Below are 105,223 nucleotides of genomic sequence, written 5' to 3' on the forward strand. Positions count from 1 at the left end.
AAGGTCTCCTTGTGCTGTAATTGTTTCAATCTAATTCAAACAGACATTGGGGGTGTGTGTGTGTGTGTGTGTGTGTTAGCTGTGATACGGTCTCATGCTTCACTTGTTTCTTTTCTAAGGTCTCCTTGTGCTGTAATTGTTTCAATCTAATTCAAACAGACATTGGGGGGGGGGAGAGATGAATTGGGTGTGTGTGTGTGTGTTAGCTGTGATACGGTCTCATGCTTCATTTGTTTCTTTTCTCAACTCAGTATTTACAATTTCTTTCCTGGATTGAAGCTTGAAACCTTCACTACACCACCAAGTGTAAACATTTTTTAAAGGCTATTGGAGCGCAGTGACAAAGCAATGATTGTTGACTTTTATTGACTGCGTTGGCGGCAGTTCTGATAAATACCCAGGAAACTAGGTCATATTTCTTTCCTTGAACTTTGAATGCTATTTTTAGTAATATTAGTAGACTATCACGTGATTAGCATTATCAATAGTGTCATTAATTTTTTTTTGGAAGAAAATAGATCTTTTTTTTTATTTCTTCTGTTGAAACGTTCCAACGTTTAGCAATCATATTATTTTAAAGAAGATCACCAAAAAGTTTGATTGTGTACACACTGTTGGTGTGGTCACTTAGCGACTATTGACATTAAAACGTTTATACCAAATCTAACGAGGACCATTGGAAATCAATAAATGCACCCGGCCTTAATGAAAAAAAAAATCAATACTGTTATACTACTGAATAGATCTAAGGTCTATTTCACAAATTTTAGCAATATTTTTTTTGTTAAATAGCATATCTGCCAAGGATCAACGTATTAACAAATCATTTTATGGCTGTGTTGTAAATTGTGTTAATCTGGATTTTAAAAAAATTCGTGCAGGTATCGACTCCGTTTTATTAGATCTGCATTATTTTTGACTAGCTTATTTCTGTCTCTAGTTTGTAATGAAGGCAGCTCTCTTCTTAGGACCTGCTTAGGTGAAACCGCCCTATGCTAAAAGTGCACAGTCCGTTTAACGTGTAGATCTAGATTCTAGTATCCAATCTTATCTAATGATATCAGATTGGGTATTAAGACGGGGGAAAAATCTCCATAACGTTTTTTTTTGTTTTGTTATAAGTTCGACAATAATTGCAGCTGTAAAATCCCATCCCCGCCAAAAATTTCTTAGCAATATTTAGGCCTATATATGGCTATTAGGCCTATATGCCCACTAGAGGTTTCGCAAGTGTTGGTTTCGCCCTAATCATTCCTACCAAATCAATATCTTTCTAATATGTAAAAATGTAATGTTACCTTGCTGTGATATCTAACTTATATCGTTTTTTTTATGGTTTTGTTTTAATTTTTTTTATTTGTAGCCCCAGACCCTAATTCTTAGAGTGTATTTGGTGCGATTCGTATCATTTCCATCCCATAGTAGTTGCGCAACCAAAACTCTATCCTGCCTCTTTATTTATTACTAACAGCAGAACTTTGAACGATTGTCATTAGACATTTTAGATACATCTCTGTATCTCTCGCTTGTGATTCAAAAACTTTGGGTCTGAATGTCCATGACTTTACCGGCACCCCCCCCCCCCGCAATGTTTTAGTATTGTCAACAGGTTTAGCTTCGCAGTGTCTAATTGGTTTCTCTGTATTGATACATACTTTCAGACCAACTAAAATGGAAGCTCTCATACGAAGTCAAAACTTTGCTCACGATGACGAGAGAGCTTGGATTACTTTCCAAACGTCAGTGGACGACTTACCGGATAACCAAATAGATGAACGAGGTATGCACGATGTGATACAAAGCCTTGAAGCTTTAGCAGACAAACTGACCGCTGATTCTAAGCCGTCACCAAAGACTAAAGGATGGCAAATGGCACACTACGCCTTAGAAAAAATAATTTATATTGTTTGGTAAGTATTATACAAAAATTATTACCAGGGCCGGAATGTGATGAAGGTGTGACCAGAATGTGATGAAGGTGTGACCAGAATGTGATGAAGGTGTGACCAGAATGTGATGAAGGTGTGACCAGAATGTGATGAAGGTGTGACCAGAATGTGATGAAGGTGTGACCAGAATGTAAAGAAGGTGTGACCAGAATGTGATGAAGGTGTGACCAGAATGTGATGAAGGTGTGACCAGAATGTGATGAAGGTGTGTCCAGAATGTGATGAAGGTGTGATCAGAATGTGATGAAGGTGTGACCAGAATGTGATGAAGGTGTGACCAGAATGTGATGAAGGTGTGACCAGAATGTGATGAAGGTGTGTCCAGAATGTGATGAAGGTGTGATCAGAATGTGATGAAGGTGTGACCAGAATGTGATGAAGGTGTGACCAGAATGTGATGAAGGTGTGTCCAGAATGTGATGAAGGTGTGACCAGAATGTGATGAAGGTGTGACCAGAATGTGATGAAGGTGTGACCAGAATGTGATGAAGGTGTGACCAGAATGTGATGAAGGTGTGACCAGAATGTGATGAAGGTGTGACCAGAATGTGATGAAGGTGTGACCAGAATGTGATGAAAGTGTGACCAGAATGTGATGAAGGTGTGACCAGAATGTGATGGAGGTGTGACCAGAATGTGATGAAGGTGTGACCAGAATGTGATGAAGGTGTGACCAGAATGTGATGAAGGTGTGACCAGAATGTGATGAAGGTGTGACCAGAATGTGATGAAGGTGTGACCAGAATGTGATGAAGGTGTGACCAGAATGTGATGAAGGTGAGTCTCATACATTGGAGAACTCATGGAAGGAAAAGCTGAAGGACGCGCCCGTGATGATGTGGTTGGTCAGTTAGAAAGGGTAAACTCCCCTATGAGACTTTTCTAATTGTACGTCAACAAATACAGGAAAGCGAGAGAAGTTAGCCAAATATATTGGCGCGGCAAAGAATTCCTAAATATAAATTAGAGTTTAGAGGGTTGGCATTGGTTTTAGAAATCTTAAGCCCTCATCCCTTGTCGATATTTGCAATGCTATCCGACACAGATTTATATGTTTAAAAATTAATTGTCATTCATTTTGTTCCATAAATATGTCACATATAAATCAATTTATTTAATACATATGTCAACCATTTTTGTCATAATAAATATGATTACACTGAACAGTCGACTGAAGAGACCATCCAACGAAATGCCAAAGATATTTTACGAGTTCATGATCCGTTTGCTGGATAACAGCCTCACAGCTTTACACTTGACACTTGCTGAAGAATGTCTCGAGAAGGGCTACTTGAAACAGAAAGAATACATCCAGGTCTGTACGCACACCTATTTAGTGATAGATGATGACCATTGTAGTTTTTAGGATCAGTATCACAGGCGTCCAATGTCAACTGAAGTGAGGTTTGGAATTAAAAATCCCTTGTTGTATAGAAACGTTTGAAGTACAAAAAAATGTGAAATGTAACACATACAAACACAAGTTGAGTAAATCAATTGTAACTTGTAGATTTCACAACAGGAATTAAATACAGGAATAAAACATCGAGAACAAAAGTGTTTCAAAGCAAGGGAGAGCAAGGTCGTCTTAATGGGGGCGTGACGTCATGGCAATAAAAAAAAGGGGGTGGCAATAAAAAAAAAAAGGGGGGGGGGAGGGGAGGCAAAAGCTGTCAATTTCTTTTTAAAGGCTCAAATAAAGTGATCAGTTTGATATGCTTATAAAGTAAAATTCATTTATCTTATTTATAATTTAGTTTTAAGTTATTCCAATCCTATTAGAACTAGTAAAAAATTTAAAAAATATGAATTATTGTCAAAATGGTTTCAGATTTGTGTTGATTTCGAACGTAAAGTACTATTTTATAATACGAAGCTGAAGTATTTTGGAGAATCATCATAGTCAAGAAAAACAATAATAGGGGCCTTAAAGATATTTTAAATTTTAATATTTTTCTTTTTTTTTTCAGACATTTGACAAAGCCAAATTGGAAGCACTACTAAAAGTTGTGTTTAAACCAATTAAACCAGAAGAAATACAGACTTTCAGTGACTATGGAAATGTTTATTACAAATTTTTAAATAAGTTTTTAAAGGAAGAACTTACGTAAGTGTTTCTAAATCTCACACTCACTGCAATTAAATATTGATTTACTTATCTATATTATTTACACATTACAAATGACTAACTGGCCAACTGGTTACTATTCTTGATTTGACATCCTGGTAGAGGATGGGTTTAAAAAAAAAAACAACAGTTTAATGAATAAAATCACATAAGAATACAGTAAGCTCACAGACTAAGGGAAAGGTGAAGTTGAAGAGCTGATACACACAGCAGAAAATAAATAAAAAAACAACACCCACAAAAAGTTCTCCAAGTTCACTAAATCATGAAATATCATTTACATGACATCAGTTTTTCTTCCTTCAATTGTCTTTGAAACCCATGTTCTGAAATGGTCAGGTATTTGCTTAATCCAACCAGATGTTTTGGTACTACAAGGATGTTTTAGTCTCTCAGGAGCAGCGTCAGGCTTGAGAGGGTTTTGTGACTGTTAACTCTTCCGACTTTTCATTGAATTTGACGAATTCATTGTAGTTTTTTCAACAATTAGGAGGCGCGGTTGGTCGTTGTGCTGGCTACATGACACCCAGCTGTAATGGTACCTGACATTAGTTGGGGAAAAGGTAAAGGTGGTTGGTCGTTGTGTTGGCCACATGACACCCAGCTCTAATGGGTACCTGACATTAGTTAGGGAAAAGTAAAGGTGGTTGGTCGTTGTGTTGGCCACATGACACCCAGCTGTAATGATACCTGACATTAGTTGGGAAAAAGTAAAGGCGGTTGGTCGTTGTGCTCGCCACATGACACCCAGCTCTAATGAGTACCTGACATTAGTTAGGGAAAAGTAAAGGCGGTTGGTCGTTATGCTGGCCACATGACATCCTCGTTAACCTTTACATCATTTGCCCTATACATGACAGGGTCTGAAAGGGGAACTACTTCCAATAATTGTCTGGGACCCAGTTCTCCGGAAGCTTCATCTCAGTACAGATGACTCAGGGATGGAACTGCTGACTGTCGCCATTAAACCAATTGTCCTACAAGAAAAATTCTCTCGGCAGCAAGGTGTGAACTAAGACTTCTTTACCTCCAGGTCTATCTGAAAATTCCTAAATGAATGAGATCATTACAAAGTTGGATCACACCATTCTACTCAACGTTGACTCCAAGTTTTCGTACGGTATACACATCATTATATAATGACATAAGACAGTGATCCAGTTTCCTGACAACCTTTCTAGTTATGTATTGTTGTCAGACTCCTGACTACTAGTGGAACGGCTGTGGGTACCAAAGACTCCACTAAGTACATTAAGTGGCTATATTATTAAGTTGAGTACTTACATCTAGTTTCAATTAACATGAAACATTATTATAAAAACTCTACCCAGGGAAGTAAAGGCTTCATCCATCTGAATTCAGGACCAAGTAAAACTAAGCCATTGCTGTCTGCCCTCCTTCTCCTAAATTCTGGTATTATCACATAACTAATATAATCTTATGGTATGAATGCAACTATTCATTCTATAAGATGTAACTGGACTTTTCTTTGTTAGCTCCCCCCCCCCCCCCCACCCCAGATAATGCAACCATCCATATTGAAAGTTTTGTTTTCTTCTGTAAAATGGAGTACATCATGTATTTAATTTAGCCTCTTTAATTGATAACTGACATTTATTTTGGAAAAAAATAAAAGAGGTAGTATCTACCATTAGCACTAGGTAATGAGGTAGTATTACCATTAGCACTAGGACACCTTTGAAATGTGAGTTTTACCTCATGGATTTCTGTCTTGATTTGATAATTGCTTCATTTACCCTGTGTATCTATGTTTTGTATTTTGTTATAGGGATAGTCAAGTGAAAGATGTTAACAGTCAACTGCTGGACTATGCTGTGTATTGTTTCCTGGATTCAATCCACTTGAATGAACGTGTATATCAAAAGTTGGTAGATACAGGTCAAACTGTGATGTCACTTTTGAATAATCCATTTTCAGTAAGTTGACTTAAAAAATATAAAATTTGAAACTTTTATGAAAAATGGAAAGCTCATAACACAAAAAGAATATGAAAGCATGTCATAAATTCTTTTAACAGAAAACACCAGAAAAAAATTACTTTCATATATACATATAAAAAGGCTATATTTTTATTTAATTGGTATTAACATAAAACAGATTAAGAGTAAAAAAACAAACAAATGAATTGAAGAGGTGCAACAGTTTCATTTATTATGTGATAAAAGTAGATTAAAAATATAAATTAATTTAAATGTATGCCTTTTTTTCACACTTTCATCTATGTCTATATAATTTTCTATCACAATTTTAATTAAGGAAGAGAATTTTATATCACTTTTCAACAGTAATTAACAGTAAAGTAAATACTAAATATTAAAAATACTTTTACAAAAATATCTTTAAAATGAAACTATGAATGCAAATATATTTTAATATAGACCTTCAGTGATTATGATAGGATCAGAGCCTACATCAAGAAATGTATAGATGTTTTTCATTCCGAATCATTTGCACCCAATAAGACAGTATCTAGATTTACATTAGAGTTTATGGAGAGAAAAATGATGAAAGATCTAGGGTAAGTGATGTAACCTATATTATCAAATATTATATTCAAGAACATACTGCTTATTAAATACATTGTATAATTTCTCTACTGCCATCACTAAAAATACAAAAAATGGAGGTGTTAGAGCTAGGGTTCTAGTTCTAGCAACTTCATTTTATAGTTTAAAAACTTTTCTAGGTCCAATGTTTCATAGTTCTTTTTAATAGTTGTTGATCTTCTTTGTGTGTTCAATTTGAGATTACAGAGGGTTCAAAAATATCAACAAACATCATACATATACATAATTTAGATTATTAGAATAAATGACTTTAACATCACCATTATACAATGGTCTATAAAATATGTATGTTTGGGGAGTAGGGACTAAGTGAGAGATTGTGGATGAAATGTCCAAGGGAATAAATGACAAGGATTCATCTATTGATATAAATTAGATATCTGTAAGTTTGGAATTTATAGCCTTTATAGCAAATGATAGAAATGTTTGAATTTTAAAAAATAACATGAAAAATATCAGATTTGTGTATCTTCAGAAAACAGGGCAAGCTTGAAGAAGTGTACAATGAACTCTTTGATCTTCTAATGACGATATCAAAATGTACTTATACTTTAGAGGGAGATAAATATTTGTTTGATCTCTTTTATGGTGCTCAAGTTTACTTTTCTAATTTTGAAATTAAATCCCCGAAAGTAAGTTTTGATGTTTGCTTTAACTAGAAATTTATGTTTTGGTCATTACACACAATACAATTAAACAATTATATTTTTTTTTGTTTCCTAGGTTACTGCAGAAGTTTTTGAAAATATTGTGCAGAGATTTATTAAAGTTGTTGAAGAGATGGACATGAAGTTCTTAAATCACTATAGATTTGCATACAGTGTAGTAGATGCTTTGAACAAAGTTTATGCAAAGTAAGTATTTTGATACAATACAAAAGTACTGCAATGTTAACAAAATTAGGTAAATTTACAAAAAAACTAAATGCAAAATTTTTATTTAAAATACACCAGGAAATACACTTAACTTTTTTTTTCTTTCTGAATAGATTGTTACATTTAATCTACTACAATATTTACAATGAATAAAATAGCTTAGAAATGTTAAAGGCAGCTATTGTATACTTGACTTGTTTTATGATGACAGTTTTGGGAACAAAACTTTTAGTCCATTCATGGGCCATATTTGTGTGCATGTTGTTAGATTTTATAGACTGCTCTTGGCTGTACAAAAAGCCTGGATAAAACTAGAAACATAAGGCACTGTTGAATATTATTACCTGTCTTTTGATATATTCTTGATGGAATTGATCCACCAATTTAAGACATAAATTGTAATATTTTGATTAAACTTTTATGAAAATGAATATAATTTTTAACAGCTTCTATTGGAAATTAAAAATGTGTTTTATTAAGATTTTTTTTTCTATAAAACAAACATAAAATTATCATTGTCAAACAGTGGCTAAAATTTTAAAATGTTGATTTAGTCTTAAAATAGCAAGAAATGTTTTCTTTATTCTTAATGATGTCAAGTGATAAACAGAAGTCAAGGTCATGGGTTTCAATGCTGATTCCTCTCTTCAAAAGAAGTTGCCAAAGTACAATAAGAGCATGTTATACCATAACCAGTGAAAATAAAGCAGTTAAATGGAAGGTAGTATACATTGTACATTTCTGCACTGTCATTACCTAATAATCTTTTTGTACTATGTACTTCTACAAGCAAATGCGTTAAAGGTATTAGAAGATATAAGACTTTTGACACTTTTTTTTCATTCTAACAATCCATTTATCTCTTTTGTCCATTTATTGCTTTCCATTTTGATTATGAAGTGATATTTACTCTCAGGACTGGTTTATTATTTGACATATTAACTTGGCAGCCAAACCAATTCATATTTCTTGGGCCAAAGCTTTTTAATTTGTATGGTTCAATTCATTTTCCACTCATCCTTCTATAGCCTTACTGGGTTTTAAAGAATGTGGAGAGGTTTTGATTGGGACTATAGCTTTGACATAGTTTACTGTAGGAAGTCATCTTTGAAGGAAAACATTTGGAAAGATGGAATGAATAAATCAGAGGAAGAAAGGTCGCAGGCAGAAGTTCTTTATGTTTTCTAAGTGTTTTTTTAGTAAATATTATGCTGACCACCTGGACAGTGAAAGCAATGCTGTCCACATACATTATGGCATTGCACCTTTTAACTTTAAAAATCCATGGGCAGAGCTGAGGAGAGGCTATGAAAGTCGCCTATGATCCATCTCTGCCCTATGCACCCAATGACAAAGGAAGACTTAAGTCTATGTAAGAAGTTCACAATTTAGCTTTTGAAAATATATATGATTGGATACCACAGGCATTTTCCATCTGATATCTTCCATTTTCACTTGTTATTAAGACACTCTTATCTATACTGGTGTTGTCTGAATGTCACCATCTCTGTTATCTTAACATTTATTGTCCCAATTTTTTTTTCATGTGCAGGCTTTTGAAATCTCAGCTTTTTTTTTATTGTTACTCACACTGGAATGGTGAATATCTTAAGCTACTTACTTGGATACCAATATTTTCTTTTGCTTTTTGGGTGATACAACTTGGACTATTCCCTGGGTTTATTTTAACACACTGGGTTTAGTTGCTCTGATTAAAAAGTTACAACTTTGACTGTTAGAGTGTAGTACTATGATGTTATTTTGGTGTTGTCTTATATTTACAGTATTTAGCTAGATGAAAGCATTTTCTCAATCTACAAAACATAAGTAATACTGTTTATAATGCCATCAGACCACTTCCTACATTTACCAATTAGCAAGCTATGACATCAATTGTATAATTAATTAAAAAACAAAAAGCTAAAAGTAACACCAACAAGCAAATTTTGGCATAAATAAGCAGATTCCATTATAAATGAAACATTTGAAATATGTAAACATATTTTATGAACTTTCTTTAACACGTTGCGATTCTATAGCTTGCTTTTCTATTTTGCTCCTTTCTTCTTAACAGGAACATGTTGACATTGTCAGTCCAGTGTTGCAGATATTTCTTGCATTCCAGCCTCCTCCATCTGTAAAAGACAAGGAAAAGAAAGAGAAAGATGAGATAAAAGAATATTTGGACTATTTTAAAAGAACAGCAGAATATTTTTTTGATGGTTTGAAGTAAGAAAGACTTAAATCTCTCAGTAGTCTCTACTGTTTCTTTTTCTGCTTAATACGTCAGTACTTGATAAGGAATTAACAGAAATACACTCTACAAGTATCCATATGCCAATCTAGTCATGCAAGGGGATTATAAGAAGGTGTTACTGTTGGCATTGATTGCATAATAATGTTGTATTTTCTTGGCATACGCTCTTAAGTGGTTACAGACTAGTTGTGACGTCAAGTAATCTGACTCAAATATAACAATTCTTTCAATGTCCTTGATGCTATTATGCCACAAATCACCTGCTTCACATCTATCTGGTGACTGTTACATTTTCAATATACATACATCAAAGCAAAGGCTAGTTCCTTTAAGTCTTTACTATATTTTGTAAGTATTGACCTTTTGACCTGAAATGGCAGGACACCCTTTAATGCTTGAATTTCAAGCTGATTTATTTGGTAAATGGTGTTGCAACCAAAATGTAGGAATAGTTGCAAGTCCTCACAACAGCACTCTTTCCAAGAAGTTTTTCTGTCATTTTTTATTTATATTGCAAGTAAGAATCTATAGGAATACAAATAAAATTATTTCAATTAATCATTGACATAGTCACAAACTCACAAAGCAAATTAATCTGTTACTCACCATTGGAGATACAATAACAATGAATGAAACTTTCTTATGGATGCTGAAAAAAATTTATAGGCTTACTAATAAATTGCACAAAGGATAATTTATAATATTTTGTTAATTAATTATACTTTTTTCCATAGAAAAGATAAATTAACAAAGTCCTATGGTAAGGAAATGATGGACCTTTCATTGAAATTTATGAATACAGAACATGAAGAACTATACAATCTTGCTGAGAGTATAGCAGAAAAAACTGAACTTAATATTAAGGTTTGAAGTCAGAAATACTCTAATCTACTTTGTGTAAACAAAAATTATCGTATTCATTCACATTAATACAGTTTTTAAAATAGATTTTTTTTTTTAAAGTCCTAAAAGTGAAAAATGTTTAAGACTTTAGTTGTATTTGTATAAAAATTTGTTTTACTTATTAAAAGTATTAAAATTACAGGAAGACAAAAATGCTATGATTGATGCTGTTAAAAGATTCCATGAACTCCTGAAAAAAGAAAGCTTGCCTTGGGCTTTTTATTGGCCACTGTATCGAGCAGCTGTTGATTTTATTGACAAGGCAACTGAACCATTTAAGTAAGTAGTTTACTGTGTAAATAAATAATTTAAAAAAATTGTCTTTTATCATTATGTTTTTACTTCATACAGAGATGGTAAATTGTTCAAAAATGAAGACTTTGAAGTTTTTGTGTCCCTCTGTTTGACATGTCTACAATATGATTGCCTTAATCCAGAGACTGGCTCATTTCCATCTGGTCATTTTTCAATGTTTCTGAGTATTGTGAAACCTTTATTTAGATGGGTGAGTAGGCTTAATTTGATACATTTTATTTTTAAGTATTTATATTTAGTTTCCTTTTTTAAACAGTTTTATGATCTCTATATATCTTGTTATTTTAAATAGAAAGCTAGATCTAGTATTACTTTAGTTATCAAAAAAAAAAAGAGAGAAAAAAATAATTGTAGTACCCTGTATATTGTTCTTAGTAGATGTGACATAATGCAGAGTAACTGTAGGAGATTATTTTCCATAATTTATAATTTATCTTGCAAGATAGTTTAATATACGACCATGAGTTGAGCAAGACATGCAAATTAATTTGATAGACATAATAATGCTATATAGTTTTTACAACTGTAAGACAAATATTTGTTTGCTTTCTTAGTGTATTTTAATATTTTAGCTTGAAGCATTGAATAAGATGGATCTTGCAGCGCCTCTTGTGCCAGAACTTATCAAGTGTTTGAATGTTGATGATGAGAATGTCATAAATTTGATAGGTGTGTACATCATGATATATGGACGAGTATCATCTGGTCAAAATGTTGCTGCCCCTTATTTGGAAAATTTGATTGTGGCATATCTAGAAAAAGGAAATCAAAACCTTCTGAGTAAGAAAAGAATAATTTTCTTTAATATACAAATGGATATTAAAGGTTTTATATTATGTGGGTATTTTTTTAGTTTTTGTTAAAGCTTATATATTAAATTGGACACTTAAATTGTACATTTTTTTTAAACTTTTGTTATTATCAGCTGCAATTACACAAATTTATCCCAGCAATCCCAGGGCATTTAAAAGTCACTACCAAGATTTCATTCAGATGATGGATGACACAGGAGAGCCTATTTTGATTACATATTTATCGCAGCTCTTTCAGCTTGTATCAAAGAAACAGGCTGAGGTAACTACAACTATTTGGCATTATGTATCTACTGTTTAATACACTTTCAGTAATTTATACTATAAAAACTTCAAGGCGTTTTTAAATGTTTTCAGCTATTTGCTAGCAAAGATATAGAGATGTTATTTAACAAGGCACAGGAGCATGAAAATTCACAAATTTTAATCATACAAATTCTTCAAGAACTAACTAAAAGATGTCCAGAAAAAGTTATAGATCATTTGGACATTTTGTTTGATAAATCATCATGGGCTCAACACTCTCATTATTTCTTAAATGATATGATGGTCACATTGGCTTTTTATAGTAAGGTAAATGTGTTACTTTAATACTATAGCTTATTAGTAGAAGGATATGTTTTTATTACTTTATCTAAAGTGATAAACTATTTTTATGAGAACTTCTTAAATTATGTATACATATCAGTTAGTGGCTCTGATAGTAAATAATTTTTTTTAATTTACAAAATTATTTTTTTTAAGGAAGCTGCTGCTAAAGTTTTTGCAGATATATTCAGCAACATAAAAATCAATACAGATAAAACATTTTTACTTGTTGCTTTCAACTCTGTTCGAATGATTGGATTTAAGTATCAAGATTTATTAAAAGAAAGAAGGAAGGAACTGGAAGACTTTCAGACCACTGATCCAGACATTATCCAACAAAAAAAATTTCTGCTAGACATGATTGATGGGAAAACGTAAGCATAGAGACAAATAAAAGCTCTTTGTAATTTTTACATTCAAAGAAAAAAAATATATATGATAGAATAGTAATTGAATTTTTTATTAAAAAATTGGAAAGGTAAATTTGAATAATATTCAAATGGTTGGTACTTTTTTTTTTCTTAAAGTCCAGAGGATATGACAAAGCAATTAAAAAAACAAGAAGAGGAATTAGCCAGTTTAGTTGGAAGAGTGGATGAAACTGAAGAAATTCTGAATGAAGTGAAAGTTGATGTATCAAAACAAAAGGAGCAATTAGATAATGTCAATAATGAAGTGAAAGAACAGGGACAGAAATTAACCAATGTTGAAACCAAAATGGATGAAACTGTTGTTAAAGTTGAAGAAATTGATAAAAAGGTAAAAAACAAATGTCTAAATTTATTTTCAATTTTAAATTTAAATAAATGTGTTTATTAGAATGTTCTGAGTTTTATGTGATGTGATGTACATCACTTAACAGAATTTTTTTACACTCTCAGACACTAAGTCATGCTCCTTATTGGGCAAGAGACATTTCCAAACTTCTAAATCCAAAGAGTGAGCATGATTGGAGGCTATTGAGCAGTCGCTTAGGTTACAACAATGAAGATATTAGAGGTTGGGCTCAACAAGCAGATCCTTGTATGGCTTTACTGAATGAATGGTAAGTTATTAGAAAGTAAGCATAGAAGTTTAGCATGGCTTTACTGAATGAATGATTAGTTATTAGAGGCTGATCAGCTTTCTATGGTTGTGCTTAAAAAATGGTACACTATTTAAACAAGCCAATCCTTATTAAAAGAATGAACATTCTGTTAAAGTTTTTAAAATGCAGATAAAATCTTTTGTGTAATAATACGTTGCTATTTAATCTCTGTGAAGGTACACAACTCATAAGACAAGTGAAGCAACTCTGGCTGTTTTAACACAACTTCAAGAAATGGACAGACTTGATGCTGCTGCCATTGTGGAGAATGCTATGAAAAATGCTGGTGAGAGTTTAACATTAATTTAAACAAATTAACATTTTATAACATGTTACATGTAACAAAAGCTGATAAACCAACAATATTAATCTATCTATCATCATAATAATATTTCCAGGGGTGGTGGTGGCTGAGTGATAAAGCACTTCTGAACCAAGAAGAGAAGAGGTCCTGGGTTTGATGACAATGGGAATTTTTAATTTTGGAATCTCTAAGTATGCCACTCAACTCTAATGGTACCTGACTTTAGATGGGGAAAGTAAAGGCTGTTGGTCAGTGTTCTGGCCACATGCGACCCAGCTGATTAACCATTGGCCAAAGAATCAGATGACCTTTACATCATCTGCACCATAGATTACAAGGTCTAAAAGGGATACTTTACTTTAATAATATTTCCAAGGACTTCTTCTAAAATTAATCTCATTGTTAAATACTAAGACATTATGAATAATAAACAATATGATCATTGACTTGTGACTGTCTTAATTATTTAACAAGAAAAAAATTAAACATATTTACTTTCAGAAGCAGTTGTTGAAGATGAAGAGTTTGTGTATCCCTCCCCTCCCCCAATCTTCATCAGCTACCAGTGGTCACACCAAGCAGAAGTTAAACTGTTAAAACAACATTTAGAAATGGCTGGCTATGAGTGCTGGCTGGACATTGGTCAGATGGGAGGGGGAGATAAACTATTTAAAAAGATTGACACTGGAATCAGAGCAGCTAAAGTTGTCATCAGTTGTGTCACTAGTAATTATGCCAAGTCTCCAAACTGTAACAGAGAGGTTAGTTAGTTTTTAAACTGTAGAAGAGAGGTCATTTAGTTTTATGCTAAATATATGCTGTAACAGAGATGTTGTGTTAAAATAAATTAGGGCAAAGTAAAATTTTCTATGCACAGCTTGTGATCTTGTTAAATTCTAATTCTAATAAAGATATCTGTGAAAACGGTTATAAAAAAAAAGGTCAGTGGTCATGGTCAGTTTAAGCTGCAACTTATATTGAATGTATAATAGATTTTAAAAAATATTTTTTTACATTATAACCAAGTTGAATAGTGATCATAAATTGAAAGTATAAATATCGAAACATGCTAGTTTATATACTATTGTATTTAGTTTGCAAAAATTAAACTGTCCAGAAAAGAAAATATAATTGAAATTCACATTGACTTAAACCACAATAATAACAATAGAATACTTAATTAGAACATCAGTAAAACATATTTGTTATTAGATGATAAATTAGTTGTTTTTTTTTCAACTTTTGTTTCTGCAGTCTAAAATCATAAGATAAAACAATTTTCTATTAGTATTAAACAATGCATGATTAATTTTGTCTATTTCCCTATTCAAACAATCTTTCCGAATTACCGATTTTTTAAATAAATATAATTATCTAAAAAATTTAGTGTTATTCATAAAAAATAAGCATTTCACACATTTATTATTATTATTAGTTTTTAGTATGCTCTTAATAAAGAAATATCTAATGATATATTTATTGTTTCAAACAAGTTATCTTCTTTTATTAAAAAAAAAATAGTGTGCTTCTTACATAGCTTCGCTGAGCAAAATGTTTCAACATGTTAAGTTTTCATCAAGATCTTAAAAATATACTTCCGTGACTATGTTTTCACCTAACTCATGCAAACCAATAATTTTTTTCTGTTATACCCAACATTCACTGCATATTTCACAGGTCAACCTGTCAGTAAGCCTCAACAAACCCATAATACCATTATTACTGGAACAATGTCCATGGCCACCACCTGGCTCTATGGGACCAATATTTAGTGAATATTTATTTATCCGATTCTTCCAACGAACTGGAGAGGAAATGTCTGACCAGAGATATTGGGCCAAAGACAAATTCCAAGAACTTTTAATGCAACTAAATGTGGTTGGAGTTCCTCCTGATGAAACCAAAGTACAACCAGGTCAGACACATCCATAAGAAGAATATTATTAGATCTATTTGTTTTGTAACAAAGTATAGCTTATTTTTATTTATTTAAATTTCAGAATATAAAAAATGGTGGATTCCAGTTGTCCAAGAAATTACAATAGACAAAAGTAAAACCAAAAATGGTGGAACAGTAGCAGAAGTGGTGCAGTCTGATTTGGATAAAATTGTAAACAATTTTGACATTTTATCTTCTTGGATATATGATAGTACTGTGATATTGTTTTGTTTTTTTTTAAAAACATTGTTGCTTGTAGCTGTACATCAAGCTTATCCTCCACTATACTCTTTTTTCTACTTTTGAATACTGAACTTTCCTTATCTCAAATGTTGGGGCACCATGCAAGATTTGTCGACCATTTTTCTCCATTCGTTCTGTCTTTTGCCTTAGAACCTCTTTCAATGGCAGGCCCATCTATTCTTTTAAGTTGTCTTCCCATCACTTTCTCTGCCTGCCTCTTCTTTTTCTGGTACTGTTCCCTGAAGGAAGGTCTTTGGAGCCCCAAAGATGTTGTAAATATGGTCATAGATTTTTAGCTTGCGTTTTTTTACAATAGTTAGCAGGTCTTCGTGGGGTCCAATCCCTGCAGTAACCCTGTCTCTAATCTCATGGTTTGTGATGCGTTCTTTAAACGGAATTTGAAAACTATAGAAGGTTTCTAGGTATCACATTTAAAAATCATAATCAGTTTAGTTGTGATTGTAATAAAGTTTGGAAAATTTTTAAATAGTCCTAATCTGAAAATGTTAAAGTTTGATATTTGTTAAAAGGTCCAAACATTACTTCGGATTTAATATACTGAACTATGATTTAATTTTTTTTAGGCATCAGACTCCCCAGACATTTTCATTTCTTACCAGTGGGGGAAACAGAAGAATATAATCAAATTGTATGAACGACTGACCTCCCTTGGCTTTAGCTGCTGGCTGGACATCAAACAAATGGGTGGAGGAGATTCACTGTATGACAAAATTGATAGAGGCATTAGAGGCTGTAAGGTAGTTTTGTCATGTGTCACACAGAAGTACTCACTGTCAGCCAACTGTCGTCGTGAAGTCAGTCTGACTGATGCTCTTAAGAAACCAATGATTCCATTACTACTGGAGAAGATGACCTGGCCACCAAGTGGACCCATGAGTATGGTCATGACACAATTAGTCTACATTAATTTTTCTAAGGTATTTTTTGATATTTGAAAGTACCAATAGATTAAATCTTTCTTACTTACTAAGACTTAGATCCTCCTGTGCTGTTTAGTTTATTGGGTGGCAATCAGCCTCACAGAGTTTGTCACTTTCCAATTATTAAAAATGAAAACATAAAAAGTGAAAGTTTAATTTAGTAAAAACTGATTAAAAAATATTTTTGTTCCAGGACGAATCAATTCAAATGACATGGGATGGTCCAGAATTCAATGACTTATTAAATCAAATAAAACAACATATTCCAAACAAAGTGACTCCAATGACTTCAACAGAAGTAGCAAAGTCTACCTCCAGTATAGTCTCTCCATCAACCAAGACAACACAGAACACATTGAAACCAGCTTCACCTTTACAGAAACCAGAGAGGAAAAATTCACACCCCACAAAACCATCACTAGTAACACTAAAAGCACAGCCTAAAAGTAACCAAATACAAAAACTTCCTTCTCCTGTAGCATCTCCTCCATCAACTGCATCTTCTCTTTCCAAACAAGATTCTGTTAAAAAATCTGACCCTTCTGTCAGAGCACCACTCACTAAACCGCTTATTAAACCATTACCTTCTTCAAAACCTTTGAAATCAAACAGACCACCAAAGGCAGAACAAAATGATACAAGTAAAAATATTGCTCTTATCACAAGGCCAACATCGAAAACTATTTTAAAGCCAATATCAGCTGATGCTAAACCAGCCACACAGCCAGCCAAGCAAATTGCACCATTCAAGCCACCAGATAAAGCTAAACCAGCAACAAACATTCAGCAAAGGCCTGGACGGCCTTCCAGGCTTCCTCCAATAGAACAACAAAATAGTGCAAAGACATCTTTAGCAACTGTAAAGAAAGTTTAATTTCAAATTTTTATTTGAGAATTTCTTGTTTTCATTAAGTGAAAATATTTATACTGAGAAGTACTTATTTTACAGTAGACTTTGTAAAAAGTATTTTTTTTCATATTAACTTTGGTAAATTTTATTTATTTGAATAATTTATTTTTTTTCATTATTCAAGCTATACCTTTGATTCTCATTGCATTTGCTTATTTAAAAAATATGTTTTGTTAAATCTGTGAAAAAAAAAGTAAAATTTGCTTCTTAAATCTGCCATTGTTCTATTGTTGCATTGTGATAAGTTTATGCCATTGTATAATTCATGTTAATTTTAGATTAAAAACAAAAGACTACATGGTGCAAAGTAGGAATGGTATTTTACATTGTATGTAATGTATATAGAAGTCTATTGTTAGTAAGTCTACTATTTATGCCAATAAAAATATAACTACGAAAATAAATCTAAATAATGTTTTAAAAAAGGAGATTTAAGAATTCATATTGTTGTTAATAATGTTACCTAAATCCAATGATAGAATGTGCATCCTCTGTTTGAGACATTAAGATACTGGAACAGACACAAAATAGAGCTGTGAGATTTATAACAAACGAATATTCACTAAATCACTAAATTTAGAATCTCTTCAGGATAGAAGAAACAAAAGTAAAGTTGCAATTATACATAATCACTGAACTATAATCTTCAAATACAAAACCTAGTAACATACACAAAGATAGAGGCACATTCCTTGTTCCATATGCTAGGACAAATTTATGCAAATGCCTCTTCATCCCTAGTGCTAGCAGAGCATGGAATGGGCTGCATGATTTAGTCAGGAAAACCAATAACTTGACAGAATTTAAGTAATTGATTAACATGCACGACTAGACTGACCTAGGAACACGCGTAGGACGTAATCATCTTTTTGAAGTAACGTCTGTTTGTAAAAGTTTACCAAAGATTCTCCTTCTACATATGAATCCATTTTATAAGCATCTTTTAGTCTATTAAAAAAAATTGAAACCTTAAACATGTTATTTTCAGAGCATTGAATGAAAATCATATTGAGGACACTTTGAATACTAGCCTAAATAGCATAAAAACTATCAACCAAACCAAAATATATTTCTTACTTATAAGTAAGCTATTATAAATTGAATAAGAGATTTTTTTTTATCCTCTTGATATAGCCAATAGTGGGGAAATAGATTATTAAAATGAATCTTTTCACTTAAGTTAGTTTTAAACATAATATAATTTTTAAAATAGAAATAGCTACAAAATGTTTCGTCCATTTTGCTGAACTCAATGTGTAAGCTGCAAGAAATCCAAACACATGCAGCTCAGTATTTCTGTGTTCCCACATCTCCCAAAGTCTGGGGTTTTCGACTTGTCCTACCAAGATAGGCCTATGTCTCAAACATCTGTTGACCAGCTCCTTATTTTGGTTGTCGATGTTCATTTTTTCACCATGTTTCAAACCTTTTTAGTAGGAGTAACGTAGGGCTTCTTGACACTGAAGATATTTAATTTAATCTTCTTACACTATTCTTGTGTATCTTATGGTCTCTGAAATAATATGGCTACGTATTCAGCCAAATTCAGTTTATGGAGATCTTGTGAATAAGTCTATTGGATTTCTTTCCCTTTAGTAACCTTATTAAATAAGGAACAGAATTGGTGAAAGAAAACATCCCTGTGTAACTCCAATATGACAGTTTTTTAACAGGACTTTTCTTTTTGGAAAGTGTTATTATTTTGTTTGGGATAATTACTGCCCAGATAGTTTCGCTGTCAAATAATTGTTTTCACAAGAACAAGAGAGCTTGGTTTACCATTCACTGTGAGGTCATGTGGAAAATGTTCATGTGATTAGATCATCTCTTTGGTGTAAACCTGCGGAATGGTATACTCAAGAACTCTCTCGATTCAATCATATTTACCCTTGAACGTTTTGTCTATTCAAAAATGCCTGCATGTGAATTTACTTGTTGTACGCCATATCCTCTAAGCTAATGGAATAGTTCAGAATGTTCATGAAATATGCGAACGGCTATTATTAAATTATTTAAAGAAAGGCGACGGGAGATTACAGAAGTCATTTGTTCTTTGGTTTAGCTCAAAAGTTGCTTCGCTTATGTTAGTGGACTGGATTTTTAAAAAAATATCAGTTGTAATCGGTTATTATATTTTAAATATTTAAAGTTATCATTCACGGTTTTATGAATTTCAATGTTTATCATTTTTCTCCTGGATTGGCTTTTCGTCTTCATTTATTTCCAAGTCCACTTCTATGAGGAAACGGAACCGATGGAATTAATTATTACATCTGAAAAAACAAATGTTATAATGATTTTGTCTAAATAAACAGCAAGAGTGGGATACTAACTGGGATCTCAATGTTCATTTTGCACAGATCCCCAAAAGCCCAAACATTCCGTAATCCGGATGCGTCTTAATGTCTATATCAAAAGACACAAAGATAAAGGCACATTCCTCATCCCATATGTGAGCTTGCGCTCCCAGAGCTATATTTTTATATATTTTATTTCTATAGGCTAGTGCCAAATTTATTATTTGTACTTCCGCTTTTTGTGTAGGTTAGGGTGGGGTGTATAAAAAGTGATGCCACGCTGTTTTAAAACAGTTCAGTGTACAGTTGACCAGTGGTCAGTACCATATCTGTCTGTGTGACAGCTTAAGATATTTGTGGTCTGTCGTCTAATTATATTTTTATTCCTGTACCTGGGACGGCCTGCTATTATTACTGCTTATAGCTGCTTTTAGCTGCTTTTAACTGCTGCTTTTAACTGCTGCTTTTAGCTGCTGCTGTTGAATATTACTGCTAATAGCTGCTGTTTATAACTGCTGTTGTTAGATCTATTATAATTCTAAGGAATCTAGTGTTATTTTGCTTCTGCTATTGATAGTTTTGTTATTGTTTCTGTAGATCTATTCTAGATCTAATTCTAGGGAAGCTTAAGCTAGTGTTATTTTGTTTCTTTATTATCGCCTTAGTAAACTTAGTTATATGTATAGTCTGTTTCTCAGTTCTGTTCTTAGTGAATAGTAAGGTACTGAGCCTAAGGATAAGATATTCTTGTTTTAGTGTTAGTGTTATGAGTGTAATAGTAGGATATTGTAGATCTAGACTAGTTTATTGTAGTGTGTTTATTGTAGATCTAGGTCTAGTGTAGTAGTTTTAGCGATTTAGTTAGAATCAGTTAGATAGTTGTTTTGATCAGTTTATGTCAGATAGTTGGTTTGGTTAGTTTGGTAGTGTTTGTAGTGGTGTAGATTTAGAGGGTAGTTTATAGTGGTTAGTGTATATATTATATTTTATTATTATTTGATTCCATGTAAATAAAGTTTCATTTTGTTTATTTATACTAACTAAAGTTTGACAATTGTGGGTCATATATCAAATATGTTATTTACTGCAGTGTTTAGCTTTGTTTTTTTTGTTTTGTTTTATTGGAAGGTTAATTTTTACGCGTAGACTCCCCTAGGTTACTCTCGGGGAATGTAGTGGCTGTAGATATGCTTTTAAGGAATGCGGTGACTAGTTATTATTCGTGTTTTATTTCAAAACAAAGGGGGAGGGTAAACTAAAAAAAAGTTATTCTTATGTAATTTAGTGACTTTTGCTTTGCTTTTCATTTTTGGAAGGGGGTTTTTAATTCAGACCACCATTGGCTACATTTATAGAATTTAGAGACTATTTTTCCGTTAGGTTTTTCTTTGGCGATGGGTTTTAAACTCATGAACCTTGGTGACTGTAGTTTGCTTTCAATTTTTATCGTAAAAGGGGTTTGAAAGTTAAAACCCCCAGGAGGGGGTTAAACTCAACACTCCTTTGACAACGCTCTTGGAACTTGGTGACTGCCGTTTGTTTTATTGAAGAAGGCGGTTATAACCTTAAAACGCCCTAGATGGGAGTTTTAAACTCAACCACCTGTGGAGAGGGGGGGGGGGTAAACTCAACATCCTGTGGAGGAAGGTTTTAAACTCAACATCCTGTGGAGGAAAGTTTTAAACTCAACATCCTTTGGAGGAGGGGTTTAAACTCAACTTCCTGTGGAGGGGGGGGGGGCGTAAATTCATCATCTTGTGGAGGGGGGTTTAAACTCATCATCATGTGGAGGAGGGGTTTAAACTCAAAACCGCCCTCAGCAACGTTGGGGCAGGTGATGGTTTACTCTTCATATATAAAAATTAAAACAAAACAACAGTCACAAATCCCCTGCCCTTCGTGAGGATTTAATTTCGGGAGGGGGTGTTAAACTCTAAACTCATTCTCCCCGGTTACACCAATGGTGCTTACCAAATAGATGTAATCTAGTTTTATATGAGAATAATACACTGTAGATACCTCAGAAAATATCTTTCTGAAACTCCGAATAGGCCAAAGGAAAATCGCTAGGCCTAAAGTTTGAATAGAATTGCACAATTTCGGTGCTATCAGCTAGAGCTTATTGCGACATCAGAACCGACTACCAATGGAAATCGATTAGACTACCAGGCCGTCAGGATAAAAAAAATTTGTCAGTATCCTACTGTTTTATTAGTGAACAGATCTTGGTCTAGTTCACAAATGTAATTTCCTTTTTTTTTCAGATGATATAAATATCAGGATTCATCTTATTTGCAAATCATTTTATGAATGTGTTGTATATTGTTTTAAAGACATTTTTCGTACAGGTATTGATTCATTTTTATTACATCTATAGGCCTACCTACATCTGCATTTCGTTTAGACTCTAGTAGATCTAATAAAAGAAATTACCGTTCGTATTTCTTTTAATAAAAAATACAATTATAATTTTAAAATTTTAGCTTATACAAAATCCCTTTTCCTTTTTTAAAAAAATTGTCACATTATTAGCGGCCCCCGTAAGGGGAAAAAGCCGCTATTAGGTTTGTGCAAAATGTCCGTCTGTCCGTCTGTCCGTCTGTCCGTCTGTCCGTCTGTCCGTCTGTCCGTCTGTCACACTCAGATCTCGTAAACTAGAAGAGATATGAAAAATATTATTTCATCATTAAATCCGGCTTGAAAAGTTTAGGTGCAACGGCTACTTTTGGTTTTCTAAAAGCAAACCGTTTAATTTATAAAATTAATTATGCAAGTGATTTTTTCATAAAAATACACCAATTCTAAAACAATTACGTAAATGTAAGGGAGGCAATGTTACAATATGCTAACAAAGATGGACAATTTTTGTGTATTTTTAATATCACTAAGTCAAATATATTTTAAAAATGTACAGGAAATGTTTACAACAAATATAAATAATAGTTAAAGACGTTTTTTCTGGTCAACTAGCTGCTAAAATTAAAAGAAAACATTTCTGTTTGTTTATAAAGGCTAATAATGCACTTTGTATGTAAATATCACGCACATTTTTTTAAATGGACTTTTTATGCAGCGATTTTCGTGCAGTAGCGTAACGTCGCAACATGATCAGGTTCTAAACCAATTCCTTAAACTTTTTTTAAAAATCAGATTTTATTTATTTTTTGTTTAGTGCCCCCATCCGAATAAAAGAAGCTTATTTTTGTGCATTTTGTCTGTTGGTCGGTCTGTCCGTCACGATTAGATTTAAAAAACTAGAACTCTAAAAGCTATTGAAAATCTGATTTACCCTTTAATGTTCCTCCCATAACATCTCAATAGTTTTAAGTATCTAAAATTAATTGTTCCGGATTTTTTTGTGCAAAACTAATCAACGCCAACAAATGTTTGTTTGCTCTTCTAACTTATATTACATTCAATTTCCATGCTTAAACGTTGCAAAAACACATTATCAATAATATGTTGTTCCGTTTTTTATGTAAATAGCATATTAATGCTAAATCATAATCTCTATACTGACTTATATTTCATTAAGTCTAAAAATGTTCCGGATATTGTTTTATAAAACATGAATTATGCCTAATGATTGTTTGAAATCGCATAAGGCTTTTAAAAAAAGTAATTTACTAGAATTGATTACTGAAAATTACTTTTTAGACATTTAATTTTCTTGTAAAACATAACATAGAAGTTTTGTAATCGATAAAGAAAGTTCCGGATTTTGTTTCTTACAAATCGTCGCCAGAAATTTCCGAATTTATTTAAAAATCTACTAACGCCAAATAATTGTTTGAACTCCCTCTTCTAATTAATAAACAAATAATCTTCTCATTTACGAAATAATGTTTTTACGGATTTTTATGAAAAATATTTTAACTCACTACTCTCTTACAGTACATTTAACTTTCTACCTAAAACATTAAAAAATCTAATTATCGTTAATATTATGTTCCGATTTTTAAGGAAAACAGAATCCAAACATCAAAGTAAGGTATGAAAATCTCTCCACGTGGCTGTAGTACATCTAATTTTTATACGAGACCATCCAAAAAATTTAATTAACGGTATTACATTTATCTGAAATTCTCTTTTTCTTTTACTATTTATACAAACATCCGGAACAATCTATTATATAAACTTTTCAATTGTGTTCATACCTAAAAATTATTGCGATGTTTTGAAACGTAAAATAAAGGTTAATCAATTTTTAATAACTTTTAGTTGTTTTTTTTCTATCAAGATAACGGACAGACCGACTGACAGACAAAACGCAAAAACATTGTGGCTTTGATCCTTTTTAAATAATATCTATTAGAACTCAGTGCACCAATGTCTATGAACCCTCGTTAAATATCTCGTGTAAATAAAGACATTTTTTTATGGTACCGGTACTAGCCTATTGTGAGGTAATGGAATTTTTTTTCTTTGACGTCATATGAATGGACTCTTTAAATGTAATGTTAAAAGAACGCACTCGGTGCACCAATGTCTATTAACCCTCGAAAAAATTGCTTGTATTAATGAAAACATATTTTAGTCTAACTAAGCCGTGTGACGTAGTGTTTTTTTTTTTCCTTTGACGTCACATGGAATGAATTCTTTAAATGAAATGCTAAAAGAACGCACTCGGTGCACCAATGTCTATGAACACTCGAGAAATGGCTCGTGTTGATAAAGGTGATTTTTAGTCTAGCTAGGCCGTGTGACGTAGTGTTTTTTTTTCCTTTGACGTCATATGGAATGAATTCTTTAAATGAAATGCTAAAAGAACGCACTCGGTGCACCAATGTCTATGAACACTCGATAAAAGGCTCTTAATGATGAAGGCGATTTTTATTCTAGCTAGGCCGTGTGACGTAGTGTTTTTTTTTCCTTTGACGTCATATGGAATGAATTCTTTAAATGAAATGAAAAAAGAACTCGGTATAGTAATGTTTATTAAGCCTCGTTATGTGACTCGCGTTTAAAAAAGGAATGATATCTTGATTTAGATCTAATCTAGATTTTTTAAACTAGATCTAGATTTTTATTACAGTATATCTAGATCTGGATTTATATTCTAATTAAAATTATTTTAGAGTCTAGATCTAGAATTTCTAGATCTAGTTTAGACTAAAATAGACTAGATTAAGATGTAGAATTTCAATTTCTAAACTTAAAGTGTAAAAAAAAGTGTAGATTTTCATTTCCAAACGTTTTGATCAATATTGTAATGTTTTAATATACTAAAACTAATCTACTATTTTTTTATTAAATTTAAATTTAAATTTACGGCAAATGAATCTTTGAAACATTATTACTTTTGACCATCGGATGGCTGCCTGGTCGTGCGGTTTGCGCGCTGGACTGTCGTTCAGATTTATGGATGGCCCAGGGTTCAAACCCTGCCCGCTCCCATCCCCCGTCGTCCTGCGGGGGGTTTGGACTAGGAAGTAATTATCTTCAACTCTGAAGGAACATCTGAAACGTGTAAAACATTTTACATGAAAATTAAATCACCTCTTGAATATTATTTGCGAATATGCAGATCCGACAGGGATCCGACTTCGACGGGGGCCGCCTCTGAGTTTGTGTAACACAAACTCTCTTTGTAATCTTGTTATATATATATATGGCTCCTTTTGTCTCGAAAGGCAATGGATGCGCCCAAGTGAGTCACTGGTTTTGGCTTAATCTTGAGACGGGGCAGAATCTGGTGTGGCTAATCAAGCCAATTCTAGAACGGCAGACTTTGCCACAATTCGTACATTTGTATGCCTGTCACATTATTACTATAGTTTATAATAGCAAGATCTTTATTATGGAAAGGTAGTAATGGTGGGATATTTTTTTTATTTTAGATGCTTAATCAATTGCATCTATCTATCTATCTATCTATCTATCTATCTATCTATCTATCTATCTATCTATCTATCTATCTATCTATCTATCTATCTATTTATCTATTTATCTATCTATCTATTTATATAACTATCTATCTACCTACCTACCTACCTACCTACCTACCTATCAATTATCTATCTATCTATCTATCTATCTATCTGTCGGTATATGACCCGAAGGTGTCGCTAAGTCTAATGCCACCAAATGCATCTAGCTTATGGTGTTACTGCCATCCAAATCATATTCACAAATAAAAATATCTTTATTATTTAATTTACAAAAGCTTGTTCTGATATCTAGTTAATGTCTTTTTTATGCGCAATATCTATATATAAATTTAAAATTCGCAACCCTCACTCTCCTTCGAGACACCAGTACATTTTTAAATCAAATTATTTATTTCTAACAATATCATTTAAGGTTTAAGGTCTGTGTCTTTATCTCTCGCTTTAGATTTAAAATAACTTTTAATCTTAATTTTAATCCAATCCATTAAGCCCCATATATTTCTATCGTACGTTTTTATGATAGTCAAACAGTCAATCTTCGCAGTTTGTTATTACTTTGTCTGTGTATGGATGTATCATTGCAGATGAAGTACAATGGAAGCCTTCTTACGAAGTCAAAACTTTGTTCACGATGACGTGAGTACTTGGTACACTTTCAGAAAGTCCATTGACTCTTTACCGAAAGAAGATGAAGAAAAAGGTGAAAGAGGTTTACACAATCTTACAAAATACCTTGAAATACTAGGGAACAAACTTACGGCAGATTCGAAACCGGAACTTGGAAGCCAAGGATGGCGAATGTGTCGATACGCCTTTGATGAAATATGTGGCTTTGCTTAGTAAGTCTGTACATTATAAAGGTAATTATTTGGTTAAGGAACAACAGAATTTAACCAGTACAGACGTAGCATCCTTTCAACTAATATATACAAAGCTTCCATCAAATCACTTTGTCTGTCTGATTGGTAAAATGTTTGTACGCGTTATTTCTCCCACATACACACAAGCTGACATTTTGGACAATTACTTCTTTTACCTGACAAAGCAAGAATCAATAAAACAATATTTACCAATGAGTTTGGTAATTAATTAATTTTGTTTGGTATCTTGAACAAGGGAAAGAAATTGTACTTGACTGGTGGTGGTATAAGCTGAATTAGTCCCCTTAATACATTGCCGCTTTATAGTAAGTTTGAAACAAACAATAGATAACTCTACAATTTTCAATTTTCTGACACACCGAGCTAGTAGAGTGGTTAGAATGTCGGCTTGAGGAGGAAGGCTTGAGTAATAAGTTCGAATTTAGGTCGTCCCCATCCCCCCCTTTTTTTTTGTTTAGATGCTTTTAAAATTGATTTCACTAAAATTCACCCAGAGATCCCTTGCTTTCCCTACCCCCAATTTTCCCAACTGGTCCAGATAAGTGATACGATCATAGCGTATCAAAGAAATATAAAACAATTAAATATCGCTAAACAAAAACAATTGGTAAAAATATTTCTAATCGCACAGATTTATTTTTGTTGGTCTAGATCTATTACACATTTAATTACATGACTGATCCAAACTAATTGATGCAATTACACTTAATATGGAGGCGCTATGGATGAGCGGTAAAGCTCTTGACTTCTGAACAGGGGGTTCCGGGTCCGAATCCTGGTGAAGACTGGGATTTTTTAAATTTCAGGATCTTTGAGCGCCTCTGAGTCCATCCAGCTTTAATAAGTACCTGACATTAGTCGGGAAAAAAGTAAAGGCGGTTGGTCGTTGTGCTGGCCACATGACACCCTCGTTAACCGTTGGCCACAGTTACAGATGACCTTTACATTATCTGCTCTATAATGTCTGAAAAGGGAACTTGACTTTTTTTACTCTTAATACTAGCTTTGTTTTTCTTTAAAGTATTTTTTAAATGTTTTTCTTGTTAGGTCTACTCAACTAACTAAACAGTTACACAGGAGCCGAATTTAAGGGAGGGCATTAGGGGCTACCGCCCGGGGTCTCCACAAGTAAGGGGCCTCCACAAAAAGCGATAAAAAATGTACACGAATTTCGACGGTTCAGACATTTTTACATTTTGAATATCTAACTTTTTTTTTTTTCATTTTTACCACCAACACTTTAAATCTTACATTTCTTCTAAGTTATGCCATGGTCTTAGAATAAATGTTATTATTCACAAGTGGCACTTGATTAAGTCTAACCCAAAAGTGTAGAGACTCCACACACACAAATTCTGCCCCCGGGGACTCCCCATACCTAAATCCGGTTCTGCCACGACATTCCTCGATTTGGAACTGAGCTTTTTTTTGAAACTCGTCTAACCTTGACCCTTCGAATCTAATGTAATAATCTATTTTACCATATCTTAGTACTGCAAAATATATACTTATTACCGTTTTTTGTTTTAGAAAACAGGGTTCAAGGTTACGTCAAGGTGCAGAGCCTTCTATTGTATGTTGCAACTTTCATGGGCGTAGGGAGGATTTTTTATAGGGGGGGGGATTTTCTGTTATTGTTTTTTCACACAATTATATATTGATAGTAAGTCACCCATTTATGTCATAAATATGTTATATACTATACAGTCGAATTATAAATGACGAACCATCCAAAGAAATCTTGAAGATTTTTTACGAGTTTATAATTCACTTGTTGAACAACAGTTTGGCAGACGTACAATTGACACTTGCTCTTAAATGTCTGGAAATGTCCAACATGAAAGATTATTTCCAGGTCTGTATACTTTTTCATTGATAGTTTATACTCACTGTGGGTTTTAGAATCATATCACAAGCACTCAATGTCAGAATAGAAATAGAAATGTTAGGAAAAAAACAATAACCTATAAAATTTTAAAAGCTAAAAAAAAAAAAAAAAGATCGGATCAAGAATTTTTGAGGAAATGACAAATTTTGAATACCCTAACCCTAATAAACCTACATTTTTTTGTGATGGTTATATGATACATAATAAATGTAAATATACCTGAAATAGAATTACTCATAAAATAAAAAAGTATACAATTGATGTAGAATATTACCTGATCCATTTGTATTTTCTAACACTAACATAACATAGACCTCAGTATACCACAGAACAGTCAACAGTATCCTACGTTCACTGACATACATTACTCAACATTAACTCTATCAACATCAAGTGAATGCTATAAAAAGGCCATGGGTCATCAACATTTTTTTTTTTGGGGGGGGAGGGGTTGGACTGATAGATAAATTTCGCTGAAAACCAACTGGACGTTTCGGTGTACTTACCTGTTGAAGACATCCACACGATGTTCGCAAAAGGCAGTTCCGTTTTAAAATCTCAGCTTTTAAGAGTAGGTCACATTGAGTCAAATATGGGCAGAGAACTTAACACACAAAACTCTGCTCATCCATTTTTAATGGAACAATTTGTACCTGTGTTCTACTCATTTTGATTCATATGCCACTATAGAATGCCTTTTTATGTAGATACTGTTCAAAAAAAAAAAGAGGAGACTATATTAAAATTCAGTGCAGTGTTGTTTTTTTACACGCACAAAATCTACCTTAGCGCACCTTTTGAGAGCCTTTGCTTGCATTTTTTCTCAACTGTACAGATGGTTTCTCTTAGCGTCTCTATGTATAAAGCAATTTATTAATTCTATCAAAAAACAATTGGTAAGTTAAATATGGATTTATAACCAATGTGGTTTTATTATTAACAAAAAACAACATCTTCTACCTAATTAAGATTACGGTTATCGCCTCCACCACCCCAAGCAATAAGTGAAAGTGTAGAAAACAAACAAACAAAAAAAATAACAAATGTGATACTAAAATTCGTGTTAAAAAAGGGGTGGGTGGGTGCGAGAAGTAATAAAAAATAAAAGTATTACTCTGAAATTCAGTCTCTTGCATTTTAAACACAATGAAATGTATGTTGAAATATAGTTACTTTTATTATAAAAACATTTCATTTTTGAAAAAGGTGAAATGAAAAAATGACTCCACCATTCCTTTTTGAGAAACTTAAGAACTTATTTTGTCACTCTGACATTTGTTCTACCACTTCTTATCGTCAATAGATCTAGGCCCTAGAATGCTAAAAAAAAAGTATTAAGAATAAGACACGCCTGTCCAGAGTAATCGATATTTCATGTTTAAACTGTAGTATCCAGTTGCAGCAGAACATTCGTAGTAAGAAGGCAAGATAAATCAGTATCGCGTTTGTTTTTCTTAACGATTTCTCGCGGTTACCAAATATCCTTTAGTGTAACTGTACGATTCGTGTAGAGCTTCAGACATACATTTTTTTAAATATTTGTTTTTAAAGTCTCATAAAATATCTGACATGTTTAAGAGAGCTTATAGAATATTAGTACCTCTATTGCCTGTTAAACTCATGTAGGACTCCAAACTTTAAACTTAAAGTGATAATCTAGTAGGTTTATTTTTTTTTTAGAGTTTGATTAAAATATAAAATATAAAAAAAATGGTAGGGCCTTATAAAGAATCACTTTTTTTCGCGAATCTATCCCAACCGTATTTAAACTATAAATCCGGTTGGTGGTTCCAATTCGGTGGTTCCATTTTGGGGTACTTCTAGCAAGACAATAAATAAGTAAATAAATGTTACCTCTAAAGTGTGAAAATTCGTTAATGTGCAAATTAAAGAGGAAAATCGTTAAGGTTCGGAAAATTGTTTTATTTATTCATATTACCTAATAATCAAGTTTGATTTATGTGCAAACTACCTTATAACTTGATAACCCCAACCCTACCACTAACCCCTAACTTTTCCCCTTTATATCATCTTGATCAGTTCCGCCGCGACGTGTGTGGCCGCCTGTGTGCGAACCACTGGTCTAGGGTTACGTTTGAGAAGAACTACTCTAGAAAACTTCTAGATATAAATGTATATCTCGATATCTACACTTAGATATCAAACTTCAACTAACTGTTTGAATATAAAAGAAAGCATGGGCTTAGCCAGGTGGGTTTCGAGGTTCACACCCGCTCCCCAAATGAAACTGGGGAAATATTTTGTTACTGTTTTTTTCCTTTATTTTGTTTGTTTAGGTAAGAAGGTGAGGTTTTAAGGTTAAAGCTAGAGATAGGAAACGAATCGAACCGAACTCGAACCTCACTTACGACCGAATTTGAAGACGTTTTATTTTACAGTGAACTGCGTTGGTTAAGCAGAGGAAATGTTCTAAAACCTTTTTTTATATGAGACATAAGTTTTGAGTTTAATACCCCCTACAGTGGTTTTGAGTTTTAAGCTCCATTACAGATGGTTTTGAAGATAAAACTCCCTTTTTTCGATAAAAAATCTAAAGCAAACTACAGTCACCAATTTCTATAAGCGTAGCCAAGAAGGGTATTGAGGTTAATCCCCTTTAAACATAATTAGCCTACTAATTTTAGTGAGCGTAGCCAAAAGGGATTTGTAGTTACCCGACTCCTCCAATAAAAAAACTATAGCAAAACTATAGTAACCAATTTCTATCAGTCGCTGAGCGCCATGAATAAAGTGCAGTGAATAGCAGATTTGGTTTTTGACCTACAACTTTTAACAGGAAAGTAGCCGGATATTGCACTACAGATAACTCAGAATATGCATATACCTGAAATAATGTAAAAGTAAAATTCACTTCCAAACACCCCCACTCCGAAAAAAATCCTGCCTACGCCTATGATTTCTAGTAAAATTTATAGAAGTTTAGCCGGATATGACCCGCGACAAGCATTTTCCGTATTATTAAGGTGACCAGGCTGGACTGTCAAGCTTTGAGCTTATCTCACGTTTTTCATAAAATGTCCGGGCGGGACGTCCAACGTTCCGCTTTCGTAAAAATAAATTCAATCAATGCGTTTGTTACTAAATCTGATTTAGTGCTTTACTTTTTGATTGATAACGTCAAAGTTGCCCTTCTTTATCCTTATTTCTCGTTCGCCGCTTCTCGTTCTTCTGCATTTGAGGTTTAATCAGTTTTTCTTCTTTGAGACTACTACTAGCTTCTTTTCTGAAGATCATCTCTTGTCGTACTGCTTCCTTGCTTGCTTCTCTGTTCTATGGTTTTTTTTTAATCATTTCAATATGGCAGTATTCCTTGACCCGACTTTCCTTCTACTAACGTCATTGACAGAGTAAGAAATGTCGGATTTAAAATCGTTATAATCATCTTCTTTGTTGAAGTAACGTTTGAATTTTATAAGATAAGTGACAACGACTTTTTCAGAAATCTTAGGTAAAAAATGAATGACACTAACTTGTAAGAACCGTAACTTTAGAAGGAGATACATGTGCCTTTGAAAAAAGTAATCAGAACTATAGTATCGCGAAATGATGAAGATGGAGCTGAAAGGAGAGATAATGTAGAACAAATTTAAATTTAAATACCGTTATTCTTTTTTAGCGACCCCCGAAAGTAAAAAAGATGCTATTAGTTCTGTCCGTCTGTCATCCATCCCGTTTAGATCTCGTAAACTAGAAAAGATATTGAAAATTTACATCATAATATTTTAGACCATTCAAAGTTCTGATGCAACGGCTAATTTTTTTCTTTTCTGAAAGCGAAAAATCAAATTTTTAAAATCACTTATGCAAGCAGGTTCACATCTAACTTCACATTCACTTTCAGCTATCCTGTGGTCTGTGGACCGCTGGGGCACCACACAAGATCCGTCAACCTTCTTTCTCCATTCTTCTCTGTCATTTGTCTTTGATAGAATTTTACCTGCCTGGGTGGACTACTTCGGGGGCCGATTTAGAGTTTCTGTAACCTTGTTCATTTGATTTTTCATTTTTAAAATGCACTAATATAATAACGTATAGAGCTTTGAAAGCACTACTGCTCGTCAATATTCCTATCTTAGGAAATATTTTAAACGCCTCAAGATCCAGTAGTGGGATGCGTGGTCAAGAGGCTAAGTACGCTTGAACTAGGCTTGGATTGGCTATCTATGACTCGAGCGCCTAAAGGCAGCACGGAAAAAAAACTTTTCCCTGATACCCTTTTCCCCACCGGTCCACAAATGAGATTGGACCGTAGCGCTCTGAGCATGCTATAAGCATGAAAGTAGCGCTATATAAAGGCTACATTTTATTTTTTATTTCTTTTAGCGTAGGGTGGGGAGAGTTGCGGTCCAAAGTCGAAAGTCCCCCGGGCCTTCAAACGAATTGTTTACATTAAATATTATGCCACGTGGAGTCAAAATTCTAGACAACATTGATTTAGATCAGTGGTTCCCAAACTTTTTTGTCTCGTAGACCCCTTGCTATGTTTTCTGGTTTTCCGTAGACCACCTGCTTAAGTTATATTGATTTTTTTAAATTCATCAATTTCAAATTACACATTTTGTTTAAAATAATTTATAACCACTGACACGAGGAGTGAAAAAGTAATTTAAAACTACATTTTTAGTTGAATCTATTTTTAAAATAAATTTATTAACAAAATTCAAATTTAAACCCATTATATTACAGTTAATACGTATAGCATACAATCACTAAACACATTGGGAACTTTTTGTTTTTAAAGGTTAACAAGCTCACCATCCGTTGCTACAGAGATAATAATTCACATAGGGATTTCTTGTTTTCTGAATTAGTTCCTCAAAACATTAAATATTAATGTATCTTAAGTATCATAGTAAACGTTTTCACAAAAAGCAGTTTTTCGTGGATTTATTGAGCCATAATTATTATTTGAATAAAAAAAAATAATCATTACCAGACAAGGTTGACTCAGCCGCTTATAGAGAAATAAGTTATTTGCAGAAATATGCTTTTGCAAAGACTTACATTTAAGAAGAAGAAATATTTGACTATATTCCAACAGAGCTCAAGAATTTAGTAAACTCTTCTACAAATCCATTGCCCTAACAACCAATGGGTCAGAGTTTGTATGGATGGTTCTCAGAAAGCCACCACAAACAGAGAAACTGGAATACTCGATGAATGGCCCAATGGAGAAAAAAAAATAATTTCAAAATAAAGTTCATTGTAACTAATGAGCTCTATGACAACCACAGAGAAGAAATAGGAGCAATGGAGCTAACAGCTACCATGCTAGCGAATCAGCCAAGTTTGACAAAGTAAATTTTTTTTCCTGACCAATATAAAAATAGTCCTTCAAAGCTTGACAAACTCTGATGCCTCCTAAATAAAACAACTCATGAGGCCTGGACTGAATTTCGGTGGTCAACTTGCCTGCTCGAATTTCCCGTCAGGAGGTTTGGGCTGGGATGTAATTATCCACACAATCTGAAGGAACATCCAAAAGATTTTGTACAAAACATTGTGTGACCTTGTAAAGCTCAACATCAGCAAGAACACTGTTCTCCAATGTTGAAATAGAAGGCTGACACACTTGCCAAATGTGAAAAAACAAATACACACTTGAACATCGCACTCTATCAGGAAGAAATGAAGAAACTAATAGTGAATTGTAAAAACGAGAAATGGACAAGGACTCATTTGATATGTAAGAAAGATGACACCTATTATAAACTATCCCGATAGGGGGGTCTATAAAGACCACTTTGGGAATCACTGATTTAGATGATGTTATAGATGTCTTTGCTGCACAGAAAGCACGGCGCAAGACGATATGAATTGGGATTTGTCTTTTGAGCATTATCTCGTCAATATACATCGGTATTATTCAATAAAAGAGTCTTAATGATTATTTTTTAATTTTACTTATATACTGTACCAATTGGAATTTAGACATATATTTATTAGGTAGCCTATATGTCATGATGGCGAATGTCAAAAAAAGGGAGCCTGTCCCCCAAATCCCTAGCTACGCCACTGCCATGATCGACATGGGTCCCGCTTTTGCTTCCAAAATATCTGGGCACCTTAATATCACTGATCTAACGCCATGTTCCTTTACATAGCTATTGCAAAATACTGTGAAAATGTTTAACCGATTTGTTAAAAAGCTTCGTTCTTCAATAGAGAGAAATTTAGCTTTTTTAATTTTTTTAAAGGGCATTCTTGTTGTGCGAGAGACATTTAACATACACTAAGGGATCCGCCGTGACCTAAGGAACGTTCATGCCAAATTTTATCAAGATTGGTCACACTAATTTTATTTCTATTCCGAACAAACATGCATACATACTTATTCCTTAGATTGTGCTTTATATATTAGATATTTAAGAAATGTATGTCAGTATTTTCTAATTAAATTTAAAAGAAACAAGATTACAAAGAGAGTTTGGGTTACACAAACTCAGAGGCGGCCCCCGTCGAAGTCGGATCCCTGTCGGATCTGCATATTCGCAAATAATATTCAAGAGGTGATTTAATTTTGATGTAAAATGTTTTACATGTTTCGGATGTTCCTTCAGAGTTGAAGATAATTACTTCCTAGTCCAAACCTCCCGCAGGACGACGGGGGATGGGAGCGGGCAGGGTTTGAACTCTGGACCATCCATAAATCTGAACGACAGTCCAGCACGCAAACCGCAAGACCAGGCAGCCATCCGATGGTCAAAAGTAATAATGTTTCAAAGATTCATTTGCCGTAAATTTAAATTAAATAAAAAATAGTAGATTAGTTTTAGTATATTAAAACATTACAATATTGATCAAAACGTTTGGAAATGAAAATCTACACTTTTTTTTACACTTTAAGTTTAGAAATTGAAATTCTACATCTTAATCTAGTCTATTTTAGTCTAAACTAGATCTAGAAATTCTAGATATAGACTCTAAAATAATTTTAATTAGAATATAAATCCAGATCTAGATATACTGTAATAAAAATCTAGATCTAGTTTTAAAAATCTAGATTAGATCTAAATCAAGATATCATTCCTTTTTTAAACGCGAGTCACATAACGAGGCTTAATAGACATTACTATACCGAGTTCTTTTTTCATTTCATTTGAAGAATTAATTCCATATAACGTTAGAGGAAAAAAAAAACACTACGTCACACGGCCTAGCTAGACTAAAAATCGCCTTCATCGATACGAGACATTTATCGAGTGTTCATAGACATTGGTGCACCGAGTGCGTTCTTTAAGCATTTCAATTAAAGAATTCATTCCATATGACGTCAAAGGAAAAAAAAACACTACGTCACACGGCCTAGCTAGAATAAAAATCACCTTCATCATTACGAGCCATTTATCGAGTGTTCATAGACATTGGTGCACCGAGTGCGTTCATTTAGCATTTCTTTTAAAGAATTCTTTCCATATGACGTCAAAGGAAAAAAAAACACTACGTCACACGGCTTAGTTAGACTAAAATATGTTTTTATTAATACAAGCAATTTTTCGAGTGTTCATAGACATTGGTGCACCGAGTGCGTTCTTTTAACATTACATTTAAAGAGTCCATTCATATGACGTCAAAGAAAAAAAAATTCCATTACCTCACAATAGGCTAGTACCGGTACCATAAAAAAATGTCTTTATTTACACGAGATATTTAACGAGGGTTCATAGACATTGGTGCACTGAGTTCTAATAGAATTTATTTAAAAAGGATCAAAGCCGCATTGTTTTTGCGTTTTGTCTGTCAGTCGGTCTGTCCGTCATCTTGATATAAAAAAAAAACAACTACTAAAAGTTATAAAAAATTGATTAACCTTTATTCTACGTTTCAAAACATCGCAATAATTTTTAGGTATGAACACAATTGAAAAGTTTATATAATAAATTGTTCCAGATGTTTGTATAAATACTAAAAGAAAAAGAGAATTTCAGATAAATGAAATACCGTTAAGTAAATTTTTTGGATGGTCTCGTATAAAAATTAGATGTACTACAGCAATGTGGAGAGATTTTCATACCTTACTTTGGTGTTTGGATTCTGTTTTCCTTAAAAATCGGAACATAATATTAACGATAATTAGATTTTTTAATGTTTTAGGTAGAAAGTTAAATGTACTGTAAGAGAGTAGTGAGTTAAAATATTTTTCATAAAAATCCGTAAAAACATTATTTCGTAAATGAGAAGATTATTTGTTTATTAATTAGAAGAGGGAGTTTAAACAATTATTTGGCGTTAGTAGATTTTTAAATAAATTCGGAAATTTCTGGCGACGATTTGTAAGAAACAAAATCCGGAACTTTCTTTATCGATTACAAAACTTCTATGTTATGTTTTAGCAAAAAAAATTAAATGTCTAAAAAGTAATTTCCAGTGATCAATTCTAGTAAATTACTTTTTTTTAAAGCCCTGAACAACATATTGTCGATATTTTTAAAATTTGTTTAAAGATGAAAATACGGAACAATTTGATATTGATAACCAAATTATAGTGACGCATTGTCAAATAATATAAGTGTAATATTAGTAAATTAAGCGATTTCAAAGAATCATTAGGCATAATTCCTGTTTTATAAAACAATATCCGGAACATTTTTACAATTAATGAAATATAAGTCAGTATAGAGATTTTGATTTAGCATTAATATGCTATTTACATAAAAAACGGAATAACATATTATTGATAATGTGTTTTTGCAACGTTTAAGCATGGAAATTGAATGTAATATAAATTATAAGAGCAAACAAACATTTTTTGGGGTTGATTAGTTTTGCACAAAAAAATCCGGAACAATCAATTTTTAGATACTTAAAACTTTTGAGATGTTACGGGAGGAACATTAAAATGTAAATCAGATTTTCAATAGCTTTTAGAGTTCTAGCTTTTTTAATCTAATCGTGACGGACAGACCGACCAACAGACAAAACGCACAAAAATAATCTTCTTTTATTCGGATGGGGGCACTAAACAAAAAATAAATAAAATCTGATTTTTTTAAAAAGTTTAAGGAATTGGTTTAGCATCTGGTAGTGTAGCGACGTTACGCTACTGCACGAAAATCGCTGCATAAAAAGTCCATTAAAAAAATGTGCGTGATATTTACATAAAAAATGCATTATTAGCCTTTATAAACAAACAGAAATGTTTTCTTTTAATTTTAGCAGCTAGTTGACCAGAAAAAACATCTTTAACTATTATTTATATTTGTTGTAAACATTTCCTGTACATTTTAAAAATATATTTGACTTAAAGATACTGAAAATACACAAAAATTGTCCATCTCTGTTAGCATATTGTAACATTGCCTCCCTTACATTTACGTAATTGTTTTAGAATTGGTGTATTTTTATGAAAAAATCGCTTGCATAATTAATTTTATAAATTAAACGGTTTGCTTTTAGAAAACCAAAAGTAGCCGTTGCACCTAAACTTTTCAAGCCGCATTTAATGATGAAATAATATTTTTCATATCTCTTCTAGTTTTTGAGATCTGAGTGTGACAGACGGACAGACGGACAGACGGACATTTTGCACAAACCTAATAACGGCTTTTTCCCCTTACGGGGGCCGCTAAAAAGGTCAAATTTTTCAATTAGACTAAAGTATTTGCATAATAATTTTTTGTTCAGGAACTTGACAAGGCCAGCTTGGAACCTTTATTGGCAGCTGTGTTTAAGCCAGTAAAGCAAGAAGAAATAAATGCAAGCATAGATTACGGAGATGTTTATTTCAAATTGTTAAATACGATTTTTCAGTATCTTACGTAAGTCTTTTTATTTCTCAATTCCACAGCAAAGAAAAAATGGTAATTATTACTTTTTTCCACATTACATATGTTACTTCCGTAAGGTTGTTATTACCGGAAGTGGTAATGGTCTTAAACGTCCCATTACATATATCATGCTTCTAATGCAAAAAATAATGCAATGAAAATCACCAAATTCCAAGAGCATAGCCAAGGGAGATTTTGGTTTTAAAACCCCCTCCAAATGCGGCTCGCCGAAGTGTTTTATGCGGCCAACTTACACCTACAGAGATCACTTGTGCCCACAATATATACTTATTAAAAAATAAATATATTAAAATAATTGTAAATATCTCTATAAATTATTGAAACTGTCTCATTATAAAAAGTTTCCAAGTCAACGAAGAATCTTATTGGCTATACTTTAATATACTCAGTCTAAGATACAATCTCGTTAGTATTTATTCAATGCTATGAAGAACTGTGTTGAGTGTTGGGTATGCTTGGAACAAGATGGCAATTGTAACAACTGATAATATCTGCATTCTGTCTGAGTAAAAACTTTTTAAAATAAAGAATATCCCAACCATAACTCTAAAAAGTTTGCATAAAGCTGCATAAAATATCGAGAAATTATTGATCCAAATAGTTCAGTAATCAAACTTATCAGATCTAGGTGTCTTAACCACAGGCAGTACCAAAAAGTACTTGAAGATTTAGAAAAAAAATATTCCGATGTATCCGCTGGCTTAGCATGAGCAAGGAAATGAGAATACAAAATCTCAGATATTTTTTATGTTCCTTGAAGGACATTGACTGTGACTTCTAATGAAGAGTGGATGACAGATATTTCATGTTTTTTTTTTAATGACTACTGCAATGGGTTGTTAAATCTTTTCAATAATTCTCCGGACAAGCAAGTGAAAACAGGTTTTGTCATTTTCTTGCTGAAAGGTGAAACTATTTCTAGTGAATTGGTTAAAAGTTGTTTGGGTACCAGAAGATGTATTTACATATACTTTAAAAAACTTTGCAACTAAACTTTCACATCATTTGGGGACACATACGAGAACAAGCATTTTTTTTTTGTGGAAACTAAATAAGTGTAATCACAGGTTGATGGTGACTGACTGTAATTTGACAGCAGTCACAAGGATAACAACTAGTTAGCTATTTCCACAGTTCTGGAATATTACGCATGAGCATAAACACTTCAATACTTCACACTAAGTACAACATATGTGGTGAAATTTTATGTAAAAAGACAATAGCAAATCGATAAATTAGTTTCAGATATTGCTAACACTTCTAATAAGTCCTCAATTGGGGGTATGAAAAAAAAAATGAAAAGTGAATTATATAATACAGTATAAATATGAATTAAAAGACGTTTTACACAGTTAGATAACGCCTTTTATTGTGTCTGTGTGTGTATGTGTATACATATGCGGCCCCCATTCCTAATTTTTTTTAATGCGGCCCTCGATATAAAAAAAATTGCCCATTCCTGCTTTAAGATATAAAATCTAAAGCAAACTACAGTCACCAAATTCCAAGAGCTTAGCCAAGAGATGTTACACATTTCGACCTGTCTCTGGTATCCATCGATGACGTGCAGTGAATAGCAGGAAATCTTCTTCAGAACTTTAAAAAAAAGACTAATTCTGGCTCAACAAAGATGGCTATGACTTATTTCAGGAGTCATTTATAGAGATCGGGTCTCAATCAAGGAAATGCTATGCCAAACTGGTAGTCGGCCACCTAGTGAAGTTGTGACAGAGCGTCGCATGAAGTCTGCGGGACATGTTCTCTGACAAAATGAATTACGCACACCAAGAGTTGCAATGACATGGAAGCTATTACGAGGAAAGCGGAAACAGTGACACCCTAGTATAACTTGGCACCACACTTTCACGGAGAACCTCAGAACAGTGAACACCAGGTGGTAAGAGGCTTCAGACATTGCCAGTCATGGGCGTAGCCAGGGGGTGGGGTTCAAACCCCCCACCCTCGAAATAAAATCTCCCCGCAGGGGAAGGGGATCGGAATTGAGTGACTAATTTTTAGCTTTGATTTTGTTTATTTTAGGTGAGATTTTAATACTAAACCATCACTTGCACCAGCGCAGCCAAGGGGGTTTTGAGTTTTAAACCCCTTCTTCTATAAAACAAAACAAAAAAAAATGCAAACCACAATCCCCAAATTCCAAGAGCACAGTTAAAAAAGATTTTGATTTTAAAACCCCCTCCAAAATTTACAATAAACCCCCTCTTCAATATAAAAAAAAGAGAATTACACAATCAAAATTCTATGAGCGTAGCCAAATGGGTTTTGAGTTTAACCCCCACCCCTACTCTCCCCCCCAAAAAAAAAATCTCCCCCCAACCCCCCCCCCCCCCCGAAAAAAAAATCCTGGCTACGCCCATGTTGCCAGTGACTTATTTTTGTGGAGACAGCTTGCTGCCAATGCGCCAAACGGGCGGGAGGATCTTATAAGTCAGTAAGAACAGCAGTTTTGGTTTTTGAACTAAAATTTTTTTATGGCAGAATAACCCCATGCACTGTAGATACCTCATTTTACTTCATGGATATCTATTTTATAAATACTCATTTATTATAAACAGATTGCCCATTTTCTTTACCTTGTGTATCCAGATTTTGTATATTTTTTAAGGAAAAGTCAGGTGAAAGATGTAAACAATCAACTGCTGGATTATGCTGTGTATTGTTTCCTGGATTCAATCCACTTGAATGAAGATGTATATCAGAAGATAGTAAAAATAGGTCAAATGGTGTTGTCACTTTTGAATAATCCATTTTTAGTAAGTTATTTTTTGAAAATATAAACTTTTGTATCTTTATGCAAATGAATAGCCGATATTTGCCAGTATCTAATGTGTTTACACACTGAAGTCAAGAGACAGAATTTTCATCAGTAATGCAGAGGAAGAAATAATTCCTGACGTTTTGAGAAAGCTCAGGATGAACATTTCTAATTTGGATCAAATTAATTTAACACACAAATACGTGAAGAGACTTTAGAAATATTTGAAAAAATAGTTCTAGAAAGGTATATTTAGAAGAATATGCAATAGTTTAAAGAGTTCCATTTCTTTAAACATAGGCAATAGGCTAATGTGTGAAAACAAACGAAAATGTTGATGACATAAATTAATGTAGCCATGTAAAAATTATATAAAGTTGATACAATATTTTGAAAAATAGTTCTCATATTTAAATGTAAACAATGCATACAAATATATTTTAATGCAGTACATAACAGATAATGAAAAGATCAGAGCCTACATCAAGAAATGTATTGATACTTTTCAATCTAAATCATTTGCACCAAATGAGACAGTATCTACATACACCTTACAGTTTATGAAGGACAAAATTATGCCAGATTTAGGGTAAGTTATTTAAATTATATTATCATAAGTAGAAACATTGGTTTTATAAAACATTGAAAACTAAAATCAATAATAATTTTTAAAAATTCTTAGACGTGACTGTTACATTTTTTTTACAATTTCATTTGAAATAAATCTCCCAGAAGAAAGGCAAGAAATCAGATATTGTTTAAAACTGAACGGAAATTGTGTGCAAATGTAAAGTTAAGTTTCATTGTAAAGATTAGGGAGAAAGACTAGAGGGGTAGTTTTTATTGTTGTCAGGGGTTCGATTTTATATATATACTGCTGCTGCTTGTCTCTTGTGTTTCTTAACTTGGCTCTCTAGGGGTTTCACTTATACGAACAAATATTACTTGATTCTTAAATTCTTCAATACTCAATTACAATTACTTAATACTTGCTTAGTTACTCAATAAGAACAGATAGGCTACCACTAGATACACATCAACTCCAACTCTAGATCTCCAAGAATATAACAATGATATTTTAATATCCAATATAGATCAAATAATGCACAATAAATATTACTAAACAAACACCAGTCCAGGAAGCGACTTTCAAACCTTCCTGGACCGGGAGAAAGACCTTACTGACTTAACACATTCTCTCGCACATTCAACGAAGACTTAATCACTCAGTTCACAACACGTGCAACACTTCGCATTCATAACAAGGGGATATAACAATCACACCAAAATATTAAACTAACATTCATTCTCGCCATACCTCTACCTGACATCCCCCCTCTCACGATATGACTGTTGTTAGATAACATTCATTCAAATATATACATAAATATACATACATACACACACTGTGTCATACACATACTTATATACATAACATATATATATAAACATATATATCTTCAAACAAATGTATATAATGTACATGAAAGTGAAATAGCCCTTATTAACCTAAGAAAAGAAATATGCCCAGCTATTTACAACAAAGGGAAAGAGAGAAAAGAATAAATGAGAAAAAAAAATAGTGGCATGGAGAGTTAAATTACAATTTGAAGTCGGCAAGCCTAGTCCTTTCCATGTTAATATTTAATATGTAAAACAGCAAACATACAAGAAAAGATAAGCTCCTATGTATAGCAATAATATACGACAAGATACCATCTCTAATAGTTAAAGGCACGTTTCACATTGTATTGGGAAAAAAATGAATTCTAACAATTATAACTAATACAACTATGCTAAGTCTTGACAGTGTATCTGCTAGTAGACAATGGTCTGTGGTCAAACTGGATTGTGAATTCACGTAAGTATCAGAGGTATCTGTCTAGGCGTCGGTCACTCGCTGCTGATGACATAATGCCACTCTCTATGGATCAGCTCTCTGCCGAGGTACTTTACCGGAAGGATGCAATCCACTTGGTGCAACACACAGCAAGCTATTTCGGGTGAACTGTTTAGATAATACAATATTTTAAGATATGGTACAACAACAAAATTAAAATACAAGAAGAGGACAAACAAGGCTGAATTATCTCTATTGCCAAGTCGCACTCGGGAATTCAGGTGACCCTCGTGGACATTCCCATTCTCAGCAACAGGGAGAGGGGAAAAACTACGTCTAGATTTCTTTTTTCTTTTTCTTGGAAGTTTTAGGTACAAAAACATTTGTATCCTATTGGGGTCTGGTTTAACTTTACCCCCACCAACAACTTGATAAACTCCTTTTGTTAGGTTTAATCTCTTTAATGGTTTGTGTACTCTATGAAATGGTCTCAGAACATGAATAATATTATTGTCAATAAACTGACACTCAATAAGTTCCTTATCAATAAGTTCCTCAGTAGTTAAGATATTTTCTATTACTTCTCCAATTTCTATCTCATTAATATCATAAACAGTATAATTACAATCATTTAGTTCCTTACTTGATAAGACATTCTCAATTTCTTCATTATCTTCTATCCCACTTATATTATTATCAATATCCTGACACGTATTTTGTTCCTCATTAGTTAATATGTCATTTTCAATTTCTATTTTATAGTTCACATCTCCCTGTAATGACAGTTTTACTTCCAGTTCTATTACCACTTCTATTGCGTTTCTTTCTAATTCTAATTTTTCTAGATCTAGTTTTTTGTTGGTTTAAATCGTTTAATCTTTCTAGATCTAGTTTTTGTTGGTTTAAAACAAACTCTCGTAGTTCATTACCCTCTATTCCAAACATGTGGGCCTGTTCTATTATTACCTCAATTGACCTAGGTTTAAACTCGTCCATTTTCAACTTTACCACTTCTATTGCCTTTCTTTCTAATTCTAATTTTAATCTTTCTAGATCTAGTTTTTGTTGGTTTAAAACAAACTCTCGTAGTTCATCACCCTAAATTCCAAACATGTGGGCCTATTCTATTAATACCTCAATTGACCTAGGTTTAAACTCGTCCATGGTAATCACAAATAATAAGAAATATTACTGAATAAGCGTAAATTAATTTATAAAGGTTAAGTTAACAAGTAACATTGTTCAATTTACATAAAAACAATAAATTATAAAAAGGATCAAGAAAGAAAAGAAAAAATTCACCCTTTATCTCCCCTACTGAAAAGGCAATGTAAACTCGACCCTGAATGACCTATACAACAGACAAAAGAAAGCTCAACTTATCTGTGTCTGATGCCAGCAAAGAAATGACAACTCTTTCCACACGACGGTGTTACTTTAAGAATGTAGAACTTCTGGAGTGTCAGGTCGCTGTTCGGCCTCTTTGTAAACGCTTTATGACTCACAGCAGATTTAGAGAACGAAAAAAATTACATAACAAAATTATTCAAACATTGATATAATACTAATAGTAATAATAATGGGTGCATACAAAAAAAAGATTATCTAGTCAGTTAGTGCAATAATAATCCATAAAGATACCAGATATACAAATAATCAAGTCAGTCCCATAGGTTAGACACAGTGATACAGGCACTTGCTATTTTTTTTACGTTCAACGATGACCAAGAGGGCATCGATGCGCTAAAGTCCAGTATAATCCAACATCAATGTAACAAAGGTAGATAATTCACGATTACTTGAGTAATTGCATTCATGTAGAATAATCCAATAGTAAGTGAATAGTAATAGTAGTAGTAGTGTCTCTTTAAATGGTGATGTCGCTTTAAATGGCGATTCCTCTTTAAGTGGTGATTCCTCTTTAAATGGTGATGTCTCTAAATCCAATAGTAAGCGAGTAGTAGTAGTAGTAGTGTCTCTTTAAAGGGTGATGTCTCTTTAAATGGTGATTCCTCTTTAAATAATGATTCCTCTTTAAATGGTGATGTCTCTAAATCCAATAATCCAATAGTAAGTGATTAGTAGTAGTAGTAGTGTCTCTTTAAATGGTGATGTCTCTTTAAATGGTGATGTCTCTTTAAATGGTGATGTCTCTAAATCCAATAATCCAATAGTAAGTGAGTAGTAGTAGTAGTAGTAGTGTCTCTTTAAATGGTGATGTCTCTTTAAATGGTGTTGTCCCTTTAAATGCTGATGTCCCTTTAAATGGTCATGTCCCTTTAAATGGTGATTCCTCATTAAATGGTGATGTCTCTAAAAAGCAATAATTCAATAGTAAGTAAGTAGTAGTAGTAGTAGTAGTAGTGTCTCTTTAAATGGTGATGTCCCTTTAAATGGTGATATCCCTTTAAATGGTGATTCCTCTTTAAATGGTGATTCCTCATTAAATGGTGATGTCTCTAAACAAAATAATCCAATAGTAAGTAAGTAGTAGTAGTAGTAGTGTCTCATTAAATGGTGATGTCTCTTTAAATGGTGATTCCTCTTTAAATGGTGATTCCTCTTTAAATGGTGAGTGACGCAATGACCTCGGTATACAAGAAGTAGCTGCAAGTCCAAATTAGTCAATGACATATTACGAATTAGGTTAAACAAATACGGTTCTAGCAGAAATGTCAACTTGTTTCTTTGAATGGTATGTCATGTTATATAGAGTTGATTCCACCTAATGCTCTCTCCACATCTCTAGGAGGCGGGGTCTACGTGGATGTAAACGATGTTAAAGCACAAAGTTTTATTCAGATTCTTTCTTGAATATATTACTGACTTGATAACTTCAGTGTGTAACAGTCACAATTGTTTGTAGAGGTCAACCAGTGAACAAAAAAAAATTACAGGCTCTGGCTAGTTCGACGACTTCTTCAAGGTGACGAAAAAATAGGTACAACAGACACGGTACCTGACCGGACGGGCCCTCAGATGTCAATAATAATACTGTATTAATAGTACACTGGTTAATACACTGGTGTTAAATAATACAGATTGTCTTAAATCCACTCAAATATGTCAATTAGTATCTCGTTTGGCTGATCGAAGAGACAAATGATAGGTAACAGGTACAACGATACCTGCCCGGACGAAGCCTCCAGATGTCAGGGTTCAAATTGTATATATACTGCTGCTGCTTGTCTCTTGTGTTTCTTAACTTGGCTCTCTAGGGCTTTCACTTATACGAACAAATATTACTTGATTCTTAAATTCTTTAATACTCAATTACAATTACTTAGTACTTGCTTAGTTACTCAATAAGAACAGATACCACTAGATACTCATCAACTCCAATTCTAGATCTCCAAGAATATAACAATGATATTTTAATATCCAATATAGATCAAATAATGCACAATAAATATTACTAAACAAACACCAGTCCAGGAAGCGACTATCCAACCTTTCTGGACCGGGAGCAAAACACTACTGACTTAACACATTCTCTCGCACATTCAACGAAGACTTAATCACTCAGTTCACAATACGTGCAACACTTCGCATTCATAACAAGGGGATATAACAATCACACCAAAATATTAAACTAACATTCATTCTCGCCATACCTCTTCCTGACCATTGTGAGATATTGTAATACTGAATAAAGTTAAGTGTATGACCAGGACATGAGCTTTTCTGGTGCTTTAATACGGAGGAAAAGCTCTCGTTGCATTAGTGCGGCGGCTTCGTAGAAACGCCTGCCCATGGAAGCAGTTAGGCTAAGAACGAGAGCTAATTTAGCATCAGTAGGTTACCAAAGTATGTTCTAGCAAATGTACATGCACATGGGGGGGGGGGGAGACAGGCTTGCTAACCTTGTCAAATCTGTAGCACCGTTCCCCAGCGGAAACCATACGTGTTGTGATGGTTCCTCCACGGAGCACTATGGTACATTAAAGGAATATGGAGGTTGTCCCCTCGTGGGCTCTGCCTTCAGCCTCGCATGGCATTGGAGAACCCATCGGATTGGCTCAAGATTCAAGGGACTGTGACCCATGAACAAATCAATGTGATAAAATGATCCTCTAATTGATTAGGGTATCCAGGCAGAAGGAACATTTAAGATCCAATGGGATAAAAGCATTTTCCGGGTCAAAGGTTCATAAAAATAATTTACATTGAACCTTTTTAGCCACTTTGACGAGGTGATTTAATGCATCTAGTTACAGCACAGCCCAGAAACATCTATTTAACGTACTTGAAAATTTTAATAATTGCACAATCCATTAGAAATATATTTGTTTATTTTTTTTTAATGTCGCTGAAAAGTTTCTGAAAGTTAGACACTTTTTTAGCGGCCCCATAAGGTTGTCCGTCACACTCAGATCTCGAAAACTAGAAGAGAAATGAAAAATATTATTTCAACATGCAATGCGGCTTGAAAAAATTAGGTGCAACGTCTACTTTTGGTTTTCTAAAAACAAACCGTTAAATTTATAAAATTAATTCTGCAATCGATTTTTCATAAAAATACACCAATTCTAAAACAATTAAGTAAATGTAAGGGAGGAGATTGTCACAAGTCAAAAGCTTGCTGACAGAGTAACTCAATTTTATCCCAGCATTAATTATTATTATTTAATTATTTTATTTTTATTATTTCTTACTTTTAACCCCTATTTCATCACAAACCCCACCTTTTCCCCTTCTCGCTAGACTAAGTCCACCACCTTGGCGACAACTAGGCCTTGACTTTTCACTTATCTCCCCTTGACCGGGGGAAAGATAAACACACAGTCACTTACTTTGGTCTTACGCGCCGGATGTCTGACGGTCACGGTTGACACCACCTGGGATGGAGTACAAGTGTATTTTCAGTATCACTAAGTCAAATATATCTATAAAATGTATTAGAAATGTTCACAACAAATTTAAATATTAGTTAAAGATGTCTTTTCTGGTCGACTAGCTGCTAAAATTAAAAGAAAACATTCATGTTTGTTTATAAAGGCTAAGCATGCACTTTGTATGTAAATATCACTCACATTTTAACAAATGGACTATTTATGCAGCGACTTTCGTACAGTAGTGTAACAATCATCTGCAAGACATGGTGATATCAGTTCCCTTAAAATTTTATAAATAATAAGATTCTATTTATTTTTTGTTTAATAAAAGAGGCTTATTTGTTGTGCGTTTTGTCGGTCTGTCCGTCACGTTTAAATAAAAAACAACTCTACATGTATTAAAAAATCTGATTTACCCTTTAATGTTCCTCCCGTAACAACTCAATAGTTTTAAGTATCTATAATTGATTGTTCCGGAAGTTTTTGTGCAAAACTAATCAATGCCAACGAATGTTTGTTTGCTCTTCTCACCTATAATACATTTAATTTCCATGCTTACACGTTGCAAAAACACATTATCGATAATATGTTGTTCCGTTTTTTTTTAAATGTAAATAACTCAATAGTTTTAAGTATCTATAATTGATTGTTCCGGAAGTTTTTGTACAAAACTAGTCAATGCCAACGAATGTTTGTTTGCTCTTCTCACCTATAATACATTTAATTTCCATGCTTACACGTTGCAAAAACACATTATCGATAATATGTTGTTCCGTTTTTTTTTAAATGTAAATAGCATATAAATGCTAATTCTAAATCTCTATACTGACTGTAAAATTAACTGTAAAAATGTTCCGGATATTGTTTTATAAAAAATGAATTATGTTAAATGATTGTTTGAAATCGCATAATTGAATAATATTACACATATATTCTTTGACAGTACGTTACTATATTTTAATTATCGTTATCAAATTATTCCGTATTTTCATCTTTAAACAAATTTTAACAATAGGTTGTTCAGGATTTTAAAAAAAGAAAGTAATTTACTAGAAAAGATTATTGAAAATCATTTTTTAGACTTATTTTACATTTAATTTTCTTGCTGAAACATAACAAAAGTTCCGGATTTTGTTTTCAAATGATATCGACCTACATTACTTACATTTTCTTACAAATCGTAGCGAAAAATTTCCGAATTTTATATGAAAAATCTACTACTGCCAAATAATTGTTTGAAATCCTTCTTCTACGTAATAAAACAAAGAATCTTCGCATTTACGAAAAAATGTTGTTCCGGATTTTCATGAAAGATATTTTAACTCTATTTTATGTAAAATCTCACTTCTCTCTTAAAGTATATTTAATTTTCTAGCTAAAACGTTACAAAATCTAATTATCGTTAATATTATGTTCCAATTTTTAAGGAAAACAACTTCCAAACGCCAAAGTATGGTATGAAAATCTCTCTACAAGGCTGTGGTGCATCTAATTTTTATACAAGACCATCCCAAAAACTTAATTAACGGTATTACATTTATCTGGAATTTTCTTTTTCTCTTACTATTTATACAAACATCCGGAACAATCTATTATATATACATAAACCTATTGCGTTCATGCTTAAAACTATTGCGATGTTTCAAAACGAAAATTAAAGGTTAATCAAATTTTCAATAGCTTTTAGTTCTTTTTTTTATATTGACATGACGGACAGTCAGACTGACAGACAAAACGCACACAAAATGCGGCTTTAATCCTCTTTAAATAAATTCTATTATAACTCAGTACACCAATGTCGTTAAATATCTCGTGTTAATAAAGACATTTTTTTGGTACTAGCCCATTGTGACATAATGGAATGTTTTTTCATCTGACGTCGTATGAATGGATTCTTTTAATTTAATGCTGAAAAACTCGGTGCACCAATGTCTATGAACCCTCAAAAAAAAATCTTGTATTGATGTAAGCATTTTTTTTAGTCTAACTAGGCCGTGTCACGTGTTGTATTTTTTTTCCCTTTGACGTCATATAGAATTAATTCTTTAAATGAAATGCTAAAAGAACTCACTCGGTGCACCAATGTCTATGAAAACTAGATAACTGGCTCGTATTGATGAAGACATTTTATAGTCTAACTAGGACGTGTGACGTGTTGTATTAGTTCCTTTGACGTCATATGGAATTAATTCTTTAAATGAAATGCTAAAAGAACTCATTCGGTGCACCAATGTCTATGAACACTCGATAAATGGCTCGTATTGATGAAGGCATTTTTTAGTCTAACTAGGCCGTGTGACATAGTGGAATTTTCTTCCTTTGACGTCATGGGGACTTAATTCTTTAAATGATCAATGCTAAATAAACTCGGTATAGTAATGTTTATTGAACCTCGTTATCTGATTCGTATTTTAAAAAGCCATAATAGCTAGATTAAGATCTTACCTTAAGATGTTATTTTAAACTAGATCTAGATTTTTACAGTATATCTAGATTTTTTACAGTATATCTAGATTTTTTACAGTATATCTAGATTTTTTAAACTAGATCTATATTTATATCCTAATTAAAATCATTCTAGGTCGTTTAAAATGATATAGACAAGTCTCTGACAAGATTAAGACATTAAATTTCAATTTCTAGACTTGAAGTGTAAATTTTAATTTCCAAACGTCTAGATCAATATTGCAATGCTCTAGCCTAATATACTAAAAGTAATCTACTATTTTTAAATTTAATGTTGCATTCAGTCTCTTGATAGATTATCTACTAATCTAGGCTTTTTATTTTCATAAGTCTAATTACATCTAAATTATTCCAAATTTATAAGAGTGCTAAATCAGAAGTTTAGTTTAGGTAGATCTACATCCTCAGTTCCATTTAAATGAAAATGCCAATAGCTCTATTGTTAACTGTGTTGAGACATCGAAGTAGGCCTAAAAGCAAGAAATCTATTCTTTTCTTCTTCTTTTTTTCAATTACAAATCAATGCTGAAAGGTTATCTAAAATCGGTCGTCTTACATATTGTACATATCCTGTAGATGTCTTGCCGTAATGTGTAATATATCTCTTTATCAATAATAGGCTATTAGTTTGTAACCAGTTTGTTATTAAGTTAACAGCAATGCCTGGTCGTGCGGTTAGCGTGCTGGACTGATTATCTCGACGGTCCCGTGCTCATACTCAGCTCGCTGCCATCCCCCGTCGTCCAGCGGTAGGTTTGGACAAGGAAGTTAATTATCTTTAATTTTGAAAGAACATCCGAAACATGTAAGACAGAAAAAAAAACTTTACAATGGCAATGAAATCTTTGAAACATTATTACTTTTAACAATGAAAATAAAATCACGTCTTGAATATTCCTTGCGAATAGGCGGATCCGACAGGGATCCGCCTCTGAGTTTGTGTGATAACACAAACTCTCTTTGTAATCTGGTTGAACATTAAGTGTTATCTAGTTTTCAAAAAATAAACACAAAATAATAAAATTACCATATCAAATGATTTTCTGTTAGTAGGCCTATCACCTTCACATATCCCTTAGTCTGTTGAATGGTTGGGGCACCACACAAAATTTGTCGACCGTCTCCCGCAATTCTTCTCTGTCTTTTGAATTGAATAGAACCTTTTTCATTGGCAGGCCTGTCCATTCTTTTATGTTGTCCTCCCATCACTTTCTCTGTCTGAATCTTCTTCTTTTTCCTGGTATTGTTCCCTGAAGGAAGGCCTTTGTGAGTCCCGAAAAATTGTAATATGACCATAAAGTTTTAGTTTGCTTTTTTTTTAAACAGTACTTAGCTGATCATTGGGGTTTCAATCGCTGTAGTAACCTTAAATTGTCTCTAATCTCTTTATTTGTCATGTGGTCTTTAATAGTGGTACCTAGAATACTACTGTACCATCTCAATGCCTTGCTAGGATGCTCCTCTCTAGCTTTACAGTCAGCGTCCATGACTCACAAACATATAAGTGCATCACTCTGATTATGGTGTCGAGTGCTATGCTCCGGTCTTTCCATATTGTTTTGAGTTTTGCAAGTGATGCTGTGGACTATGCAATTCGGGCCAATAGTTCAGGTTTGGTTCCCTCATCTGAGACGATAGCTTTACTGACAGCTTTTCACCTCCAATGCTGATACCCATTTTATTAGTAATAATTTTAGTTTTTTTCGGCATTTATTTAGATACCATAGGTTAGTTAGTCTGTTAGTATAGGTCTAGCAAAAATTAATAACATACATTAAATGTTTTTAACCTCAAAGATTTATACTTCGCAATTTAAATATTTTTAGTTTTGATGCCAGGTAAAAGTTTAAAAGTTTTTACTTATTTTTATGATAAAAAAAAAAAAATCAGATTTGTGTATATTCAGAAAACAGGGCAAGCTTGAAGAAGTGTACAATGAACTCTTTGATCTTCTAATGACGATATCGAAATGTACTTATACTTTAGAGGGAGATAAATACTTGTTTAATCTTTTTTGTGGTGCTCAAGTTTACTTTTCTGACTTTGAAATTAAATCGTCAAAAGTAAGTTTTGATGTTTGCTTTAACTAGATATTTATGTAATTGTCTTTACTATAAAAAAAAATACAAGACATTGTATAACTATGTTTCACAGATAAGTGCAGAAGTTTTTGAGAATATTGTGCAGAGATTTATTAAAGTAGTTGAAGAGATAGACATAAAGTTTTTAAATCATAATGGATGTGCATCCCGTATTTTATATGCTCTGCATAGTGTGTATGCCAAGTAAGTATTTTTAATGTCATAAAAATATTTTTTAATAAATGCTTAAAAACAAGAAAGAATACTAAATATTTAAATTTTATGTAAAATACACCAGATACTACTATAAACTTTGTTTTTCCCAATCTACAATCATTTATTTTTATATAAAAAATAGCTTAGAAATGTTGATCGAAACAGAGCTGTTTTATATTTTAATTTGATTGACCATTTTGTGTCTTTTAAATTATGACCCTATACTCAGCCTCATACTTTTAATGATAGTTTGTAATCTATAAGGCCAGGCCATTGATATTAGTGAATGTGTGGGGTTGGTTTCTAAGACTGCCTGGCCATAAAGGCCTAAAATTGCTGGATAAAATAGGAATGGTAAAAGAGTTGATGAATATCACGGAGACATTTATTAATCTTTAATTTCTTTTTCTTGTGCTATGTTCTAGGAATTGTTTTCCAATAAAAGGCATTAAAATGCAAATTTTGATTTCAAATTTAAGCAGCATATCTTTATGAATTAAAAATTTTAAAATGCAAATTGTTGTGGCTATAGAAAAGGCATAGTAAATTATATTTTCTTTTAAAAAAATATCATTTTTAAACAATTGCTAAAATTTTAAAATGTAAATGTTAGTCATTTCATTATTACAAGAAATGTTTTCTTGATTCAAAATGATGTCAAGTGATAAACAGAAGTCAAGGTCATGGGTTTCAATGCTGATTCCTCTCTTGAAAAGAAGTTGTGAAAGCACTGTTGCAGGCTGTTGTGTCATATTTAGTGAAAATAACGCAGTGAAATGGACGGTAAGATAAAACTAAATGCAATGTTTACTTCCTTTGTAATTTCACTTCTACTGGTGGAAGCATTGAAGGTACAAATAAAACAGGATGTGAGGACTAGATACATAATACCTTGCAAAATTGTTTTCACTCTATCAATCCATTTATCAATTTCGTCAATTTATTGCACTCTATTGTGATCATCTTATCTTATGATAGACCTATATATTTATATATACTCTCAGGAGAGGTTCATTGCTTGACAGGCATTTCAGTTCTGTACTAATCTCTCTGTATCCTGGTCATTTGCATCCGAATCTCGGCACCATGTATTTCTGGACCGTCCCCTCTTTCTCTTTCCTTGGGAATTCGTGGTGAGGGCTTGTGATGTTGTATTCTTCAATGGACAGCTGATTTGTTCTTAGCCACAGTTCCTCGTAATGCCAGCCAATCAGATATTGCAGGTCGCTCAAACATCAATATAAATGAAACTTTCGTTTGAAACATCTCTCTCTATATATATATATATTAGTTGACACACTTTGTTGCTTTCAACTCATTTTTCTCTTTCGCTCTCTTCTTCTTAACAGGAACATGTTGATATTGTTAATCAAGTGTTCAAAAGTTTTTTAGCTTTCCAGCTTCCACCATCTGTTAATGGCGATGAAAAGGAGAAGAAAGAACTAAAAGAATATTTGAACATTTTAAAAACAGCAGTAGAAAATTTCTTCAATGGTTTAAAGTAAGATAGACTTTACTCTCACTATATTTGCATTTCACATGATGCCTAAAGTTAAATAAGTTTGTTGTTTATTAATCTTAGAAGGAAAAGTTACCTTTTTTAAAATATTTTTAAAAATCCTATAGAGTATTTATGTTTTTAAAAGTTAACTTACTATTTTGAAATATCTTTTGTTTTTATACAAGCTTCAACAATGTTTTAAACTATTATTACGATCTCTCCAAATCAGGCTTTTTGTAAACACTGCTAGATACACAACACATCAAAAACTTGACAACAAGAGCTCCAAATAATCTGGTACTTTATTAATGGTCAAATAGATAACAGCCAATACTAGACAATTGGCACACACCAACAACTAAAAATGCTACACTGTACATCACCGTACTAAACTCTACTGTCACTATCTCTTCCTGGACTCGTGCATAACACTTGAGGACTCCGCCAGGACCAACTTCATGGCTGACTAACCGTCCGGTCTCCTCGCTGTCCTGTCTTGCACTGCCTTACACACACTGTGTCTCTGGTCCACGCAGGCTTATGATCAGATGACCATAACATGGGTCACATTCACCTGCAACATTCATACCAGTACTGTCCATTGCCATTCGACATAGCACACTAAACTGTCTTTCTGGCCTGTGTCACATAAGTCAGCTGATCACACACAGTTAACCCTATCGCGTCGCCAATAGGGTTACAACACTATAAATACCTTCATTTTTTCTAATTGATACAATCTGAAGAGCAAAACATTCAAAGAATTATATGACATTTAAAATTTAAACTTATACGTTCACCACATGGGAAACAAACAGCTGTAAAATATAATTTTAAAATGTTTGTAGGCCCTAACGGGCGGGTGCGATATATTTATAGAGTTAAATTCAATATTTCTTGCATTGTTCTGGACTAGCCTGTGAGGAGCTTTTGGCTGTTGTGGGCTTTCTCTAGTTCGTTGCTGCACATATACTGGTGTCTGCCAAATAAGCTGGTGTCTGCTGCACTTTGAATCCTGTACAATTAGACATTCATTAAAGCAAAGAGAATTCTTTCTAGTATTTCTTTTATTCTCTAAATTCTTTTCCTTGGAGCCATTTGTGGTACTTGAAAAAAGGCAGAATACTTGAATTTCAAGCACACCTATTTTGTAAATAAATCAATAAATCAACTGTTGCTACAAAAAGTATGATTATTAGATATAAATATTTGAGTGTTATGAAATAAACTCTACTGTCTTTTTTATATTGCAGATTCTTATTTATAGGAAGCATTTATGATAATTATTAATTCTAATTAATATGGTTGCCACTATAATAACAGTGAATATATCTATTACTTGAAGGCATGTTGGCTGAGAGGTAAAGTGGTCTTCTTCAAAACTGAAAGGTCTCAGGTCAGAAACCTGATGAAGACTGGGATTTTTTAAATTTTGGGATCTTACGGGGGTTTCTGAGTCCGTCCAGCTCTAATGGGTACCTGACATTAACTAGAAGAAAGTTAATATAGTTGGTCATTGTGCTGGCCACATCACACTCTTGTTAACTATAAACCACAGAAATTGATGAAATATACATCATCTGCCCCATAGATTGCAACATCTGAAAGCTTAACATTTTTTAATATATGTTACTTACCACTGGAGTTACACACAAATGCATAAAACCTTAGGTTTGCTAAAATACTTGATGTTCCTACCAATGAAATGTACAAAATGTTACAAAACTTCTATTATGAATTATATTTTCTTTTTTCCATAGAAAAGATAAATTAATAAAGTCTTATGGTAAGGAAATGATGGACCTTTCATTGAAATTTATGAATACAGAACATGAAGAACTATACAAACTTGCTGAGAGTATAGCAGAAAAAACTGAACTTAATATTAAGGTTTGAAGTCAGAAATACTCTAATCTACTTTGTGTTAAAAAAAAATGATTCAAATTGTTGCAAGTTTCTTTTTCAAATGAAAGAAATTATAGTCTAAAAATTTAAAGAAATGAAAGATGTTAAAGAATTTAGTTTTGTTCAAAAAGTTGTTTGATTTATTAAAAGTTCATTTAATTACAGGAAGATAAAAATGCTATGATTGATGCCATTAAGAGATTCCATGAAATTCTTAAAAATGAAAGCTTGCCTTGGGCTTTTTGTTACCAACTGTATCGAGCTGCTAATCATTTTATTGACAAGGCAACTAAACCATTTAAGTAAGTAATGGTAGATTGAATAAACACACTTTGTAAATGCATATTTAACGGACAAATTGTCTTTTAAAGACTAACAAGACAGAAACATTAATCCCAATAACTAAGATGTATACTTCATACAGAGATGGTGAATTGTTCAAAAATGAAGACTTTGAAGTTTTTGTGTCTCTCTGTTTGACATGTCTACAATATGACTGTGTTCATCCAGAGACTGGTTCCAGCCAAACTGGTCATTTTTCTATATTTTCGAATATTACAGAACCTTTATTTCAATGGGTAAGTAAATCAAGCTGTTAAACATTATATTTTTTAAATTAATTATTCAACACCATTTGTTTAATAGTTATATAAACGTTAACATATTTTTGTTGTTGTTGTTTTTATAGCTTTAATATTGATTTATATAAAAAAAAAGAATCAGGAAATTAATTTTTTTAATACACGTACTTAATTATATAGTTACATAACATAGGCCTCTGTAAATAATTTTTTTTTCACTGTAAGTGGAGGAGCAGTCAACAGTTTCTCATGTTATGAGACAAAAACTTCTCAATGTCCTCAGGCAGCATAAGTGAATCTGTTTTGCACATGTCCCTACAGGAAATCATGGTCATCACTGTTTCCAACTTTTTTTTTTTTTTTTTGGGGGGGGGGTGGGGGTGGGTGGGTGGAGAGAAATTAAAGCTGAGGCTAACTGAAAATTTCTTTGTGTTTGCATGTAAAAGACATGTCCACCATGGCATTAAAAGTTAGAGTATATCACGTTAATCAAATTGTGGTCAGAGAACTTGACACCCATATTGAAACCCAATCATCTGCTAAATCCTAAGTAGGTCATGAAATGTCACAGCCACGACTTATTGCTGACACATGTTGAGTATGTTTAAATATCAATACTAACATTAGTTATCTTTGCCTATCAGTCCAAATCTAAGGCCCAGGAATGCGTCCCGGAGAAGAATCTGGGCACATCCATTGTCTTCCGAGTCAGAAGGAGCTGTATATTAGTACAATGACATAATAACATTTTTTATGTTTTTTTTTAGACTGTAAAGAATAGTTTTTCCTTAACTGACTTTCCAGTTCAACAAATGCCACTAACTGATTAGTTCAGTTTATTGCCCTTGACAGTAGGGCCTTATTGGTTAAAAATGTTTCATCTTATTCTTTACCTTTTAAATAGTTTTGGCTATGTTACTGATTAAAAACATATAATTTATACCAGTACTGAAGAAAAAAAAGTTATTTTTGGTTTTGATCTATCATTACTAATATGTTGTGTTTTTATACTTATTTATAAGAACTTATTAGACAGAATTCAGAGTTGAGCATGGTCTCTAATTAAATTGTGTATAAATAATAAAGCTATAAGCTAATAAATCTACATTAAATATTTTAGCTACAAGCATTAAACAAGATGGAGCTTGTAGCTCCTCTTGTACCAGAACTTATCAAGTGTTTCAATGTTGATGAACACTATATCATAAATACAATATCTCTGTACATCCTGAGAATTGGACAAGTTTCATCTGGTCAAAAAGTTATTGCACCTTATCTGGAAAATTTCATTGTGGTATATTTAGAGAAAGGAAATGAATACCTTCTGAGTAAGAAATAATTGATTTTCTTATTACCATATTGATATTTAGGTTTTTATTTTATTTGATTTTTAAAAATTATAATTTCCTCAAGCACATATATTAGATTTAACACTAATTACCATATCATTGATTTCATTTTAAGCTGCTATTACACAGATCTATCCCAGCAATCCCAGGTTACTTAAAAAACACTACCAAAATTTCATTGAGATGCTGAAAGACACAGGAGAACCTCGTTTGATTAAATATTTGTCTGAGTTCTTTCAGCAAGTATCACAGAAACAAGCTGAAGTAAGTAGGAGTATTTTTTTACATTCTCTCTCAAACAATTTGGAAACTTTAAAAAAGAAACAATTTTAAAAAGCTTAAAGTATTTTTGAAAAAAATATTTTCAGCATTTTGCCATGCAAGATATAGAGATGTTATTCAAGAAAGCACAAGAGCATGAAAATTCTCAAATTTTAATACTAGAAATTCTTCAGGAGCTAAGTAAAAGATGTCCAGAAAGAGTCATAGAGCATTTGAACATATTGTTTGATAAATCATCGTGGGTTCAAAATTCATATTATTTCTTAAATGATATGATGGTTACTCTGGCTTTTTATAGAAAGGTAAACTTTTTACTTTGTTACAGTAAATAAATAGAAAAAAGATACTTTCTATTACTTTTATCTAAACTGAGAAATTCTTTAAATGAGATCATCTGTTCTGATTATCAATAATCATTCATTTGAACTCAATATATTATATTTCAATTATTCTAAATTATTATTTATTTTTGCAGGAAGTTGCTGCTAAAGTTTTGGCAGATATATTCAGCAATATAAAAACCAATAAAGAAAAAAAATTTTTTACTTCTTGCTTTGAACTCTGTTCGGGTAATTGGACTAAAGTACTCAGATTTATTAAAAGAAAGAAGGAATGAGCTGCAAGAATTCAAAACTACTGATCTAGATATTATAACACACAAAAAATTGCTTCTAAACATAATTGATGGAAAAAGGTAATTCTCAGAATAGTTAATTGTATATAGTTGCTTTAAAAGAAAGGCAAATAACTTTAAGATTGAATTGTTAGTGATCATTTTATTAGAAAAATTTGAAAAGTTTTATCACAATAAAATTCTAATAGTTTGTGCAATTAATTATGTTTTGGTTAAAGCCCAGAAGATATGATTGAACAATTAAAAGTACATGAAGAAGAATTGGCCAGTTTAGTTGGAAGAGCTGATGAGACAGAAGAAATTTTGAATGAAGTGAAAGTTGATGTATCAAAACAAAAGGAGCAACTAGATAATGTCAAGAATGAGGTGAAAGAACAGGGACAGAAATTAACCAATGTTGAAGCCAAAGTGGATGAAACTGTTGTTAAAGTAGAAGAAATTGATAAGAAGGTAGTGTTTTCATTTGTTTTTATTTTTAAATAAGATAAATGAATTTTTTGTTATGTGTTATATGTTTAGAAATCTTCATTGAATTACATTACTAAGCCAGATTTGTTATCTATCAGACATTAAGCCATGCTCCGTATTGGGCAAGAGACATTTCCAAACTTTTAAATCCAAAGAGTGAACATGATTGGAGGTTATTGAGCAGTCGCTTAGGTTACAACAATGAAGATATTAGAGGTTGGGCTCAACAAGCAGATCCTTGTATGGCTTTATTAAATGAATGGTAAGTTTTTATAGATTTGGCATAGAAGCTTTGTATGACAGGACTTTACTAAATTAGGTGTAAGTGATTTAAAGACTTTGTATGGCTTGATTTTAAAAAGTGGTAATATACCAAAGGAAGCTTATCTTTGTAAGGTATTCAGTTATGATAAACATGTTAGTTTAATGTTTATAAAATCATGTTGCTATTTAATCTCTGTGAAGGTACACATCTCATAAGACCAGTGAAGCAACTCTGGCTGCTTTAACACAACTTCAAGAAATGGACAGACTTGATGCTGCTGCCATTTTGGAGAATGCTATGAAAAATGCTGGTGAGATTTTAATGAGGATTTATTTCATTTCTGTTAACTTATTTACAAATTTTATGTAACATATTATTCATAATAGTAAATTTACTAGACCAGCTTTATTTTGAAAATAATCTCATTGTTAAATACATAGGCTACCATTTTCATATATACAAAGAAATACATATTTAATTATATATCTGTGGCATTTTACATCTCAAGAGATGATCTTTTCCTTTTGCAACTTCTTGTATGACTAAAGAGGCAGATCCTTGGTTGGCATGTGACTGTTTAACAAGAAAATTGTAACTTTTCAGAGGCAGTTGTTGAAGATGAAGGGTTTGTGTATCCCTCCCCTCCCCCAATCTTCATCAGCTACCAGTGGTCACACCAAGCAGAAGTTAAACTGTTAAAACAACATTTAGAAATGGCTGGCTATGAGTGCTGGCTGGACATTGGTCAGATGGGAGGAGGAGATAAACTGTTTAAAAAGATTGACACTGGAATCAGAGCAGCTAAAGTTGTCATCTGTTGTGTCACTAGTAACTATGCCAAGTCTCCAAACTGTAACAGAGAGGTCAGTTAGATTCAAGATGTAACATATAGGTCATTAACATTTAAGTAGTATCAGAGATTTATTTAGATTTAAACATAAGAGATTACTTAGATTTAAGCTGTAACAGAGAAATCATTTAAATTTAAGCTGTGACAGTGAATTAAGTTTATAAGATGAGAAATATAAACTGAAGCTGAGATATAAGATAGGACAAATTTAATTGGTATGTAACAGAAGACTATTTCGTTATAACTTTTACACTTCTGTGTGTAAGCCAGAAGAGAGAGAGAGAGTTAGCTAGTCGCAGTGTGGAAGCCAAAAGAAGAGGATTGACCAGGTTTTTGGGTCACTTTGTGTGTGTGTGAGAGAGAGTTTTTTGTAGACTGAACTAACTAGATGACCTTGATGTAAATGCATGTATTTTAAAGATATTGATAAAAGGTCAAGATGTAAATTTAAAAAAAAAATTTAAAGAAAATATTAACAATGATGTAAACATTCCTGAAAAGTATTTAAGCTGGACTGTTTAAAGAACACAGAACTAGCTTTCAGGGTCATTGGTTCCAGGTTAGTGTTCAGTGTTCAGTATTCTCTAATAAATATTTATTAATTGCCAGTATCTCCACTGTGCTTTATTTATTCAATGATTATATTTGAATTGTACAAGTGATTCATATTTCATGTTTGGTCATTGTTTATTAGCTGCTGAGATTCACATTTTTAATTATTACTCTTTTGTTTTTTCCTTAATGGAGAAAACCATCTAATATAGCATTTGTTATTTTCAAACAAATTATCTTCCTTTATTATTACAAATGGATGTGCTTTGGCTGAGCGGTAAAGCACTTGGCAACAGAACTGGAGGTCCCGGGTTCGAATCCTGGTGAAGACTGGGATTTTAAATTTTGAGTCCTCTGAGTCCACCCAGCTCTAATGGGTATCTGACACTAGTTGAGGAAAAGTAAAGTCAGTTAGTGATTGTGCTGGCCACATGACACCTTCGTTAACCATAGACCACAGAAACAGATGATCTTTACATCATCAGCCTTAAAGACCACAAGATCTGAAAGGGGAATTATTATTACAAATGCATTTCTGGCAAAGAATGTGCCAAGATAAATATGTTTTGATTTTCTACATTTTAACCTAGAAATTTATCCATGTTCTTGTTCCATGTGCCACATAAAAACCATAACATTTTTGGACTATAATTTATTATATTCAACATTCATTAAATATTCTACAGGTGAACTTGTCAGTAAGCCTCAACAAACCCATAATACCACTATTACTAGAGCAATGTCCATGGCCACCACCTGGCTCTATGGGACCAATATTTAGTGAATATTTATTTATCCGATTTTTCCAACGAACTGGAGAGGAAATGTCTGACCAGAGATATTGGGCCAAAGACAAATTCCAAGAACTTTTAATGCAACTAAATGTGGTTGGAGTTTCTCCTGATGAAACCAAAGTACAACCAGGTCAGACACTGTGATAGCAAGAATATTGGTAGATCAGTTTGTTTTCAAACAGTCAGAGCACATTTTTGTTCAATTTCAGAATACAGAAACTGGTGGATTCCAGTTGTTCAAGAAATTACAATAGACAAAAGTAAAACAAAAAATGGTGGAACAATATCAGAATTGATGCAGTCTGACTTGGATATGATAGTAAGCAATTTGATATTTATCATTCTGGATATAGAATAGAATGTTTTTTTACAATTTGTAATGTAATACCTTCTCATGTTTTACCCACAATATTACTTGTTTATCAAATGTCTTTTGATTCATATACATGTACTTCTGCATCAAATTTTCTATATTTCCATGATACTCTACTGCTCTACCATTTGTTTCATGCATTTTCCCTATATCAAGCTATCAGTCTAGTCATGTGTATAACAAAGTCAAAATAAAATTTTTATATAGTAATTACATGAAAATTTCTGACAGTCTGATGTTGAAAGGTCCTAAGGTTACCTCATATTCAATATATTGACTTTGTATAAGTTTTATTTTTTATTTTTTAGGCATCAGACTCCCCAGATATTTTCATTTCTTACCAGTGGGGGAAACAGAAGAATATAATCAAATTGTATAAACGACTGACCTCCCTTGGCTTTAGCTGCTGGCTGGACATCAAACAAATGGGCGGTGGAGATTCACTGTATGACAAAATTGATAGAGGCATTAGAGGCTGTAAGGTGGTTTTGTCATGTGTCACACAGAAGTATTCACTCTCTGCCAACTGTCGTCGTGAAGTCAGTCTGACTGATGCTCTTAAGAAACCAATGATTCCATTACTACTGGAGAAGATGACCTGGCCACCTACTGGACCCATGAGTATGGTCATGACACAATTAGTCTACATTAACTTTTCAAAGGTAATTTTTGGCACAATATTGATAAAAGAAAATTTTATAAGGGAACTATAATACATTAAAATGTTTGTAATTTATATTTTTAAATTGTGAATCTAAGAATATATATAGTTCGTCCATCGTGGTTCGATGATGACCACTTTGTCATCCAGGGGACTGAGAGCTTTGCACTAGGGTTTTATGCCTCCTCATGTGGTTGGTGAGACCTATGTGAGCCCAGAATGTTCGGCCGCACACTGGGCAGGTTATTCCAGCTGGAGCTAGTGTCGTTTGTCTTGCTTTTCTTTTCTGGCGTTTTTCTTCTGCCAGCGTTGTTCTTTTTTCCTCAGCAACCTGTGCGCCAGTTTTCACAGCGCGATGCCATGATGCTCTGTCATGTGCCTCTGTCTCCCAAGTGCTTGGGTCTATGCTGAACGCCTTCAGAGAAGCTTTGAGGGTGTCCCTGAAGCGCTTTCTTTGCCCACCTTGTGAGCGCTTTCCTTCGCTTAGTTGGCCATACAAGAGTCATTTAGGGATGCGGTGGTCTTCCATATTCTGTAGACGTGACCTGCCCATCGCAGCTGGGACTGCATCAGGATTGAGTGGATGCTTTGCAGACACGCTCTTCGAAGGACTTCTGTATCTGGTATTTTGTCTTGCCATTTGACATTTAGTATTTTTCTCAGACATGTCATGTGGAAGTGGTTTAGTTTCTTTGCATGTTTACTGTACACTGTCCATGTTTCTGAGGCATAGAGCAATGTAGGGAGGATGACGGCTCTATATAACATTCATATACCAATAGATTTACCACATTGACAATGTTAAAAATGTTAGCATATAAAGTTAATGCTTAATTTGGTAAAAGCTGAAAAAAAAATACTTTAAAGACTGAACAATTTTTTTTACAGGATGAAACAATTCAAATGACTTGGGATGGTCCAGAATTCAATGATATATTAAGTCAAATACACCATCATATTCCAAACAAGGTGACTACAAAGACCAGTTCAAAGCCTTCCACCAATAATATATTTCAATCAAATAAGACAAAACAGAACACTTTGAAACCAGCTTCACCTTTACAAAAACCAGAGAGAAAAAATTCACAAACCACAAAACCATCACTAGCACCATTAAAACCACAGCCTAAAAGTAACCAAATACAAAAACTTCCTTCTACTGTAATATTACCTCCATCAACTGCATCCTCTCTTTTCAAACAAGACACTACTAAAAAATCTGACACTTCTGTAAGAGCACCACTCACAAAACCATTACCTTCTTCAAATTTCCCAAACAGAACACCAATAGTGGAACAAAATAGTGCCCCCAACACAAAAACAACACCCACAACTATTTTGAAGCCAGTTTCATCTCTTCTTAAGCCTGTCACACAACAAGCCAAGCAGATAGCACCATCGAATTCACAAGCTAAATCTAAACCAGCAACAAAGATTCAGCAAACGTATGGACGGCCTTCTAGGCTTCCTCCAATTAAACAAAATGATGCAAAGAAACAGTTATAAATGGAGTTTGAAGCTTTTTAGTGCTGAAACAAATTATGAATAAAAATATCATCAAACATATAAAATACTGACCTGAAACGTCCTTTTCGAGATCTGGATGGTCAAGGTAGATGTTAGACTGGTATTTTGTTACTAATGGGTTTGGGTCAAAGGGCATCAGGTTTTATCTGTTTTGCTATATTTTCTTCATCTTCTCCTCTCAATAACCTTGGTACCTTCATGCTGCTATGATTATATGTTATATGGCATTCAGCTCCTGTAAAAAAAAAGTTTTTTTTTTTTTTTTTTTTTTGAGAACTTTGTGTGAAGATGATCAGACTGAGAAGTAGTTACAGTGAATGGAGTAAATTCACAACTGAAAATAAAAACTTTTTTTTGTCAATTTCACATTATGCTTAGTTTTCAAAATGACTTGATTTATTTAAAACTATAACTTTAATAAAGCTTTTGTTCTTTTAAATTATTCATTTTGAACTCTATGCACATGCTCATTCAAAATATATACATATATATCATTGTTTTACATTTTGATTAAAACCCTAAAACTTGCTTTCATTAATTTATATTGAATTAGGCCTATGTTGTTGTAACTCCAATAATTCAGACCCTTTATAAATAGAAGTAGTAGGCTATTATCTATAATATTAATGGAAACTGCAAGAAAAGTATATATAAATTGTGTGAAGTAAAACAATTTAAAAACTACAAAAAAATAGAATATTATAATAACTCAAATTATAATAACATTTTTATTAAGATATATATTTAATGTCTGTCTTTATCTATATCAAAAGATAAAACAACATTTTTGTACATTACCAAGATTTTTTTTTAAGGACTACTTTTAGACTTTAGTTGAAAGCCTAAATTGCATTTTTACTTTCAGTGCTGTAAACTGCACATGGAAATGGTATTTTTATCTTGTTTTAAAATTAATAATAAGTTTGCACAAACAAAAAATTTTTTTTTTCAATTACCTTTTTTTCATTAAGCCCAATAATATTTTCAACAGATATAATTTAAAATCTGATTAGGAATCAAAACAATGTTGCTTTGTATCAGTCTCGCTATAACAACCCATGAGTACGCAACAAGAAGTGTTTCATCAGCTTTTAGTAAAGGACATGTATTTATTGGCAATCTTGTAATCCTACTGTGATACCAGCAATTATTTGAGTGTGCGTGTGTGTGTGTGTGTATGATGAGAGAAAGAAAAGAAATGGACACATTTTAGTGAATGGCCTCGTAGATCTCAAACAAAATGCTTCACTAGTCAAGATGAGCATTAAGACCTGTCTTTTGAAAAAAAAATTTTTTAAAGATTAGTTTTTTTTAACTCTATTGCTAATGTCTGTTATTTTATCTTATAGCCTTGATCCTACATTATGTTTGTTAACAGCGCTATATCATTTAAATCTTAAATTACTTACATATTGTCCCCCATACACACTTCCACAACGAGGAACGACGTACTCAAAGGGGATAGGAGACGATGGCATATACTGCACACTTCCAGGCACATCTGCTAAAGGGACTATAATTCACGGCAGGCTGAGAGGAGGGGAAACGTTTAATGAAGTACCGCCCCTCCCTTTGTTTTCATTTAGGACTTATAATTGAAATTAAGATATGAGAGGCTTACTTGGATTTAGATCCGCCCTCGGCGCATCGGGCGGCAAGCTGTCGCCATTTAGATCTGTCACTGGTAATGTCGGAAGCCGGTGTCCACTACTCTGAGGTCCTCCATGAAAGTGTAGCGCCAAGTTATACGAGGACGTCCCTGTTTGCGCTTTCCTCTTATTGGACTCCATGTCATATGAAGATGAGAGACGACATAACATAAAAAAAGATGTTTTTTTTTTTAAATAATTTCTCTATTCAAGTCACAACTTCATGGAACCTGGAAAATGGAGGAAGGAACATGGACACGTATATCAAGAACAACTATCACGATTTGTCTAGAAATGTAACAGTTCCAAGCCCGGGTGAGAAAGGAGGAGGGTTTGTCGTGGGGCTAGCGACCCCACCCTGTAAAACATCCATTGCTACATAAACGGCAAACTTTAAACATAAAGATAATTTTACATGTGGCGAGGACGGCCAATACCCAACAGGATGCCCTATGCCCCATACATGGCAAGCCATTCAATGCAAAAAAATCGACACTAATTGGTATAGGGAACTTTAGAACCCTGAACCAAAACGGTAAATTGGCCTAACTTTTAAGCGAGTTAGACAGCTTATGGGCTGACATCCATGAAATCTGTGAGATGCGGTGGACATTAAGTGGACAAATAGCCAATTAGAGCATAATATAGGCCTACTCACACTGGCGGATCCAGGGGGGGGGCGGTAGGGGCGACTCCCCCCCTCCCCGAGGGTGGGGCGGACGAATTTAAGTATAGAATTCACACAATTTGTATACGAAATTATTACTTTTGTTAATAATATATACTAATTAGTTATATTTCAACCTATTTTTAGATTATTTCGCCCCCCCCCCTCTTTGGTATGTTGGCCGATTTGGTGGGGGCGATGGTATCAATCCCCCCCCCCCCATACACTTTCGAGTGGGGGGGCGGTCCAATTTATCTGTAGAAATCACAGCTTGCTAACAGAATCAATTAAATAGCTATATGATTAAAACTTGTTATTAATATTTTAACCGATCTGTATATTATGTCGTTCCCTGTTTGCCGATTGGGGAGGGGGCGAATACCTCTACTGCCCTTCCCACCTTAACCCTTTGAGTGGGGGGGGGGCGGTCCTACTTTTATGGAGAAATCATAGTTTGTGAACAAAATTAGTTGAGTATCTATATAATATAAGCTACGTATTGATATGTGAACCCATTGTATATTATATCGTACCACACTCTAATCTCAAATTTTATCATTAGTAAATTTAAATGAAAAAGGATTGTACCAGGTGGGAGGGGCGATACATGCAATCGCATTTCCCCCATCGGACACACCAATACTTTTTCTTTTAGTATTATAGTTAAGAAATTACAAAATATAAAAAAAGTCTGTCACTAATATAATTTATATATGCTATTAAATAAGTTCTTATATCGAGTCGCCCCACCCCTATTCTTTAATGCCAAATGCAATCTTTAGCAGAAATTATAAGAGGAGCGAGGATTAATCTTTTTACATTACCGCCCCTCCCATTTCCACACATAGTTTATGTAATTTCACATGAATTTATCATAATTATTTTAAGAAAGACTTTGCATTGGAAAAGTTAGAATTAAGAGTCATGATTGAGATGAGTTCTAAACCCAAAGGATTATTGCATAGTCGCCTTTTCACAACCTTTACTCAATCGGATATTTTTCTAGTTAAATATATTTGGGACTAGAACTTCACAACTTACACTTTATTGTTCATCGAATAATTTTTTTTTCGGAGGCGATCCTCAAAGCCAAAATCTAAATATGTGGGGTATCTTATCTTTTTAAGGAACAAATCGGTTTTATTTGGAATGTATTAAGGGCCTATAAATTCATATTAGACTATTTTTCAAGTACAACATTATTCAAAAGGTCCTTTTTAATAGTATAAATATTGAGCTTTAGGTCAGGAGAATGCGTTTCTTCTGTGAAGTATGCAAGAAAACGTTTTCGCCCGAACCTCACTGATGAATAATGAGCTGTACTTGTCAGGAGAATGCGTTTCTGCATTCAAAAATGCAAGAACTCCATTGATGAATAATAAGCTGTAGATGTCAGGAGAATGCGTTTCTGCAATGAAGAATGCAAGAAAATTCTTTTGGGGTCGGGGCTTCGCCCCGAACTCCATTGATGAATAATACGCTCTAGATGTCAGGAGAATGCGTTTCTGCAATGAAGAATGCAAGAAAATTCTTTTGGCGTCGGTGCTTCGCCCCGAACTCCATTGATGAATAATGAGTTGTAGATGTCAGGAGAATGTGTTTCTGCAGTGAACAATGCAAGAAAACGCTTTTGTCCTCGGGACTTCGCCCCGAACCCCACTAGCGAAACTTATAGCGCTGCCCCAGTTGTTATGTTTTTCGATGAATGTTGAGAAATGCTGTTTTTTTTTTTAATTCTTATATGTATATATGTGTGTGTGTTGTACGCACATTTATGCATAGGGTTAGGGTTTACTGGGCGTTAGGGTTAGGGTTTTGAAAAAAATTGCCTCCCCCCCCCCCCCACTCCAAAGTTCTGGATCCGCTAATGCCTACTCAGGATACGATTCATCATGTCCAAAATAGCAACCACGTCGCTAATTGCTTAGTAGCCAGTCATCGACTGCATTATTACAGCTCAATCCCAAACAAACCAAATCAAAATCACTTCCATCCAAGTATATGCCCTGACAGAGAATGCAGAAGATACCATCAAGGATAACTTTGATAATCAGCTTCAAACCACACTTGATGAAACACCCAGCCATGACCTAATTCTACTGATGAGAGACTTAAACGCCAAAATCAATCGCAACCGAACTGACTTTGAATACCCTAACCCTATGGCTTTGCAGATAACATCAGTGATGATGGTGAGCGTTTGGTTTCTCATAGTTTAAACACAAGTACACAAGAAAACATGGCGATCACCAAACGGAGAAACCTTTAATGAGATTACATTTGCATCTCCAAGGAATGGAGATCATCTCTATTGGACGCGGCCTTACCAGAGTGCGGAGCCATGGGCGATAGTCATATGCGGGGCCCTGAGTTTTATTTTTGCTACTAAACATAGTACCTTACGTAGGTACTATACTATTGGCCTTTCACTAATTGCATACTGCGTTGTAAATATTCTGCATGAAAGATTTCTTCTTTTAAAGTTAATAAACGTAACTAATGATTCAGAAACATTTTGAATGAAAAATGAGCAAACAAGATAATAATAATTTCTGCTAAGCTGGAGTCGGAAAGTAACTATTAATTACAGAGGAGAACCTGAATTTTCCTGACTTGTTGCTTTGCACTAATAATAATATTATGTTTCTTCTCTCTCGATGCTCGGTCCAAATGCCGAAGGCTAATTGATGTTCTTTAAAAACATCTGACTTTCGTGGAAGGACTATACCACGGGCTTTCAAAATAAATAATGAAAAAAAAAATACTCCCGATGTTTTGTTTGCTTGCTTTTTTTTAAACACGGATTTTCCCACAGCCACCCGATGTGTATACACAGTAGCCTATTGAAAAAAAAAGAAAAGAATACGTCATCCTCAAACTTTCTGGATGTTGATTGACCGAAATAACCGTAAAGCATATTCACTGGTTCAATGCAGACCAATCGTTAGAATAGGCCTACGACGTTGCAACTTGTATAGACCAATAGCTCGTTACCAGTCACAGGTCGTGACGTCAGAAACATTTGACATGCAAAGGTTAAGAGAATGGGAGATTGTTATTTAGGAACAGGGCCGCCGCTACCTATTGTGCAATGTGTGCATTGCACGCAGGCGGCCGACTTTGGGGGGCGGTCGAATCATAAGGCTACTCCAAGGTTCCTTTTTATAAAAAAAAATTTTGGTTTAATAATTAAAAAAAATAACTAAAATATTTAAATGAATTCTAATTATTCCATTACCCTTTGATAATATTAACGATGTTCGCTTATAAGAAATAATTATGGAAACTAGAACAAATAAAATAGAGAATCATGGGTTTTTCCATAAGCGCCTGCTCATTTCTGGCCGTGAATTTTCACAGGTTGTTTGTAATATTTGTTTTGAGTCGAATAGCCCTCCATGTAAGTAGATCTATTACCGGTAAGTAAAAAGTCAATTTTAAAAACATTTTCACTGGGATGGGGGGCGCTAGTTCCTCTCATATGGAGGGGTGACGACGCAACGTCCTGACAAAAGGGGGTATTATGGAGTGTGTGTGTTTCCTAAGCGGGGTGAGAAGAGGTTAAGCGATTGATTGGTGGTTACGCAGTGACTATGATGAAATTAGAGTAGGCCTACCTAGTGCAAATGTGAGACGATTTTAAGACATGAAAGAGTAAAGACTTTTTGTTGTTGTGAGCTAGATTTCGTTTAAATATCAGTTTATACATTATCTCAAGTTAAATCGCAAATAATAACAGTTATATTGAGTTTTTGTTTACAAAGAAGTTTGTTCAAGTTATTTAAAGTTTATTTGTTAAAAAATATAAAACACCTTCATCGGTTCAGTTGTACTAGCTGTCTGGAGATACAAGCCAACAACCGACCAACAACATGGCTGAGGGGAAGGGGGCGGCAAAAAAAAAAAGGTTCAGACCCCTTACCGACTTGATCGGAAACCTACCGCATCTTCAATTCTATCTCCAGGAAGAACTTTTCACATAGCTTTAAAATGATGTTGGCAACACAATTTCGAAAAAAAAAATCAACAACGTTTTAGGGAACTTTCGTGACGTAACTTTGGATTGTATACACAGTATTCAATTATTAGAAATGAAAAATAAAACCTAAAAATTGTGACCAAGTTTCTTTTTTTAATTATATTATTAAAAAAATTCACGGATCTCACACTGGAAGCCTACATCGCTCTTCTGAGCCCCAGCTTCTAAAGGAGGCTCGAACGAAAATATTGTAATCTAGAGAGTCGCCACCCGGTAATGTAAGAAACACTGTTACTATGCTTTATTTCAAGTCATTGTATAATTGTATTAAACTCAAGAAAAATATTCAGCGCTGACTCTTCATTTGTTGAATAGATTTGTGAGCAAATCTGAATCCGTGCATGCCAGATGATTGTGGATACAATGCACATCTCTCCAAAATACAATCGTGATGATTATGAAAGTGTACGGAACGTTGAAAAAGTTCCACTGTCAATGTCTTTTGTATTTCGAGCTTTTTTTGTTTTTGTTTTTTAGATTATGCTTTGACTTACAATAATAAACAAGTTTATAAATCCACGTCCAGACCATCTAACACTGTGAACGGTCAAAGTTAGCGAGAAATGGTATATAGATCATGATCAATGACACTGTTCATTGTAATATACCTACCGCAGCTCATCAATTATAATCGTCGCAAATACAAGAGCATTAGCTAGTAGTCATTTGTGGCGCAGTGTCCAGCTCAGTCTTAAGGATTTTTTTTTTCTAGAAAAAAAAAGGTGGGGGCGGCATTTCTTAATTTCGCACGCAGGCGGCCACAGCCCTCGCGGTGGCCCTGTTTAGGAGATTGAAGTGTTAGGGGATGTCTTGTGATACTGTTCGTATCCAAAAATAGTGTACGTATATGAAATTAAAAACCGCGGAAATTTTGATTTAGCGGGCGGTCTCGGAATGTATCCCCCTCGGAAGTCAAGAAAACACTATATTTCTTTATTAATTTTCATTTAAAAAATGATTTTAAAAGTTTTATCTATGTTACAACACTACAAATGTACTTTGAATCTTTCATGTAGAACTAACAATAAACTTCCAACTGGTACAAACATGAAAACTTGATCACTTCGCGTTTTTTTCTATTCAAATCCAATTGGATGTTCTTTATTTACGAAATAAACGATGTTAATTGGTAGCTACCGGCAACTTGTTTTTATTGATGCTAAGGTTAAACAATGATAGCCTCGTAAAAACGACCGAAACTAAACGGAAATTGAAACCAAAAATGTCATGTTAAGAGCTTGCATGGTTTTTGATATCATATAGATGCCGAGAAAGGCTTCTAAAATGTTGAGCAACAAGTCCTAGTTAATGAGAACTGATCTGGATTGAGAAAATAAAGGTGACAAGGAAATCTAGGGCCACTACTGATTGGACGTGTGGACCCGCAGAGTCAGTGGCAAATGTAAGCTCCGGCTGAAATGCCAACCATCCTTCTTTCTGTCCCTGCAAAGTTCTTAGTATTGTTCTGTTGAGACGGCTTCAACAGTTTGTAGATGAGAGGCTCAGTGAAGAGCAAATATCATAGAACAATACCAATTAGAATACCAAAAAAAAAAACGCCTAATGATCAGTTTCGTAGACTTTAAGAAACAAACGAATATTCAAATTTGACTAGAGTAATTCATTTAGTAAAATCACTAAATTTAGAAAGCCTTCAGGAAAGAAGACTTAAAAGTAAAGTAGCAATTATACCTAAATCACTGAACCATAATCTTCAAATACAAAAACAAAACCTTATAAAATACTCAGAAAGGCACAAAGATAAAGGCACATTCTTCGTTCCATATGCTAGGACAAATTTGTACAAATGCTCTTTCTTTCTTTCTTCCCTAGCGCTATTAGAGCATGGAATGGGTTGCCTGATCTAGCCAGGAAAACCAGTGACTTGGCAGAATTTAAGTCATTGGTTAATATGCATGACGCATAGGACGTAATCATCTTCTTTTTTGAAGTAACGTCTGTATTATATAAGATAAGTTAAAGCGTTAGATAGTGTTCATTGAGAATCACTATGGAAAATAGAGATTATGGCATCCATCAAAAATTCATCCAGATCCTACGACAGCTATAGTCAATCTAGTTGCTGCATTAAAACAGAAGAAGGAACAGCAATAGTTTTTTTAGCAGCGAGACCTGTGTGAGATAATGGTGCATCTTGTCTCCCTTCCTCTTCCTTCAAGCCATCGACTGCATGACGAGGTGAGCGATGAATTAGATTGCCTTTGGTATTCCATGGCTTGAAAAGAATCGAAAGACGGACATCATGGACTTTGCTGACGACGTTACTCTACTCGGGTCTACAAGTAATTACGTACACGAAATGGCGGACAAGATAGAGAGGCATTCGAAATTGGCCTCTGTATAAACCAGTGAGTGCGAAATGATATATGATATAAAAGTTGGTTAAATTTTAAATAATTAAAAATAAGTAAAAATTGTAGGCCTTCTCAACCAAAGGTCGCTGCATCCGCCAGTGCATACATAGACATTACATAGATCCTGCACACATTTTGCCATCCTTTTTTTTTCTGCCCTCACAATAATTAAAGTTTTATGATGTAGCGTAAACTGAACGCATGTATGCAAATGTAGGTTTACAACAGCAGTTCTCAACCTTTTTAGCTCCGCGACCCCCTAATACAATTTTCTCACTAAGTGGCGACTCCCGACCATAAAAATTTTTTGTTCATAGACTTATGTAAATGTTATGTAACTTGTGTTCTAAAATCGTTATCAAAATATACATATCTAATATTCATGATGTTCATTCCATTGTTAGAAACTGAATATAGCGAGAGCTTAATTGAGTGTAAAATAAAGTTGTGCTTAAATTTAAAAACAATGTGTATCTTTTATGACTTTTATTTGTTTCCTTTTCTATTGCGTATTTATAATATTCCTGTTGCATACATAACACAATTTAAAAAGTAATGCTAAGCATGGAAAACGTAGTATTTGATACAGTGATACATTGCTGCAAAATGTTTTTTCAAACACGCCACAGTTAGAGCGAAGACTGAGGAGTTTTTTAATATTTTTTTTACTAGATTAGGAATTTATAACTTCTGCATTAAGTTTATTTCTGTATTTAGACTTGATAACTAACAGGCAGAAAAACCACGAGACTTAAAGATATGTTTTTGCAAATGGAAGAGAAAGTCGCGAAAAAAAATGACAGCAAACAATTGATCCAGAAATTGTAAATGACATTGACGAGAAATAGAAATCATATTTAGCTGCATTGATATTGATGCAATACTTGTGGCAGTGTTTTCGTTGCTAATATATGTCGATGAATGATACTGTGAGATACGATGAATTCTTATGGCGACTTATTCTGTACCAAACATTGACATCCAGGCCGACATCCAAGCATACTTAGAGCAGCATCTCTGCAGACACGATAAATATTTTTCCAAGAAGTCTTGTACTTTTCCAAAAATTAACCAACTTTTTCAATTACATTACATGCTGTAGTTTCAAGAGGTTTGCATAAATAAAAAATTAATCTTTAAACTCGCCTTTATGTATACATCTCAGGTAAACCAGTAATTGTGAACAATTTACGTCTGTAGATTCATCAAGCTGGATGCTAAATATTGGAAAAGGAGCAGACATCATTTCCTGAATGACCTGATTGATAATATCCGAAGACAGGTGAACTAATCTCCAGTGAACAGTGTCATTAGAAATGGAAATCGCACTCAATTTATTCACGTATTCGGCTCCAATCATAACTCGTGCCATATGCTTGGCCGCTGACAATAACTCCTTGGTAATGATGTGAGGTTTCATAACTCAGACAATTCTGAGAGCCAACAAATAAGAAATTGCTATGTTTTAATTATGGTACTTGCCATCTGAGTCTAGTCTGAATTTTTTGACCCCATCAGCCTTTAAAACTATCAGCAAAGCTTGGACGTTTGTTCGGTCTTATACATTTGCAGACAGAACTTTTACAAATGATGAATTCTTTTTTCTTAACGTTCTTGTGTCGAAGGTCATGGGTTGTTCCATAATGAATTTATTTCCTTTAATAACATGGACGATGGCATTTGATTGATTGAATTTCTTCACAACGTGATTAGATCTTCACTATAGAAATGTTTAATCCAGTTATGGTGTTAAAACACATTTAATGGACAGTAATTTCAAATGTTGAAAAATGTATTCTTTAACAAGGAAGATGTGGTCTGCATGTCTATTTTCGAATGGCAATTATAAAAAATAAAATAAAAGAGAAACAAAGAAGTAACTATAAATAGAAAGTATGTTTCCCATCAAACAAGGATGTCACGTCATAGTTACGTCCCCTAAAAACGCCCTCTATATCATCTGGCAATATGTCCGTGTTCTTAATCTACATTGTCAGCCCCACTTTTTTTTTATTTTATTGATGCTTGACGATCGTTTCACAGTTCGTTTAATAATGTAATCTGAGTTATCTCCCTTTCTTACAATATTACAAATATAAATTTCTATCAACTATGGTACAAATATGCTTGTTACAACACGTTAGAAACTTAATGAAAGCAAACGCGACCCACAGGTTTTAGAACCCCTGCTCCAGAGTGTCGCCTCGATAGTCGCGGGTTCAAACTCTGCCCCCCCCCCCCCGGCAGTCATGTGAGATGTTTGGGCAATTTTGAAGTAACAACCAAAACATTTAAATCAAATAAAATTAAAATTTTGTAAAAAGGGCATGAAACGTTATTGTTACTTATCAGCTTATCCACATCCAAGGAATATGAAGATCCATCATCAACAAACTACTCGATGACAGAGCGTTGATGCTTGTTTATAATCGTTTGTGCTTGTTTCCATAACAATTTCTTGTGAAAACTCACAAGCTTTCAGCTTGAGATCTTGAAAGGGTTATTGTACCATGATGCTTTTCAGCCTATTCTTTATATTGTTATAACCTTGCCTTGCAGACCGCCATCCAAGGTGTGCATTGTTAGAGACTAGACTGAGAAGGATGTTGACATTAGGAAAAAGATAACGATGTTTTGCCCAAGTCTAGGACTTGTGAGAAGACTATTCTCAAGGCAGACGTTCTATGTATTTGTGATGTCACCCATGTATATAAACATCTATATCGCTGAGTTGCCTCCCTTGGTATCTGGAAGTAGGATTCAACGAGAGGAGGTAGAATTCGATCTCAATGGCATGCTTGAAACAACTAGACCAACTCTTAATTAAAGTGCTAAAGCAGGAACTTCGTTACCGACGACTGAAGCTTGGTGGTAGCAAAGAGGCTCTTAAAGCTCGTCTCCGGCAAGCCCTGATCGATGAAGAAGAAGATCCGGAGACCTACCTATTTGAAATTAAGCAGGAGATTTGTGAGCTCCTTGGCAAGATTCGGGAAGATGTTGATGCAATGCGTGAGCAAATTAACAGGATGGGAAACAAGGTAGATGAAAGTGTATTGCAAGTGGAAGGACAAATAGACCGAACTGATAAAAGGTGTCGCAAGCGAAAGGAGGAATAGACTTGGTGAAGGAGCAGTTGCCTGTAGACTCGTTGGTGAATAAGTTGCATGGTCGGGACTGTAGCGTGGCTGTATAAACAGTGGTGACAGAGATGCTGGGGATTGGAGCGCCGTTTGTGACTGTGTTGTGGGCATGTCTTGCAAGTGTGACTTTCAAAACGTGAAACGTGACAAAGATTGCTGCGACGTGTCACAGCGTTGTTTGAGAATCAATGTGACATGGAGTGACTTATGTTCACTAATGGATAGTTCGTGTTCAATTCACGTGAAAGCTCTCAGTCTGAATCTGACCATGCGGTCAGACAGGCAGTCACTACCTAGTCGTCAGAGAGGAAGGACTTGTGCTTTAAGGAATGCTGTTACATTGAGTAAAGTGTTATTAAGTATCATTATGAAATGTATTTGATGTTGAATTTCACAAATGATTCTGGAAGCTATTGTTTATTCATTCATTTAGCCTTATGGCTGGATTGCCTATATATATTTTATTTCATATTAATATGTCTGCTGAGAAGGGAGTTACTCGTGTTTTCTAATATCTGTTGTGCTACACTAGTTATTAGTTCCATACGACATTCGCGTCAGCAGAAGTGAAGCAACACAAGATACATACAGCATACAGCAGACACATTAAGGAATAACATACTTCTAAGCATCAAAACGTGTGTTACACGACGACGATCTCAATTAAAAGAAAAAAGACAAATGAAGAAACAGAAGAAGTCTTATTAGCCTAAAACTTATGTTCCTGATATACCCGTGACGAGTACCTCAATAAACCGGACAGATAAAAAAAAACATTGGCTCTGCGTCCAAGCCTGTTGCTATGAGCCTATAAGATCTCTATCTGCCAGTACCTTCGAGGGAAACTCAAATCTTGATAACTGCACACAGGCGTATAGCAAGAACTGTACGGGCGGCGTCTCAAATGGAGATACTTGCAAATGTGTGGCAGAGAAGATACCTGCAAATTTGTGGCAGAGAAGATAGAACTACCTGCAACCTGCGTGGCAGAGAAGATACCTGCCAACTGCGTGGCAGAGGAAATACTTGCAAAATGTATGGCAGATCAGCTACCAGCAAACTGTTTTGCTGGCTTTCTGTGGGACAACGAATTCTTCACAAGACGTCCATCGAAGGAGTCTGCTGACGCGGTGTCTTGGAACAACGGCCCTGGGAACTACAACAGTGACCTCCATAAACTCTATGAGTCAGGTGGCTAGCGTCAGCGACACCGGTCGTGAAGAGTTGAAGCAACGATCACGACATCGTCTCAAAAACAGATTGATCAACTGGAGAAAGAGAAAGCACCGAAAACAGCGCAGATATGGTTTCGTGGGGAACATGCTCCCTGCTGTCTGTGGCTCCCAACGATCGACCTCCATTTGAACTGTCAGCCTCCACTGCACTGTTTCTTTTCGGGACGAAAATTGTTAAGAAGGGGGCGATGTTATAACCTTGCCACGCACACCGCCATCCTAGATAGTACTGTAGGTGCTCACTATTAAAGTCTATTGACTGGGAAGGATGTTGACATTAGAAAGGAGAGAACAAAGTTCCGCCCAAGTCTAGAACTTATGAGGCAGATAATATATTGTGATGTCCCTATGTAAATAAAATATCCATATCGTAGAGTTGTTTATATAGCTCTTTATATGTATATTTGCCAGGTTGCCCATATAGCCGTCCGCCCCTGCATCTACGCTAGAGCAGGCCTCTAAATCGATATATTTCGATGTCTAGAAGAATGGAAATACCTATTGTTATAAACCTGGTGGTGGCACAGATAAGGGTAGTGGTGTGTGTGTGTAGTCAGCCGACGCAAATCGCCCCAGGCCAGCGCTAGACGAGCGGTCAACCGTGACGAGCTACGACAGTCAGCCGAGACGACTGTCAACATGAAGGTTCGGGAAGGATCGCCGTCGTGAACAGAGCTCAGAGGCGTCACGAGGGGTGTAGTCATGTGACGAAGCTAGAAACGTCGAGCGATGTTCCGTCTGGTTCTAGAAGGCCAGCATAGGGACCCTATATAAAGAGCGGAGCTGTCGCAGTCTAGAGGGTTCACGACAGAAGGTTCACGACAGGGGCTCAGAACACGGTCAACTACAGCACAGTTCAACGGTGTGGTTCTGTACGGAGCATTACGACGGTTCAGTGCGGAGTACTGTCAAGTACAGTTGAGACGACTGGCGTCTTGATCTTGGTCTGCGATCGAGTCCGACACAACGAGCCTAGTGTGTGAAGTCAGTCCTGAACTGTTGAACCCAGTTCAAGCCCGGAACGAGACGTAGAGGCCAGTGCAAGAGTTGATACGGCGGTACGGTGTTATCGGAGATATATTTGTACAGTGTACGTGTTGCCAGTACAGTATTGGCTGTTATTTATTGAACTATTAAAGTGTTACGTTACTTCGGAGCCCTGAGTTGTCAATAAAGTATCACAAACACCACTGTGATCCAAACATTGTGTAGGTCAAGGCCGAGTAATAAGATAAAAATAAAATCGGAAATATTACATTTATACGTCTAAAACTAAAACTGAATTGCTTTTTAAGTTTCTAAATATAGATCTATAGCCTTATAGGCCTATTCTAGATCTAGATCTATAGTTTTAATAGCCTACTTGTAGAATAATGGATAGATATTTAGATTTAGATCGATGTAAATTGTAATCGACCAGGAGACTAGTATAGAGATCTAGATCTAAATGTTTATACTAGAATCTAGATCTATCTAGATCTAGATATCAAGTTATGTATTATAGATCTATCTCTACGTCTTTCTAGGAATTTTTTTTTCTTTTTGTTTTAGTTTGACATCAGTGTTCACATTTTCAATTTTGAAAATAATATTAATTAACTGATATATAGATGATCTAGCCTACAATCTGAAGTCTAAACTTCAAAAATGTCTCAAAACCTGGTGAGATATTTAATCTAGTCACTAGTGTTTTAGTGTTTTTTTTTCTAGATTCTAGATCTAATCTATTGTCAGTAGTCTGAGTAGATTTATAGATCTAGATCTTTATTATTTATAATCTAGATCTAGATCTAATAATTATTATAATCTATTATATTTTTATTCTATTCTAGATCTAGATCTATAATGATATTATAATCATTTTAAATTTACATCATGATTTAAGTGAAACTCGTGAGATGTAATATTATAGATCTATTATATATATATATAGATCTATAGGTATATAAACATAAACAGTATATATATAATATATAGATCTAGATCTAGGGGAGAGTAGGGAGAAATGGACCAATACTGCTATCTTCAAAACTAGTGGACCATATTGTTTTGGACTAAAATAAAAAAAAAACAAATTCAGTAACATGAAATTTAAAAAAAAAACACTTCCTTTTATTTTCGTTTATTTTATTTTTTTTTCTGCATGCGCAAATATTTTAGTCACGGAACATTGATTTTCTTAACCAATTTCGCACATCAATATTTCATTGGATCTACTTTAGAATTCAAGGTAAGTTAGTGTTATTGTAAAACCAAAATTCCTTTCTAATAATTTTAAATTTATAACTTTTGCCTTACAAATTCAAAAAATAAAAATTTCATATGATACATTGATACATACTAAATACTACATACTCACTGTTTTACCTAATTCAGGTACCAGTACTTGGCAGTACCAGTGGCGCAACTAGATCTAAGTGGGGAGAAATGGGCCATAAGAGGACCGTTTCTCCCCATTCATTTGATTTATGATTGGCAGTAAATTTCTATAGCCACTATAGGCATGATATGCTTATAGTAAGTTATAGATAACATTTTAAATCTATATTATAGATGTAGGTCTATCTTTACTGTAATAAATCTGTTAATTATTAATGCTGGTTATATTTTAAGTAGATCTAGATTTTTAAAAGTCAAAACATGACAAATAGATTAATTTTTTTTTTCTTTTTCCAGGTAATAATGCCTCGAGTTTATAAAAGGAAAAAGTTCTGACAAAGGCGTCAAAGGCAAAGTGCCAGAGTCAGTTATGAGGGATGCTGTAACTGCTTCACCTGAAATATTTGCAGGCTATCCAAAAGCTGCTCCTCGCTAGCAAACCAACTTAGGAAAAAAAAGGAAAATGTATGATCGTGACATCATCACCAATGATAGAGAAAATAAAATTAAAGCATTGCGTTAAATCTGGGGATAAATCTAATTTAGAAAAGAATCTATTCGATACCGGTAGTGACATGACTGATGATAGGACAGATAGTAGTGACAGTACCGGTAGTGATGAAAGTATTGATGTCAGAATGGATAGTGTCGAAAGTATGAAAGTTAACAACTATGTTGTAAAATGTTGTTTGTAAAATGTTTGACATGTTTCAGATGTTCCTTCAGAGTTAAAGATATTTACTTCCTAGTCCCTACCACCCGATGGATGACGGGGATGGCAGTGGTCAGGGTTTGAACCCAGGACCATCATTAAGTCTGAATGACAGTCCAGCGTGCAAACCGCACTACCAGGCAGCCATTCAATGTCTTGTGTGAGTTTGAGGTTGGAAAGAAAACAAAATATTTAGTTGGTAAGGTTATGAAAGAAGAAGATGAGTATGGTGATATAGAAGTTTTTTTTTGCGAAAGAGTGGGAAAATGGGTGACAGTAGAAGACATTGGACAGAATAGGATAAATTAAAACAATTTTGCCACCACCAGTAAACTGCAAAGGTACAAAAAGAACAGAAAGATATAATATCTCATTTGATGTATCTTTGAAAACTAATAAAAAAATTTGATTTCTTTAAGCTTCTTGTGTCTTCTGCAGGTGGTCATTTCTCACCCAAAGTTGGTCCATTTCTCCCCATATTCGGGTGGTATTTTTAATTATAATTTTTTTCTAATGTATGACAATTTTAAATTTTTTTATAGACTATATTTTGAAATAAATGACTATTCAGAACTATAAAAAACATCTCTGAGTTGTTGTTATTTATGTTTTTATGTAACTTTAAGTAAAAAAGGTGGTCTATTTCTCCCCAGTCTCCCCTACTGATTTAGAATTAAATCTGGAGTCTAGATTTATTTAGTTCCAATATAAATTATTAAATAAAGTCAAGATAATACCATTTTCATATTATTTTTAATAAGACATTTTTTAATTATGAATGTACGTAGCAGATCTATTAACTAAATTTAAAATACTCGTCATACAAAATAAATAACTGCTGGTTTAATGATAAATTATAGAAACTTTGCAAACAGAAGGAAATCCTATGTAGAAAATTTAAAGAAACTAAGGCAGAAAGAGTATATAAAAAGTATATTAAATTTAAACACCTAACCCAAAAATAAGCAGTTGCAGAGTGAATACATAAACAAAGAAATATCTAAGGATAGCAATACAAATCTGTGCCATGGTCAAACATTAAATCTAAGTAATGATTAAATGGTAACAACAGGACTAATGGCACACTTTTAAAAGGAGACGATGATAACTTAACATATAATGATAATTAAATAAATAAATACCGGTACTCTGCATCAGCATACTCAGTCCCAGGAGACTATACTCTTAAAAGATGTTGCTTAATTTAAATTAGTTAAAACTTTGGAGATATAGATAAACAAGAAATAGAAATTTAAAAAATCTATTAGCTAACATTAAACCAAACAAAGCATCTGGATCTGATGATATTCCAGCTAGATTACTCAAAGAACTGAGCAATGAGCTTGCACCCATGTTCAAAATACTTTTTCAGGCATTTCTTAATCAGGGCATCACTGTAAAATCCTAGAACACATAATATGTAGCAACATCATAACCCACTTAGATAAACATTATGTCCTTTTTCCATGGCTTTAGGAAATAGAGGTGCTGTAAAACTCAACTAATAGGTCAGATAGATGATTTCTCAAAAGGCTTAGCTGAGCAAATTGCCATTTTATTAAATTTTTCCCAGGCATTTGACAGTTTTAAGTTCACAACCATAGCTTGCTTAAAAAAAATTTAAAGTTTAATATAACAATTCCACTACACCAATGGATTTAGGATTTCCTGATAGGAGAGAACAAACTGCAATAATTAATAGTTCCTAATCAACACCATTAACACTAAACTCTGTTATCATAAAAAAACCTTTTCTCCTGTCATTAAAATGTTATTGTAAAATAGATAATATATTTTGTGTATTTTATTTTATGTTTCAGTTTCAAATTTGCCAGTTGACAATAAATAAAGATAATAGGAGAAATTCAAATCTTGAAGAAGAAATTACACAATTAGGATTCAAAATACTCTGCTTTACACCTTTAAAAATTGAAATAAGTGAACTGACGGAAGATATTTTTAAAAAACTTACACAAACTCTCAAGAAATACTCACAATCTGATAATTACACTGAACAGTTGGAGTCAATCAATTCAAATTTTAAAAATCTTACCATCAAAGATGTTGTAGATCATGTTTGCAATGATGCGGTGGTTCATTTAAATATTAGTGATGCATCAAAGGAGAAAGATTCAGAAACTTGCAAGAATGAATTAGAAATTACAAAATTAGATTCTTCAAAAGATTCACTTAACAGATCTATTATAACAGAAAATATAGAAGTTAATGTTTATAAACCGAATGATCACACACAAAAACAAGAAAATGCTGATAATGAACTTGAAACAGCTTTTGACGAGAACGAAGAAGCCACTGCTGACTCCAGTCCTGTTATAAAAGATCTTGAAGATATGACATTAGATTCATTAGCTGTCTCCAGTATATATGTAAGAGATATAGACGTGAAGGGAGAAAAATGTGTTTCCAGATTTGCTGAAGAAGTAGAATTATCCAACCCAATAGAGGATGAAAACAGTGAAGATGTTCAACTTGAAAAGGGAGGGAACTTTGATGATGAAAAAAAAAAAAATCTAACACTTTTCAGTGAGCACAGTGAAACATCAAGCTTGAATGAAAGTATTCAGTTAGAATCAGTCACTAGCAGTGAAAGTTTTTGCACAATAGAGCAGCCTGCTTCTGGAGAAGATAATGACGTAAATAGTAATGAAAAGACAATAGAAAGTACACCTTTAATAAAAACATCAGAAGTAATCAAAGAAGAAACTATCATTCGAAAAGATGTTAAAAAAGTAAATGAAAACTGTGCTGAAAATAAAGATCTTGATAATGCTGAAAAATGTGTAAACTTTTTTACCCCTCAGAAGGTAGCTCTACCTAATTCAAAGGAAGAATCTCAGCTTCTTGATAGGAATCTAGAAAATTTAAATCCATCAGGGTTAATGAAAATAACTTCAGCGTATAATACTGGTGATAAAGAACAGATCAGAATCCCTAAAAACTATTATGAAGCTCTGAAATATTACTTCAAGGGTCATGCCCTACAGAGATGTATTGACAATGCAAAAGCAATGGATAACAAATATGTCATACAAGTGGATAAAGATGTTATGATAACAGAAGAAACTCTGGATACTTTAAGAAACTTCAAATCAGTTTTATTTGATGATGTAAGTGCAAATGATGCCCATGAGTGGAAGAAATTATTAGAAGAAAGATACCAAGAAATAAAAGTCCTATATGACAAGAACACTGCAAATTTTCAAATTATGGGATCAAGGAATAATGTACTTCCAGCAAGAGCTTTAATCTTGAAATTGAGAGGAAATAAAGATACAGATATGATATATACAAATAAAGATACAGATATGATATATACTAATAAAAATAAAGATACAGATATGATGTATACAAATAAAAATAAAGATACAGATATGATGTATACAAATAAAAATAAAGATACAGATATGATGTATACAAATAAAAATAAACATACAGATATGATGTATACAAATAAAAATACAGATACAGATATGATGTATACAAATAAAAATAAAGATACAGATATGATATATACTAATAAAAATAAAGATACAGATATGATGTATACAAATAAAAATAAAGATACAGATATGATGTATAAAAATAAAAGTAAGGAAGAACAACAAACACTGTCTTTGAACTCAAATAAGGATAAAAGAAAGGATTGTTCCAGTGACGTAGGACTTTTAAAAATAGATAAAGATACTGAGTTGAGGAGTGCAAAAGTCTCAACCTCAAGTTTTGAAAGAGAGAAAGAAAAACACTTTGCATCCTCACCGAAACATCAGTATCAAGAGTCTTTGACCAGTCATGAGGCTTTAGAATTTGAAAAGTATGAGGGAGCAAGTAGAAGAGTCATTAGAGGAGATCAGAAAGGAAATATTTTTGTAGGAAAAAGTGATTTGAAAGTACGCATTTGTAAGACAGATATCACAAAACTTAATGTTGACATGATAGTAAATGCAGCCAACACTAAACTGAAACATAATGGAGGAGTAGCTTTTGCCATATCAAAAGAAGCTGGTCATGAATTAGTAAAAGACTGTGAGGAATTCATAAAGAAAAATGGATCCCTTAGAGTTACTGATGTTTTTGTTTCAAAAGGTGGAAGATTGAAAGCTAAATATGTTATGCATGCAGTTGGACCAAATTGGGATTACTATGAAGATAAAAGAAATTGCTTGAAAGATCTAAGGCAGACAGTACTCAGGTGTCTGATTGAGGCCTCTCGACGAAGTATGAGAACAATAGCTTTGCCATCTATAAGTGCTGGTAGGTTCTAATTATTTTTCTCTTTCCATTTCATATTTATAATTACTGCTTTTATTATTATTTTGACATTGATGTATTTATTATGTTAAGTTCGAGCTATCTCTTAATTTACACACTGAAATGCAGCGAATTGATCCAATAAGAATGATGGGCAATAAATAAAAATCAATAATTACTTACCCTGCCTCGTTTTCTTTTTATAGTCTCTCAAAAAAGACTTTTAATAAAATTCTCAACACAAAACTGTCTGGCAGTAACCTCATCACGGCAATAAATAGCTGGGCCGTCCCAGTGCTCTTCTACACGTTTGGTGTCATCAAATGGACAGATACCGACCTACATGACATTGACAGACTCACGTGGAAATTATTAACCAAATTCCGATGTTTACACCCCAAGTCCTCCACCATAAGGCTATACCTGCCCCGGAAGGATGGAGGCCGTGGATTGCAGAACATCTTCAAACTGTGTAAGACGCAAGTTTCCAAAATACGATAAAAACTGCACGCCTCCAGTAATGAACTAGTTTCCTTCCTACGCAAATATGACTATGATGCAACCCCTCTGAACCTAAACAATGTTGATGTTAATGTCGTTTGGACGACGTCGGGCATGAGATTCGCCAATGGGAAGAAAAAACACTCCACGGAAAATTCCCGGCTTTATTACATGGGGACAACAGCCTGTCAGAGGGCGGTACTTCTGCAGACCTGCCACATCACCAGAAAATTCCTCGGTGGAAACTGATAAAGGGACTACGATGAATTTTGTTTCCCTTTAACGAAATTCGACCCTGGCTTCGCCAGAGAATGAATACTCGCTCTTTTATAATAATAATCTTTATTGTCCGTACGGAAATTTTCTAGATAATTAAGTTTTTCTTGACGCTATCTTCCAACTTTCTTATATTTTTTTCTGTTGATAACTCACTTGTTTACAAAAACGTCTATTGGTTGCCATATACTGTGCCAATTATTATGTACTCAGAAGAACCCTGAAGATTCCAAAAGTAAAAATCTCAGTATTCACCAGGATTTGAAATCAGGACCCTGGTTAAGAAGCCAAGCACTTTACCACTCAACCACAGCGCCTCCCAAGGATCCCTTGTCTCTGCTAAAATCTTATGATACTCCTGAAACTATGTTTTGGCAACTTTCTTGTACCTCACTTATACTGGGCTAATAAAATGTGATTCATTTATTGCTCTAACTGTTTTTGGTAGAAGTTTAATCCATATAATTATCTAAGTATTACTTTAATTATTTTTTTCAGCCATATTTAAAGTTCCAGCTAAACAATGTGCTGAGAATTACATGGCAGCAGTAAAAAGTTTTGATTGCATAAGACAGAAGTTATCTCTTTCATCAGTTGAAGAAGTTTGGTTTGTTGATGTCAATGAAGACTTAGTATACATTATTCAAGATGAATTCAAAAAACATTGGCAAAATGGTGATTATGAAAATCTTGTGGATGAAGATTTACATTTTGTTCACCAACATCTGGACTCACCAGAAGCTAAAAGTAAATATACTGCTCAGGACTTTGCAGGAAAAGAAAAGAAACATTCTTCATCAACTTTTAGTGCTTTTGGAAGTAAACCTAAAGAAAGTAAAGGTTTGGATTCAACAAGAGGCACAACAAAAGAAAAACAAAAAACTTATGAATTTAAACACTTAAAGATCATGATTTCATCTGAGCCAGCTCTGAGATATTCAAATGAGATTGTTATTGTTTTTGGTGACCCATTTGACAAACTTAGTGGATTACCAGATTTCAAATGTAAAAAATGTCTTCAAGAGCATAAAGGTTCTGATGAGTTCAAGCCAAAAGATTTTAAATTATTTGTATCTAATATGAATGGAAAAAAGTCAAAAAAAATATACTGTCTGAAATTAGATGCAGCAAACAAAGAAGGATTTACTAAAGGTTTTGAAAATTTAGCTTCTCTTAACATATCACTTTTAAGCAGTGCAACGGATATTTCAGTTGTTATTACTTGTCATATATTTTACTCTGGTAAGTATATTTTGACTAAAATCTCTCTCTCTCTCTTATCTCTCTATCTTACTGTCTGTCTGTATGCCTGTTTGCCTGCTTGCCTACCTGTCGGTTAGTCTGTCTATCTATCTATCATCTATCTATAATGCGACAATAATGCCCCTCACATATACACACAACATTTTCAAATTAAGTGCTCCCACCTCCTACAACACACTTTTTTAGCCTTGTTATAATCTAATGAAAACGGCTTTCCTTGAATTCTAAAAGTGCAAAACTATACCTGATACTTGTGCAATGCTACCGTTAAAATATTACGGAGTGTCAAGAAACTGAATATCAGTTCTTGATGGCAAGATGTCTAGGATGATTTTCGCTGTTGCTAGTCAACTAGTAATAATGATTGAAACTAATGCAACAGGTGACGATGAAGTAAAGAACACAACAATGACAAATGTAACAAATTTGGATCTCCGAACACAATACTGTCATTAAAATAGGTATTTAATTATTGATATATATAGTTCAGATATTAACCACAAACATTGGATATAATTGAAATAATCATGTGATTATGTGAAAATATTGGTCTAAGGATAATGACAGGAGCAATCAAAACAACACCCATAAGAGCTATGGAGGAAACCGCTGCCCTGATTTCTTTGGATGAAAGAAGAGAAATAAAAATCCTTTCCCAATTCACTAAGTTGGAAACCTTGGAGAGGCACCCACTCAGAACAAAAATCCACAAAACTGGCACCAAAAAACGTCTCAAAAGGACCAATTTCATACAGGAATCTCGAATCTAGACCTAAAAAAGAAACACCAACTTGAAAAAATTACTCTGGAATCCTCTATACACTATAATGAATCTCCACCCTGGGACGAAAGCCCTCTTCCTACTTTAAGGGACCATATCGAAAACATAAAAAGAAAATCTGATTACAGACCAACAGAGCTCAAGGAAATAGTGAACTGTTTTCTACATAACAATTACCCTAGCAATCAGTGGATCAGAGTTTACACGGATGGCTCATCCCATAAAGCCACCACAAATGGAGGAGCTGGAATACTTATCGAATGGCCAGATGGAGGAAAACTAGAAAAATCCATTGCAACTGGAGAGCTCTCTGACAGTCACAGAGCAGAAAGGGAAGCACTAGCACTAGCTGCTACCATGCTAGCAAATCATCCAAGTTCCCCTCACAGTCAGATTGTCTTTCTAACAGACGCGAAAACAACCCTCCAAAGCCTGCAAAACTCTGATTCCCCTTATATTAAAAACCTCAGAACAGCACTTACAAAGCTCAACAACAACAGCAAAAAACTGTTATTCAATGGATACCAGCTCACATACAACTAGCAGGAAATGAGAAGGCTGACACACTCGCCAAGAGTGGGAGAACAAACTCACAAGTAAACTCTGCACTCTATCCAGAAGAAATGAAGAAATTAATTGTAGATAAAATAAATGAGAAATGGACGAGCTCTCATCCAAATCACAAGAAAGATGACGCTTACTATAAGCTATCCCGACAAGACCAACGTCTAATCTTTCGACTCAGGACCGGGCACAACAGAATGCGACAACACATGTTCCGGAAGCTCAAAATTGGAACCAGTGAAATCTGCCCATGTGGAGTATCACCAGAAAATGCCGACTACGTCCTCCAAAACTGCTCTCTCTACCAAGAGGCCCGTATAGCCTAAGACATTGGCCCCAAATCACCCCAATAGAAAGAAAACTATATGGAGAGCTCCCTGATTTGGAAACCACTGCGCAGTTCATCTCATGTATTGGTCTAGTCATATGAACACTCCAACATAACAATGAGAACGATGAAGAAGAAGAAGAAGAATGTGAGTAATTTGGTTGGCTAATTAAGTAGAAAACAATGTAATTAAAACAAACATATAAGAAATGAATAATTTTACGAATAGTTCGGAGTTATATAATCATAAAGGCTAAAATAACATAGTTACATATAGATTGATGTTTGGTACAAATAGCAAGTCACACTGGACAGTCTCTCTCTCTTTCTCTTTCTTGTCTTAGCACGGATCCTGGAGCCCACGTCTCAGTCCGTATAGTCTTGATGTGATATGTACTGGTATAAATCTACTGTCTCTGACCGTCACCTAGATATAAGTTCACACACTTACAAATAGCCGAGTACTTAATCAACAAATCAACTCGTAACTTCCTAACGCGCAGTAAAGAAAAGATTAATAGTTTCGTACCGCGTGTCCTTGAGAAATGCACTGATACTGTTCTTGAATCTAACAACCACAACATAAGTCGTATATCACAATACGACATCGACTTCTACAACATACAACACATGTCCGTATTCCACAATACGACATCGACTCCTACAATTTAACATCGGTCTGATCCAGCACCTAGCCGTGTTTCAAAAAGTGGAAGATTGAAAGCTAAATATGTTATACATGCAGTTGGACCAAATTGGGATTACTATCGTCAACCCCTTATCTCAAACTGTTTCTGACTTTATAGTCCTTAAGCTATGTCTAATTTATTCTCTAATTGATGTCTTATCACCCGGACTCTGCTAGTACCACATTTTCCCTACATAAATCTAAAGATCCGCGATGTGTCCTGCCGGTATCACTGACCGTGGTATTTGAAGCCCTATTGTTCGCAAGTTTATTGTTCCTTCCGAGTTTTCGTAGTGTTGGTGTCTACTAATGTCTCTGTCTGGGTGTTTATACATCACTGTCATAGTCTGCTCCAGGTCCAGCACGTGAGAGATCGTAGTATATTATTTGGATCTACAACAAAATCTAAACAAGATAATCACACAACTGTGACATGGAGTATGCACAAAAACATCTTAGACCCATTTGATACACACTTATCTTAGGGTAATCCCTGACATAATCTGAGAATTATCTACTCATAGAGAAGACTTTCATTTAAGATACTAGATCTGTGAAGAAATAAGAATAAATGTTAAAAAATGGAACAAAAGAAAGTTATGCACCAAAAAAAAGTGCTAATAAGTGCTTAAAGTGGAAAGAATTATAGTTTTGTACTTTCAAAGACATATTTGGTAGAAATTGCAAATAAAAATCTTTACTTTTACCTACTAATTTGTTAATTTTTTTGTAAATTTAATCACTGCAATTTTGATCTTGAAAATGGCTTAATTGCCCTAGGCATAAGCTAAGTAAGAACAGGTTAAAGTTTTATATTTTACCATCCATGGCAATTGGGAGAATTAGTGATTATCAGTGAGTCAGTCATTAGTTGGAAAAAAGTAAAGGCGGTTGGTCGTTGTGTTGGCCACATGACAACCTCATTACCCGTGGACAACAGAAACAGATGACCTCTACACCATCACCATGATAGACTGCAAGGTTTGTAAGGGGAATTTTACTAATAGTCAGTCATCTGGGTCAATCTGGGACAAGAATTTTATATCTATATATTTTTCCTCCACTTGAATCAACTGTTTAGTTCTCCTTTATATCAGAGATTTAGTTCTCCTCTACTTCTATCAATTATTTAGTTCTTCTCTAATCAATTGTTTACCTCTACTGCAATCAGTCATTTTCTCCATTTCTAACAATCATTTATTTTTCCTCCACTTCAAATATTTAGCTCTTCTCCACTTCAACTCATTATTTCTCCTCATCTTCATAGAGGGAATTCAAAAAGTTTTTATATATAATAATTCATTTTTCATTTAGCACAACGTAATCCTGACTTCAAAAATGTCAGTGCCTTTGCAGGAGTTTTCCACAAATTCCTAACTGACTTGTCAAAAAAGGAGAATTTGAAATGTATACGAATGACTGTAAATGAAGATTCTTTACCTTCCATCAGTAAAGTCTTTGATTCAAGAAACGACTTGCATAAGACTATTACAGGTAAGCCTTAATATTTGTATAGACCAGGGGTGGGCAAATTACGTCCCGCGGGCCACATGCGGCCCGCCGACACCTACAGAAATCAGGTGTGCCCACAGTATATACAGATTAAAAAGCAAATATATTAAAATAATATCTATATAAATTATTGAAACTCTCATTATAAGATTATGCTTATTGGTTATACTTCAATACACTCAATTCAAGACAATCTCTTATCAGTATTTATTTGATGCTATGAAGAACTGTGTTGAATGTTGGGTATGCTTGAAACAAGATGGCAAGTGTAACAACTGATGGAGCTCGATCTTTGATATAGTAGTATTGTTTGTATTTTGTTTTTGTATTAAAAAAAAATATATCCCAACCATAAACTCTAAACAGAAAAGTTTGCACAAAGCTGCATAAAATTTCAATACATAATTTTAATCGAAATGACATGAACCTTATTAGGGCTAGGGGTGTTAACCACATGTATTTATATAGGAACAAAATAATCCAATGTATCCGCTATCTTAGCATGGGCAAGGCAAATGAGAAGAATATAAAATCTCAAGAAAAAAATTGTTGTTACTTGAGGGACATTGACTGTGACTTTGTTACCAATATTTACAATAAAGAATGGAAGACAGATTTCATGTGTTTCATGATTGCTATTGCGATGGGCTTTTTTTTTTGCATATGAAATATAATTACATGTTAAATCTTTTCAAACAAGGCTTTCCATTTCTACAAGCAAGAAAAAGAAAATAGTTTTGTCATTTTCCTTTGCTGAAAGGTGAAACTATTTCTAGTGAAATGATTAAAAGTATAACACTTATTTAGATTTCTTAATTGGGCAATTTATAAAAGCAAATTTTAAGACGCCAAGAACCAGATTTCAATACCATCATCTCACCATTTAGCGCAGAAGCTGATTCAGCTCCAGAGGACATATCTCCAAGCAAAGAGAAGTTCCAGTCAGTACTACCACGGTGTCTTATGTATGCCAGAAGCTGTATTTCCACACTTAAAATAAAATTGCTGCTGTTCACACTATTTGTGTACACATACATCTGTTCTTCTTCGTTCTCGTTTTACATGTTGGAGAGTTGAGATCAGTAATCGTATATCTGAATAGTTTTGGTTCTATAGGAGGGTTTTTGGGCCAAAGTCTTGTTCGGGTCTCTTGATTTAGAATGCACCATTGAAGGACATGGTCAGCATTCTCTGGTGATGGGCAAGTTTCTCTCGTCCCGACATTTAACTTCCGGAACATATATTGTCTCATTCAGTGAACAAGCCTTTTCCTTTGTGGAAACTAAACAAGCATTACTACTGGTCGATTTTGACTGACTAATTTGACAGCAGTCACAAGGATAAAAACTAGTAAGCTAGTACCACAGTTCCGAACATTATGCACGAGTGTAAAAAGTAAAATACTGCACATTAAGTACAACTGTATATTTGTCAGGATATTTTAATGTAAAATGACAACAGCAATTTGAAAAAAAAATCGTAAAATTGGTTTAAAAAATTGCTAACTCTTGTTGTAATTCCTTAACGTGGAGTGTGAAAAAAAAAAGAAACGTGAATATAACACAGTGTATATATGAATTAAAAGACATTCTACACAGTTAGCTTAGAGTGTCTCTATAAGTTGTATATAAATATGCGGCCCGCCATTCCCAATTTTTTTAAAAATGCGGCCCTCGATACAAAAAGGTTGCCCACGCCTGGTATAGACTATACAAAATTGATGCTTCTCTATCATAATAAAAAATGAGCATAGTCTTACTTCTATGTAAATGAAGATAGCTTTAGAGTCTAAGTTTTGCTTTGAAAAGACATTAGAATGTATTCAGGGTGTGAATATTCATATGAATGAAGTGCTTGGCTTATCTATATTAAGGATAAAATAGAAAGATTTCAAAGCTCATTTATTCCATGCTCAGTCAGGGTGTTGTAACATCATTTGTTTTCTCCGAGAAGGACATAAAATCCTATTGATCAAGCGCTGGTTGTGGGTGTGCATATTGTTTGTTTTTTTTTTTGTTGTTGTTTGTATTGGCTGCATTTTGCATCAATATCATTGTTGTTACAAAAAAAAAATATATTAAAAGGGCTAATTCGGATATATAATCTACCAGAAGTTAAGAGCCTAACCTAATAAGAAAAATATAAAAAGTTACATTTAAAATAATACTTTAAAAGTAAAAAAAAAGTACTTAAAAAAACATTTTAAAAAACATCTTATTAGGCGTAATTTTATCAATTAGTTTGAATCAGCCATGTAATTAAATTTGTAATAAATAAATCTATGCGATTTAAAATATTTTTAACAATTGTTTTGTTTAGTCCTATTTCATGCTCTTGCCTTCTCAATGCTCTATGATCCTATCACTTGTCTGGACCAGTTGGGATAGGGGGAGGGGGAGAAAGAAGAGGTTATTGTAACATATATGTGTTATCAAAATGTAACATACGTGTGTGTTGCTGTTCACTAAGATAAAACAACGTATTATAATGCTGTAGAATGGATTGGGTCACAAAGATGTAGAATGCTGGGTTTGTATGTATTGGAGCTACACTTAGCACATAACTACATAAATGAACTTTGGTCTGATTTCAGCAGACTAAATAACGTTTATTAAATGAGAATAAATGAGAATAATACTGCAACTTCAAGCATTCAGTTACAAATCACTGGTTAAATAGAAATGGCATGATACCCTTCATAGAAGTTACATAAACATAATCCTACGTACTGAAATACAGTTACATTAATAATCACATCTTCAAATATTTGGGTTCACCTCTTATTGTAATTTACTATTGAATCTAGTTGGTTGAAACCAAATATGTTCTTTAATTTGAATGAATGATAATAATGGCATGTATTTTTTTTTATGAAGTACTAAAAGAGTGCCTAATGTGAAATTAAAATTTGTTGACAAGATATTCTTGAAAAGAAAGTTGTATTGCTTAGAGTTTAGCTATTTTTATTAAACAAGCAATAAAAATGTTGTATTTATTGTAACATTTTAGCACAAGGCACTGATATGGAGAATGAGAAAATATTTTACTCCCAGGCTCTTCAAACTACACATGGTCAAACAGGTGATTCACAGCCTCATGAACATAGAACTAGTGTGAGAACTTACACTATGGACAGTAGATCATCTAGACAGCCACTATTGGACAATTCTTTAACAGCTGTTGGTTCAAAGTTTGAATCACCAGGTTAAATAAAATGTTTATTATTGATTTTAATTTTTAATTAAAAGCAGATTTTTAGTTGGAAGCATAACTAATAGACTTTTTTTTTCTCTGATTTCTCTCAGAAATAACCATTTCATGACTTAACTTAATGTACAGCTGCACAATTTTTGTTTCACTAATGAAGAATTAGATTTAGATTGGTTTTCATTAGCTTAAAGATTTGGGGGAGGGGAGTAATTTAAAAACTGATTATGGTAAAATCCCCCCAGATATCCCTTTCTTCCTCCCATCACCCCTCCATTTTTCTAACTTGCCCAGAAAAGTGATAGAATCATAGAGTATTGAGAAAGCTAAAAGCATGAAATAGTGTTAAACAAAAACTATTGGTGAAAGTATTACTAACCGCATAGATTTATTGTTGTTGTTCTAGATTTATTAAAAATTTAATTATAATACTGATACAAACTAATTGATACAATCACAATTTGTATAAGCCTTTTTTTTAAAAGTATTTTTTGTTTTTCAATCATTAAAACTAAGCTCAAGAGTCATAACAGTTATTCATTTACATCTAAAAAAAAAAAAAAAAAAGAGGCAGGTGAAGTAATAATCTTTTAATTTCTAATCCTGAAAATTAGGCTTTAAAAATTTATGACTGAGTAATCTTTAAATGATCAAGTAATTTTCTGAAAAGCAATCAGAAATCATTTAGTTTAGGTAATGTTTCAAAAACAATTTTATTTTGTTTTCAATTGGCTAATACTTTTTTTTTAGGTGGAAACTAAGCTACAGAATCAAAACAGTTATTATTTTATATCTACAAAAAAGAGGCTGGTGAAGTGATGTTTACTGTAAACTTCTAAAATTAGGCTTGTGATTTATGACTTAGTAATCTTTAAATGATACAGAAATTTCCACAAAAGCAATCAGAAATCATTTAGTTGTTTAATAATGTTTCAAAAACAATTTTATTTTGTTTTCAATTGGCTAATACTTTTTTTTTCAGGTGGAACTCCAGCTAATGTTGAAACAGACTGTCCTTTATGTTATGATGGAAAACCAAGCTCTTCATTACATTGCTGTAACATAATGATATGTGAAAGTTGTTTCAACAAAGTTCAGTTTTGCCCTTATTGTCGAACAGTTTTTAAAATCTTAACAGGAAATCAACCTGATGGAGAAATGCGTGTCAGTTATTTCAAACATAAACATGCAGCAGGTTATGAACATTGTGGTGTGTGGGAAATACAATACTATTTTTGGAGTGGAATTCAGAAGGTAATTAATATTTTTTACAAATTTTGTTTCTGTATTTGAGATGCTACAGAAATATCCTAGGTAGCCTATCACTAACAAATACCTCATCACACATGAAGAGATTAGAAACAGAATTAATACAGCAATTGTGACCTTCTAACTACTGTCAAAAATGCAAGCTTAAATTCTATGGCCATATCACAAGGTCCTTAGGGCTTGCAAACACCTTCCTACATGGAACAGTACCAGGAAAAAGAAGAAGAGGCAGGCTGAGATAGCGATGGGAAGACAACATAAAAGAATGGATGGGCCTGTCATTGAGAGAAATTCTGTCCAAGGCAAATGACAGGAGTGAAGAAAGACAGTAAACAAATCTTGCGTGGCACCCCAACAGTTCAACAGACTAAGAGATAGGTGAAGGTTTATGTATTTGCATGAATATGAATCTGGCCATATAAGTCTACTTCTAAGCAACTAATGTGACTAAAGAACTTATAATAGATTTTAGAAAGAAAAAACAAACTATACGTGAACTGCAAATAAAAACTACATCTATAGAACAAGTAAAGGCATATAAATATCTAGGCGTTATCATCAACAACAAGCTCTCATGGGAAGACCACCTTGGAACTCTGACAAAGAAAACAGCCCAGCGACTCTTTTTTCTATACAAACTCAACAGTTTTAAATTAATCAAGAAGATCCTTGAGACATTTTACGGCGCAACTGTACAAAATCTGCTAACATACGGAAAAAGTTGTTGGCAAGGCAACGCCTCATCTAAACTGTTGCAACGTCTAGAAAACATCATTAAAAAAGCATCAAAAATTACACTCACAACATTACCACATTTAAAGGAACTTTTTGAACAAATGTGCCTAAGAAAAATCAAAAAAATCTTGGAAGACAACGGCCACACGCTCCATCAGAACTACGCCAGGTTGTCGCGAAGTGGGCAACTGCTGTCAATCAAAACAAGAACGGAGCGGTACAAAAACTCGTTCGTACCTTACTCGATCAGACTCACCGCCACTCATTGATCAGGGAACATGAAATGCACCAAGATACCTGTGTGTAGTCGCTGAATGAACTCTTTATGTTGTCTGTTGTATTTATGTGTATTTTTCTGTTGTGTTGTCTTTATATGAGAAACGAGTCCTTGTAATCACAACAAATTTCCGTAAGGATCAATAAAGCAGTCTTAGTCTTAGTCTTAAGTCTGCTGTAAGTTTGTTAATACTACTATATTAAATTAACAAATTGCAATCTGTTTTTTTTTAATTTTATAAGTCCATCATAATACGATTACCACTTTTGTCATCCAGGGGGCTGAGAACTTTGCACTGCAGTTTGTGCCTCCTCTTGTGGCTAGTAACACTTCTGTGAGATTGAAATGTTTGGTTACACTCTGGGCAAACTATTCCATCTGAAGTTTATGTGAATCACATTGTTTTTCCTCGTTGATGCTTTTTGTCTGCTAAGACTGTGTAATTGTCCTCAGCAATTTTTGCAACAATTCTGACAAAATGGCGCCATGATGTTCATCAAGTGATTCCATCTATCAAGTCACGTTATGAACAGTAGCTCTCAGTAAATTTTTAAAAGATTTCCCTGAAGCATTTTCTTTGTTCACTTTGAGCTTGCATTAGCTGGCCATATAATGTAGCCTTTGAGGGATACAGGTATTGTCCATTCTGCAGATGCGGCCTGTCTATACATCATGATGTGTAGATTTTTGGAGTAGGACTTTTTGTTACATATCTTGTCTTGCCAATTTAAGTTCAGGACTTTTTTGATGAAGATCATGTGGAAGTTTACCAAATGTTCAAATCCCACAAACATGGGTTGTTGAGGCACTTGCTTTGATTTCTCCAGTCATAAAAATTTCAATTCAATGTCTTTTGAAATTACTGTTTTTACTGTGAATAAGTACAAGGGATGAGTGGTATCAGATTCGTCAGCAGCAGAAGAAAACATTTTGAATTTTGCTGCTCTATCTGTTAGTTCAATGGACTTTTTTTAACCATATCTTTCTTCACCTTTTAGTTGTAATACGACAAGGGTGAAAGTTTCAGCTTCATTCTTCATTTTGTGACACATTTCTTCCATCACTGATGGCAAGCACTTGTGTAATGCATTCATTGTGGAAAAGTGGATTCAATGCCAATTTAAGTTCAGGACTTTTTTGAAGAAGATCATGTGGAGGTTGTTCATCTTCTTTATATGCCTTCTATCTACTGTCCTATGTGATGTTTACTCACATCTTTCTTAATTCACATCAATAATAAGCTATACATGATATACCTTATCTAGCTTCATATAAGGCTCAGACCTGGGAATGAATTTAATCACAGTACTGCAAACTTAAACTTGAAAGATTTTTAAACAAATATTTGACTTTTCTTCTTCATCTATTATAGTTAAATACTTTCTAGTAATTGCTTTTAATTAGAGATAAACAGCTATCTTATCTATCTTATAAAATACAGACATTACTTCAAAAAAGAAGATGATTACATCCTACATGTGTCCCCAGGTTTATCTAGTCATGCATGTAAATCAATGACTTAAATTCTGCCAAGTCATGGATTTTCCTGGCAGACTCAGGCAACCCATTCCATGCTCTAATGGCACTAGGAAAAAAGGAGCATTTTTACAAATTGGTCTTGGCATATAGAATAGGGAATGTGCCTTTATCTTTGTGTCTTTCTGAGTATTTTGTTTGGTTCTGTTTTTGTAATTGCTACTTTATTTATAAGTCTTCTTTCCTGAAGGGTTTCTAAATTTAATGATTTTTCTAAGGGTGCTATAGCAACACAAGGAATCTTTACATTGCCTTGAATTCCCCCTTCCCAATGTGTAGCGATTTAAGTTTAGTAAAAAAGGGCTCAAGAAAATCCTAAAAAATATCTTGAAATAACCAGCCTCTACCATACCACATTGGTACTAAGTCCTAATCGCTTAACATATTAATTATTTTAATTAAGTTAATTTAATAAAGTCTTTGTGTTTTTTTGACTTTTTTTAAATATAAAAACAACAATGAATTTACTTTAAGTGAACAATAAAAAAACTGACCAGTAAAGAGATTCTATAGCATTATTGCTTTACTATAGAAATAAGACAAGACTATATCATTTTTTTTACATCAATGGAAACACACTATCACACTAGCAAAAACAGACACATGAGTTTTCTATAAATCTATAAAACACTAATACTTGTACTTAGTTCATGCCTAACAGTCCAGGAGTAGTTTTGATGTAATCTTCCAGCAACAGAGATCATTTGCCTTATCATCAAAATCACTTTAAACAACCAAGCATGATGTAAATTTGCTCTTGCCTTTAGTTTCACTGATTGACAAAAAATAAATGAAACATCTGGAAACTTTATACATTAGTTTATCTCATATTTTGCAGACTCACTTTATAACAGTGAATTAGGATTAACTTTATTACTTTTAATTATTGTTTTTTTTTTAATAGGAAAATCATCCCAATCCTGGAAAATGGTATTCTTCTATATCAAGAACTGCCTATTTGCCAGACACTTCTGAAGGTTGTCATGTTCTTCTACTGTTAAAACTTTCATTTATGAGGCGGCTCACATTTACCATTGGCCTGTCACTGACTATGAATTTAGAGGACAAAATAACCTGGAATGACATCCACCATAAAACAGCTCTTGATGGGGGAAGGTAAAGTAGATAAGTATTTTTATTTTAAAGACATTTGGTCTGCTATGTTTTTGTCTTGGACAACATGTCATATTTAAATAATCTACTTAGAACTTTATTTTAGGTTTTTGTTACAACAAAAAAATCTATCCTTAATACTAAATGCATTCTACTGAAAATCAAATAATGTATTAAAACAGGTAAATTTAGCAAAACATATTAATCATAAATTAAATCTATAAAAGGTTTATTCATTTTTTTACTTTTGTTTCCATTTAGTGAACAATGTCGAGTAAGATATTTTTATTATCCAAATGTTAATTACCATATAAAATCAAGGTTGCTGACAAAAGGGTTAAGTGAACATTAACTTTTTAAACAAAGCAGGTTGAAGGACATAGTCTCTGTTAACTATGGCTTGGAGAAATCTCCACTATAGACTACAGGGTTTCAAAGTGGACCTACTATATATCTGCCTGGAATCACACTGTAATTGCTAGGATATGCAATAGTGAATAGTGATTAAAGTCTATATATACAGTGAAACATCCTATTTTTCTTATGGTGAACAAGTATTTATACAATGTTTTTTTTTCTACAGCTATGGTTATCCAGATCCTAACTATTTGAAAAGAGTGCTCCAAGAACTAGAAGGAAAAGGAGTGACCTTTGAAAGTGTAACAACTAAAGAAAAATATGCATTGGATAATTTTATGAATGATATGAAAAGTCTAAACAAGCAACATTTAACTTATCCTAGACACTAATAATGTAAATGCTTTTAAAAAAGTAACTTTAAATCACATTAAAATTTAGAATGTCAAAAATAAAGCTCTGTAGATAAAGATAGACACTTAGTTTGAAACCATTTTTTAACATAAAATATTGATACCTGCCTTTTTACCTGCCTGGGTGGACCACTTCGGGGGTCAATTTTGAGTTTGTGTTTCCACGCAAACTGTCTATGTTACCTTGTTATCATAAAACTAATTTTCAAAGTACTAAAAAGTGTTCTTTTTTTATGTAAAAATAATAATTAGAGCACATTATTAGCAATGAAAGGGAGATTAAAATACAGTAATTAAGCCTGACAGTATAAATATAATTTTATATATAATTGAGCCTTAATATTTATTGATGCATGAAGTGTTCAATTTAGTTTTATCATTTATTTACACTAAAATATTGTTTCCATTTTTTTTAGTTGGTTACTTGGTAATTTGGCATCCTTTGTATTCAATTTATATCAATCTCTTTTTTGTTTGGTTGGATGATGTGATAAGATAAAAATAGTACACAGCAAGCTAAAATACGCTATTTAAAAAAAAAATAGCCTCTATTTCTAAATACTGTAGAATTTATTTCTTCTTTTCAATATTAAACAAAATAATTAATTACCATAATACTTAATGGACTAATTGGCTCAATTTTTAATTGATTTATGTTAAATAGTTGTGTAAAGTTTCAACTTGATCCAAGAAAGGGTTTGGGCGAAATGACATTAAATAATTGTACCAGATAGACAGAGATTATATAAGCTTTGTAAAAAATATTAATGATTACAATCATTACATCATCTTCTTCCAAAGTTAATTTTTTAATGGTTTGCATAATGAATACATAAAGTTAGTAATAGTTAATGACCCAGAATAACTGATTTATGTTTACATGCAAGGAAAAATCACAGTTTTGTTGCCAGTAAGATGGTCATGTGTACTGACCAAGTTGTTATGTTATTGACCATTTTTTGTATTGTAACATGATGTTTAAAAAAGTGACTACATTTTTAAATTAGTAACTGTTTCATATAAAATGACAGCACTAGAAAATGAGAGAACATGGTGAATAAGTATGGTGAAATCCTAACCATAAAATTAGAATATCAGCTTATTTATTGATTTGTTTCTTTTGTTGATGTTTCAACTTAATAATTACCTTATGTTTGTAACACTGACAGTAGCAATATGAAAAGTTCTACAGTGTAAAAAATGTATTATTATTGTTTTAATTTCAATTTACTTTTCATTCGTTTAATTTTTTCATTAATAGACTTCAAGAATCAACTAGAAAAAATGCATTGTAACATGCTCATTGTGAATAAATTCCAAAGATGAATTCTTTTATTAACATACCGGTAATTGAGAAGGAAGTCACTTCTGACTAAATAACAATTTAGTGCTTGCAATGTAAAAAAAAAAAAAAGGACATGAAATATAATATATATGGTATTCTGTCAGACCAAATAATTTATGTATTGGGTTATAGAAATCACAAAACATACTTATTGAAGCAAATTTTTTTTTAGGATTGTTTGCTTTATTATTTTACTAGCCTGATATTACCCTCGTCTTGCGGGCCTTATTTTGTGTAGGCCTATTAGGCTACTAATCTAGTGGATTGGATTTAGATCTATATCAAACTTAGCTAATGTTCCTTTCAAGTTTATCTCTTTATCTTTTGCGAAAATGGGTTTTCCTGCTAAGCTGATATATTCATATTAAATATAAAATACTAGGGACACGAGTTTACCCGATTTGTTAAAGGTTTCTTTAATATAAAGATAAATTTAGCTATTAGAATGAAAAAAGCGAGTGATGAATGGGATATAGAAAGTACGCCAGGAATTCTAAATTCGCAGATATAGGCTAAGGAACGAATTTATGTAAAAATGCTTTACAAACACAAATTTGAAGGTTAATTTTATTAAATAATGAAATATATGGACTATATTTTGCATTTTCATGTGTCAACGTAAAAAAAACAAACTATCTTTGCAAAGTGTAATTCTTAAAATTAGATCTTGATACTTTAATCTTGTCTTATGTAAACATGGCTATATATGTAAACATAGAAGATATAGTAGTACAAGAAAATGGAATTCAAAAACTATTAGCCAACACCAAACCAAATAAAGCTTCTGGACCTGATGGTATTCCAGCTAGATTACTCAAAGAACTAAGTAATGAGCTAGCCCCAGTAATCAAAATACTCTTTCAGGCTTCACTTAACCAGGGCAGAGTACCAAAGGACTGGAAAGAAGCTAATGTAACCCCCCTATTTAAAAAAGGAGAAAAATCTGACCCAGGAAACTACAGACCAGTATCACTTACCAGCATCACATGTAAAATCCTAGAACACATAATATGTAGCAACATCATAAACCACTTAGACAAACATAATGTCCTCACACCATACCAACATGGCTTTAGGAAATATAGATCATGTGAAACACAACTAATAGGACTAATTGATGATTTTTCAAAAGGTTTAGATAATAGTGAACAAATAGATGCTATCTTACTAGATTTTTCTAAGGCTTTTGACAAAGTTCACCACCATAGTTTGCTTAAAAAATTAAAATATTTCGGCATTAATGGTCCACTGCATCAGTGGATTAAAGACTTTCTGATAGGGAGAGAACAAACTGTAATAATAAATGGCTCTAAATCAACACCGATAACAGTAAACTCAGGTGTACCTCAAGGAACAGTCTTGGGTCCACTACTATTTTTAATTTACATAAATGATTTACCAAATTGCATTAGTTCAGGAACAAAAGTCAGATTATTTGCAGACGATTGCATAATATATAGAACAATAAAAACAACACAAGACACAGATATTTTACAAAGAGAATTAGATGAATTACAGAAATGGGAATCAAATTGGAGCATGTCTTTCCACCCAGAAAAATGTCAGTTGTTAAGAGTAACAAAAAAACTAAAACAAATTAATTCCACTTATCTTATTCATGGCAAACCAGTAACACAGACTAAAAACGCAAAATACCTAGGTGTTATAATAAATGAAAAACTGTCATGGAATCCACATATTGATGAAACTACAAAAAAATCAAACAAAGCATTAGGATTTATTAAAAGAAATTGCTATAAATCAAATAAGAACATAAAACTAAAATGTTATTTAACCTTGGTTAGGCCAATAATAGAATATGCATCCTCTGTTTGGGACCCCTCAACTCAAGAAAACATTAAGAAACTAGAACAGACACAAAATAGAGCAGTGCGATTCATAACAAACGAATATTCACATTTGACTAGAGTAACACCTTTAGTAAAATCACTAAATTTAGAAAGCCTTCAGGACAGAAGGCTCAAAAGTAAAGTAGCAATCATACATAAAACACTGAACCATAATCTTCAAATACAAAAACAAAATTTAATAAAATACTCTAAAAGACACAAAGATAAAGGCACATTCCTCGTCCCATATGCTAGGACAAATTTGTACAAATACTCCTTCTTCCCTAGTGCTATTAGAGCATGGAATGGGTTGCCTGAGCTAGCCAGGAAAACCAGTGACTTGGCAGAATTTAAGTCATTGGTTAATATGCATGACTAAATGCATGACGCGTAGGCATGGGCGTAGCCAGGATTTTTTTTCGGGGGGGGGGGGGGGTTTGGGATGGTGTATTCCCCCCCCCCCCTAGAATAGGTTCTTCCATGAGTCAGTGGAAAAATTGTAGAATCCCAGCCATTATTAGCAAGGGGGTCTGGGGGAGCGCTAGGAGCTCCCACAGCGCGGGGCGAAGCCGCGCCGCCAAGCACTATTTCTGATATTGAAAGCCAACAAAATGCATATTCTGAGGTATCTATAGTGCATTTTCCTGGGTTAACCCTAACCCTTCCTTCAAAAACTTAATGTGTTATTCTTACTGACCTACACCCTCCCGCGCCGTTCGGCGCATTAACCGTCAAGCTGTTTCCACAAAAATCTGTCACTGGTAATGTCTCAGGCCTCTTCCCACCTGCTCTGAGGACCTCCATGAATGTGTGGCGCCAAGTTGTACTAGGATGTCATTGCGACTCTTCTTATGCCTACTTCATTTTGTCGGAGAACATTTCCCGCAAACCTCATGCGACGCTCTGTCACAATCTTACTAAGGGGTCGATTCCCAGTTTGGCATAGGATTTCCTTGATTTACACCCGATCTCTATAACTGACTCCTAAAAATGTCTTAGCCATCTTTGTTGAGCCACATTTAGTGTTTTTCAATTTCGGCAGATGACTAAACTAAAAAATCTCTGGAGTTATGTTTGTTTTAAAATTCAAAACCCCATTTAGCTACGGTCATAGAATTTAGTAACTGAAATTTGCTTTAGAAAAATATTGAAGATAGAGGTTTTCCACCTCAAAACGCTCTGTAGGGGGATTTTTAACTCAAAACCATCTGGAGGGGTTTTAAACTTAAAAAATAAGCCATCTGTACTAAAAGGATTTAAACTCAAAACCCCAATTGGCTTGGCTACGCTGAAATAATTTTAGTGTGTAATTTTATTTTTTTTTATATTGAAGAGGTATTTTTTATCATTAAACCACTCTGAAGGGGGGTTTAAACTCAAAGCTCCTTTTGGCAACGCTCATAGCATTTTGAGTGCGTAATTTGCTTTTTTCTTACATTGAAGATGTAATTTTTAGCTTCAAACACCGATTGCGGAGGGTTTAAACTCAAAACCCCTTCTGCTATGCTCATAGATTTCTGAGTGTTTAATTTTCTTTTTTTATATTGAAGAGGAATTTTTTAGCTTCAAACTCCACTGGAGGGGAATTTAATCTCAAAACCCCTTTAAATACACTGTTGAGTGTATAATTTGCTCTGTTTTTTAATATTTAAGAGGTATTTTTAGCTTCAAACCCCGTTGAAGGGGGGTTTGAATTCAAAACTGAGTCAAAACCCATTTAGCTACGCTCATAACATTTTGAATTGTTTTTTTTTATACCGGGTATTGAAGAGGTATTTTTTACCTTCAAACCCTATTGATGAGGTAGTGGGGGTTAACTCAAAACCCCTTTGGCTACGCTTGTCGAATTTTGAGTGTGTAATTTTCTTTTTTTATATTGAAGAGGGGGTTTATCGTAAATTTTGAAGGGGTTTAAAAATTAAAATCTTCCTTAACTGTGCTCCTGAAATTTGGGGGATTGTCATTTGCATTTTTTGTTGTTTTTTTTGTGTTATAGGAGAGGGGAATTTAACTGAGAAAACCCCTGGTAGGGAGTTTTAAACTCAAACCCCCCTAGTAGGGGTTTTAAACTCGAACCCCCCTAGTAGGGGTTTTAAACTCGAACCCCCCCCCCCCCTGGTTGGGGGTTTTAAACTCAAAACCCCCCTGGTAGGGGTTTTAAACTCAAAACCTCCCTTGCTAT

General features: G+C 33.6%; 2 protein-coding genes, 1 long non-coding RNA gene and 1 pseudogene across 4 annotated transcripts; all 4 read left to right on the forward strand.

Annotated features, from left to right (window-relative positions):
- Positions 1-389: 389 nt before the first annotated feature.
- Positions 390-18,269, forward strand: LOC106060709 (uncharacterized). The gene is made up of 25 exons (XM_056043216.1): positions 390-409; positions 1,662-1,910; positions 3,117-3,264; positions 3,920-4,056; positions 5,867-6,014; positions 6,477-6,616; positions 7,141-7,297; positions 7,389-7,519; positions 8,141-8,261; positions 9,615-9,769; positions 10,532-10,661; positions 10,843-10,979; positions 11,052-11,205; positions 11,588-11,795; positions 11,941-12,089; positions 12,185-12,400; positions 12,572-12,789; positions 12,943-13,174; positions 13,297-13,460; positions 13,679-13,788; positions 14,308-14,567; positions 15,484-15,721; positions 15,807-15,916; positions 16,573-16,926; positions 17,123-18,269. Exons 2-25 carry the CDS (start codon positions 1,672-1,674, stop codon positions 17,801-17,803), a joined length of 4,737 nt encoding a protein of 1,578 aa, XP_055899191.1. The 5' UTR covers positions 390-409; positions 1,662-1,671; the 3' UTR covers positions 17,804-18,269.
- A 4,066-nt stretch (positions 18,270-22,335) lies between these two features.
- LOC106077222 (uncharacterized) lies at positions 22,336-64,930 on the forward strand (annotated as a pseudogene).
- Positions 64,931-78,980: 14,050 nt separating this feature from the next.
- Positions 78,981-101,362, forward strand: LOC106069472 (uncharacterized). 2 transcript variants are annotated; one of them, XM_056043237.1, is made up of 8 exons: positions 78,983-79,328; positions 82,578-85,029; positions 86,302-87,045; positions 90,742-90,921; positions 93,949-94,143; positions 95,129-95,400; positions 98,868-99,079; positions 99,660-101,362. In XM_056043237.1, exons 1-8 carry the CDS (start codon positions 79,314-79,316, stop codon positions 99,823-99,825), a joined length of 4,236 nt encoding a protein of 1,411 aa, XP_055899212.1. In that variant the 5' UTR covers positions 78,983-79,313; the 3' UTR covers positions 99,826-101,362. The 2 variants fall into 2 exon arrangements, with proteins under 2 accessions (XP_055899220.1, XP_055899212.1); XM_056043245.1 differs by lacking the exon at positions 90,742-90,921 and having other exon boundaries at positions 78,981-79,328.
- LOC106069474 (uncharacterized) lies at positions 79,559-81,823 on the forward strand. Its single transcript, XR_001218093.2, has 3 exons — positions 79,559-79,896; positions 80,043-80,183; positions 80,343-81,823. It is a non-coding gene; the product is annotated as an uncharacterized LOC106069474 (long non-coding RNA).
- Positions 101,363-105,223: the final 3,861 nt, after the last annotated feature.

This window comes from Biomphalaria glabrata, chromosome 1 (genome assembly GCF_947242115.1).
Source record: "Biomphalaria glabrata chromosome 1, xgBioGlab47.1, whole genome shotgun sequence".
NCBI classification, from domain to species: Eukaryota; Metazoa; Mollusca; class Gastropoda; family Planorbidae; genus Biomphalaria; species Biomphalaria glabrata.

What these genes read in the sequence shown, in the direction of transcription:
- LOC106069472 (XM_056043237.1), top strand. An exon ending in TTTGCCATCTATAAGTGCTG is followed by an intron (nt 85,030 to 86,301) that starts GTAGGTTCTAAT and finishes TATTTTTTTCAG; the next exon opens with CCATATTTAAAGTTCCAGCT. An exon ending in CTTGCATAAGACTATTACAG is followed by an intron (nt 90,922 to 93,948) that starts GTAAGCCTTAAT and finishes GTAACATTTTAG; the next exon opens with CACAAGGCACTGATATGGAG.
- LOC106060709 (XM_056043216.1), top strand. Translation starts at nt 1,672, where the DNA reads ATGGAAGCTCTCATACGAAGTCAAAACTTTGCTCACGATGACGAGAGA. An exon ending in TGAAACCTTTATTTAGATGG is followed by an intron (nt 11,206 to 11,587) that starts GTGAGTAGGCTT and finishes TTAATATTTTAG; the next exon opens with CTTGAAGCATTGAATAAGAT. An exon ending in CATTGGCTTTTTATAGTAAG is followed by an intron (nt 12,401 to 12,571) that starts GTAAATGTGTTA and finishes ATTTTTTTTAAG; the next exon opens with GAAGCTGCTGCTAAAGTTTT.